The sequence below is a fragment of the Elgaria multicarinata genome, chromosome 2 (genome assembly GCF_023053635.1).
Source record: "Elgaria multicarinata webbii isolate HBS135686 ecotype San Diego chromosome 2, rElgMul1.1.pri, whole genome shotgun sequence".
Lineage (NCBI taxonomy): Eukaryota > Metazoa > Chordata > Lepidosauria > Squamata > Anguidae > Elgaria > Elgaria multicarinata.
Genome location: NC_086172.1, coordinates 83,191,702 through 83,335,725, shown reverse-complemented (window position 1 = coordinate 83,335,725; position 144,024 = coordinate 83,191,702). Strand labels below are relative to the sequence as shown.

The window sequence follows — 144,024 nt, the reverse complement described above, 5'->3', positions numbered from 1 at the left end:
AAAGAAGGAAGGAGACAGTGCAGTAAGCAGAAAAGGACAACAGAAAAACTGGAATGAATTGCAGAATAGCTGTGTTTCTTAGTACAATTGCAAGTGATGATGTTTCTAGTAATTAAAAATGCCAAGGCAAGGTTTGAAAGTAACCCATTTTTGAAAATAATCCATCTTTCCAGCTAATGATTTGTTTGTGTTTTGTTCTGAAACCGCAGAGTTCATAGAATCATAGAATAGTAGAGTTGGAAGGGGCCTACAAGGCCATGGAGTCCAACCCCTGCTCAATGCAGGAATCCACCCTAAAGCATCCCTGACAGATGCTTGTCCAGCTGCCTCTTGAAGGCCTCTAGTGTGGGAGAGGCCACAACCTCCCTAGGTAACTGGTTCCATTGTCTTACTGCTCTAACAGTCAGGAAGTTTTTCCTGATGTCATCAGTACTGATACAGAGCTAATGCTAGTAAGAATCCCAAGTAACTATACCACCTCCCTACCATCAACTGACATACTCTAATCTCCTTTCTGTCCTTTTGACTATAAGCCATCAAATAGAGATTTAATGCTGTGTAAAGCACTTCAGTCATTTTAAGTCCAATATAAGTGAGTAATACTAATACTAACAATACTGATAGTACTAAAGAATGTCTTTGTTCTGAGGAGGCATTTAGACAGGTTTTCTCTATGTGGCTGAAGGTGAAGATCTAGGGGTATTTGATATAAAGCACTGCAATATTTGCCACTTGATTACATGAACTAAAACACTGGACACAGACTGGCAGCCCTAGGAAATAGTTATTGCTTGATGTGTGAAAGTCGTAATTTGGGCCAAGGCTTTTCTGGGTTTGTCCCAGAGCCAGGCTGTAATGCCAGGGCTGAAGCTTGCAACATGAGGCATTTAAAATGAAGAAGACAGCTGGGTTACCTTTCCTTCCCTGCTGATTTTCAAGAGCAAGCTTGCAAATGCCTGAGTGGGCAAAGGATTTTCACATCCGGCAGTGTGCAACCCTTGTGCCAAAGATGAAACACTGGCCCTTTATGCTGAGTAGTGGCACACTACTGACCCCACAGCTGTCTTATAGAAGAGTATGAAATGTCTGGACAGTTGTGGCTCTGGACAGTTAAGGCTGCAGTTTTAAGGCTGCCAGATGACCATCCCCCTCAGTCCTCCATGGCCTGAATGCTGTTGGGGTGGGGGTTGGCCACAACCATGGTGTCGGTGGGTGTAGCCAATTCCCGTGATTTCAGACAAGCACCTGGATTTGCTGCATGCAGGCTTTCGCTGGTGCCTCGGCCAGAACTGCATCACCAGACTCCACACTTCCTCCCGTTGGGGAGGATGCAGCACAGGCAAAGCTGAGACAGTCCTGCTTTGGTGTTCACATGCTTTCCCCAGCCAGATCTAGTGCTTGTCTGAGACATTCTGTGGGCTCAAACATAGCTTAAATTCTCCCTGCAACTGCACCAGGCTAATTCTGTCTCCAAGGCTTTTAACAGCACCTTGATCTGCAGTAATTATCAGGTGACAATGCTTTTCTCTAAGCTGTCAAAATCTTTGCCCCCTGATTTCTGGAGATCAAGTTCTGTTAAGGACACAAACAGACCAGGCTGTTGTTTTTTTCTGATCACATGACAGCTATATGGGAGGGCAACAAGGAGGAGAGCCTAGACCAGAGGTGAACAATGCCCCTCCCCGACACCCTCCTTGGCATCTGCTGATGTGCCCCACCCCTCCCACCTTTTTTAGAATTAATTTTCATTTACACAGTTTCTTACCATCACCTGAGATTGCTGTGTATAGATTCCTGTTGGAGTTGAAAACTGGGTTCAATCGAGTTGTTTCGTGTGTTGGGGTTCAGACCGCACTGCTTTATATTCAGTCTTTTGGGCACAACACTTCCCCTTTGCCATGCCTCCCATGGCAGACATTTTGTGGACAGCTTCTCAAGTTCCCTACCAGGCCCCAAAAGGTTGCTTGTATTGGTTTAGACAAAATGCCCAATCCTGGAGGCTGTCTTCACAGCACCACGTTGGTGCTGCCTCCCTCTTCAACCCCATGTTTCCCCTCTCCCAACATGGTGTCTGGTAATCCCAACACCAAGGAGTGAATGCAGGGTTTCTGGGCAGCCATCTGGCTGGTCGCCTTTCACCAGGTTCTGCCCCCAGGTTGGCCCAGTATTGGCCATGGAGCAAAGTTCCATAGTGGAACTGCGATGTTGACATCGCTCCCTTTGAAAAAGTCAGGGTAAATCCCTGATTTTTTCAAATCGGAGCATTGCTGGGAAGCCTCGCAGTGGCTGTGAAACTGTGCCTGTGTCGTCTAACAAATGGGGTGCAGATCCACAGGCACCGCAGGGCTTTCCCCATATAAAAATGCTAAAGAAGCTCTCCAAGGTGCTGAATCCAATTTGGGCCTTGAGTTCGGCAACTTAGAGAGTTTCTTCAGAGTTCTGACTGAAACCCAGAGTGGATTCACATCCCCCTAAATTGAAGTCACAAGCCTCCACAGGAAGTAAGACTTTTTAACATAGAGGGACATATTTATTCAATTGCATGTATTTACCTAGTTAATGACCTGTTAGTGTTTTGTTCTCCCCCCAAAAAAATTATTCCATCAACTGGGAAATATTGCAGGGCTATTGTACCAGAACTGTGCTGCAGCTAAGATAAGTAATGAACCTGAGCACCAGCTAGTATTACAGATGACTGTGGGCTCCTCTAAATGAATGGTTAATTGCATGCTTATGATTGGCCACTCAAGGGTGTTTGCAGATCCATTGCACAATGTCATCAATGACCAGGATGTCTCCTGCCCTATCCCCTGGAAAATCCATTTTTAAAAGAACCGCAGATAATGTGGTAATAGCCAGAAAAAGCCTGATCTCCCAGTGTGTAAATACAGCATTGCACAATAGTTCTGCCACTAGATGGTGCTATCTCAATGGAAGTGACCAGATCATGAAGAGAGAAGTATGTGGCTGCCTTTGTAAATGAGCTGATTGCAATCCCAGGAAGAAAGGGAAAGGCCTTGTAAGATAGTGAGATATTTTCTTTTTTAATGTAGAGAAGCTGTCAGTAAACACAGAGGGGGCATCTGGAATCTTTTACCCCACCCTCCCTGTGAACTGTGACTCACCCCACCCATCCACCAACCCATCACCCCGGATATTTTTGCGCTCTTAATTTCCACTTGGAAAACAATTTTCAAGAGAGGCATCAGCTGAGGAGGGGAGAGTTAATCCTCCCCTCCCTGCATGCTGCAGCCCCACATCAAAAGTTGGCCCTCCCGCATGGCAATTAGATTTGGGGTTGGGGGAGCTTCTTTGTATAAGCCAAATTGCATCTGGTGGAGCGATTTTCCTCTGGGAGGGAGAGAGAAAGAGATGAAGAGAGAAAAAGAGTGGGGGAGAGGGACGAAGAGGAAGAGGAGGGAGAGGGAGGGGAGAGAGAGAGAATGAGAATGAATGAATTTGGGGGAGAAAATGTATTTATTGCTTTCCTAAAGGGTTATATAATCTGTGCAGGAGGTCCAACTCTAGATACCCCAGGTGGGTGTTAAAGTGTGTGTGTGTGTGTATTCAGTTACCTTGTTCCACTTTGTCATTATGCCTCTTCCTACCCTGCATTGCATGGCATGGAGAGGTGCCTGGTCTGCTTGCTTGCATCTCAGTGTGTGTGTGTGTGTGTAGTTGTTGTTGTTGTTGTTGCTTGGCACATAGCTCAGTCTATTCCTGCGTGCCATCTCCTCCCACTGCTCTTTCCTCCCAAATGCACTAAGGTGTGCTTGGGGGGAAAGGCTGTAGCTCAATGGGAGAGAGCATGTGCACTACATACAGACAGTTTCAGCTCCCATCACTTGCTCTGCCAGGGGGGCTGGAAAAATCTGTAGTCTAAAACTATGGAGAGGCCCTGCCAGTCCATCCTGACAGCACAGGCCAAGATGATCCAATGGCCTGACTCAGTATAAGTCACCTCCGTTTCTCCCTGTTCTGGCAAGCAGAATTCTCTTAACTCTCTGGCTTGATGCTTTAGTGCACATGTGGGCAACCTGTGGTGTGCTAAGACACCCCCCCTTTTCCCAGTTTGGGAAGGAGGGAGAGATGGATCACTGTTTCCCCACTGGCAAATATCACTGGGAGCCATAATAATGCATTGATTGGCTTTTTCTTTATTGAGAAAACCACGAGTGAATTCAAAGACGCATTTGCTGATTCCAGATCTTGAAGAAGAAGAAGATTTTGAAAAGCAATGATCCTTGACGGGACATATTTTTGCAGAATGAAGATCAGCGAAATGGAATCACACCCAACCGACCGCTTAAATGACCACTGTGGATGATTCCTTGAAGCTTCAAGGTAGCTGAATTTGTGGTTCCTTAAGACACTTTCCCATGATATTTTTCTGGAACAGAGATTCCCAACAGACAAGGGTGAGTTGTATTATTTCAGTAAATATAAAGCACCGGATAGACACCTATACTGTACACATAAGTCATGACTTGGCACTGGATCTGTTTCTTCAAATCTAACAAGGTGGATGCTTCACTCTACTCTGCCCACCACCACTACTGCCATGCCCAGTAGTCCAAGAGCAGAACCTATTTATTTATTTATTTATTTATTTATTTATTTATTTATTTATTTCAGCCCAAGGGACAAATTCCATTTCAGAGAAGGGACGGGCCAAAGGCAAAAGGGTTGGGGCCAAAAATACCAATGTATTTCAGCTTAATGTTAACCTTTAGGGGAAGCATTTCAACTTTTTAGAATGGGGAGGAGAAAGATCTACACAAAAACTGGGCAACCATCAAATGATTGATGGTCAGGGTAAAGGGGGTGGGGCCAGGAGAAGGGGTGTGTGACCAACTGGTGAACCCTGGAGGTCCAGATTGGGGCACCAGGTGGGCCAGATTCAGCCCCAGGCCTGAGAGTTTACACCCCTGATGTAGGTGAATGGAGACTTCCTCCCCAGATGTCATGTGCTAAGGTGCACTATTGGCACCCTGGCACCTCCTTCCTGCAGGGACATAACTGGTGCGTAATTTCTCAGCTTTTATGTGCCAGGTGAAGAGAGTTTTATTTAAGGCTATGCACAGCTCCCCCAACTCAGCTCGGAGGCCGTGTCAGAGGGTGCCTGCCTCGCCTCAGTACTGAAGCTGAAGCGAGATTCAGCCCCTCCAAAGTGGGGTGGCCTTGCGGGTTCTGGGTGCTGGCCGCACGGCTGGCACCCAGGAAATCTGGGAGCAAGGCCACCTGGGAGTCCATTGGACTCCTGACTCCCCTCACCGCGACCTCACCGCCCCCCCACTCCCCTAACCAAGAGCTACCACCATGACTTACCTCCAAATGCATTCTCCTCCTGAGAGCCAGACTGTGGTTTAAAGTTATTGTGGGGGCTCTTTACTTTTAGTATATGTATGGTAGCAAATTACAGCCACTCCGTATCTGGGCCAAGATGGGCAGGATTAGCCTGCCTTACCTCAGATTAGGGGATTTGGCTGGAGGCAGTGCACAGTTTTAGTCTAGTTTTATTCTCCTGGGCTGTTAGTGGATTTAGTTATGTACGTGTGAAGCTTTTGCTAACAGGTGGGATAATGCCACCTGCCCACATATGCTGGAGACATGAAGTGATAAACAGACATGACTGAACCAGCCCCCAGTGTTCGGCAGATGAATGTGGGCCCTGAGTCTGCTGAAATATATCGCGTTTGACTTGGTGTGAGGGGGCATGAGACTCACATAAGGGGAATTTGCTCTGTCATGGCTGTTTGAGGCCTGCAAGACTGAGCTGAGGTCTGATGAAAAAGTGGCAGTAATAGGCTGGTTTAGCCTTGAAAAGGGAAGATTAAAGGGAGGCATGGGAGCTGTCCCCAAATTCCTGACTAGTTCTCACATGTATGATGATTTAGTAATCGTTGTTTTAAATGGATATTGCTGTTTCTATGCTTTTGATGGTTTTTAGTTTTTGTATGTTTGTTTTAATGCTTGTAAACTGCCCAGAGAGCTCTGGCTATGGGGTGGTATATAAATGAAATAAATAAATAAATAAATAAATTAGTTTTTTTTCGCTGTTACCCCAGAGGTCAGAACTAGAACTAGTTGGATGGAAATGGCAAGGAAACAGGTTTCAGCTGAACGTTAGAAGAAACTTCCTAACATTAAGAGCTCTACAACCCAGGAGGTTGGATTAGGTGGCCACCAAAGTCCCACCGATTTCCTAAATTCTGTAATTCTATTCTTTGAAATCCTCAGGCATTGGAAACATATGCATGAATTTGCCCTGAGTAGACCCCAGACTGTGATCTGAGTTTTAGGGAATATGGATGTGATGTGAAAGGAATTACCAACACTTCGCCTTTTGCAATCAGAGATTCCTGTGGAAGTCTAAGTGTGCATTGCTTCAGCTGAGAAGCAGCTTGTTTCATAAGAGTGGTGGGTGCGTAGGGAGCAATTGCCTTCATGTAGTCATCATGTGGGGCTTCAAGGAACATGGTGAGAATGCGAACAAGTTCAGGGCAAATCTCAGCAGCAGCAGCTGGAATGCAAAGGTTTGAAATAAGAGGTCAGCAACAGCAGATCATCCATATACATAACTGCCTAGGGCTTAATATATTTCTTTTTCCTTTGCCTGAGATTTTGAGTGAGAATATCTGAGGCGTAGTCATAAAGTGCTCAGGCTCTGGATAGGATAAACCTGCCTCTCCCGGCCTGCTGCCCTCCAGGTGTGTTGGACTATTTATTTATTTATTTATTTAAAACATTTATATCCCACACTATATCATTAAGATCTCAGAGCAGCGTACAGATAAAAATATACAGTATAAAACAATAAATATGCACAGTTAAAAACAAATTAAACCATGATCCAAGTTAAAACAATATATAATTTAAAAGCAGTAAAAGCAGTTAAAACAGTTAAAACAATGTGCCAGTGAGTTTAACCATCAAACGCTTTGTTAAAAAGCCTTGTTTTTACTTGGCGTTGAAATGAAATCAATGTTGGCGCCAATCGGACTACTGAGTCATTTTGGCTGGGGAAGTCTTGGAAATGTAGTCCAACGCATCACATTCCAAAACAGGATTAGCCTCAGGATGTCACAAATTTTGCTCCCCCCGCCCACATACAGCTAATTGTAATCCCCACTGCTACCACTAAGAGTCCTTTGGTACCTTTCAGTTAAAGTAGAGGTGCAGAACCTGAGCTACAAGGGCTGGTTCCAGCCTTCCTGGGGGGCCCCAGGCTGGACTTCCAGATGTCTCCAGACAGCCTCGGGGGCCCCTTTTCCTTCTACCACTGATTGTTTGGTGGTTTTCTAGCTCTTGTGCAGGGTTTTTTTCCATTCTAAAAGATTGAGATGCCTTTCCTAAGGCTTAGTTACTGGCAATAAGAGCTTCAAGCTAAAATGTGCTGGTATTTCTGGCTTGCCTCTTTTGCCCACCATTGGAATGCCATCCCTAAGAGCTCCTCCTAAATATAATTTGGCCCTCAGGGTGAATGAGGTTCAACACACCCCTACATTAAAAGGCTCTAACAACGTAATCCCTTGCATGTTTACTCAAAAATAAAGCCCATTAAGCTCAAAGGGGATTACGCCCAAGTAAATTAATTGTTGATCCCCTTGTCCAGAACATTTATATTTCAGTGGTTCCTGAGGCACCCTTTGCTTTTCTCTCCTTATGTACTGTACCTACTAGGACAGAGTTGCCACACAGACGAGAGCCAGGGTCTCTTCTCAATCATCCCAGAGTGCAGGAAATGGAATAATGGGCTCAAGTTACAGGAAGCCAGATTCCAGCTGGACATCAGGAAAATCTTCCTGACAGTTAGAGCAGTTCAACAATGGAACCAATAATCTAGGGAGGTCGTGGGCTCTCCCACACTAGAGGCATTGAAGAGGCAACTGGACAGCTTTCTGTCAGGGATGCTTTAAGGTGGATTCCTTCATTGTTCAGGGGGTTGGGCTTGATGGCCTTATAGCCCCCTTCATACTTTCGGTCCTCCAACTCGGTTTGTAAGGATCCTAGGTAAAGTATTGTGTGTGGGGAAAGCGTTTAAGGGGAGGGGATTTTAAAAATCCTAAAAAATTAAGAGATGAACTGATCTGATTCCAACTTGGCTGGCTAAAGCTCTCCTTAAGAGCTATAACTGTGCCAAGTTTGATCTCTTTATCCATAAAAATTATGCAGATGTAAGCGTTTTTATTAATTTCCATTTAAAAACTTCCTTAAACTCAAGGCATGAACAGATCTGATTCAAACTTGGGATGGCTAAAGCCCTCCTTAAGAACTATCACCATGCCAAGTTTGATCTCTTTAGCTTTAAAAATTACACAGATGTAAGCATTTTGGTTACCTTGGAGCAAAGGAGGGGACCTGACCACTTTTACAAAAGAAATTAGTTAAAATGATTGTTTGTCTGCCCACCCTTTGAAATGAGTAAAACAAACATTCACTACTACTCCCATGTAAACCTTTCCCAACCCAAGAGGCAGCAACAGTCTCAGCCCATGTTCTCCCTCCTGCTTCCTACAAACAGACTCCCTTTCTCGGAGTTTGTTTAATATGATCTTAGGGGAAAGTATAGTGTGTTGTTTTACCGTAAAGCTGCTGTACTATTGTATTTGCACAGAAATAAAGAAATATTTTTTTAAAAAAAATTAATTGCAGGGGAAAGGAGAATGTAGAGGGCAGGGTGGGAGACTTTGCCACACAGACATGAAAGTGCCCAGTGCTCGACTCACTAAAGAAATGGAGGGGGAAACCGCAGATGAAAACTGGATTTAAAAAGTAGGTGTGATGGAGCTCTAAGAATGTATTGAATATTGCATTCTCTATTTCTGGAGCTCTTTTATATGAAGGAGTATTTCCTTACCCACAAATGATCTGGTGACATCAGAAAGTAACATTCATTTAAGCAACTCACCTGAATAGCAGCAAAGCATCAGGGTGACTAGCAGAAGGCCCGTTGTCAGTTTCATGGTGGGAATGGTTGTTTATTGCGTACCAGATGGCAATAGGCAATGGACTCCCTTTGGAAGCTCATGGACTGAGCTTAAATATATATGGGAGGCTTGTGGTTGTGATCTGCCCAATTGAGTTTCTGCCAAATTACATAAATTCTTCAGAAATGCAATCTAATCCCTTCTTGCCCTTGAAGTGTGTTGCAAGTGGAGGAAGGAAACAAGTACAACTATAGCTCTTTGTTGCTGTTCCTTGAGAATAGAACGGTCCAAAGAATTTAAACTTACCAGTTCCTGTTCTGCACAAACATAAAGTAATAAGAAATAATATTTTGCAAACAAGACATGTGAAGTGAACTGTAAAATTCTGAGAATTATTTATAACCCACGTGTTTAATATTTTTTTGTCCTTTGGAAGCTGATTCCCCGCCCCACCCCAGGAACAGTGCAAACCATGACAGGCTCAGTGTGTTGGTCTGACTGAGCATTATGTCACCAGCACCTGTGGTGTTCTTTGTGTGTCCTACAAGTTATAAATGTGCAAGAGGGATGTAGCGTTACCATGATGGGATTGTAATGATTTGACACAACGCGTAGATGTGGGTCTGGTAAACTTTGCAGGCCTTATGGTTTTTCAGCCAGCTTTTGAATACACCTGCAGCTCCTTTGGCCCTTTCTTATAGAGGGAGAAGTTCCAAACTGCACCAACCCATTTGCAAATCAATGGTTAACCTACTTCTCTGGATTGGCATCTGTGCCATCAGCCCGCCCTAAACACAACTGAACCAACTGCAGTTTTGATTGTGATGACTATCCACTACCAATATTTTCCCATTCTTATGAAGGTAACATGCTTTATTAGTTTTGAATTAAAGGGCCATGGGAGTGCCCTTTTATTTGATGTGAGTTGTTAAAAGGAGGAGGAGGAGGAATAAAAATAGTCTGCCATTCAGGAGAAATTATTTTAAAGAAAGAACAGAAGAACATACGAAGACCCATGCTGGATCCAACTAAAAGTCTATCTATTCCAGTATTCTTTTCACAAAGCTGTCGACCAGGAACCCACAAGTAGGACACCTAATTTTCCAAAGTAAATGGTGTACATTGGCTTACTGCCTCTGATGCTGTAGGTAGCACATAACCATCAGTACTAGTAGCCATTAATGGCCTTCTCCTCCAGGAATTTATCCAACCCCCTTTTAAAGCCATCCAAATTGGTGGCCATCACCACATTTTGTGGTAGTGAATTTCATAGTTTAACTATACACGGTGTGAAGAAGGGCCTCCTTTGATCTGTCCTGAATCTCCCACAGCCAGCTTCATGGTATTATCTATCCACATTCTTCACACCATGCATAATTTTGTACACCTCTATCAGGTCTCTCCTTACCCTCCATTTTTCCAAGCTAAACAATCCCAGCTGTTGTAAACTTCCCTCATTGGGAAGATGCTCCAGCCCCTTGATCACTTTAGTTAACCTTTTCTGCATTTTCCCAACTGTACAATAGCTTTTTTAAAGGTATGGTGACCAGGACTTCACACAGCATTGCAAGTGTATTCACACCATAGATTTGTATAAAGGCAGTAAAATACTGGCATCATCATCATCATCATCATCATCATCATCATCATCATCATCATTGCATTTCTATACCGCCCCCTAGCTGAAGCTCTCTGGCCAGTTTACATAAGATTAAAACAATTCAAAACAATATCCAAAATTTAAAACTGAAAAATATGCAACATACACAGAAACATACATCTAAAATCAACTCTAAACAACTTTATAAACAACTATAAAAACAGATCCAGGCTTGATAAAGCTCATCACATATTGCTAAATGCCTGGGAAAAGAGAAAAGCTTTAATCTGGTGCCGAAAAGATAGTAACGTTGGCGCCAGGAGGGCCTCATTGGGGAGATCATTCCATAATTTGTGGGGGGGCACCACTGAGAAGGCCCTCTCCCTTGTAGCTGTCTTCTGGGCCTCCCTCAGAGTAGGCACCCAGAGAAGGACCTTAGATATTGAACGTAGTGTACTGGTAGTTTCATGTCAGGAAAGGCATTCTGTTAGGTATTGTGGTCTCAAGCCACGTAAGGGTTTATAGGTTAGAACCAGCACCTTGGATCGGGTTCAGAATCATACAGGCAGCCAATGCAATTGGGCCAGAGTTGATCTTATATGTTCAAACCTTCTGGTCCCTGTTATCAATCTGGTTGCCGCATTTTGCACAAGCTGCAGCTTCTGAACCATCTTCAAAGGCAGCTCCATGTAGAGTGCATTGCAGTAATCTAACTTGGATGTTACTAGAGCATAGACAACTGAAGCCAGGTTATCCCTGTCCAGATAGGGGCATAGCTGGGCCACCAACTGAAGTTGATAGAAGGCAGTCTGTGCCACTGAGGCCACCTGAGCCTCAAGTGACAGAGATGGTTCTAGGGGAACTCACAAGCTATGAACTTGCTCCTTCAGGAGGAGTGTTACCCCCTCCAGAAAAGCCTCCATCTGGTCAGCAGAACCATCCACTAACAGCATCTCAGTCTTGTCTGGATTGAGTTTCAGTTTAGTAGCCCTCATCCAGTCCATTGTCGCAGCCAGGTACTGGTTCAGCACGTCCACAGCCTCACCTGATGAAGATGAAAAGGAGAAATAGAGCTGCTTGTCATCAACGTACTGATGACAATGTACTCCTAAACTCTGGATGACTGCACTCAGTGGTTTTATGTAGATGTTGAAGAGCATGAGGGACAAATCAATCTTAGTTGCACACTGGGTTGGCATTTTAATTGAACTGTCCACCATAACCCCAAGATCCCTTTATTGGCTGGTCACCATTAGCTCAGATTCCATAAGGTTTTACTTGAACTTGGGTTTTTTGCCCCAATGTGCATCCCATTACACTTGCTTACATCGAACCACATTTGCCATTTGGATGCTCATTATCCCAGTTTGGAAAGGTCCTTTTAGAGCTCCTCACAATCCCTGTTTGTTTTAACCACCCTAAATAATTTGGTGTGATTCACAAAGTTGGCCACTTCACTGCTCACTCCTAATTCCGTTTTGTTTTCCTCACTTGAGCAAGACTACCATTTTTGAAGGAAGCCCTCTTTTCTTTAATAGAACATGACCTATATGCTAATTGGATGGGAAACCTACTCAGAACTAGGGCTGTGCTCCGCTCTGTTTCGGATCCTTGAATCCAAAGTGGCATGGGCCGATCCGGACCTCTGAAGCCCGGTTCTGAAGCAGATTGGGGGAGGTCCGGATCGGTGCGGAGCGGTTTGGAATGGTCCAAAGTGATTTGGACTGTTCTGAAGCTCCGGATGCAGGTAAGTGTGTGTGTGTGTGGGCTTACCTGGCTCTGCTGTCACAGTCTGTGCAGCGATGGTGGCGGAGCCAGGTAAGGGGGGAGGGGGCTTACTTGCATCCGTTGCGGTCCGGGCAGCAGCTTCAACTAAGACTGAGGTGTCAAAGCAGAAACAGGCTGCGGCCTTGAGGCCTGAGCCTCAGTTGAAGCCTCCGTCCAGACCACGACAGATGCAGGCAAGTGGGGGGGGGAAGGAGGCTTACCTGGCTCCGCCGCCACCACTGTCCGTGTGGTGACAGCGGTGCCAGGCAAGTGGGGGAGGGGGCTTACCTGGCGGCAGTGGCTGCCGCCGCTGCCACCGCCATCTGTGTGGCGGCAGATAGTGAAACCAGGTAAGGGGGAGGGGACCTATTCGGCTCCCATTTTGTCCCCTCTTCCCCACTTACCTGCCTCCACCACCTGCCACGGAGGCAAGTAACTGAGGAAGGGGGGCAAAATGGAGGCCGAATATCTAGCCCTCCGGATCTCACTCCGGATCCGGTTCCAGAGTGGATTGGGGGAGGGTCGGATCGACCCAATCCGGTTTGGGCCCAATCCGGAAGTTCTGAATCGGGCCACGAAGCGGTTCAGGGTGGTGGTGCATAGCCCTACTCAGAACCCACTACCTGCTCACAGTGCTTTCCAATGTCCATTCATTTTACATGCTAGAAATGGGTTTTTGGAACCTTGCTTTGGGTTCATTGTTTGATAGGCAAAAGTCTGCATAGTCAGGCACATAAAATGATGTGTTGTGTGGTAGCTTCATACTATTGTTGTACACTAATTTGAGCAGCATGATACCTAAGGCATATAAATTTGTGAAGAGTGTAGAATACTGTAGAACTGTCCAGTTATAAAATTCTTTTATATGAAAGAACAAACCCTCAAATAGTCCAGTGACTTCAGAAAATACCATTTCTTTGAATGATGTGCTAAGCAGCTCATCTGAATAGCAGCAAATCATGAATTCATCCATACACTTATCTGTATCTGGCTGGTATCACAGAAACACGATTGAATGAGACTGGGGGAATAAATATCTCCCAGTTTTGCTCACTTGGGTTCTTTTTGTGCAGAAATACACAAGTGTTCACCTATCTGTCCTCCCATAATTAAACAGAAAGTTAATTCATAAGAAACCTGCAAATATCACAGCTGAAATGTTTCACAGGATGGGGGTGAGGGAGGACAAAAGCCTGCAGGAGGAGGAACTTTTGGGGTGGTTGTAACGGATACTATGTGAAAGGAAAGGAAAGGCACCTCTCGTGCAAGCACTTGAGTCATTGCTGACTCCTAGAGGGACGCCTGTTTTCGCTGACGTTTTCTTGGCAGACTTTGTAGCGGGGTGGTTTGCCATTGCCTTCCCCAGTCGCAGTTCCCTTTCCCCCAGCTAGCTGGGTACTCATTTTACCGACCTCGGAAGGATGGAAGGCTGAGTCGACCTGAGCCGGCTGCCTGAGAACCAGCTTCCGCTGAGATCGAACTCAGGCCATGGGCAGAGTTTCGGCTGCAGTAACTGCCACTTACCACTCTGTGCCACACGGCTCCTATGTGAAGAAGCCTTTAAAAAAAATGGTGTTCACTAGCAAGGCAAGTTCCGAAATCGAGGATGAAATTGACCAGGACATTGACAAGAGGGGAATATCAGTATGTTGGGCTAAATAGTGGTCAGGCGGCCTTGCGTTCTTGTACACTTGCGCAACTCCCCCCCCATTAAAAAAAAAATTGTGAATGCATTACTGTGTTCATAAAGGTCTCAGAAAATTAATTCCATTTGGTGATCTGATGCAGGGGCGAGGTTCCGTTGTGAGCTGGCAACCCCAGCGGACCAGTTGCAGAAAGGGTGCTGATGTAGGGATCGAGGAAACGAGGAGTTCTGCTCAAAGGCACCTGGACTACATGCTGAGAGCTGGCAGGTGGATTGAAAGGGAGAACAAACCATGGAAACCACAGAGCGGCTGATTGTCAGTCAGGTTAACAAGTGAACAACCAACCCATGGTGGCTTATTCTCACAGTGGCTTAGCATGACGTGTGAACTCACCCACTGACTGGATTCATACAGTCACAGAAGGAAAACAAGGCTGTCATTTAAATGACACACGATGGGACCACGACTCTTGCCTTTATTCTACTTACAAAATATGGCTTCAGTTGTGACATGGTGAGCCTGCTCTTCCAATATGCCACAATATTCTGCACCAAACAAATTCACTCCATATGGCTTTGCTGTGGCAGGCACAATAGCGTTTTCTGACAGAACCACATCCATTATGTTGTAAGATCACACATTGTCCTGGTCTTACTTCAGTAGGATATGGATATTTTTCTGGTGTTGGCAAGATGTGTGCCATTTTACAAGCCCACTTAACACATGAACATTGAGAAGAAACATCTCACTCACCTACATGAACCACTACGTTTGTGTGTGTGGAGTGGGAGCGGCAATGTAGACAGGCAGTGTCTGGTGAAACTTCCCACACACTGACATAGAATAAGTGCTTACTGTCCACAAGACTGGACCTATCTAGACCTGTCCTATGCACAGAGTTCACACACTGTGACATATGACAGATTTATTCACAGCTATGTTTTATCCAGGCCTCTCTGTGTACTAACACAATACATCTCATACTTATTTATTGGCAATCTCTCTTCCCAAAAAAGCGTGCAGAGTTTCTGCTGCCTCTAGAGGGATTATTGCCAAGCAAGTTTTAAGGTATCTGTGATGAGTCTTTAAACTGTTGATAGGTGTGAATGTGATTCCCTTTTCCTCATCTTAATCCTGCAAAAATATATCAGATCATTTGCTTCACATTTTATTACTTTAAAAAATATCCTGTTTTTCTAGATTTTGAATTTCCAAAGGCTTCTTTCAGTTACTGTTTTCTTAATAAACAAATATCAAACCAGTGGGTTGTTGTGTTTTGCTTTTATTGTGAGGTCTGTTGACTGGATCAATACATTCTATTCTATTCGCGTTTCACTTCCACCACCAGATATAAGAAACTCAAAAATAGCTAAATTATCTTTGTTTTTTAAGGTGATGTCCACACCAGCACTCTGTTGGGTTACGTCTAGTGCCATACTGAAAATTCCTCTTACTTTTCTTTTTGACCATTCTCATTCAATTTGATAGCAAGTGAAATTGCTTTCAAAAAGAAATTCAGTGGTGAAGAAAATTCTGGGAAATTCTTAGGGGCTGCGAATGGATTTTTTGTGCCTGCTTACCTTACTTAGGAGGTGGCAGAGGGTGCAAGTGCCATTCCCCCCTCCCCATTATACAATCATCTCTCCAGCAGCCTCCTTGGCTTTCTACACTTCAACTAAAGCCCAGGGGAAGACAGCTTGAGATAATTCCTTCCATAGAGTTTTTTCTCAGATAACAAAGCACAGGCACCCTGAGAGGCTACAGGACAATAGAGAGATGTGTAATAGATAGAACACACACACCACTGTTGGCTGCCTTGCAGTGATTAGGTAAGCTTAAAAAAACACTACAAAAGTAAAAGATCAAACATCCAGATTGCGACACAAAACGTTGGAAGCCTCTTTCATGGGAGGAAACTTTTAGGACATGAAAGACAAGATTTTGGCACAGCACTAGTTCCACCTATACCCTAGAGCTAGACACAAGACTGCCAATCTCACACCTGCATTGTGATTGATGCAAAATGGGGGCCAGCAACAGACACGTACATGCGCGTGCACACACACAATCCCAAAACTCTTATGGAAAAGAAAGAAGCTGTTCTTCGACCCTTGCCAATAATAATATATATGAAGCCGTTGGGAGCGGTCATTAGGGGATTTGGAGCTAAATGCCATCAATACGCTGATGACACGCAGCTCTATCTCCCTGTGACAACTGAATCAGGTGAGGCTGTGCAAGTCCTGGACCAGTGCCTAGACTCAGTAATGGGCTAGATGAGGGTCAATAAATTGACTGAATCCTGGCAAGACGGAAGCCCTGTGGGTGAGTGGTTCCCGAGTCCGGGAGACAGGCTCATTGCCTGTTCTGGATGGGGTTGCTCTGCCTCTGAAAGAACAGGTTCGTAGTTTGGGGGTACTCTTAGACCCATTTCTGTCGTTGGAGGCTCAAGTAGCCGCTACGGCTCGGAGTGCCTTTTACCATCTTCGGTTGGTTCGCCAACTACGACCTCTCCTGGACAGGGATTGCTTGACCACGGTGGTACAGGCATTGGTAACCTCAGCATTGGATTACTGCAACACGCTCTATGTGGGGCTGCCCTTGAAGCTGCTCCGGAAGCTGGAGCTAGTGCAGAATGCTGCAGCTCGGCTGTTGTCTGGAGCTGCCCCTTTCCAGCACGTAACTCCTCTGCTGAGGGAACTGCACTGGCTGCCTATTCGCTACCGGGCCAGGTTTAAGGTTCTTGTACTTGTGTACAAAGCCCTAAACAACTTGGGACCAGGATACCTGAGAGAGCGCCTTCTCCCTTACCAACCTGCCCGGTCACTGAGGTCATCCAAGGGCCTGCTCCTGGTGGTTCCACCTAGATCCATCCTCCGATTGGAATCCACCAGGGGAAGAGCCTTCAGCGTGGTGGTGCCCCTCCTGTGGAATTCCCTGCCTGGAGGTCAGGCAGGCGCCGACCTTGTTCTCCTTTCGGCGCCTCCTGAAAACATCTTTATTCTTTAACATGCAGCCTTGGATTTGTGTTGTATTTTGCTTCTTTTTAAATTTTGTTTTAACTGTTTTATTCTGTTTTTACTTTCATTTTACCTTGTACACCGCTCCGAAATTTTTCAATGGAGAGCGGTATATAAATATTCTAAATAAATAAATAAATAATGCCAAAGGAAGTGAGGCAGGTGGCTACCAGGAGGAGGGCCTTCTCTGCTGTGGCACCCCAGCTGTGGAATGAGCTCCCTAAGGAGGTTCGCTTGACACCTACATTATATGCTTTTAGACGCCAGGTGAAGACCTTTTTATTCTCCCAACATTTTAACAATCTATAAATACATTTTAACATGGTGTTTTATATTTGTAATTTTGCATTGCTGCTGTTTTTACCTGGTTGAGCTTTTTTATTGTATTTTATATTATGGTTTTATACTGTTGTTTTATATTATGAATGGTTTTAATTTTTGTGAACCGCCCAGAGCTCCGGCTATTGGGCGGTATAGAAATGTAATAAATAAATAAATAAATAAATAATGCCAACTTGTGAGAAATTGTTGGAGAATTTCTCCTCCCCCTGGAGAAATCCAGTGAATTTGCTGTCCAATTTCTCTGCCCACAAATAGCATGGAGAATTTCGGGAGTAACTTCTGTTCATAGAATCATAGAATAGCAGAGTTGGAAGGGGCCTACAAGGCCATCGAGTCCAACCCCCTGCTCAATGCAGGAATCCACCCTAAAGCATCCCTGACAGATGCTTGTCCAGCTGCCTCTTGAATGCCTCTAGTGTGGGTGAGCCCACAACCTCCCTAGGTAGCTGATTCCATTGTCGCACTGCTCTAACAGTCAGGAAGTTTTTCCTGATGTCCAGCCGGAATCTGGCTTCCTTTAACTTGAGCCCGTTATTCCGTGTCCTGCACTCTGGGAGGATCGAGAAGAGATCCTGGCCCTCCTCTGTGTGACAACCTTTTAAGTATTTGAAGACTGCTATCATGTCTCCCCTCAATCTTCTCTTCTCCAGGCTAAACATGCCCAGTTCTTTCAGTCTCTCTTCATAGGGCTTTGTTTCTAGACCTCTGATCATCCTGGTTGCCCTCTTCTGAACACGCTCCAGCTTGTCTGCGTCCTTCTTGAATTGTGGAGCCCAGAACTGGACGCAATACTCTAGATGAGGCCTAACCAGGGCCGAATAGAGAGGAACCAGTACCTCATGTGATTTGGAAGCTATACTTCTATTAATGCAGCCCAAAATAGCATTTGCCTTTCTTGCAACATATCGCACTGTTGGCTCATATTCAGCTTGTGATCTACAACAATTCCAAGATCTTTCTCGTTTGTAGTATTGCTGAGCCAAGTGTCCCCCATCTTGTAACTGTGCATTTGGTTTCTATTCCCTAAATGTAGAACTTGGCATTTATCCCTATTAAATTTCATTCTGTTGTTTTCAGCCCAGCACTCCAGCCTATCAAGATCACTTTGAAGTTTTGTTTCTGTCTTCCAGGGTATTAGCTATCCCACCCAATTTTGTGTCATCTGCAAATTTGATCAGCGTTCCCTGCACCTCCTCGTCCAAATCATTAATAAAAATGTTGAAGTTCACTGGGCCCAGGACTGAGCCCTGCGGCACCCCACTCGTTGCCTCTCCCCAGTTTGAGAAGGTTCCATTGATAAGTACTCTTTGAGTCCGATTCTGTAGCCAACTGTGAATCCACCTAATAGTTGTTCCATCTAGCCCACTTTTAGCTAGTTTGTTAATCAGAATGTCATGTGGTACTTTGTCAAAAGCTTTGCTGAAGTCAAGATATATGACATCCACAGCATTCCCACGATCCACAACGGAGGTTACCTTATCAAAAAATGAGATCAAATTAGTCTGACAGGACTTGTTCTTGACAAATCCATGTTGGCTTCTAGTGATCACCGCATTGATTTCAAGGTGTTTACAGATTGACTTCTTTATAATCTGCTCCAGAATTTTCCCAGGGATGGATGTCAGACTGACTGGTCTGTAGTTCCCAGGTTCCTCCTTTTTGCCCTTTTTGAAGATAGGGACAACGTTAGCCCTCCTCCAGTCGTCCGGCACCTCACCCATCTTCCATGATTTTGCAAAGATAATAGACAAAGGTTCTGAGAGTTCTTCCGCTAGCTGCTTCATTACTCTTGGATGCAGTTCATCAGGCCCTGGAGATTTGAACTCATTCAAGGAAATTAGGTGTTCTTTGACCATTTGTTTATCAATCTCAAACTGCAATCCTGCCCCCTCAACTTCTGCTTCATGTTCAGAGTAACACTTATTATGAAACAATGCACCCTGCTGCACTGGCATTGCCCCAGACTGAGCCCACATAGAGGATAGCAAGGCCATGAAGCAAACAATTGATTGGCACGTCTGCAGCACTTATCCTCAGAGTTATTTTGCAATTAATTGAAATGTTGGCAGCCAAAGGAAAAGGCTTGCCCTTTTAACGTTTGGTTTTGGCTTCCCTTCAAATTGTAAATAGTCTTGATTGAGGAAGCTTTGTAACATTTACCTTTCTCGTTTAATAAATATTGACTTGGAAAGCTACTGAAATGAACAATGCTGTAAACCTTTTCTTCTATACCTCAACAGTATCAGTGCTAGAATCAGGAAGCAAGTGGAGAAGATATTTGAGGTTAGGCACATTCACTGATCCATGCTCACTCCACCCTTGTGCAAAGAGGACTGATGGGTTGGGTAAACATATGGATTAGCCACAAATTATCTAAGGCATGTAAAGGAAATTTTGATGCTCATGTTTCCAGATTTTATCGCGTTTGTTAGTTCCATGTGACTTTTTTTTAAAAAAAAGATGTTATATTGTTCCATTCCACTACAAAATGTTTGGAATCACCCCACTTCTCCAAGCAGTGAGAAGCTCCAGGGGTTATCCTAGAAGGCGGTCACTTAAGACTTATTAGCATTCTTTAGTATTTGCATTTATTTGCAAATATACTAGCTTAATATAGGTAGAGGCATCCGCTCAAAAGGAAAGCCAAAGTCCACTGTTCCACAATTAGATCTCTTCTAGGGAGACAGTTGGCACCCTAAGGTGTTTACGGAACAACTTTATGTCTCTTCTCACCGAGACGCCAAAAGTGCTTCCAAAAGAGGCTTTTATAGTGCCATCACCATGCCTCATTCTCAGCCCTCCCGTGTTTTCCCACCGCTTCTTCCATCTTTTCTCATACTGCAGAAAATGTGTTATGGCGAAAAGGTGGAAGTGTTGCACAGTCCCTCCTGATTGCTACTGCTGCTAGGAGCCCTCTTTCTGGAAGCACTCTAAGATTACAACCACCCTAGCTGGCAGGGGGAACATCTGCTTTTTAACCCCCTTTGAAGTATTTCCAAGCATTTAGAAAATGTAAGGAAAATGGCCTAACAGTTCCCACAGAAACACATCCCCAGGCTAGTATTTACACTCTTTCATCCAGTCTGGTCTGGCCAGCTACTGCTTCAGGGCAACCTACCCTGATAATGTTTCTCACAGAAATCTGATAGGAAATCTGTAAAAGTGACTGGGGAAAATAAGCCATTTTCCCCCCGTTTGCACATGCAGCTTGTGAGCCACCAAACTGTCATAAATATCTTTGCCCAGTGCAAGTTGTTGTGATGTCCTAATCCAGCTAGAGTGGGTGGGTGGCGCAGTTTGTAAACTACCCGGCAGCCAGCCCACCTTCGCTGGGTTTGGACATCACCACATACCGCATCCGACGAGGGTAATTATGCTAAATAGGCGGTTCGAGACCATGGTTTATTTTCCTTCTGTGATCATGCAAACCTGCTGAATATCAGGAATTATTTACGATGTTACCCTCCATAAAAACTGGTCTGTGGAAATGTAAAAAGAAGCCACTGAACAGCCCCAAAGAACCAACTTCTAGTATGAGAAAGACCAATGGGTTTATTGTAATGTACGTTTTCTTTTAATTCATCTGATGAAGTATGCTCAAGCGCACAAAATCTTATGCTATAATAAAGCTGTTAGTCTTTAAGTCTACTTGTTGTTCTTGTATACTTATAAAGCCTCTGTTACTACACCAAGGATCACTGATTGAACTGCCTTCAGTCAGTCATTATACATTGCCCCAAATCTCCCCCTTCCTGCTGTACTGCATGCATTTAATTGCACTGGCATTCTTGCATTTGAAGCAAGGAATGGTAAATCATGGCAGGTTTATTTAATACATTTATAACCTACCTTTTTTCCTCTTGCAAGAACTCAAGGTAGCTTACATGGTTCTTCTCCTCTCCATTTTATCCTCACAACAACAACCCTGTGAGGTAGGTTTAGCTGAGAGTCAGTGACTGGCCCAAATTGATTAACAGATTGACTTCTTTATAATCTGGAGCAGTCAATCTGTTTGTTGTTGTTTATTCGTTCAGTCGCTTCCGACTCTTCATGACTTCATGGACCAGCCCACGCCAGAGCTTTCTGTCGGCTGTCGCCAGCCCTAGCTCCCCCAAGGTCAAGTCTGTCACCTCCAGAATATCATCCATCCATCTTGCCCTTGGTCGGCCCCTCTTCCTTTTGCCTTCCACTTTCCCTAGCATCAGCCTCTTCTCCAGGGTATCCTGTCTTTTCATTATGTGGCCAAAGTACTTCAGTTTTGCCTTTAATACCATTCCCTCAAGTGAGCAGTCTGGCTTTATTTCCTAAAGTAAGTCAATCTGTATGCACCTTGAAAACAATGCAGTGATTACTAGAAACCAACATGGATTTGTTAGGAACAAATCCTGTCAGACTAATTCCATCTCATTTTTTGATCGGGTAACCTCCCTTGTGGACTGTGGGAATGCTGTGGGCGTCATATATCTTGACTTCAGCAAAGCTTTTGACAAAATGCCCCATGATACACTGATTAACAAACTAGCTAAAAGTGGGCTAGATGGAACAACTATTAGGTGGATTCACAGTTGGCTACAGAATTGGACTCAAAGAGTACTTATCAATGGAACCTTCTCAAACTGGGGAGAGGCAACGAGTGGGGTACCGCAGGGCTCAGTCCTGGGCCCAGTGCTCTTCAACATTTTTATTAATGATTTGGATGAGGAGGTGGAGGGAACGCTTATCAAATTTGCAGATGACACAAAATTGGGTGGGATAGCTAATACCCTGGAAGACAGAAACAAACTTCAAAGTGATCTTGATAGGCTGGAGTGCTACGCTGAAAACAACAGAATGAAATTTAATAGGGATAAATGCCAAGTTCTACATTTAGGAAATAGAAACCAAATGCACAGAAATGCAGCTATCTCCGTCATTTTTCCACATACACATATCTAAGTGGCCACCATGAGAGCTTCCACATAGATCCTTATTTATGCCCATTTTGAAGGAAATCTGATCATGCCCTGATTTTTAGCGAATATTTAAAGAAAAACCTAAATAAGAATCTTCCTTTCAGGTTAAACACTTCAAAAATGAACACACGGAACTTCAAGAAAACTTAAACAGGGTGGGTGCAGCAGCAATGCAGCTGCATTGAGGAAGGACCAATGCCCTCAACCCAACCTCTAAAATTGAAACAAGGCCTGTGTTGGACAGTGGACGTGCCACGTGTCTTCTGCCAAGACAGTTCACAGAACTATCCAAAGGGCAACCAGTGGACTGCGGGAGTCTACCTCTCGGTTCAAGCGGGAGAGCAGCCCACGCCTGCAGCGCAGGTGAAGTCAATGACTTGCACGAGTTGATGTGTGAGGTTGCTTCTCAAAGCCAGAAGCCTAGACAGGAGCACCCAAATGACCTGACCATGAGGAACCATGCTCAGCGAAGCAATTGCACAGGCCAGCTCACCCATGCTACATTGCTCCAGGAAGGAACCCTCAAACCCAACTTTTAAATCAGAAACAAATTAAAATTAAGGATAGGCAACAAACAAAGCACTGTCTGCAATGTAACAACAAGAACATTGGTGGAAAAGTGGCTTAACCTCCGCTGTATAGCATTGGTGCCAAAGTGGATGATGGTTGCCTGATCTGGCTCTATCAATGGGGCACTTTACCCAGCCTCAAAAAGTGACAGGCGTACACAAGTGGGAGAAGCGGGCACCTCTGGCTCCTGCTTCTGCCCACCCAGCCAAGTAGTGACCCATTTGATTTTCACGGTGGGAGAGGCAGCCTGGCTACCGGTGCTGGTGGCAGCATTGCCTTGCCTCCTGCTTGCACCTCGCCCAACCACAGACGGGCATCTGCTGCCACATCTCATTATAATATATTTATTAATGGGGAAAGTGTAGTGTGGTGCGGTGCTTTGCCCTCACTTTTTGTATGCCTCTGCACTGTAAGCAAAAGCAAACACACTCACACATACACACACAGTCACAAGCACTGCCTACAGCTTCCGGTGATGCGTGATGCTTTATTTTCACTAGGGGAAGATACAGCCTGCCTACGACTATTGTGGCACTAATAATACAATGAAAAGCCAGCCTGACTTGACTGAAGTGGATATATACTATAACAGCCTGCCTGTCTGTAAGAGGAAGATGGTAGGGATGCAAAGCAACCCCTTACTGATAGAGGAATCAAATGATTCCTTTGGGTTCCTTGCTTCAGAGTTGATTTTGTGAACTGAAACACAGCCACTAAAAAATAAAATTGATAATGATCGTAATAATAACAATCATAGTAAGAATAATAGTAATTACTTTTAAAAATAAAAAGCCTGCCTGCCTGAACTATAAAGTCTGCCAACCAAAGGAGGGTGGAATTAAAGGGAGGGGTGCCTGCCTGTCACTCCCCCGAGGGCTTGAGGGTGGGGTATCCCAACAGGGGCAGATTGCCCTTGAGAAAGATCAGCTGCTCCATCAAGTCTGGGTCCAAGCAAGAGTGGTGAGGGGTCACTATGTCGCCCGCCATAGAGAACACTCTCTCACTTGGAACACTGGTGGGTGGGCAGCTGAGTCGATCACTGGCACCCGCACCAGGTCGGGCCAAATCTGGCAGCAGGATGACCAGTAGGCCAGGGAGTCCATGGAGCAGTCCTCCATCAGCTCTGCCAGGTAACACTGCATGGTGGTTGCAGTGTCATCCTGCCCAGTGGCTTGGGCACCTCTCTGCTCAACCACTGCATGCAGAGCCTGTGCCCAAAACCCCTGGCCTGTGCTCCTGCTGGGAGTAATGCAGGTGAGGCTGCTGCTGCTGTGGGGAGTGGTGGCCTTTGCCTTTGCCTCACCCTCTGGGCCTGTGCCGCCTGCACTTGGCCCACAAGCATTTCCACCCAGACCAGCCTGGAATTTGGCCCACCCTTCAGAAGAGGGTCGCATATGGTGGCCAACATGTAGACCCTGTCTTGCAGGATGGGCTCCAGCCTCTACATCAGGCCATCCCTCAGCGTAGTCACCACACCTGGCAACAAGCGCCTCCCAGTGACAGGCTCCCTGGCCTCCAGAAACTCGCCCGTCTGTTTCTGGAGATGCCTGCATACAGGGATCACCTGGCTGAGGAGGGCAGATCTAGTGCTCAGGGTCTCAGTGGCCTCAAGGAATGGCTCGAGGACCACCAGCAGCTGGGACATGGCCTCCCACTGCCGCCTGAGCAATGGTGCCTGGAGACCAATGTCTCTGACCCTGCACATCTTGTGGATGGCACACTGTTGCTCCACCATATGCTCCAGCATGAGGTAGGTGGAATTCCAGCATGTTACCACGTCCTGCACTAGCTTGTGCTGCGGGAGATTCAACTCCTCCTGCTTCTCCCACAGCAATCGACTGCCCTTGATGCTGTGGTGGAAATGCCCAGCAACCTTCCTGCAGCTCTCCAGGTTACGGATACTGGTCAGAGGAGTGAGGGTGGCCTTGCTGCCCGTTCCAAGGCCATCCCTCACCACCAGGTTCAAGACGTGTGTGATGCAGCAGACGCCCTCAAATCTGCCATTGCGCACCACCTTCACCATGTTGGCTCCCTGTCTGAGACCATGTAACCGCGGGTGAGCTGGTGCCCAGCTAGCCACCCATCCACCATGCAGTTCATGGCCTCCATAATCTCTGCCGCCTTGTGGGACTAGTCCATCACTTGCATATGGAGGAGTGCCCAGCAGTAGCCCTCCTTCCCAGTCCCTTTAGTGCTGGGTACTTTCTGCCCCATGGCTGCCCACCACTGAGCCGTCACAGGCAGGTAAGCATGCTCTCTACCCTCGCTAGACCAAATGTCCGAGGTGAAGTGCACCATCCATGCCTCTACCTAGTACAGATGACCCAGCACTAACTCCCTGCATGAATGGTACAGGGAAGGCACCACTCGCCTGTTCAGGGTGGTGTGACACTGCAGCTTGTAGTATGGAACCACAAGTGCCATCAGCCTCTTGAAGCCTGCGTTGTCAATGAGGCTGAATGGCTGGTCGTCCAACGCCACCATCTCACTGATGCAGGTGGTGATCTAAGTGGGTGTTGGAAAACGCCATCTTGTGGATCCATACTTCCCCCACCCCATGTCCTTGAGAGTTACTTGACTAACCCTCATGGACATGGGGTGGGGGAAGCATGAAGCCTGACTAACCCTCATGGGGAAGGAAGATGGAGAACTTAGCGTGCCAGCAGCAGCAGCTTTCTGCTTTCCCCTTGCATTAGTCGCCTTGAAGTGCCCACCTCTTTCCCCCAGCAAGATTAACTGGTGCTGCCTCTGCAGATGCATCCTCAGGCTGCTGGTTCCATAATGCCCTGTAACTGAACCCCTGCTTAGGGAAGCCTTACAGTGGCGACAGACAGCAAAGTGGGCATCCACTCCCACCTCAAAGTGGTCCCACACCATGCTTGCCTTTCGCTTCTGTGATGACACCAATTGCCCGCCTACTGCTGCTGCTCATCACCCACATCCTGGAGGACTGCCTCCTCCTCTTTTACCTCCACCGTGCTGAGGACCTAATCTATAATGTCTTGCGACAGGTTCATTGGCAGGCTCCCCTCAATCAATAACGAAGGAGTTGGGTATACTCCTCCTCCTCCTCCTCCAACGGCACTAATGCTGCTGGCCTGCCTCTTGCAAAGGGGCACTTTTCCCACCGTCAAAAAGCGAACGGTGGGCACAAGTTGGAGAAGCGGGAGCCTCTGCCTGCTGCTTCTTCTTCTGCTGTTGCTTCCCACCAAGCCAAGGACTGGCCTGTTTGATTTTCACGGCAGGAGAGGCTGCCTGCTTACTGGTGCCAGCGTTGCCTTGCCCCCTGGTTTCAACATGACCAACCACAGATAGGCGCCTGCTTCCACATCTCATTATAAATAATAAATGTATTTATTATTTGGGGAAAGGGCAAAAGTGTTTTGTGCTTTGCCCAAACTTTATTTGTATGCTTTTGCACTTAATAAGCACAGCAAACACAGTCACACACACACACACACACACACACACACACACACACAGAGAAAGAGAGAGAGAGAGAGAGAGAAAGAGCGGATAGATTGGGTTTTTTGTAATTTTTTTGTGGTTTTGCTTATATAGAAGAAGAAAAATTAATACTTGAAATAACACACTCACAGAACACAGGATTTAAAAGACAGTGGGGAAGGGGTGGGTGGGAAACAAACACACCAAAGGAAGAATTAAAAATTAGTATAAATCAAAGTATGGCAAAAAAGAGCAAAGAAAAGCTAAGCAAAAAGTCAGAAACAAACACCCCAAGCAAAATCCTCTATCTCCTCCAAACAAACACAGCTTCAGCTAACACCCTCCACTCTCAAAGGAAACTGTCTCTTGGTGCCTCTGTTAGTCACCCCCCAACATTGGGATTGGAGGATGCTTCACATCAGGTGATCACTTCTCATCACGATTGGGAGTTGAATCTGCCTCTCATCGCTTCAAAAAAACGTTCCCCCCTCTCATTTTTACCCATTCTATAAAAGTTAATAGCAAGCAAACCGCACAATGAAAAATTCTGAAAATTGACACAAATGACCCCCAATCATCCATCTCTAAGCACAGTAAGTTTCAGGGATGTAGCTTTAAAAACCCAAGAAGTTATAGGCATTTCTTCGCCCAATGCAATCCTATGGGGAAAAAGCCCAAAATGGTGGGCAGAGCTCTGCAAGTGAGCGGATCGCTCTGCAAATGAGAGAACCGCTTTGCAACTCTCCGCTGGCCACCCAACCTGATTCAAATTCGCCTTGGGTGGAGGCGAAGCAGGCCGCTCTGCTACCACTTCTGTGACCCGAAACGGAGTGGAACACAGCCCTAATCTTAGGTTGGATTCCTGTGAACTGGCTGCGGCATGTTGGGAAGATCTTTTTTGCAGCTCTCAAAAGGAATCTCTGCAAGTACTTGACCTATACAACAATGAGCATCTGAAGCTGATGAACGGAGCAGGATTAGAGGACTGAAGCAGCAAAAACGTAGAAAACAAATATGGCTGTAAGTTCGCAATTTGGGAGAAAGGGGTATGGATTTTTCCTATTCAATTAGTTCTTTTGCTGTCTGTTACAATGGTAGCATTTAGATAAGTCTACATGTTTCAAATTTTGTTTGGATCTATGTGAGTGCATAGATAAATACTCACTTCAACATAAAAGAAGTGATTTAAAAAAGCTCTGTATTGGTACTGGTGACAACAGAATGTTTCTTTCCTCCTTCCAATTTGTGATGCCTTCCCCCATTCTAAGCAGAACGTGGCAAACACCTTGTAATTGTAACCAGCCTGATAATGTTTTTCAAAGTTAAACAAATGCAATCAGTTGCGGCAGAGGCAAAGTGATAAAAGTAACATGTCTGGAAACTACAATCTTTAATCCAGATTTCTCTCAGGTGACTGAGTGTAAAAAAGAGTTTGTCTCCTCTGTCTCAACTTTAAGCACTATACTACACCATATTTTCCTAAAATAGCATTTCACAAGGGCCAATATTTAAGTTATAGTCAGTCTTGTCAAGTAAGGAATTGGGGGTCTGGCCTTGTGACATACTTCTTAGAGAAATGCCATGGAAGATCAACCAACTATTAAGGTAGTAACAGTCTCATCCTACATAGAGTTTGGATCACTGGGCTCAGCGGCATCTAACTTTTGCCCTGGAATGCACTATAAAAAGTTGTTCCAGCAATAATATATTGTACTGGCAGAGTAGTGAAGTTTATAGTTATTTGTTAACATTTCTATCCTGTCCTTCCCTGAGGGAGCTGAAGGGTCCCCCCTCCCCCATTTTTATTCTAAAATCCATTGAGGCAGATTTGCCTGAGAGTGTATGTGGCTGGCCCAAGGTCACCCAGTGAGATTCAGGGCCAAGGTGGAATTTCAACCTAAATTTCCTCATGCCTAGTCCGACACACTAACCACTACACCACACAGTCTCTTGTAGAGCCTGAATGTATCGAGTCTTACTGTTGCTATAGGTCACTCCTCCCAGCCAGTACAAATAGACAATTCAGGCACAAGGTTCTTTGCCCTTTCCCCCCATAATTGGGGGAGGGGGGACAGATAGGAAGTGCCTTAAAAGCTCCAACAGAGCACAACATTTATTAATATAGGTAAGAAAAGAGTTGCACATATTTAAAACACATTTTCTTCTTGCACAAAAAACACCAGACAAGGGCTCTACCTAAAAGAGCTCTTGAAAAGATCAGCATCTCTTGAAAGTAGATGATACAGATTTGCCACCTGGGAATGGGGGAGAGTTCCACACTGCAGAACTAGTGCGCTTGAAATAGCGTGGCTTGCTCTTATAGAAGATTTCTTCCAGTTTGGGACTCTTCACAACTCCAAAAAGCACTTTGGTGTCAGGTGGATTATAATATTGACGTATGATTGCTTGGCTTAGTTGATTACCTAGAGGAAAGAGAGGAACAGACATATTAACTTCCAGCTGGAGCTATTGATCTAAGATGTTCGTGCTACAGGTGTGTTTTTTTAAGAGTCCTTAAAGCAGGCAGCAAGAATTCCCAAAGAAGAATGGACAGTGCCTTTTATGGATGTGCCCTTTCCCTCACAGTTACTTCAACACAGAAGGCTTCAGCAACAATCACGGAGACTCAAGGCCTTTCAGAAAGATTGTCAACCACAATCTTTTGTCAAACAATCATTCACAATCTTTTGACTGCAATCAGAATTGTCCTGGCCCATCACTGGAAAAATTCTAATAATCATCATCATTTATTTCTTACCCGCCTCTCCACTTGGATCAAGGCGGGGGAACAACAGAATGGCAGCTAAAAGCAGTAGAGACTGCCTGTACAGATAGAACTTAATGGACTTGGCCCATAGGAAAAATGGATAGTCAGTACTGTTTGAATGAAACAGACAGAACTCTTTCATTATGTACTGGACTCAGCTTTATGGAATGGAAGATTGTATATCAAATATATTTATGTAATTCTTGTAACGTACCTTAGTTCTCTATATTAATAAAGAAAAAAGTTACACACAGACACATGTGTATGTGTGTAGTCTCAAACAGGCAGGCAGTACAAACATTTCGCTTCCTAGCACTTTCCTAACTCATACTTAGGATGTTTGAAAAAGAAATCACAAGAACAGATATTAAACCATTACATTTAAAACAAACGATATCAAGGCTCCAGATACATCATGAATATGTAACATTTATATTCTCAGCGACTAAGGTCACAATCTTCAGGATAAATATCGATATTGGGTTAGAGCCAACGCTAACCAATGGAATGGAAACTGCTGGGGGAGCAGCTCTCCCTTCCCTCTTGCAATCTTCTGTATACCCTTCAAATATGCTTTGGAAGGCTGGGGAACCCTCCACAGCAGATATGAAAGGCACGTTGGGGGCTGCAGGGCAGAAGAACTAGAGTACTCATGCAACACTGCATTTGGCCCATTAAGAACCACTGAACTCAGATTTGCTTCTAAGGAACCATGGTTAAGAACGGCTCTGGATCACACTGAAGGTCCATCAAGCCCAGCACCTCTTTTCCAATGTGGCCAACCAGCTGCTCCCAGGAAGCTTTCAAGGGCAACAACCCTCTCCCACTGTTACCCACAGAAGTTGGTACTCAGTGACATACTGCTTCTGACCGTACTGTCAAAATTGCAGGAGATAAGACATATCCTCCACGTCTATCCCTTTTCAGCGCCATCTAAGATAATGACCATAGTTACATCTTGTGGAAACATATTTCATAAATTAATATAGGGAACATTCATTCACCATGCAAAGAAAAGTACCCAGATGGATTCAAACGTACCAGAAGCCCAAGAAGGGATGGGCTTGCGGGGCTGGCTTTCATCATCAGTGGAATCATCGCTGTTCAAATCCATCCCATAATTATTCAGATCAAGCTTGGGCTGCTTTGGGCCTTGTGGCGTCATCTGGTAGGAATTACAGACAGGAGAGTTCTGGAAAGAAGGATACAGAGGAAAGTCAAGTTGCTGGATTTACTAGAGAAATTGTAGTGACCTGCTAGAACGTCTTTCAGAGTGGATTCCATTGTTTTTCAGAAGAGTAATTTACTTGCTTAAACAACTGGTATAAACATATCTCTTCTCAGTTCCAAAGGCATTGGTTCTCTTCAATAAGAGCTGCAATGAGATCTTTATAAGTGTGCTTTCTTTGGATAAATAATTCCAGCAGTCTGTACCCTCACTCCTTAGAGGTAAGCAGCCTTTATTAGACAGAAGAACTGATACTCCTAATGTGGCATAAGGCGGCCCAAAGCCATTTTTTTCTTATTTCAATGACGTTGACAGAATTAGCGTATTTTTCCAAAAACCTATGCAAGTCCCAGTGGGTAGATATCTTGCACTCCCTCCACCAATGTTTTTATGCCTAAACATTCCATGTGTGAAAAGCAAACAAACTTGTCATCAGCTTTCAGCAAGCTTTTCGTTTTTTCCTCTGAATTGTGGTTTTTAAATTCTGTCATTGCACTCTCAGATTATGCCTGCGTCCAGGGAACCTGTATACCTTAGACCAGCCTTCCTCAACCTGGGGCGCTCCAGATGTGTTGGACTGCATCTCCCAGAATGCCCCATCCAGCTGGCTGGGGCATTCTGGGAGTTGTAGTCCAACACATCTGGAGCGCCCCAGGTTGAGGAAGGCTGCCTTAGACAGAGGAAGACAGAGATGCAAGGTTTCTTAAAATTCCCACAAGTGTAAAGTTATTTAGGACAAAAAAGAAACAAAAAGTCAGGCAGCACCAAAAAAAGAAGCTGGACGGTTGAAGCAAACTTCAACGTGATTAAATAAAACATAGTTCATACAAAGGTAATAAAATCTGCACTGTGTTTTGGTGAGTTGTGTTTTTCGGGGGGGGGGGGGGAAGAGATCTTATTCCACTTAATGCAGCAGATGTTTCAAAACTATGTGCGGCTTTACTGGTACTGAATGTTGTTATCAATAAACCCTAAAAAAAAATGCAGTGGAGGCAACATGCTTATCTGCCTAACCCTGAACTCTTAAGGCCTGCAACACCTGCTCCCCTGCAGAGCAGTGTGCCCATCATTACTGCTCTAGACCACCTCAACAGCCACCTTCAGGGCTCACCTCAATATCCACCGTCACATTCAGCTGTTTATGAGCTGCCGTCACCTCAGCCTCTGAAGCAGCTTTCTGCTGCTGCTCCTCTTGCTTCCGCTGTTCCTGCTTTAAACATGAAATAAAAAAGACCATGCCGGCGGTAAGGGGCCAGCGACTGAGGGCAAAATGTGCTTGAGGAAACAGCCTGTGTGGTCCATCTATTTAATATTCCTATCAATCTTAGGACCAAAGCTTGGGGTGGGGGTGGGGGTGCTGCAAGCCTACACGGAAAGAAAGACGTCCACTTTGCGGCGGAGGGGCCTCTTACCAGTTTCCTCTCTTTCTCCTCCGTCTCTGTTTTGAGTCGCTCCTTCTCCTTTGCTGCTGCTAAAAGCTCTCTCTGCAAGCGAGCAGCTTTCTCTTTTTCTTGCCGTTCATGCTCCCTGCTAGTGAACAAACTACATCACCATCCGAATGGAGAAAAAAAGCATGCCCTTAACCATGACCTAAACCCAACACTAGTCCGAGAGACACTACCAGCAGCCTTTGTCATATATTTTGGGGCCTCCGTCTTGTATTCTGCTCCTCACAGCTGCCTGTTTGCTTGTTTTTACAAAGGGGATACAAGGCATCACAGAGCAGAGGTGTGCTCAGCCATTCAGTTCTTACCGCTGTGCTTGAAGCCTTTCCTGCTCTTTCTTCTTCTCCCGTTCCCTCTCAGCAGACATCTTTTTCTCCCTTTCCAGATCTGCCCGACGCTGCTCTGCAATCTTCCTCGCTTTCTCATGTTCCTCCTCCTCTCTTTTCTTCTGCATTAGCTCTTTGTGTCTACGCTCTTCTTCCTCCTAAGACAGAAGATGTTACCGTCCAGATGGAATGCCTACAGCAGAGAACCTGAGCCAGCCTGTCGGAGTAATGAGTTCAAGGGCCGAGGCAAATTTCCACATGTTGCATACAACAGTCCGCATGACACAAGCTAAATTCTCCTTCCACCTGGGATAACTAACCAGAAATTATGGCCGGATTCAGACAATCATTGGTTCGGACGATCACTCTTCACCTTAGAGCGGCTTCTTTCTCCTCCTCTGCGTAAAATGCTTGTGCGCCCACCACTTCCCCAATTACCTGTGCCACGGGTTGTCGTGTCGTATGAATCTGGTGGGGTGTGCAGCAGGTGTGGCTTCCAAACCATCCCATAACCCGCACAAGCCATGGTTTGTGGGGTGGTTTGGATGCCACGGATTGGATCGCTTCTTTTCTCCACTGATCATCTGAATCTGGCCATTCAGTATTACTATTCACTTCTTAAATCCTAAGATAGGCAGATTCTCACAGGGGGCATGTAGGAACAGGGTTTAAAATAGGAATGAGTTATTTGCTGTTACTACCACAAATTTAGAGGCCCCGAGAAGATCTGTAAAAAATTGAACACAGAAAACCCTCTTTCAATTCTTGTATCTTTTGAGTTTAGCCTTGATGACAAATGAGCGTATACTACTCTGAGTTGCCTTGGCCGCCTACCTATGCCAGCCACCCCATCCCCTGCCCAGCCACCCTCTCCTCTTACTAGCTGCAGAGCTCTCTGTTTCCGAACTTCCTCGTCCTGTTTGCGCCGGGCTTCAAGTTCTTCTAACTTCTTGGCAGCTGCCTTCTTCTTGACTTTGTCTTCCGCCATCTTCTCCTCTCGCACCTAGAATAGGCCATATACATTTTGCCATTATACGGGGCAGGTTCCCTCTTTGATAAACAGTGGCAAACCCATTTCGTCCCATAGTAAGAGGGGCCTCCTTTATACCAGACTGAAAATTCAAAACCCTTGCTAATTTTATGGGGGATGGGGGAGGGAGAAGACTACTGAAAAGGCAGATTTACTGTTCAAGTGTATGTTACCAGTGCAGAGAGGGAGTGGCTTGCTGGACCTATATTTAGCACCATATCCTCCTCCGCCCACCCCATCTCACAGCTTTTTCCTCTTCCTGTATGGAGGCCCCACTCTTTCAAAAAGCTCCATGGCCACCTCCGGGTACCTTCTCATTCTTCTCCTCATGCTGAGCAAGCTTTTGCTCAAGCCGCTTCTTCTTCTCCTCTTCCATCTGTTCTACCCGCTCCCGAGCCTGCAGCACCTTGCGAAGTCGCTCTTCACGCTTCCTGATAGCACATGAGAGTCCAATAAGTCAAAAGAAGAAATCCAAGGCAAACTAGAAAAGGCGCAACTGGAAAGACGCATATATACCGCTTCATCTCCTCCAATCGCCGTCGTCTTTCCTCCTCCAATTTATGCTTCCTTTGTTGTTCAGCCTCTTCCCTCTTCTTCAGATTCTCTAACCGTTGCCTTTCCTTTTCCTTGGTAGAGAAGGGAGCTCCTATTAGCACACACTATTAAAAGGAGTGCCTTTTCCTATAATTCCGGTAATATGGCAACCCACAAGTGAAAGACAAGCAACTGAACTGCAGTTGTAGGCAAGGAAAGAGGAGTCCCTCTCTACTGAGGCAAATGCATCCACAAGTGAGTCACATTGGTGGGAGAATTTGCAATGGCAAAAAGGAAGAAAGTATTAGTGCCAATTTAGCCACCAAATTGCTAAACCATTTTAGCCACCAGTTCAGCCAAGAACAAGATAGGCAACCTGGGGGATTGAGCAGTTGTTGCCATGTCCTACACTTTGTTCCTCCTCAGCTCAGCTACAGCCACTGCAAACAGTTAACGATTAAACTACGCACACTATGTGATGCCCAAATATACTTTTTAGATCTGAAGCAGGCAACGTTTCCCATTTCGGAAAGGCTCTGATGCAAGGCTGCCTTAGAGTAGGGAAATGGAATCACGCCGATCCAGCAAAACGTCAGTCATTTCTGGCCACATTCTCAAAGCATTGTTCCCTCCACTTTTCATTTTGTGTTGCTTCACCTTGCCCACTCAATTCCAGAAAGAGCCAGACCTCAGCAAAGCTCTCAAGAGGTCATGGAGCAGGCAGAGTTGCCGGATTCAACACAGGGCAGAGCTTTTGTGCCCTTAGTTACATAGAAGCAAGTGATGTTCCCACAATTACCAACGCTATAGTGACAGAAACCTTGCAAACGGATTCTGTTCTAACCAGCTGCCATGCCACAAGAGCTCTTTCCTACATAGAATCAGCCAGTCCTGGTTGCAAGACAAAGTCTTTAACTGAGAAACTACTTGTACTCGAAAAAGCATGAGAAGAGAATGAAATCTGAATGTTAAGAAAGGAAAGCCATTGTTTCCCCTTTTGAAGCTGGAAGAGCAGGAGCAGATTATCAAGCCTTAAGGGGGAGCAAAAGGGAAGAGGATTTTCACAGATTGATTGGAGCCAGCCAGCCAAATCCACAACTGAAAGAAGGAAGGAGGGGCAAACCCTGGGCCAGGTCATGCTTAAGTCATTCCAGGGAATTTCCCTTCACATGATGAGAGATTGGCACCTTGGTTGGCAGCACCAGGCTTCACATCCCTTCTTTGAGAAGACTGCAATTCTGCTTTCTCAGAGCCATAAGGATCAACACTAGGGGATGCCAGCAAAATAAAAAGGAACCTCTTCATTTTGCTGGTATCCCCTTTAGTTCTCACCTTGCCTCAGTCTCTTTTTGGGGCACAGTCCAGACTGGGGGGAAAAGTGTCCTAAGGCATTTTATCTGCATGTAGTGTTATCCCCACCTCCAATCTTAACCCTTGAACACTGTTTTCCAAAAATCAGTTATAATGGTTCTACTAACAAACAACTGTGCAACAGGATATCTAAGTATTAGTTCTGAAATGGACGTTAATGACTTCCCTGCTAAATATTAAACACGTATCTCCAGGGCTTTCTCTCTAAGTGATCATATACCTGCTCAGTGTAATAGTTATATTTAGGTTGGAATTCTGCACACACTTAGCTAGAAGTAAATCTCACTGGCTGTGTTCAGAAGACACCTTAAACCACAGCTTTAACCATGGTGAATAAAGCAGAAAGCCTTATTCACCGTGGTTAAAGCCGTGGTTTAAGGTGTCTTCTGAACATGGCCACCGTCTGTTTAGAAGTTCTACTGAATTCAACCATAGCACAGCACAGCCCTGCCTAAATTTTTTCCCTCCTCCCGTAGCTAAAAGTCTATAGTAAGCTATGAAAAGCCTGGGTATTTATTTTTACCAAATGAATCAAAGGCAGAACTTGGAGGGCTTAATCATACCAAAATTATTTATTATCATTAACCAGCCTAATCATCTTGGCTGTTGGGTGCCATTTTTTAAAAATGAAAGTTTTATTGGGCACAATACTGGTAGGAAACACTCAACATAAGGAATACAATATAAAGAATATCTAAATGCACTCAATGCAGTGCTTAACTAATATTAGCAATGGGTCAGTATTTACTTTTAGTTGCAACTAAAGGGACATTTAACAAAGGCAAACCTGGGTTTGCCATTGACGATATGCTCAACAGAGAGCTGCAGAAAGTTGTAGCCCTCTGTTGAACATACCTGTATGGTTTGTATTTCTCATATTCATGCTTCATGTTTTCAGGTGCAGACTTTAACATCTTTAGTTGTACCCCTAAAGAAATATAATGTCTGAAGTGATCAAAAGGCAACATGGGCTAGACCAATAAAATTAACAATGCTCATGGAAATAAGTAATGGCCTTTGTTTTGCACATGGTTATCTGTTCTGAGCTTTCAAAACTGAAATAAATTCAATGGGAAAATTTAATCAAGTTGAGACATTCAAAGGAAGAAATGGTAAATCTGGGTCAACATGCTTTTGAAATAGTCAAGGTTCTTTTAATACTGAGAGAAGAACAATACAATACTATTCATTTTACATGTCTTATCTACTTTTTAATAAGATTTTAGGGGGCGGGGGAAGTACTAAATAAATGCCGGACTTGCCCCTTAAAAGGAAGGGGTGCTAGGTCACTATGCTGGTTAGGGATGTCAATGATCAAACACACACAGTGTTAATGATGTGCAAATACATCTACTGTAAGAACAATCTTGTTACTTACAACAAACCCTCCCTGTATGAAGAGAAGATTGAGACATGGTTAATATCGTTGGACATTTGCACCCAAGATCTACTCAGTATTTACTGACAGGATTTAGACTACTGGCTTATACAGGATCTTGCCCAAATGGTTCTAAACTTAGTTGATTTCAGATTCAATTCTACTTTTATCTGCACCTGATAAGAACAACCTGCTGAGTGCAGCGCCAGAGTCCGGTTAGCTCAGAAAGCAATCACAGCTTTCACTGCTTGCAATAGACTTATGCTAGAAGAAAACTGACCTTTCAGTTTGAAAATTAAGCACACCCAGTCACTTTGTAGCTATGGCTGGATAGTTCAAATCAATGTGAAAATTTCAGTCTTACCCACCCCAATGCCCATCTTTCAGTCTCTTATGCCCCCCTTTGCCCATCTACTCCCTTCCTGCCGATAGCACACCATCCCTCCTGACCTTAAGACCCTTTGTTTTGTTTTGTTTTTGCACAATCCCTCTTTATCCAACTGCTTGCCTCTTCCACCAATGGTTCAACCCCCTGCCTTTAAGCCTGTTTCCCCATGTTCTTCGACTGCTGTTGGCCCTTGGCCACTCCAGTCTGGCACAAAAGGCCTTGAATCCCTAAACCCCATTTTAAAAGTTTTTACCAGTTCTCAATTGATTTCTCAGTTGGGACAAGGTAGGAAGACTCAAAGGACTACAGGGAACAGTTCACTTATTTATTTACATGCCCAACTTCAAAACCCTTCATGATTTGATTCCTCAAAGCAAAACAGATTTGAAGAGTGTCTGCTAAGCCCGAGCATTTGTGCAAGCTCATCAGTGGAAGAAACTCAATATTGAGTTGTCTGAAAAAGGCACTGAAGAGAAAAGCAAGTCCTTTAACCCTTCTGTGTGACACAGACTCCCCGTTCAGGAGACACCTTAAACCACAGCTTTAACCACGTTGGTTAAGCCAGAAAGCTGGCCTGTGTTTAGAAGACACCTTAAACCATGCCTTTAACCACAGTGAATAAGACTTTTTGCCTTAGTCACCATGGTTAAAGCCATGGTTTAAGGTGTCTTCTGAACATGGCCTAGCTTTCTGGCTTAACCAACGTGGTTAAAGCCATGGTTTAAGGTGTCTCCTGAATGGGGCCAGATAATTATTAACACACACACCAAAAAAAAATAAAAAAAATAACCCAAGTTGTACAACTTATTACTTTTCTCACTATCCTGTTATTAGTCAGTAGGTAATTTTTTAACCAGTAGTCACCTCCTTTTTCACATCAAGCATCATCACAACAACAATAAAAATGATTTCATGCTACCTTGGGAGTGGTTCGGAGGGGAGTGTTTTGTCTGAGGAACGATTTTATGGTACTGTTTCGACTCATGGAGCCAGGGGTCATCATGAGCATCTTGTTCTTATGCACCGTATGCAAGAATGTCTTGAAAGGGCGAACAACCTGAAATATACAAAATCATTTTCAATCCAGTGGAGGGCTACTGAGGCGACTTGGTGCACTCACAAGGATGGGATGCTTTTCTTACGTTGCTGGCGGGGCACTGAGGAGATGGAGCCTTCTTCCTTGGCGGGGAGAGTTCATCTTCTGAGTGCTGTCCACCGTCAAGCTCATTAACTGCTCTCTTGTAGCTTGGTTTTCTCCTACAGATTATTTATTATGATTAAATGGGGCTCATTACATAGAACATCCCAGCAGAGAAATCTACCACTGCCACCACACTTGCTTCAGAGATACAATGCATAGTAAAGGTGTCTGGCTCCATTCCCTGTTCTTTATTGCACTCACAAAAGACCCAGAGGCAAGATGGTTGCTGAGGTAAGTATTTTAAGGAAATCTTTCTTCACATGGGAGCTAGTTCTGTCAATCATTCTGCCATCACGGGACCTATTTTGCTATTATCTCACTATGTTTGTGGCCCGGTCTGAAAATTTCCCCTTCCTCAGGCACAGAAGAGCTGTGAGGACACCGTCCTTATCTCTTCCTTTCACTAGTTCTCCTCACCCCACCCCACCCAGTTCATCTTTCCTATATGCTTACCACCTCCAACTCTGCCAGGCAAGCAGGGCAAAAGTGCTTCCTCTTCTTCAACCAGCATGAGACACCTCTTTGTCTCAGCTCCCAACCACAGGTAAGTGGAGCAGATGGTAGGCTTGCACATAGGCCCTTACATGATTCACATGTCAATGCACGCTAGGTGGGCGCAAGCTTAAAGATATTAATTTTAACAAACGGGGCATGGAGTTTTTGTCAAAAGATCCAAAGAAAACCTACCTGGCACTCTGGGGTTGTGCTTGCACCTCATCGCTTTTTTCAGAGCGGCCCTCTGCACAGAGAGAGGAATAGCTACAATTAGCGAGGGCTGAAGTGTTCTATGCAGCAGAGGCCTGAAGCCTATGTCATTTCTAGTCATCAAACAGATGAGCACTTTTCATTGTCAGTGCAGAATATATTTGTGCCTGCACATTTCCTGATAAAATTTCACACTTGTACAGGCAGAGAGCATGCTGCCAAGCTAAGACATTCATCGATTTTTAAAAGAAAGTTTCTACTACTTACCGTCTAAGGAGAGCATGGAAATTAAGTGAAGAAACCCATCTGGTCTGGTATTGATAAACTCATGGTTTTTAACCATGCAAGCCCAAATTAGTCCTAGTTTTAAAGAATTCCCTCATTAATATGTTTTTATGATGGTTTTAATTTTTGTGAACCGCCCAGAGAGCTTCGGCTATTGGGCGGTATAAAAATGTAATAAATAAATAAATAAATAATAGAAACCACTGTGTAGCGGTCTACAGAATTTTGATTTAGTGACATACTCAAATTCTAGAGTCAGGATTATGTATATAAAGCAAATAAAGAACAGTTCAATTATTCCTTTCTCCTCTGAACATGTGGCATGAATATGTTTTAGTATGGATTTTATTTATTACATTTCTATCCCAAGCACTCATGACAGCACACATGGTTCCCTCACAACATTCCTGCAGAGTAGATTAAGCTGAGAGAACTGGCTAACATTCACCCAAGGAACCTCATGGCCAAGCCAGGAATTGAGCCAGGACTCCTCAACTGAAGTCTGAAACCCCACTTACAACGCCACACTGGCAAACAGAGTACTTATCGGTTAACTGACTTGTCCTCCACCCCATGGCCATGCCACAAGGCTCCATCTTGTCCCCTGTGCTTTTTAACATATACGTGAAACCACTGGGGAAAGTCATCCAGAGGTTTGAGCTGAAGTGTCATCAGTATGCAGATGATAATCAGCTCTGCTACTTGTTCCTATCTACATATTCCACAGGAGGCTGTGGAACTCCTGAACCAGTGCCTGGAGGCTGTTGTGGGGTGGTTGAAGGTGAACGAGCTCAGATTTAATACAGACAAGATGGAGGTACTGTGGGTTGGAAAACTGACTACTCTGAATAGAGATTTACAACTGATCGTAGATGGAGTTGCACTCCCTGTAAAAGCCCAAGTGCATAGTAAGGGAGTTCTCCTGGACTCTGCGCTAACTGGGGAAGTCCAGGTGGCTGCAGTATCCAGAAGTGCATTTTACCAGCTTGGGCTAGTATGCCAGTTGTGGCCCTATTTGGAGAAGAGAGTCCTTGCCTCAGCACTAGTGATGTCCAGGCTGGACTGCTGTAATGTGATGTACTTGCAGCTGCCTTTGAAGATGGCCCAGAAACTTCAGTGGGGTGCAGAATGCACCTGCCTGAGTGATGGTGGGGGCAAGGTGATTAGATCACGTAACATCCATTCTGCGCCAGGTGCATTGGTTACCAGTGGGTTTCTGAGCCCAGTTTAAAGTGCTTCTTTTATCCTTGAAAGCCTTACACGGTTTGGCACCAAATTACTTGAAGGACTGCCTGCACCCATATCAGCCTGCCCTCACTTTAAGATCAACAAGACAGGCCCTTCTCACTTACCCACCAGTGACAGCAACTAGGTGGGCAAGAACAGAGTGGGACTTTTCTGCAGTGGCCTGAAACCTCTGGGAAAAGAGTCAGGGCCCATTACTGTAGACTTTTAAGAAGGCCCTGAAGACTTACTTCTTTACTCTGGCCTTCCCGATTATGCTTTATCAGGCTGCGTTATAGCTGCAATTGTGTTGCTAACTCCGTCTTTTGCTGATGTTTGTTGTTCTGTGGAACTTTTGCTGCTTTTATTACCGCATCAGGGTTTTACTATGAATTTTATTATATGCGTTTTATTGCTGTACACCGCCTTGGGAGGTCCCCCTGCCCTGAAAGGTGGCTTATAAATATTTTAAAGAAATAAAGAACAAACATTAGCTGTTCCAAAACAATCAAGCCACGTTTAGTAAATAACATTAGATTTGCCCTTCTTTAGGATTGTTCCATCTGCCTCACAGTTTGTTTTCTCTGCTACTCAGCTAATGAATCATGCCGAATATACTGACCGTTGCAGCCTCCTTCTTCCAGTTCTTCTTGAGGTTGCATAGTTACAGTCACACCATCATTGTGAGAACGAAGGGACATCCTGAGGTTTTCATCAACCTGCAGTAAAGGCAAATGTTTTCAGCATAGATCACTTTGTACATTAAAAACGTGTGTCGTCATTAGTTGACTTGGTGGGCCCCTTGAGGTTTAAGCCCAGGCTGAGCAAGTTGTGGCTCTCCAGGTGTTGTTGGACTGCAGCTCCCATTCATCCTCACCATTAGTTATGCAGGCTAGGGCCGACAGGAGTTGCAATTCAACAACATCTAAAGCAGGGCTCCCCCAATGCACTGTCTTCCAATGGTGCCCATGAAGCATCCCAGTCCCTGCCCACCTCTTCAAGAAATGTGTTGGTTTTTTTTAAAAAAAAATAACGTTGTAAAATGTTAGGGTACTCTTCATTCCCTCTCTTGCTAGCCTCTGACCTTGCGCTTTCTCTCCCCTCCACCCCTTTGCCTTGCTATTCCCCTCTCGCCCAGCTTCACTGTTTCTCTCCCCGCAACACACACCTCTTTCGCTCACTTTTGACTAGCCAGGCCCCCCACGGCAGCCATTATGTGATTAGCCACATCCTCCAAGGGATCCATTTTGTGATGCTGCTTACAGCTGTTTCTCATATTCCAAAATGTGCCCATGGGTTCAAAAATGTTGGGGGAATCCCCAATTTAGAGCCCATTCAGCAAAAGACAATGTGAGGAGTAAAAAGCTCCCTAGAAAGGAAGGTATTTGTAGGTTATTTCAGGACAGCTGTCTGATTCACTAATTGTTTCTATTGTCTGATGATCGCTGAATATGAGCCTTACAGTTTCAGCCATTGATATAGTACCCATGTTATAGCAGTATTGCAGTAAAACAAACTGTTTTATAGCATTAATACTTATCCCAGAAGTGTGAAACCCCAAAAAGGACCAGTTGTTGCCCTAATGCATTAGTCACCAAATATTTTCTCTCCAGGATGACTCATATAGTTACAGACAGGGCCATATCTAGTCCATATCCAGTAGTGAACACTTTAATGCACACTCAAGGAGTCCCTCCTATTCGATGGTGACAGTTTGACAGGAAGGCTACATGCTCTTTCCTCTAGGGCTTAACCTGCCAACCAGGCCAGGAGAACATGGTGCCGGTCACATCAGAATAGTAAGTATAATCCAACACTGCTTTGAAGAGCGGGTGGGCAGCAGTGGTTCAGCTGCTTCCGAAGTTTGCACCCCGACCCCACTCAACAGTATGGAACAGGATCAGTTATGGGGAAAACAAGCACTGGGTTCTGCTGGAACAAAATGTAGCCACTCGCATGCTAAGGCACCAACAGCAACAAAGCCATGATCCCACTGCTTAAAGGGGCCAAACATCTACTTCCTTTAGAAATACTAAAGGAGCATTTATTTATGGCTGGCTACTGTAGTTTTCACATGATGAGTATATAATCAAGCTAGGTGAAAGGGGAGAATAGTGCACTAGATAGGGGTTCTCTCTACTCAACTTCTAAGTCCAATAGGGCCACCTTATCCACAGGAACTTGCCTATATACCGTTATTAGCCAGGGCTCTTCTCTAGATGACTCTAGCCTCTGGAGAAAGTGGCAACTGGAGAAAGTCATCTCACCTCTGACACCCTTTCTTTGGGAGGCTCTCCTGGTACCCCACTCATGCCTTCCAGAAACAAGTGACCTTTTATTTTCTCAGGCCTTTAAACATCGTACAACCCAGTTTTATTCTGCCACTGTGACGCTCTTTATGTTTTTATTGCTTCTGATGTTTTCATAGGTTTTAATTGTTCCCTGCCCTAAGAGTTGAACGTTGAAGGGGCAGGATAATAATTCTAAGAAAATAAAGACAACCCCCCCTCCCCTATCCAAACAAGTATGACCAACACAGAGTTAAGGAGCAGGATCACTTAATGTGCCAGAAATCCATACGACGAACACGGCATAACATTTATACACATGCAGTCCAATTTGCATAGGTCCTAATCACATCATCATAATCAGAATGACTTTGCAGATTAGACCTGTATACATTTGATTCTATGCATATAGATCCTGACCAATTATCTTATCCAGTATGGGGTGTAAGACAGATCTGTAGGCAGGACAGATGTACCCTGAAAACAGACTAAGCAGACAACTTCTGCTTCTCTCCTGCACATGAGATTCCACCCTGCAGATAGCTTCACGTGGACAGTCCCTAATGGCACAACCTCACACACATCTACTCAGAAGCAAGTCTCAGTCAGTTAAATGGATTTACTCTCAAATAAGTGGGTTTAGGATTATAGCCTTTCTGATTTGTTTTTAACTTTAGCTCTTTAAAGAACTCACCTCTTGAGAATGAGAAGTAGGGTCTGATTCTGGTCTAAGAGAGAAACAGAGAAAAGACGTGTGGATGTGGAGTAGTAAAAAATATACAAATTATGTTCAAGCTCCTATCATGCAGCAAGATGCTAATTCATCACTCATCTCCATTATAACATTTAAGTATTGTTAAATAAAGTTACCAACTTATTGGTTGTACTCTACCCCAATCCCATACAAGACCAAAGAAGGCGGCATGGCCCCTCAAAAGTTGTCATGCTTTCATGAAGGGCAGATTAACAACTTGGCCTACATCTCCCATCCACTCTATCCATCATAGCAAATGGCGAGGGATCATGGGAGGAGTAAGGCAAAAGACCTGGAAGGCCACAATTTGCCCACCCCTCATGTAGGTATTCACCACTTTCAGAAAACTAAGATTTTACTCACAGAAAACTAAGATTTTACTCAAATATGCTCACCCAGACTCAGAAATTTGTTCATCCACTAATTTCTCCATAGCAGTCCGAGCTAAAAGGGAAGAAACACAAATAAGATTACATCTCCAACACGCCAGATGCTATCAAATAAAAACCCAATACCCACAGAATAGGAAAATCTTCTGTCTGGCATGGAACAGCAAGGAGGGTGTATAATAATAATAATAATAATAATAATAATAATAATAATAATAATAATAATAATAATTTTACACCCTCTTTGCTACTCCATGCCAGACAGAAGATTTTCCTATTCTGACAGGTTTTTGGATTATCAGAGGTTTGAGTTGTGTCTCCTCGCCACCACTTCCACGTCCCCTCATTCTTACTTTATTTCATTACTTTTAGTTAGTATATTTTTATTTGTTTTTTGGGGTGTGTCTTTTTGAAGTGAGCTGCCTTGAGCACCTAATATTAAGACAGGAATGTTTTAAATATTAATGAATTTCTCTCCCACAAAGAACCCATATTTTCCCAGAGAGGCCTTGCCACAGTCACATTAAGTTAACTCCACAGTACGCAGCTTCCACACAGACAGGAAGGGGGAAAGGAGGTGGGGGGGAGGGGAGGCTAACAAAAAAATGGAGAACAGCACAGTTGTCTCAGGTTATAAAAACTTACAGCTCCTACGCCGACAAGCAGACGATGACCGCTGGGTTGTTTTACGTTTGGGCAGAGCCCTGCCAATAGATTTCCGGACCATTTTTTCCCTTTTGACACCTAGCGAGCATCTCTCAACCAGAGAGGCTTTGCAGTTCATGGAGGTCCTACCGATTAGGCTTCGCCGTACGGAGTGACGGTTTGCTTTCGGAGCTGTGGGCGTCTGTGGACTCCCACTCACGTTCTCTGTGACTTCCATTTTGGAAGGCTGGCTATTTTCTTCCTGTTGGACACAGGATTTCTCCTCCTGAGCGTTGGGTTTTTTATTTGCAGTGGTTCTGGCAATGGATACATTTGCTATTTTCAACTTGCATGCTTCCCGTCCCTCTTTCATTATTTTTGCTTCAGGGGTGTCTGGGACCACAAGCAAAGCAGCTTTGGACAAAGTCTGCGATCTCTTTTTAGAGGACCTATCATCAGATGGCAGCGTGAGGGTCAAAGCAACCTTTTCTGATTGGGGTTGTGTTTCTTCCATCTTGAATTCTGCACTGCTCCTCTCATTAATACTGATTTCTACTAGTGGTATCCGCCCCTTGGCTAAATGAATAGCTGTATTCTTAAGAGCAGCATCTGAGTGTCTGGCGGATTTGACAGCCCGAGATCTGGTCACACGACGACAAGGAGAGGTGTTCTCTTCGTCAGCAACCTGAATTTCCGATTTATTTTTGTGCTGGAGACTTTGGGCAATCCGTTTAGAAGACCGGGTACCCTCTCTTTTTGACAATCTGATAACAAAATCACATTGTCAGGAATGCAACAGCGATCAAGTTTACTGCAGGACAAAGCTGGCAGAGATATTATGAGAAACAGAACAACTTTAATTTACCCTTTCATCCAACAGAAACAATCAGGATCCACTAAACCTTGTTAAAATAAACCAGAGAAAAGAGCTTCTTTATGCAGAGAAAAAATGATCCACCCTATCCATTCAATGTTACAATGGCCAACAGTTTGTTCAATGGCCAACAGTATAAATGAACTAAAAAATCCTAGAAAAATTATTTGAGCCATAAATATTAGGGAAACAACCTTTCACTGACAGATCAGCCAACCAACCTTTGGCTGATTAAATTAGTGGGGAGACAAATTAGGGTTCTATTATTACAAGAGAAGGATAAGACTATCAATGGCTAATACGTATGATGGCTATACGCTGCCTCCAGGATCAGAGGCAATGTCTCTCAACAACACTTTCTGCGGGGAAACAGCGGCAGATGTCTATTGTTCTCACGTGCTGTGTTTGGGCTTCCTGTAGGCATCTGGTGGACTATTGGTCTCATCCAGCACTACTCTTCTTATGTTCACTTATTGTGCTCAGGCTAAAGTGACCAGTGCTCACTTTGAGTTTCCAAGGAGCCACAGTCAAGTAGTACAGTTGGAGGCTCTCTCTTCTCTCTTGCCTAGTGGCATGCTGGAGTGAGCAGGGCTGAGGAGAGCCCTTCCCTTCCTGCTGGGCTGACTTTCAGCTCTGGAAAGGTGTGCCATAGGTAAGATGCATTTTTGAGTAATAGCTAAATGGCCATGGTGCCATCAAGTAGGTCAGGGATGGGAATGATGCAAAAAAGAAAAAGAAAAAAAAAGGCTTCACCTGGAAGCACCCTGCCACTGATACAGGAGGTAATATATAGCCATAATAACTAGTAGCCATTGATATCCTTCTCTAACGGGAATTTCTCCAATCCCCTTTTAAAGCCATCCAAGCTGGCAGCCATCACTACGTCTTGGGGTAGTAAATCCATAGTTTAACAATGGTTTTGTTGAAGAAATAAGCCCTTTTATCTGTCCTAAGTCTTCCACCAATCAGCTTAATAGGGTGACCCTGAGTTCTACTACTATCTGAGAAAGAGAAAACCTCACTCAATTTCCCCACACCATACATAATTTAATCTCATGCTTCTTCCAATATCTAAAAAGGGACCTATATTGAGATTCTGGTGACATGCAAATTTATTTGAATTTTGATTAATTTGTTAACAGGGAGATTAAACTAGTTTAAAAATGATTCAGTTGGCAATGACTATCACAAGCAATATTCATTATGTTCATTTTATTACTTCTGCTTGGATCAAATGGGAAGTGAATATAGCCCTTCTCTAGTGCCTTCCTTTGCACACTTTAATGTATCATCTACTGCACACTTTAATGTATTAGCTATTAATCTGAACCAGTGGTTTATTAATATCTGGAATTTAATTAAAGCAAAAGGAGGCAGAAAAAAACAAATTGTGCATCATCTCATGTTGTTCCTCTCCCCCACCCCATCAGAACTTGTCTAAGCCTTAGTCATAGCATAGGGTGACCATATGAAAAGGAGGACAGGGCTCCTGTAACTTTAACAGTTGTATAGAAAAGAGAATTTCAGCAGGTGTCATTTGCATATATGGAGAACCTGGTGAAATTCCCTCTTCATCACCACAGTTAAAGCTGCAGGAGCTATACTAGAGTGACCAGATGCAAAAGAGGGCAATGCTCCTGCAATTTTAACTGTTGTGAGGAAGAGGGAATTTCACCAGTTGCTACATGCATAGAAATCACACCTGCTGAAATTCCTTTTTCTATACAACTGTTAAAGATACAAGAGCCCTGTCCTCCTTTTCATATGGTCACCCTATCATAGCACTAAGTAGTGGCATCCCAAGTCCTAAACCAGTCTGTGCAAAATATGCCAAACCTGTCTTTCAAAAAAGTTGACAAATTATTTTTTATTCCTTTTCCAAACATTTTAACTAATTGGAAGCTCATTCCTACAATGGTGAAGCTCATTTTACATAATTCTACTTTGTTGCAAGAACTTTGTCCATATAAGAACAATCCTGACCAAGATGGTCCTCAAAATAAATACATATTGTGGGAGTGAAGTAGCACAGCCAAAGCCCTAGGGGCACGTGCTTGCACTTTTCCTGCCATAAAATGTTGAAGGTGAGCACCTCTTCAAAGATGTCACCTGCCATTCACTGGTTTTGCACATAGTTGCATTAAATATATGTAGGTAGGTAATCTGCCCATGAATTAGGGACACATTTTTAAATTTTCAAAAAGATTTTAAAATGATCAAATTAAGTTTTGCAATCACAATCCTAATATTTCCATGAAATTCCAAAAAGGAACTTTAAATACTACCACTAACACAAGATTGCATATAGAACACAAATCATCCAGACTCCCCCACCACCAAAACACACATGCATACAAAATATTCATAATATTAATCCTACCTCTTCGTAGAAAAACTATCTTTCTTAACAGAAGAAAGACGCTTCTTTTTCCGGCGATTTTTCTGTGATGGAGTTTTTGGCATCAGGTCCGGTTCTCCATCAGAACCGCTGTTTTGACAAACAAGAAATAAAAGCAACAGTTTTAACCCTAGTTTGCTAAGTGCCTAAGCTTACTGATCACTAATTTAATTGACAAATCTATTCAAATCTGCCTTGGGAGGTCCCGAACTCCCTCAGCGCCGAAGTGAAATTCAGACTCTCCGAGGCGACTTGAGTTTTCTGGGTGATGGCTGCACAGCAGGCACCCAGAACTCTCCCCACTACCTGATGCCTCCGCCGTCTGCTGCTGCAGACGGCAGAGGCACCAGGTAAGCCCCCCCTTCTCTGTGTCTGCCGTACGCAGTAGAAGCCGCCAGATGCAAGCCGACGGCGTCGGACCCAGGTAAGTGGGGCAGGGGGCTTACCTGGGGCCACCGTCGCAAGCCGTCGGACCCAGGTAAGTGGGGAAGGGGGGCTTACCTGCTGCCTACATTGCCACCACCATCTTTCTTCTGGCGGCTTTCGGTGCCGCCGGAAATGAAAGGGAGTAGGTTGCGCGATAACTTAAAATAGGGTGACCTTGAGTTCTACTATTGGAAGAAAGATGGCAATGGAGGCAGCAGGTAAGGAGACTGGTGGAGCCGGCTCCAAAGTGCCCTGAAGCTTCAGAGCCAATTGACTTTGGGCCGCCTCAGCCTTCGTCTGAACCGCCTCGGATCCGGTTTGGAAGAGTCCGAACCACCCCGATCCGCTTCGGATTTGGGTCCGAGGCAGTGCACAGCCCTAATTGTTACAGTTTCAATGGATAGACAGAACAAAGAATTGGTGAGGGGGACCTTTTTCAGCAGATCACTAGCTCTTACCTGTTGAACATCTTGATAGCCTCTTCAAGAATCTCATCCATCCACACAAAGTTTCTGTTGTGGACATTGTGCAGAAATTCTTCAAGTTTCTTTTTTGCCTCCTCTTCCAGTCTCATGCAATGCACCATCTTCAACATGGCTTGGCCTACAAAAGCCAAAGAGTTACTTCTTGCTCCAGTCACAGAAAAGCAAAAGCCAGTCATCCTGTCACAGACTGCATGCTTCAGTCAAAAGCAGCAGCAGGTCACAGCACTTGCTTTGCTTCTCTCAAACTGCATTTCCTCAGCTCCGCTTATTTTCAGCAAAATAATTCCAAAGTCTTCATTAATCTATCTTTAACAAAACATTTAACTAATTGTTCACATCCACTCTGACTTAGTAAACAAATCTTAAAAAAGGTAGTCCATTTTATCTTTTTGTACCAATTCACCACAAGTATTTGACCTGAAATATTTGAGGGGGGAAATTAAAGCACACTAAACATGATTTAAATGTTACATTATTTAGAAATTTTCATTGGAATACTTCTAAAAAGTTAAAGAAAATTGCATGTACTTCCTTTACACTGTTTACATTTAGGGGGGGGGGAACAAAGGTACTGAAAACTGTTGACAAGGTAATTTTAGCAACTCCAAGAATATGAACAATATGTTGACAACTACTTATCTAGTTCAACAGAGTTCAACTCTTTTCCATCATGGTTATTGGAGCACCTTCTGTTTCATTGTCACTATTTATTAATTCCATTTCACCTGGAGACATAGATTGCCTCACATACTTGCTAAGTATGTGGATGACTTGAAACTGCCAGGCTTGAAACTGCCAAGCTTGCCTAATATTGTATTTGCAATTGACATATACTTGAATTTATGAGACAGAAAGGAAAAATAAAGCATGAAGCCATCTGAGTCTCAAGTGACAAAGATGAATCCAGGAGTATCTTCAAACTACACACCAACGCACAAGGGGGCCTGTAACTCAACCCAGAATAGGCAATGGATCTATTTCCCACCCACCCATCCAAAGTGCTTCCGTTTTGCCAGGATTCAAACTCAGTTTATTAGCCATCACCACTGCACCCAATCACAGATCCAGTCTGCACAGCCACACCTGATTCAGATGTGGGGCCACTGACATACTGATGATATCTTGCTCCAGGCTTCATAAAGGTGAAACACTTTGGGTAAAAAAGTGCCCTGTGGCACCTCATAGCACAAATGCCAGGGAGCTGAGGTGCACTCCCCCAACACTACTCTTTCTTTTAATCTTGTAAGCCACCTTCTGAGTACAGTGTGCCCTCAAAGGTGGATCTTTCAAATAAATAAATAAATGCAGAGGCATCCAAGAGCCAGCAGCATTAATTCTAATCAAAGTCAAACAAAACCACTCTGAAAGCCAAAGGCATAAGTCACCTGTCAATACATTCAAGTGGAGAATAGAGAAGCTGTAATTTAAAATCCCATGCACGTTTAGACAGGGAAAAAAGCCCTACAACTCCCAGCATGCCCCAGGCAGCTATACTGGGGTTTGTATATGTGTGTGTGTGTGTGTGTGTGTGTGTGTATATATATATATATATATATATATATATATATATAATCTTAAACATGCACAGGATTGCACCTTATAACTTTCAGAGCACACAACCCCTGGCAAGGCAGTTTACAAGACTCTAAAACACAACGTTTAAAATACAATATCAGTTTAGCAGACATTAATCGTTTTACTTCTGCAGAATTTAAAACACAGGTCCAGGAATTGAGCTTACATCCGCTGAATACACAATCTGGCTGAACGAAACCGAGAACAAATACACGCGAAAAGGTATGTGTTTGTCCAAGTTGAACAAGCACCTTTCAGAGAAAGCTGCTCCGCTTGGGAAAGGGAGATGGGGAAAAATGCACGTTGGGTAAGGGAGTGGCATTCAAACCCTAACTGCTGGCTACACCTGAATGTCCTTTTGTCTTGAATAATAAAAAAGCAATTCTTTTGCACGCCTGGAGCCGCCGAGATGCAAGTTCCAACTAAACAATCCGCATCGTCCAAAGGTGGGACTAAGACGTCGAGATGCTGCCCGCCTAGGCTCTCGGGGCCACCTTGCAGTGGAGACTGGGGGCGGCCACTTGTACTCCGTAGCGTGCAGCGAATGAATTGAGGCGAAACGGGAGCAGGGAGGGAGAATTACGTTACTCCGGGTAAATATAACATGTTTTGCTTGGTTTGCTATGAATACTGTATTGACACCGTACTGGAAAGTAAAGTGAAGCGAAGGACCTTTAAGGCTGCAAAACTCCCCGCCTTCCCTCGCCTCCTCCTGGTGATCAAGCGCCCGCCATGGCCCCCCGTCCGACCCGATCCTCCTCCTCCTCCACCCGCCGAGCCCGGCTTCCCCTCTGCAACTCACTCGCCACGTTCCCCGTGAAGGCAGCGTCCGGGGCCCGGACAAATTCGTCCTCTCTTCCAATACCCGTTTAACAACCTGCGGCAGAAACGTACAGGCACAATCGCATGTCCGGCGCCCGCTACAATTTTCAAATAGCGATACTCCAATCAGAAGCGCGCTTTTCCGGAAGGGCTTCGGTGACGTCTCGAGCGGAGGAGGAAGCGCGAGAGGAGAGGAAACCCGGCGGAGAAGCGGGGAGGGGCTGCCGTTGCCATAGGGACGGGAGGGACGGGCTTCAAAGTCCAAGGGAAACAAACACAAGCCTGCTTGCTGAACAACAACGAGCACGGTCGCACCGGGGTTGAACCCGTTACCTACCTTGCTTCTCCGCCCGAGTTTTCCTTCCTGAAGTTACTTCCTAAGAGTCTTGTGGCGCCTTAAAGAATAACACATCATGGCATAAGCCAACCTCCCCAACCTGGCGCCCTCCAGATGTGTTGGAGTACAGCTCCCATCAATCCCCCAGCCATAGTGGCTGGAAATGATGTAAGTTGTGGTCTAACACATGAGGGGCGACAGGTTGGGGATGGCTGTGATAAGCTTTCGTGGACCACAGTCCAGCTCATCAGATGCCTCAAATGTCCTAAGTTATAGGCATACGACACATGGGGTGTGTGGGATTGAGTGTAAACACGGGAAATGAAATGCATTAAGTACAAATCACATTATTAACAGTGGCCATTCAAAATATATGAAAGAGCCAAGATTGCTGTGCTGGTCTATGGGGGTGGGAGGATACACAGTGGGAATGTTGCAAAAATAGCTCGTTCCCTGGTGTACTAACTCCAATTCAGCACACAAAGAGGAGAGGAGATGAAGTATGGGTCAAACTGTTTATTCTGCAGAATAAAGAGGCACATGCTTTGCAGCAATTTTTTTTTTTTTTTTTGCAATAGGAAGATCCGTTTTTATTTCATGCCCAGCCCGTTTTCACATCATCTAACCAGATAAAGAGTCAGGAAAACTCAAAAGCTTGCACATTTTTATTCATTAAGAGTTTTTTGGAATTTTGGTGGGTCCCAACATAGGACGACATAGGAATCTCTTTTCAGCCCAAGTGTCAAATTCAGTTTCAGAGAAGGTCAGGCTTCACGCCTTTAGCAGGCAGGGCTGAAAGCAAACGGGACAAGCCCAAAATACCATAAGCCCTTTTTCTTTGGGGAGGGGACGACGACAGGACCCAGTCACAGCGACTATTATATCCTGGATTTCTCCTTTATCTCCAAAGTGCAACTGTTGCTTTTATCCCGCTTAAGGGGGCAAAAGCAACCACGTAGCAAAAACAATAATAACCAAATAGTCCCGTCTTGTCACAAAGGAACACTTTTTGAACCCTATGAGATCGGAACCTGGCAATCTAGCACAGCGCCTTTCCTCCCCATCTCCCGTACGGCCAGAGCCAATAAGCATCGTGGATCCTAATGTCCCTCCCACGCAGGTGTTAGCTGGGGTGTGACCCAGCTGCTGAAGGGCTGAGGAAAGCTGGGGGCGGGTCTTGATTTCGAACGCCGGAGCGCGCGTGCGCGCACACCTAAGAACGAGGCATGTTGTGTGTTTTAATTTTAATACTTCAGGCGTTTGCTGTTCAAGTGAGGGGGAAATCCAGTTGTAGGTGTATTCTCTGTCGCGTGGAGCAGTCTTTTAGTCTGGCTAAGCGAAAATAGTCTGAAGTTTGCCTTTTGCGGGGCTACCGACGGAGGAAGGAAAGAACTATTTGATTTGGTTCTTGAGTTTCTATGGACGTTTTTGCTCCTTGGCTTTGGTTCCTCTATCTTGGTTAGGAAGAAGCCCTCTTCACTCTTCTCTCGTATCCGCGACAAAGCCCCAAGAAACCAAGTAACCCGTCAAACAAGCAGCAAAACGTTACTTACTCCTTGGGGTATGGATGCCTGTAAACGTAGTTGTCCTTAGTCTGCTTCTTCTAAAAACAAAAACTTGAAAACTGCCCCCCCCCCTGCACTGAAACGCCTGGCAGCATTTGCTTCCTGATCTCCCACCCCAAAGGACCATCAATCATGAGGTTTTCCGCCACTCATACATTTCATACTTTGCAAGTTCGTGAATGCCCCTTGTTGTTCTATGCTTGTGGGTGTTGTTAGTTTTCTTGTCCAGCTTTAATTGTAGACTTCTGAAGAAAGCAGATTGGCTTGGTGTCAATTTTATCTATGGATGTAGAGAGTAAATTTGCAGTCAAATGTAGAATGAATTGATTAATTCTTTTCTCCTCTTCTGTTTTAATCAGCATCATGGCTGAGGCAAGAGGCCCCACTCACCTTCTAGATGTCTGTGGCCAAAAGTTTTCAGAATTCCTGTTCAATGCGGAACATAAATCCTTGGTATGGCTGCGGGAAATTGAGGAGGAAGCCCTAAAGATGTTCAGTAGGTAAGTCTAGTCTTTGGAAAGGGTGGCCCTCAAATCCCTGGGAGTCTTGTAAAACAGAATAAATCATTCCTCCCACCCTTCACCTAGAGCTTGTAAATGGTTCTCCAGCTCATCTTTCCAGCCCCTTACGCATGAGGCTGTTACCAAAGAGCAACACATAAATCATGTTGATAATAACTATTCTTAAGGACTAGCAAAGTGCATAATTGGTGTCTTTGACTTCTGTGGCAGAAAACAAGGCTGCCTGTGAGCCATGTGTTTTCTCTGCTTCAAATATGCATCATTTGCCTCAGAAGTTCAGGATTGTCTGTATTTGGGGTGTTGGGTGTTGTTACCTTTAGCATGTGGATTCTGTGGCTGTCACCCTAAATATATCACAATGACAGCCACACCTAATAAGTTGGTAAGAATATCTACATGTTTGGGCCCTGAAATACATGTAAGATTAGAGAACAGGGAGTGAGTTTTGTTGTTTCTTCAGTTGCAATTATTGGAGGTTTTTTGTTTGTTTTTTGAGCAGCAAATTCAGTGCTGAGCCCGAGCTGATGCCTAAAACGCCATCTCAGAGGAAACATCGAAAGAAGAAGCGATCTTTGTCTTTTAAAGATGAAAATAAGGAACTAACTCGAAAAAGGTAGAACCTTCCCAATTATATTTAGGCTTTGTACTCTGGATCAGTTGTATTGCAACCAAAGGACAGAGTCATACATATCTGTGGACTTTCTTGTACAGTGACTTTCAGAGCTTTACAGCAATTGTGTTAGTATCCCTGTACAAAAAGAGCTATATCGATTTGGTACGTGCCCAGCTGGTTATACTTGCTTACCACCATCATACAGCAAAAAACCTTCCCCCTTTTTTAACTTGTATGGATCATTGCATCTGATATGTTCTTGAGCAAAAAAAAAGCTCAGAATTGGAAAGAAGCTAGACTTGTCATGCTATTTTCTGTGCCTAGCAAAATGTGAAAGACAGACTGTTCATGGGAGAATGCAAGAACAGGTTATTTTTTATGTACTGAATATTTGCGCTTATCCCTCCTAGTGTTCAAGGGGCTTTCAGTACACAACAACAGTGATAGTTATAAAGCTTTAATCCTACACAGAGGTGCACTTGATTTCATTGATTTCAGTGGACATAGGCCTGCCTATATTGGATCAGGCTGTAAATGTTCATCCCTACACATTTTCTGGTCTTGTTAACATTGGCTATGATATTGTATGTTTCTAATGCTGATTAAAGCTCCATCAGATGAGGGTTTTGTTGCACACATGTTATTGGGCACTCACGGATTTTCGCAGGTCCCTCTCATGATGTTGTCTGCCTCCTGTGCACCTCCCGGCCCTTTTAGCCTTCTTCGCGCCACAAAAAACACCCCAGTAAGTCCGACTTATTTTTAAAGATGGAAGTTGCCACTATCTCCTGCACACAGTGCGATCAAAACAGTCCACTGAATGGCCCATGAGCACATTGTTTGCTTCGTCTTTCGAAAGAGGAAGTAATGAGGGACAAGCGTGTAGGTGGAGAAGCAATGGTAAGCAAACATGATTTTCCGCCATGTGATGACGCTCTTAGTTTCAATTATTGGGAGACCTGTTGTTGAATATAAACACTGCAGGTCAGCTATTGGCTGAATCCCCACTGACTAGGAAAAACTTTTAATATAGCCAAGCAATACATATTGTCTGCCTAAAGATTGCTTCTTGCTATTATTGTATTGAATGGACAAAGCTGGAGACGACTAACAATCTCTTCAGAATTTATTTCTGAGTGCAAGTGGCTCACTTTTGCTAAAACTTCAAGGGGTAAGGAACTAGATTGAAGTTTACAGCACATATGCCTGTTAACATGCAGGGTGATATACTTATTGGAAATTGATTCATATATTTACCCAGCTGGAAGTGTTCAGCACTGATATTAGTAGAGAATTTATGTGGAGGGTTATGTTTCAATAAAATGCTAGACCTGTTTAGACGACTGGCATAGATGCACCTTCATATGCTACTAAGTACCATTAAATGCCTGGTTGCTGCGAAATGGCAACCTGCGGGTTGTGCTACCACCAGCAAGGCCTCCTTCGATTATCTGTATTGATGAAGGTGATCTGCCAGCCAACCTGTTCAGGGCTTTATATGTCAACAGCAAAACCTTGGACTTGGCTTGGTCGCTAATAAGTAGCTCGCACAGTTGCTTCAACACCAGTGTAATATGTGCATGGCTGCTGCATTCTGCATCAGAAATAACGAAATTTGGTGTGGTCACACTCAGGCCTTAGCTAGACCTAAGGGTTATCCCGGGATTGTCCCTGCCTGCTCCCGGGATATCCTGTGTGTCATTTACATGAACAGGGATAATCCCAGGATAAACCTTAGGTCTACCTAAGGCCTCAGTTGTAATGGAAGTGAGCTTCAGGAAACAGTTCTATGAAAGTAATATCTGGAATGTGTTTTTGCAGTCCCTGGTGCCACCTTTTGGCTTGAAACAGAATTATCTACTTTATTGAGATGATTCTATTTTTTTAATACTGTTGGTTCCAAATGTGTTTGTTTTCTTTAGACTATCTAGAAGACGAAGCAGTGTAAAGACAGCATCTTTTCCAAGGCTTTCCCTAAGCCAAGAGGGGCTGAAGAACCTCGATGTGGGGATAGCGGTATCTATATCTAGTCTTACGACAAGCTCTGCTAAAGAAACTTCAGAAATGCAGAGTGACAAGTCTGATATGGCTCCAGGAGGGGGAGAAGCACTTGGAAATGACTGTAGCCAAAATATTGAATTAAAGGGAAAGAGGGATGAGGGGGTGGATACAACCCCTGAACTTATTACCGTGTGTTCAGGTGGCCATTCAGTGGATGGATCTGGGGCTACGGAGACTGCAGCTGCGGCAAACAGTTCTCCACTGATACTGGCAGATGCCATTGATCCAAGAAAGGCAGAAAAGGGCTGGGCTGCATCTACCCCAAAAGCTTCTTCAAATGGGAAGCCCACATGTCAAGGAGAAGAGATTCTGGCCCAAGGATTAGTTAATGATTTAGTGCCAGAGGATGAGCTCACTGAAGACTTAAAGGACAGCAGTGAAATCTCTGCTGCTTCCCGATCAAGCCATCACCGCCCAAATAAACTTCACAAGAAGAGGAGCGTGTCACTTGTGGAGAAGTACTCGCTTGCCAACAAAAGGAAAAGTGCCGTTCGGAAATCCATGAGCAGGGCAATTGCCAAGAAGAAAGCAGCTCAGGACTCTTCATCTGCCTCTAGTCGAGTAAGCTGTAAGTAAAGGCAATTCAGTGCAGGGGCAGGTTCCCCAGACTGTCAATATGTAACCTTAATTTATTTATTTGATTTATATTTATTTATTAAATTTAATAAAGCTGAAGCTCTATGGGGCGGTATATAAACAACACAGTTTGGCTCATTCATACTGTAGACTTATACACCTGCGTAAGGAGCAGCCATACTGAAAATTGTCATAAACGAGGAAGGAAATCTGCCTTTTGTGAGAGACCAGCTCTGTCTATGCATAGTAGTCATTATGACCAAACTTGGGACTTTCTGTGACAACATAGTTCTATACGGAGATTAAATTTTAGCAAAAGTGTTTGCATCTTTTTAAAACAGTGCATTCTGAATACTGCAGAGGCAACTCAGATTTGTATATGTTGTATATGCAGCAGGTCTGCTGCCTGAATAATAAATCATTTTAACCCCTGACTTGACATTTCATAGCATGTAGACAAGCTCTGGGATCATTAAACCAAAGCAGTTGTAGAGCAGAGACTCTGTGTGCATGCACGTGCAAAAAATTACTGCTGCCGATAAAATGGAAATCTAAATTATCAGGATCAAGATAAGCTGAAATGAACTTGTGAAAAGAAGGTCAGGGGGGAAACTGGCACACAATCAAGCCTCTGTGGTTGTGGTGTTTACACGTTACACAGGTTTACACTTAAAAATGCTATACTGTAATAAATAGCCAAGAAAAAATCTTTGAGTTGGAAATCATGTGGGATTCTCTATGTATGAAGTTGGAGTGTTGAGTTGTTTAACTACCCAGAGTCTGCTGCACGCTCTTGGTAGAGGTTTAGGGTGGAACTACATGTTGGCTCAGTTCAGACAACACGTTAGTCGATGCAGTGTGGAAACTAAACTTACTGGTTAAGTTTTTAGGGGGTACTCACTACGATGTTTGATTGACAGTTCCTCCACCCTCTCACCTCTCCTGGTCCTCCTGATGGTATCCCATCAGGCATTGCTGCAGAAAACCAGTCCCGGCAACTCTCCTAGAGCGACACTCCCTCCTTTTGCCGCTCTTGCCAGGGAACTCTAGCCAGTGGGAAAAGTCAACTCAATGCATTGGAAAACTCAATGGAGCCTGCCACACAACACAACCGTTCTACGGGAACTCTCCTCTGCACAGCATGGATGTTCTGTGTGGAGTGTTTTCTAAAAAAAACCTCCACTGTTGTGTGGAATTTTCCTGCCAGACAACACATTTCTCAATGGTGGTGTAAAAACTCCACTGTGGAATTCTAAAACCACTGTTGAGAAATGTGTTGTCCGAACTGAGCCATTATGAATGATGTAGGGCTAGGAACATAAATGGCATTTTCATGTCATGTTCTCTTCTCCACCATCACTTTGTTAACATGGAGTTATTATGTGCTAATGTTATGTGTTCCCTGCCCTGTTAATGGTAGCCAATAATTTGTGGTAGGAAAATGTACAACCTCTAATGTTACAACAGAAGGTACATTTATGCTACAAGTTACATAGGTGAGAACTCTACATGAAGATACCATTTGGGGCAGCATTTCTGTCTCGTTCATAATATGTAGTTCTATCCTTAAACCATCTGTTCAACTAATGTTTGCTTTAACTTTCTCATTCTCCAGGCCATAGTTCCGTTGAAGTATTTTTGGATGATGAAACCAGCAAACATGGGTGAGCAAACTCTAGAAAATATGCAGAAATCCAAAACATTTGAAGGATTCTTCTTTCAGGCTGAAATCTTATGCACACTTACCTGGAGGCGCGGGGGTAAGCCCCACTAAACATAGTTGGATTTACTCTTGAGTCAACATGCATTGTGTTGTCAGCCAAAACTTGAATCTGTAGCTTGTCACCTAAGCAAACCTATTTAACATTTTGTTTGACTTGTAACCCGTCTTTCCATTTATATGCTCAGGACACCTGACAAAATTAACATTACACAAAATTGTTTTAAAAATTCAGCTCAAAGTCCTAACTTATATAAGTATCCTGTTATGGAAGATGTGTCTTTCTCCAGATTAGTTCAGCAATGGGGAGGAGGTCGTTCAAAGCATCCTTTGAAGCAATGATCAGCATGTCACCACCAAAAGGGTGTTAGGCCCTTGGTCTGAAAGATTTTCAAATTCCCTGGCTTAAACTTGTACAGTCATACCCATTGGGGCATAAACAAGTGGGTTGTTAGCCCTGAGGACATGGCATGCCATTTTATCAGCTTTGCTATATCAGTCTCTCAACTTCGTTGCTCTTTTGAAGTACCTAAAACCCATAATCACATCATAAAGCTGTTGCTTTCGTCTTGGTTGGGATGGGTAACACTTTGTCAAAATGCCTCTCTTTAGGCCTTTGTTGACGCAGAATGCTGGATCTGGTGAGGTAAGCTTTCAATGAGGTTCCTACTGGGTTACACTGGGTGAATAGCCTGCTGCCTTCTTTGCAGCTGCTTGAATTCCGATCACTATTCCTAAAACACTTTAAAGAATTTTATTACTTAGATTTATTGTTCCCGTTAGCTGTCATGTAGAAATTAGTGGTGATAGGTGCTTCAGATTAAATACTGGAAGACATGCTGCTGAACCTATGCAGACTTAGGTGTGCCCACGCCCACTGACAGCCATGGGGTCAGGTGCACCAAATTGCATAGGGTCTTGAACAGAGAAGGGGCTTAAGGCACAGGACACAGGGCTTGGAGGGTCTAGGTTCTTAACACGATTTTGGTGTGATCTTGGGAAAGTGTTTCTGTTTGGCTCCTCTGTTTTTCTGCCCAGGCATGTCTTTTGTGTTGGATTAGTCTCATTGCAGGGGCTTTAGGACTCTGTCAAGGTGAACTGTCAGCCATTGTGCAACAGAACTGGTGGTGTCTATCTTAGCTAATGCAAGTAATTATGTCTGTGACCATCATCATTAGCGGGGCCGAAGAAAAGAAGAAAAATCCCCCCAAGCTGATTGCCAGTCTGAGCCAGCTACATCTCTCTCTCTCTCTCTTGGGATGGTTCTGATCTGCCAGGACCCACTGCAGGGTAGTGCCACTAAAGGGGGTCGCCCCTTTTGGGGGGGATGCTTCAGGAGGGAATGTAAGGGCAATGGCCATTGATCTAACTTTGGGTAAATTGGCTTTTGTGGTTTTTGTGCGTGGGGTGTGTTTTTTTCTCTTAAAATCTGGTCATGTGCTTGGAAGAGAGGATATGGGGCCAAGTGGGGTGGGGGTAAGGAGGCCGCACTTAATGTGGCTATGGGTATAGGGAGATATGGAATTGAGAGGAGGGTTAGCCAGTCCCTTTGTCACGGTCAGTTCATTGCCTGCTGGGGTTTAGACTTATGGCAGCTTTCCCTCTCTGTAATGGTGGGGGGCCTAATAAGATGGTCTGCCCCTGGAGGCTAATGGATTCGGATGGTTTCCAGAGGTCTCTGGGGAGGTTTTGTCTGATATGGCTGGCTCTCCTGTCGAAACCCTAGTTGATCTGTGGAATGCAGAAATGACCTGGGCGGTCGACATGGTTGCTCCTGAGCGCCCTCTGAATAGTAGTGTTCATACTGCTCCATGGTATACTCCAGAGCTGAGAGCGATGAAGCAAAATAGGAGACAGCTTGAGTGCAGATGGAGAAAAACTCCTAGTGGATGCAATCGAACACTGGTATGTGCTTATGGTCACGTATATTCAGGGGCAGTGAGGGCAGCAAAGAAACAACATTTTGCTGCCTCTATTCAGTCCTTCATGTGCAGCCCAGCAGAGATTTGCAGGGTCATCTGCAGCCTATTACATGCTGGTGTAAAGCAAAGCATGTTTTCTTTTAAGCAAGCTGTTCTTCCTCTTTAGGGCCAGTTTATATGGCGAAGCTGAATCCTTAGCCCTGATATGCTAGCCTTTTCATAGGGGAGTATTTGAATGTGCAACCCCTCCCCCCCCCTCTCTCACACACAATCACTGCTATCTGTAGTAGTACTTCAGTCTAGCTGTATCTGATCTTCTGCTTGTATAATAAGATCTTGAGATTCTGGTGTTTAAATATTCTCATGGGTATGGCTGGATCCCATCACTGGATGCCATATTGGTGCTTTCTTGGAAATAGAACAATTAGAGGCTATTTATGACACTTGCCTTTCTCTTAAGAAATGCTCGTTTTACTATTCATGTGAGTTGGAACACATATCACAAGCAAGTCCCTTACATGCAAGGCCTTTTCAAGTAAATATTTCACTAAACGAAAATAGCTGTTCTTGCTTTTGTTGTCTTAGATGAGCAGTAATGCTTTTGTTTATTTCTGATTTTTCTATCCAAGTAGCACTTTGAGGCTTGTAGTCATCTTAATGTAAGAGCCCAGAAATGCAAAAACACTAAGAGGGGAGGACTTGTCATTTATGCCCTTTTTTCTATGAAGTACTCAAAGTGGCTATGAATAATGATACTTTAGCTTTTGGAGTTTTCTAGTAAGCTTTTGGAAGGAGATGCCATACCCACTTCCACTAACTAATAAAAGTTAGGCATGCACCAAACTTTAATGTACCTAATTCCTCTAGGATTTATCTGGCTCAAGTTTTTGGAAGGACTGTCACTGTAGATATGCTAAAACATTATTTTTCCTATAGACTCTACCGAAAACGCCTTCTGCTTTGGATGAACCTAGACTGATGGTTAGCTATGCTGTGCAAAGTCCAGTTCAACTTGAGAAGCAGCAAAACAAAGTGTGCGGTAAAGGTAAATTACTTGATATAATTAAACCTGCACATGCAGCAAAGACCTTAATAAAACTAGAACAGCAAACTTGGAAGTTGTCATCAACCATAGACGTTGTTATGAATTTTAATACTTGTTACTCCAGTCACTTTTTCCCTCTTTGGAAATTGTATTTATATGGGTCTTGTTACCCAATTTTGAATAAAGGAAATTATCTGGCATTTTGCTTACAAGTCATATAAGTTAAACTGCTGGTACTATGAATAGAGTTTATTGAATTAGTCTGTAGCCCATGCTAAAATATCCAGCATCTTGTCATTTCAATGGAAAGAACCTTGAACAGTTTTAGCATAGTTTCTCTGCATGAGTTACTAGTATCTAGAGTACATATTGTCCCTATGATGTTTTTTGCTTAAGCTTATTATTTTTATTTATTTATTGTATTTCTATACTGCCGAATAGCCGAAGCTTGGCTGTTACCACCTAATGGTTTTTATGGTGCTATAAGAACTCTGTTACTGCAAATACCTCTAAGGGAACTAACTCTTCCTTCTCTGCAGAGACACTTGAAACTAAATCTGACTCCCAGATCAATGGTTCTGAAGTTTCAGCCCAGAACAGCAATCCTCTTGAACAACTGAAGAATAGTCGGTATGGTTTCTTTATACCTTAGCACAGGAAAATCTGAAGTGGCTTTCCCCCCCTTTTTAGCTTTGGTTTAATCCACACCTAAAGCTGCTTCAGCTAAAAAGAGTTCTCTTGGAGACATCATGATCTCTCGTGTTTAGGGATTTGTTGCGCATGGACATGTTATGAAAGCTAATTTTTATTCTGTTATAGGATGTTTACCATAGGGGAAATAGGCTGCCTTACAAGGTTAGTAGACTTCTTCCTGGGGGAAAGTATCATGTACCTGATAGCTTGAGAGGACATGCAAACCGAGTATGGAGAGTAGCAAGCCACAACTTGCACGGGTAGAATATCTTACAGGTAGAAATAGGATGTGGACCTCAGCCTTAACATTCAGAAATACAAGAGGCTCACATGTTTAGCAGACCGAGCTCCAAAGGAACATCTGGAGGGCCACATATTGCCCACTGCTGCCGTACAGAGGTGGACATTGTGTAGCCCCGCAGGTGTTTCGGCCTACAACTCCCATAATCTTAAGAAATAAAATTAAAATCAGGACAGGTAGGAAGCCCAGTGGGCACCAAGAGAGGTGCCTGTGGGTTCAGTGTTGGAAGCCTAGACTTAGAGCCTGTGGATCAACAAATTCTTCTCAAAATGGGGAGACTGAATAATGATACTTCCAGAGCCAATGTCTGTACTTCATTTGAGAAAAGCTGAATTATGGAACTCCTTGGTACAAGGAAATAGCTATGACCAAAAAAATAGTAATTTAAGAGGGATTAAATATCAATTTACAATCATATCAGAAATTGACATCTGATTATACCAAACTCTGCTTCCACCAGTCAATAGTTTGTGACAGGTGGGCCTCAGTCATTTTCTCTCAAGTGGGCCCTGGGTGTAGAGAGTTCGAGAATCGCTGTTCTAGAGGATAAGAGGGCCCAAACCTTTTGTTTATGTTGAGTAGTTGGAGTCCCAAGACCTCTGGCACAAAGGATGTAATGGGGTTTACTATGTATGCCCCTCTCACTTGTTTTTAGGAAACGAAGTTATAAACAAGCCATTAGTGAGCTGCCTGCTGCTCAGCACACGCAAGATGAAAGCCCTTTCATTTCCACTCACAAAGCCACATCGTCTCCTACGAAAAAGGTGGTGTCCTCCTCCTCTGGCCCATCCAAGGTAAGTAAATGTCAAGGGCGATATAAGGCACTCTTCCATGTCCCATCACTGTCCCAGGCCTAAGGACATCTATCCTCTTCTGACAGATCATACGACCCTTCAAAAACTTCTTTCAGTCCATGCAGAAGAATCATCTACTCAAATCCCCTGGATCTCCAGGGCACAATACTGTCAGACGTAAGACTCCCACTAAACCTGCATTGAAGGTAAGATGGTTCCCTCCCCCCCGCTTCCTGGCACCACATGTGTTTAGGAATAATGCTGGAGTGCATGCTTTGCATGCCGTGGGTTCTAGGTTTAGTCCCTGGCATCTGCATGCCGTAGGTTAAGAACATAAGAAGAGTCGTGCTGGATCAGATGAAGGGTCCATCTAGTCCAGCATGCTGTTCACTAAGTGGCCAACCAGCTGTCGACCAGGGACCCACAAGAAGGATATGGGTGCAACAGCACCCTCCTGCCCATGTTTCCCATGCTTACTGCCTCTGATACTGGAGGTAGCACAGAGCCATCAGGACTACTAGCTATTGATAGCCTTCTCCAGAAATTTATCTAACCCCCTTTTAAAGCCGTCTATATCGGTGGCCATCACTATGCCTTGTGGTAACAGATTCCAGAGTTTAATTATGCACTGTGTGATGAAGTACTTTCTTTTATCTGTCCTGAATCTCCCACCAATGATGTCATGGAATGACACCAGGTTCCAGTATTGTAAGAGGAGGGTTCTAGGTTCATCCCCTGGTATCTGCATACCGTGAGTTCTAGGTTCAGTTCATGGCATCTAGTTAAAAGGCTGTGAGTCTTGTGCTTGGGATTGGAGTAGACTGCACTGGGTTTGTTGGACTAATACTCTATATATGGGCTATATGGACTAGAATGGGTTCTAGAACCTTGAATCAATCAATCTCAGATTCAGATTAACACTAATTTTGTACAGCTTCATAAAATGGCAAGGTGGGAGTGGAGTTGTGGGAGTGTCCAGAGCAGACCAGCAAGGGAAGGTTCTTCCTCTTTACTATGTGGCCTGATCTGTCTGCCTTACTACTGGGAGAAAACAAGTTGGAAAATAAAGGTGAGAGTGAGCCAGCAAGAAAGTGCTTCATCTTGCCTAATCTCTCCTCTTACTTGAAACACAGTAGAAGTCTCATTAACTTAAAGTGGGGGATAAAGGGAAACTGGAAAGGTTTGACAGTGAAGTCCACACTTGCCATGGGATGTTGATCAGCATTTAAGGTAGCCCTTGGGGATTCCTTTAGCTTTCTCGCCTATATGTTACTGCTTGTAGGGGAAAGAAGCTATTTGCCTGGGCACTGGTGCCATGTTGTACCTGCCCACTACCCCTTGCTGCTCAGACGACGGAACTACTATTAAATAATTCTAGAGTTAGTTAGTCAATAAGCACTGAGACTCCTGGAAACTGAGAAATTTGTCTTTCCTTTTCATGTTTGTCCTACAAAGGGGGAGTTCGTTGTAAGTAACTACTTTTCTTAATTTGTGGGCTATGGAACTTGTATAATGAATGTTTTAAAAGCACTTAGTTGCCCTGAATGCACTTTTCACTGTAACTGTGTGTGGGTCTGTTCTAGAGGGGCTGGTGTTTCTTCTGTGTACTGCCACAACACCTAGGGCTCTTCTAACTGAGAGATTTATTGCATGTTCACTGACGTTTACTCACCGACATTTGCAGGTCCATTACATAATATTGTCAACAACCAGGACATCTCCTGCCCTATCCTCTGGAAATTCCTCTTGAACCATAGATAATGTGGTAATAGCGGGGGAAAGCTGGATCTCCCAGGGTGTAAAGTCGGTGTTGCACAATAATTCCACCACTAGATGGAGCTTTGTCAATGACCGTGAATGGAGCATGCAGAGAAAGTATTCAATTCAAACCCCATGGCCCCCAGTGTAATTGAGCTCACTGCAATCCCGGAAGGAAAGCTGAAGCAGCAGGATTTATTTTTAAAATGTAGAGAAGCTCCTAGTCTGCCTTTAACTCTTGGCAACGAGGCTGGCGAAAACATAAGTTGTTGCGGCTATTGGGGCAGCAAATTGTTGTGACAATTTAGAGAACATCCTAAACTTTCTATACACCTTAGGAAAAAGAGCGGCAGCGTTTGGAGAGTCTGAGGAAAAAGCAAGAAGCAGAACAGCAAAGGAAGCAGAAAGTGGAGGAAGAAAAGAGACGACGACTGGAAGAGATAAAACTGCAAGTAGCTGTTGGTGGATGCATCCAGACTGGGGTTACTGTGTGAAGAATTTGGCTTAGCTATAATGTTGTAGGCTGATGCAGCTTCTGTTGGCACTGAAAGAACAGAAATATGGCAGGGCTGTCAGTGTAAACTCTTGCTAGCTGTGAAAGTACGTTCTGTTCTATATAAGCTAAGCAGTATCTGTATATCCACAGAAAGCGTGAAGAGCGTCTAAGAAAGGCACTGCAAGCTCGAGAACGCGTGGAGCAGATGGAGGAAGAAAAGAAGAAGAGAATAGGACAGAAGTTCTCCCAACTTGAGGAAAGGAGTGAGAAGGTAGGAAATGGCCCCCTTCCCTAGCTTGGCTTGGCAACATAACTTTTTTGATGATAATGGCCAGAACACAGATTCCGATTGGTATGGAATATGTGGCTTTTCCTTTGTGGTGTTTCCTTTGATGACATAAACTACAAATCCCGCAGCTCCCGTCAAACCATGGGGTTTGGGGAGGTGGGTTTGACCCAGAAAGATCGTGAGGAACTCCATGCTCACAACTGAGATTTCCTGGCTCACCCTCCACTACAGCCCCCTCGCGTCCTCTAAAGCCATTCCACACGGTCCGTCCAATCCTCAGGAGTGGCTTTGGGAGATGTGGCATGGGAGGCTGCAGGAAAAATAGGAACAGTTTAGCAGAAATGCCTTGTGCAAGCAGAAGTGCTTGTCTAATGCCCCGTTTCGGCGTGCAACACCTTTGCTGAGGGAACTGCACTGGCTGCCTATTCGGTACTGGGCCAGGTTTAAGATTTTGGTACTACTATACAAAGCCCTAAACACCTTCGGACCAGGATATCTGAGAAAGCACCTTCTGCCTTACCAACCTGCCCGTACAAACACTGAGGTCATCAGAGAACATACTCCTGGTGGTTGCACATGGCCCTATGGCACCAGGAGAAGAGCCTTCAGTGTGGTGGCCCCCTTGCTTTGGAACTCCCTGCCTCTGGCGGTCAGGCAGGCGCCAACACTGTGTTGCTTCCAGCATCTCTTGAAAACAGCTCTATTCCAGGAAGCATTCCTTGGCTGACAGCCAGTTTTATTGGCATTCTGTTTTTAATTTTTGTATCTTTTACTGTTTGGTTATGTTTAATGCTCTGGAATCGGTTTCAGATATGGAGCAGTATACAAATTTTGTAGGTAAATAAAATAATCCCCCGGCTGGCAGCTACTGTGTCCCACAAGATGCTTTGGGAGCATGCTTCCTCCTCTCCTACTGCCATCCTGTGGCTTTCTGATGAGCACCAGGTCTTTCTCATCTCCCTGCCCCCCTTTTCATTCTAAATGAAATGGAAGGGGTGGGCAAGAAGGAGAGAGGGATTTAAATGTGCTGATGAAAGGAGGATTCCTCTTCTCTGGAGGGAAGGAAAAGGTAGTAACATGCCATGATGGGAGCGCCCTCTTGCCTTTTGGCTGTCTCTTTCTCTCCCCCACCGCCCCATTTGTGCCTTCTGAAAGGGCATCAACAACTGGGGAAGCGGAGATGGTACCCTTACAGGGAGTTGGATTCAGGCCATGAGCACCAGTTGCCCTACCTTTACTCTAACCCAGGGATAGGAACATGGAGTCCTCTAGGTCTTGTTGGACTTCAACTCCCATTATCCCTTACCATTGGCTTTGGTGGCTAGGGCTGATAGAAGCTGCAGTCCACCAACATCTGGAGGGCCGCACTCTCCCCTGCCTTAACCTGAGCTATTGAACACTGCCAGATGTTCAGCACTTAGTTTTGTTGACCTTGTGTACAGTGACTCTGATGCCACTGGGACTTGAGCCTCTGCGCCGTTATTCCTCGCCGGAGATGTCTTTGCTCTTTTCAGAGACTCAGGACAGGTGATTACAAATTCCTGCATATCTTCCTGATACTGAAATAGAGGGGAAACAGTTGGCCAAAAGATGGTGCTGAAATGTGAGCGGCAGACTCATGAAGGGAGAGCAACTCCTTTCACTGGAAGAATTAACAAAAGTCCTTTCTAAGAGGCATTGTGAGGTGCAAAGTGGTCAGGGTTAAATCTGAAATTTATAAAACATAACGATTTCATCAGCACATTTAAATCCCTCTCTCCTTCTTGCCCACCCCTTCCATTTCATTTAGAATAAAAAGGGGGGCAGGGAAATGAGAAAGACCTGGTGTTCATCAGAAAGCCACAGGATAGCAGTAGGAGAGGAGGAAGCACGCTCTCAAAGCATCTTGTGGGACACAGTAGCTGCCAGCCGGGGGATTATTTTATTTACTTACAAAATTTACTTTTCTTCTCCCCACCCACACCAAGTCTCTAACCTTGTGAATTGTTATGCAGTAAGGCTTCCTGGATTGAGGCCTGGAATAGGACAAGTAAGATTCTAAAAGATCTTTTGGACAGGTGCGAGAAGAGAAAATGACCGAGGAAAAGACCAAGAAAAAAATGTCTATTAAGAAAATGGGGGAAACAGAAGCCCGAAAACAGAAACTGCTGCAGATGGTAAGCACTATATTTAATTTCAAGTAAAAGGATGTACAGCACAAAATGGAATTTTGGGGTCAGGGGAGGAGGGCTCTACATACTGTGGATGGGAAATAATCAACCTCCTAAGCAACTTTTGATTGTAATTCTAAAACCACATTTGCTATTGGCTGAAGTAGATCTCCTTAGGAATATGAGCTACGTTTGAATTGCTGTTTGAATAGGTTCTTCCTTTGCATTAACAAGGCCATAACAAAGAGTTTTCAAAGGGGATGGCATAAAGACAAGGACTCAAGTTGGTGAGAATTATCCGTTTCGCACATAATGACAACTTATGGCCCGCTCTCCACCTTCACGTTGAATCCAGTTTATGAAACAACCCAGGAATGCGCCATTCCATGGTTGTGCTCTGTGATGTGTGAACCTAGAACACTGGATTGTTGAGGGAGAAACAACCCAGGGTTTGACCTATTTTTGTGAACCGCCCAGGGAGCTTTGGCTATTGGGCGGTATAAAAATGCAATAAATAAATAAATAGATGGCTTGTCGTTGAGTTAAAACTTTGGGTGGTTTTGTAAACCCAGATACAAAGCATAAGTGGCGAGCAGGTGGGAGGCAGCATGGAGTCCCCCATTTTGTGCAAACAGGGTAGGTTGTTTTTTAATCCACTCAAATGACTTTGCATGTAATTTTCTAATATGCGTGAAGCCACCATTTCCACATGTTCACAGAGCAAATAAATGTGGAATCTCCCAGTTCAGGCATAATCTACTGTGTGTCTTGAGGAGTGGAGGAAGCACACTCCTGATTTCACTGTCCATAATGGTGAGATCTGAAAAATATTGTCTGAACCCACTGCTCCATCTGTTTCTAAAACATTACAGTTGTTCCTTTATTAACCCTTTTTGGTACAACAAAGCCTCTCGTTTATATCAGATCAGATCATCTCTTTATTGTTTGTAGCCAATGGCCATCACAACATCATAAAACATTAAAACATTAATCTGATTAAAACCGTTGAAACAGTAAAACAAGTTAACACATTAAGCAAAATAGAACAGCAATAAAACACGTTATCTTGAATCAATGCCATACTCTTTGTGTTATTATCTGCCTTACCCAAGGTCAGAATCCAGACCCGCCACAAAAGCTCTCCTTGACTTTAATGCTGCTAGGGCAAATAGGGCCACCCTGTAGCTTACAAAGTTGTCCGTATCTGCCAGCAACCACCTGATTTTGAACGCTTCCTTGTGGCCTTCAAGGAAGTTTAGAAAGGGGAGGATGAATTTGGTCTGTGGTGATTTATAAAAGTGGCAGTGAAGAACATAATGAGCCAAGTCCTCAACTTGGCCTGCTCCGCATATGCAGAAACGCTCACTTACGGGACAGTCACCATATCTCCCCTTCAGGAGTTCCGTAGGCATCTGTTGAAATAACTTCCTTCAAAAATTGTTTAAAATGTAGTTGTCATTGGTGATCAACTTCTTGCTTGCTTTGATCTTCAGTGCACCAATGGAGCAGCAAACACACAACATGTGGGCATTATACACACATCTGGGACACCTGGCTGTGACTGTGTACATAAAGAGTAGTTAAGTCTGCCATATTAGGCCTTCATTGTTGCTGCACTGCAAACGCTTGGCATTTCCCCATATTTTCTTCATTTTTATGGAGGGTATTGATTCTTGCATTTTGTTTCAGGAAGAAGAGTCAAAAGTTCAAGAGCTCCCAGAAAGATGGAAGACAGTTGGGGAAATTAAGAAAATGTTAGAGCACAATAGTGCACACCAGGGGAAAGGGTGAGGACTTTGCTTCCTCAGTTGCGAGGATGGGTGAGCCTGATGCCTAAATGATGCCTAAGCAGGCCAGAGGCTGGGGGATTGTGAGGCGGGTGTGTGTGCAAATGGCCAGCTTCCAAAACTGGAAATTGTGAGTCAAATGACCAACTCTCAAATCATGGATAGTTTCTGCATTATGTTGATGTTAGGGAAAGCTGTCATCCTAAACATGGTTCCTAGCAAGTAACTGCATTGAACACAGTGGGATTTCCTCGTAAATATGCACAGAATTTTGCTGTGTGTGTTCCTTGGCTCGTCTTTCTTTTTTTAGGTACCATGGACAGCAAGATAAAGAGAGACTGATGAAACCTCTGGAGTTGGCAGTTGTTACAGAAGAGGAGGAAAATCTGAAGGTGTGATAAGGCACTGGAAAGCCAAGAATTGAAGTGGAGGAGGACATATTTGCTGGCAATTGCTTAACCAAATTCTTCTCATTTTAGCTGCTGCATTTTCAAAATGCAAGGCGTGTGCTTAGCCCCTGTACTATTCACAGGAAATGCACAAATGGGGTTTTTGCTTGTCAGGCACTATCCTGGATTTTTAATGGGGGGTGGGCAGGGAGTTGTTAATTGTACATTTGTCCGTAAGATCTTGTTCCCACCGTACTGAATCAAGATGGGTTCATTACCTACTCAAAACTGCAAGTTTGTATGTTTTCTTCCTTTATACATTCTTCAAAGGAACTGTCTTTGTCCTTCAGGGAAAGGAAAGTAGCCATGAGAAAGGCAGTGGTCACAATTATACCTTCTTAGCACACAAACGACAATTATGATGGCAGAAGTATGAGATTAATGTTGGATTATTGTCTCTGTGCATTTCTTCAGCTGGGTATCAGAACAGGCAGGAAAAGATCTGAAAACTCAACACATTAATGGAGTTGTTGCCTTTGAGTGAAGGGACTTTCCTGCTAAATGGCAATGCAAGCTGGGTAGAATGAAAGATCTTTGTAGAGTGATCAGCCAAAATCTGGTCTTGCTAACAGGAGGAACAGAACCCTACACACCTAGAACAGCCACAGAAGGAAAAGAAAACTGCACAGGTGGACGCCGTTCCTGCTGCCAGCAAATGGCTGAATATAACTGCTCAGGTGAGTGATGGTTGTTTGCAGGCTTCCCCCGTAAGATGAGAACGTAGGGCACAATCCTATGCATGTTTAGGCAGAAACGAATCATACAGTTCTCAGCATTCTCCAGCATATAGAACTGTTTTTTCTGTCTAAACATGCATAGGGCTGCGCCCTTTGTCAGATTATTAAGGCCTGAGGTCAGATTTTCAGACTCTGAATAGAATAGGAAAGCGACTCAGTCTCTACTGGTATCTACACTTCGTGTAACTCAAATGTCTACACTTCACTTTTACATTCAACTGGGTTCTCCTTCTCTGCTCCCAGTGGGTCAGCACAGTCCAGCCACCTGCCGTCTAGCCCTTCCCTTCGTTTGCCAAAATAGGACTCAGGCATGTGGGGTGGTGCTTTCAGAGCAGTGGTTATGCTTCTAGGGTTCCCCACACCTGTCAGCTATGGTATGGACAAGGGGTGCAGAGCCTCAGGCCTAGGGGCCAAATCCAGCCCTCCTAGGAAAGCTCCAGAGGGCCCCTTGCCTCCCCCCACCCCAACTACCAAACATTTGGTGGTTTCCCAGCTTTCCCGTGGAGTCTCCCCAATGCACACACTTTAAAAGGCTAAAAAGCCTTTCCTAAGGCTCAGTTACTGGCAGTGAGACCTTAAAGAGGCAGTATGCTTATATATATGGCTTATATATATAAGCAGTAGGCTTATATATATATATATATATATATATATATATATATATATATATATATATATATATAAAATGCCCCTCCCCTTGTACCTTTGGTCCCGCCCCCTTTGCCTTCGGCCCCTCCCACTGGAATGCGGACCCCCAAGAGCTTCTCCAGAATGGAATGCGGCCCCCGAGCAGAAAGTGGTTCTGCATCCCTGGTGTGGGCGCTTGAAGCGTTGAGTATCCATACTCCCTCAAAATGCCAATGGCCACATATTGGGATTAATGCAGACCAAGGGCAGACTGCTCTGAGGGGCCTAGTGCCGGATGGTGAATGCCTCACAAACGAGTCCTTCTGTTTTATTCATTCCCCCCTCCCCAAGATGCCCTCTAGCCCCTCTCTGTTTGGCAACCCCTGGTATAGATTCTTGGGTGAATTCTGTTGACCCGGTTGCTTCATTAAGCACTTCCTGAGGCTGCACACATTCTTCCTGTTGGAAGGAGACAACGCATCCAAGAGGGTAGGAATTACTTATCTGAATGCATTGTGGGCGGAACCTCCTACAGTTTGCACTGTAAGCAGTCATGAGTTCAAAATGTGTGGCAGTACTGGTGAGTGATCACAAGAGGGCATACGAATATGATGGTTGAAGCTCAGTCCTGCTGTGTTAAAGGGAGACCCTGGGATGCTGGCAGAGGGCAGCTCCTCCATGGCTGTTGCACTATCACAGGTAGTACCTCAAATGAGAGGTACTTCCATGGACTGTATTCCACAAAACCCAGTGCCATAATAAATTTGTTAAGTCTTCAAGGTGCCACAAGACTGCATTCTGTGATCTCCAGTAAACATGTCTATTCAAACTTGCATCCTTCTGCTGGTTTCTTGAACTTGATTTTTTTTAGAGTGCTTTTTTTAACTACTTCCTGAATGCTTGCAACATGTAAAGTGCAGGGCAGCTACTTAAGAACTCCATAATTAGAATCTGCCTGTCTGTGTTCTACAGCTTGTTCTAGATTTAAAAGCCAGATGACATTTTGGGCAGGTCTATACATCTAACTTACTACTATAACCAATGAAAGGCCAACATCTGACATCAGTTACAGTTTGATTAGTGAAAACAGGGTCTTAGGCCTGTATAGCCTTCCATGACACTTTTCAAGTTTATGGGCGGGTTTGCATGATCATGGAGGAAAAATAAGCCATGCTGGTCATGAGCCGTCTAATTAGCATAATTACCCTCACTGGCTGCAGGTTGACGTGATGTCCGAACCCAACTGGGGTGGCTTACAAACTACCCTGAAACCCTAGAACAACCTATGGGTTTCAGGGTAGTTTGTAAACCATCCAAGCCACCCACGCTTGCCAGGTTCAGACATAAAGAGAAACTTTGCCCAGTGAAGGTAATTATGCTAACTAGGCAGCTTGTGACCAGCACATGCAGGGATTGTGCAAATGCAATCTATGATTGCTAGCTCGAGAGAGAAATACCTGTTCACAGGCAGAAAAAGGATTGATTACTAGTTGGTAGGAAATGCACAGTTCAGCAATGTCCTAGGGAGACCTTGATGCATTCATTTCAGCAAGTTAGGATGCAATGTGTACAAGTGAACACTATATATAACAATGTTCTCATGTGTCTCTGAAGTCCTATACTTCATAGTATCTTTAAGTGTCAGCATGTTGGAACAAGCTTGGTTTTGGTACACAATGCCATTGGCTGCTTTTGCAGTATGTAGTCATTTACTCGTTGTTGAAGTAGCCTCTCCCAGAAGGTCTATTCATGTAGAAAAGCTGCCTCTACCAACTCCAACCCCCTCAGTTTAATTTCAGGAACTTGCATAGCTGATTCATTTGGGTTTTGTGACTCAGTCACCTGTCTCTTTGCAACTATTTATTTTTCAGACTGCGGTTTTCTGTAGTGATTGTATATTACTGGCCATGAATGTCAAGCTTGCTTGAGCATCTGTCTTCCATATTAAATACTTCTGGTATGGGAATCAGAAGAGTTCTATGGTCAGAAATGATCCTGGAGTGCATAACCACAGTGTAGGTTTTTGGTGCTTGGTTTAAATGTTTAAACAGGTATGAACTCTGGAAATGAAAACTGTGTTCCAACGGAGAGCCATTGTTGCATTCAATGTTGCCTGTATTTCAGAAATCTCCTCTTGGCAGCTCCAACCAAGCGAGCTCCCAAGATCTGAAAGATGCCACATCCCTCAAAGTCAATCCCAATGACTATGGAATGGATTTGAATAGTGATGACTCCACTGATGATGAAAGCCAGCCCCGCAAACCCATCCCTTCATGGGCCAATGGTACGTGTGAGTCTGAAAAATTGTATCTCTGAAATTATAGGGATCTTCCTTGAAGCTGTGAAGGTTCCCTCAGACTTCTTAGTGTTGATGGGGCTTCCTAATATCTAAGCTGCAAATGCCTAGAGCTTCAGTTACACTGCAGTACAGGATGATGGTTCTGGCCTTGCATGAGCTGAAGTCTTATGGAGTTAGTGTATATTTCATTGTTGTCTCCAAGAGTATAAATGAATTCACCAAGGAGCCTAGGCTGATAGTCAAAATGAAACCAGAGCAGGCAACTGCAGAGCCCCTATTTATTTTGCTTTACAGACCCCCTCTGTTTTGTGTGTCGTCTGGCAAATTTGCTTTAATTTCTGTGCCTTTTACACTGGAGTAAGTTTTCACCTGTTGGGAAATTCTTATATGCTTTCATGGTGGAGCCCATGTGATGATTACAGCTGGGATAATATAGGCAGGGCCATGCCTAGATACGCTAAATGCCATCACTGAATACATTTCTGACGGAAGCCCGCTCTTAGATTGGGCTTCACATTCTTTCCTACATGGAAGAGTTTCAAATGGAGATGTGTTGCTGCTTGAAGGATTACTCACATTTGTTAACGGTTGTTTCCTCAGGGCTTCAGCTTAACGAAGCTGTCACATACCAGTACTACAACCCTCCAGACATCACCAGGTTATTTGGAATAATACTGAGCCCTAAGCTAGAGGATATCTTCTACAAAAGTAAACCAAGGTATTTCAAGCGCACAAGTTCAGCCGTCTGGCAGTCCCCACCTCAACCTGGTACCAAAACAGCGTTGCGTGCATCCAACAGCATGAAAAAATACTGAGCCTGTCATTGATGTCACCTGTTTTTTGGTCTTTCAGATCTGTGTAAGATGCATCTGTAAACCATTTTAATGTTTTATATATTGTGCAATAAAGGTTTAAATGCTGAAAGTGTCCTGGTCTCTTTAAAAACAACAACCACTAGGACAATTTTGCTTCACATATTTTGGTATACTGTGAATCTGATCGGTCTATACAAATGGAAGACAATGTAATAGCTGTAATCTGAAATATTGCTGGTTCTCTTTACTCGCATGATGCCATCTGGTTTTATCAGGCTGTTATAATTGGAGTCTGCTTGCTGTGCGCAAGTACAGATGCTCTACCAAGCTAATGAGAGGGGCGGGGGGAGCAACTGAAAAACATTACCTCATTAACCAACAATAGTTTGGCCTGACTGGGCAAGTAAACAAATTGGCGAGGATGATGTAAAGTGTCTTCTTGCTTAGAGGATTGAAGGAAGTATTGCCAGGCTGAAATATTTTGGTACCTTGTGAGTCCCACAGCATTTTGCAGGGAAGTGGGGAGAATTTAGCATGGTAAAATGGGGAAGACACCAAAATCCCAGTCAGATTAGCCCTGTTCAGAAGACAACTTAAACCACGGCTTTAACCATAGCGAATGAGGCAAAAAGCCTTATTCAACATGGTTAAAGCCGTGATTTAAGATGTCTTCTGAACGAGCCATTCTTTCTTACCTCCTATAGGCACAACTGCTCTGCTTGTGGTTAAAAATTAATCTGATTACAGATCTCCTGCCATCTTGTGTGTACAGTAGTATTATAGCCCTATATTATAACTCTTATCCTTCTAGTCCAAGCACACAGTTCCCAAAGGGCTATAATACACTCACAGTTGCCTGATTCTCTTCCTATATGAACCTGCCTGTAATTTACAACCTTCAAAGGCTCTGTTATTTTTCCTACCTGATTCAGGTAGGCAAACCTTAATAAAAGAGTGTCTGAAGCCAAAATAATACCACAGTACTGCCCTGCTTTGGAGTGAATAACTCCATTCTCATAAGTTTATGTAGTTTTGTACATAGGAATAATTTATAGAATTAGTTGTGTCAAATATCTTCCGTCATGCACACATCTCTAGAGTTCTGAAGCCAATTGGGTCCACAGAAATGTGAAAATAGATAAAAGTGGGGACCTACAAAAACGGCGGAGGAGAGGAAGAAGCCCTTTCTACCTCTCCTCTTTCTTCTTGCCTGATGCCTTTTGCAGAGCAAGTGGTCAAGAGAAGCCAAAGGGCTACCATACCACCAGAATTCAGGTCATGGTTGGTGCCTGGCAGAGACTCATCTTGTCAACCCACCTTCCCTGACCCCTCTAGGGCTAGTGCCTGTGAGCCACCATTTGCTGGCAGAGATATGGGCAGGTGTGTGAGTGTGCACGCACAATGCTCTCCTAGATCAGATTGTTGGTGTTTGGGGCCTAGGAGGTTTTGACCCAAAGTAGAAACAATCTCTTGTTTTTCCTAGCTTCCTGGTTTGCTACCTTTCCCATCAGCAAATGGATATAGACAATTGTCCATGTGTGAAAATGATCATCCCAGTGGACTTGGAGCAACAACCCACACATCCTTATGATAATTTCTTGTGATCAGGCTCACAAGTGTATCTTGTGTCAGAAGTATCTTGCCCTGTCAGCTCAAATTTGGACATGACTTATGACAGAGCCAGAAGGAAGGAAAAGGTGAATCAGTCTCAATGAAAGGAAGTTGATTTGGTAATGAGGGTGTTTTGGCAAGCGAATTAGAAATGTATATTTTGTACGGGGTGGCCTGTTAATGCCATGAGTCGCCTGTAACGTCATCAACTTCATTGTTCATTTGTTTTTTGTTTGCATAAATTGAGCCACAGAGGCTCAAAGGTAATTTCCACTTAATCTGAATTAACACTGCAGAGGTTGGGTCAAGGCTGATGGACTGTGTTTCTTTGTTATTTTACCACTTACACCATTTCTGGTAAACAACTAAGGTGTGCTCTCCTGTTGTGATTGAAATAATCATGAGTTGTAATCACCTGGGCTGAGTCCCACTTCCCACCTTTGTACTCATTACTAAATCTTTATCTTCCTTTCTTCACTTGAGCCCTTGACTAGGCTTCTCTATATGGAAATGTAGCAAATACCGGTGGGGGCAGTCAGGTTTTAGTAAGTCTGCTAGAGTTTCAAGACACCTAAGCAAAATTCATCTATAAGTAATGACAGTCTTCCTTATGAAATATCAGGCTTAGTGATACTGAAAGAAATCCTACTCTGACTTCTATTTAATTTGTTCAAGTCCACCATTTTATCCACACTGCCATGTTGGCTTTTTTGATGTCCTTGTGGCAGTAAAGGGGGAAAGACTCTGTCCCCTCTTCCCTTGGAGTTGCTATGAAAGGATATGCAAAGCATCCTGTATGCTAGTTTCCTGAAAACAAAGGGCCCTTTGGTAACATGTGCATGGTCACAAGATTTTAATCATTCTGCAGCACCTTTCCCCCAACCTGGTGCCCTCCATATGTGTCGGACTGCAATACCATAATTCCCAGCTCACGTAGGTGTGTGTGAAGAAGCATATTCAAGAGCATATCACTAATGACATCAAGGCCAACAATAAAGATTTTTTTAAATATATCAGAAGCAGGAAACCAGCAAGGGAGGCAATTGGACCATTGGATGATAAAGGAGTACTAAAGGAGAATAAGGAGATTACAGAGAAGCTGAATGAATTCTTCTCATCTGTCTTCACTACAGAAAATGTATGACAGATACCTAAGTCTGAATAGATGTTTTCATGAAGGGAGTCTGAGGAACAGAAATAAATAGTCGTGAAAAGATGAAGTTCTCAAGCGTATTGACAAGTTGAAAGTGAATAAATCACCAGGCACAGAGACCTTCAAGGACACAAATATTAAATTACTGATCTTCTAACAAAAATAAGTAATATGTCCCTAAGATCATACAAGAAGACTAAAGAATGACCAATGTAACACTATTTTTTTTAAAGATCTAGGGAGGATGCAGGAAATTACAGGCTGTTTAGCTTAATGTCTGGTTCTGGATAAATTGGTTGAAAGCATTATTAAAGACAAAATTAGTAAGCATATAGAAGGACAAGCCCTGCTGAAAAAGAATCAACATGGCTTCCACAAAGGCAAGTTGTGTCTCACTAATCTTTGAACGTGTCAATAAACATGTGGACCGGGGTGATCCAGTGGACATAGTTTACTTGGACTTCCAAAAGTTTTACAAAGTCCCTCACCAAAGATTCTTGAGCAAACTTAGCAGTCATGGAATAAGAAAGCAGGGAAATGGTAGATTTTCACAATGGAGTGATGTAAAGAGGGGAACATGTTGCATTCATGTCCTGCTTGTGGGTTTCCCATGGGCAGTTGGTTGGCCACTGTGTGAACAGAATGCTGGACTAGATAGACCCTTGGTCTGATCCATCATGGCTCTTCTTATGTTCTTAAGAATGGGTTGTATTTTCTTCAGCAAGCAGCAGCTTTCTAAACAGTGCTGCTGCTTGAACTCTCCTGTGGTTCTGTTTCTTAGCGATGATGATAATTACAGAGGTTAAGTAATTGCTTCTGTGCACATTTCACTCGAGGCAGGGCCAGAGCATTAATGCTTACCAGCCTTAGTGACCAAGCAAGACAGTAATTAGGTCTGTCAGCTCAATAATGCAGTGAATGACTACCTCCTGATAGAAATGAAGGTCTGTGATATATACTGACATGTTAAGCAATGCATAAGTAGCCTGGTGTCCTTTCTCAGAAGCTTGGCCAGGTATGCCATGTTTATTTTGAGTTTCTATCATATCCTGCAAAAACCAGAAATACTACACATCTTTAAGGATATACGCCTAAAGATGGAATAATGTGGTCTCCTGAAAAGATTAGTGGATTTCAAACAGGCTTGACTAGTGGCCTGAGCACTGGGAGGACAGGTACACTTTATTTATTTGATATATTTCTACCCTGGGTTTTTAAGGCAAGCCCTAACAAGGTGGCTAAGAATAAAAGTATTAAAAAGAAAACAACTGAACAAACATAGTAAAACAACATCAGATTATGCATAGTATGCTATTGTGCCCATGTGCTTGCAGGACCCACCACTTGCTCAAAGGGCTTTTCCTGTTCTAAAAACTACATTCATTTCCAGAATAGGGCAGGTCAGCGGAGCTTGAGGAAGGGAGCTCTGCTGACCTGCCCTGGGGTTATTTTGAGAACTGCAAAAGTCCCATTGCGCAGGCCATGGCTCCCGTGAGCGCAACACAACCAGTGGAGGCAGAGAGGCCTTGTTGGATACTGTAGGGCAGCCACTTAGGAATCGCCAGAAAAAAAGGGACACCAAGAACATAAAATTTGCATATGCCAATTTATATGTATACATACAGATTTAGAAATAATTATTTTAATTTAAATGCAAATAAGGTACTTCTCACCAGAATGTGAAAAACTGTGACCAAGTGACTTGTGTGCTTGGTTCAGTCTGCTGTCCAGGTTCTGTTGATGGGCAATCTCAGGACCCAGCTCTTTCTTCTGATGGTTCCTAACACTGGGCTTGGACTGGACAACCCTTCAATTACAGGATCCTTCAAAATAGAGAACATTCCTCTGGCAGCCCTTTTAATAGAGGACTGTCCTCTGAAAAAGAGGATACCTAGCCACACTAGGTATTCAGGGACAGCTTAGGGTTACAAGGGAGGGGTCCAAGCAGAGTTCTTGAGGGAAGGAATTCCACCAGAGTGGGGCTACCATATAAAATGCTCTGCCCTTAGTACCCATCAACCTGAGCTGTGGGCCAGAGAAGAGGACATCTGAGGCTGGTCTTAGGGCTGGGGAAAGTCCTATGCATGTAAACAGTCCTTCAAATATCCTGGTTCCATACCATTCAGAGCACTTTAATTTGCGTCTGGAAACAGATGGGTAGCCAATGTCTCTGATGCAAAATTGATGTTCTATTATCAACTGCTAAGCCCCCACAAATATTCTGGTGAATTTTGCACTAGTTGAAGTTTCCACCTTAGAATATACTGCCAAACTCTCTGTAATGTGTGTGCAGACACGGTGTCTATGGAAAATGCAGAGTGGTTTTCTCAGTAAATGGATAGAGGTGAGAAGAGTTCTCTGAGTAGGAAGTTTGCATGGTGGGGAGTGCAATCATTCCAGTTATAGAATAATGAATAGTATGTGGAACAGTGTTTTTGAAATGATGAATCAAGATTCATCCTTAGCTCATGAGAAGCAAATTTTGGTAGAATGTTGTGTTGTTGTGATGAGATGACCCAGCTTAACAGCTGAAACATTTCACAACCAAGTTTGTATGGGAGTGTAAAACATGGACTGTTTCAATTAAGAACCCCTAACTCAAGAATGAATAGGAAACCATACTCAAATGCTCTATTTAATAATAGATACCTATCATCTATTCTGTAAGCAATCAATATGCACAGTGCCTAAAAAATTGCCTGCACTCATTAGAAGACTGAACTGAGATGTTTTCAAATTCTGCACAAAAAGTTAAACCACACCACTTGGATTTAGCAGGCACTTTTTATGTTTAAATGAGGAGCAATGGTGTCCCTTCTCTTCTCACTTTTTCCACAAAGGATTGTCAACAACCTTTTTTTATGAGCAATAGCTAAAACCAAAAATGGTCCTGCTGTAAAAATTTATGTTGAGAAGATTGGCTTTGCTCAAAACCTAGCCAGGGTTACGCAACCTGGTGCCTTCCAAATGCTACAAACCCCATAATCCCTGGCCTTTGCCCATGCTATCTGGAGCTTATGGGAGTTGTAGTCCAAAACATCAGGAAGACACTGGGTTGCCTACCCTGCTATAGCCCATGACATCTTATGCCACAATATATTTTAAAAAGTGTCTAAAGACTCTAGGTTTTGCTTGTAAGAGATGGAGTTCATAGATAGGGTGGAACCTTGCCCAAATTGGGGACTTTGTGGTTCTGTTATCTGGACTCAACCTGGGATGGTTGGTAAGCTGTGTTGATTCATAAGGAAAAGAAATATCACAGGCAATACCTTTGTGCATGTTGCATTGGTCCTAACAAAGATATTGCCTGCTTGTGGACTTGAGAATGTGTCCGGTACTGAACATCCTAAAAAACCCAGGAAAAGAACAGCAGGTTTTGTACAGGAAAAACACAGCACCCTTTATGTCCGATGTGTGCTTTTCCTAAACAGCTGCTAATCTCTAGTTGTTCAGCTGTTCTGATCCATTTTGTTTAACTTCTTAAAAATCCCCCCTCCATTACTTGCAACATCCTGGCTTTTCTCTCATTACTTGACAAGACTAACCAGTGTTCCCAGAATGTGAAGTAATTTAGAATGCCCACTGTATGCTTAGGTTTGGGGGTCCAGGGAATAATGATGATGATGATGATTGAGTTTTCAAAAAATACAGAAAACAAAACACATTAGTACTAATTCACAATCCCTCCCCAAGCTTGGTCAATTTCAAAAAATGTCTTCTTACATCTTTTATTTTCTGATTCTATTCCAGGGTGGTATATTAATTTTTCCTATTTCATTAATTTATAATCTTCTTTTCATGAGTCCCACAAATTTCTGTAAGCTTCTGCAAAAGTTATTCTGTTCAATTCTTTTTCCATATAGTCTATATATTTTTACCAGTCCTTCTTAAAAGTATCTGTTTTCTTTATTCCTCTATGTACTCTTAACTTCTGTGTCAGCTTTCTGTAGCAAAATAGACCCCATTTAATCCATTTAAAAAAGGGGGGATATGGTGGTGTGATTTCCTGCTGTGTGCAGGAAAAGCTGCATGATAAAAACAGCCTCTGAATGGGCCAAGTGGTCTTTGTTTACTTCCTCTTTCCCCTCTGGAAAGAAAGAGGAAGTAATGAAGGACAAAAGCGGGGGCGGAGAAGCAACAGTAAGGAAACACGATTCCCCCCCCCCCCCCCGCCTGTGTGATGACGGTCATAGGCTGCTGCTGTTCATAAAAGTTTCTCATTTGGATCAATCCTATTTCTTTCAGCTTATTTTTACCTATCTCTTTCCCTTTTATGTCAAAGTCTGGGTGTTCCCAAATTGGTGTTGATGAAATCCCTGGCATTAATTTGCCTTCTGAAGTACCATACTTCCAGTAATCCAGGGAATGATGGCAAGCGAACTTGAGTTAGGCGTTTCTCTATGAGGGAAAATAAAAGAGAGACAGGGGAAAGGCTTAGATCGATTTAATAGAAAGACTCCATGCTGTTTTTTCCTCTTGTCATTTTGAACTGTTGATAGACTCAGCTAGACATAAGGCTAAATACCTCTTGTGTTTGGAACCAGTGGAGGATTTCCTCTAAATGCAAATAGCTGCTTCAATTTTTGTCAGGTCGTCTGAAGGAGGGAAGGAAAGAGAAACTCATCCTCTCTACTTGCTTCCCTCTGCATAACTACCCCCACCTCTCTCTGTACACACATATGCAGACACTGTGCTGGCTCCATATTTTTTAGGGCTCTTGGGCAAAGCATCCACAATGGGGGCCCTCCGTGAGTCTAACTTCTCACCTCCATTTTCACAAGCTGCGATTGCTACTGTTCCTCCTCCTCTTTCTCATCATTGCTACCACTTGCTTGCTTGGCAACTTCAGAGCCAGTGATCGGGCAGGCAGCGGCATCTGCTGCCCCTTCTTCCTCACCACCACCCTTGTCTGGGCCAGAGTGAGAGGTAGGTGAATGAGCAGGCTGCAATGGAGGAGCAAGTCCGAAGGGGCGCATGTTGGTGATCCCTCACTGGGGCGTGGTCCCTCAGCAGGTGCCCAACCAGGCCTATCCTTGACACTGGCCCTAGACACACATATACAGAGCGGGCTGTTTGCATTCTTTTCAAACATAAATGCAAGACACTAATTTGCCCCTCATCTATCAGCAAAAAGAAGCTCCTGATAACTTTCCCTGAATAACTTCCAAGTGTTCCAGAGATGGGTGAGTCCACGTTTCCCAGACATCAAACATCACAAGTCGGCCTCTGTTTACCTTTTGTGTTTGCACAGTATCTGTAAGGAGACTGAACCACAGCTTATAGTGAGTGGAAACCCTCCGTAATCATATTTTTCAACACAGAGAACTTTCCCCTCATTTGCTGAGTTCTTGTGCTTAGCTTCTGCACTGCCTCAGCAAAGTGCCCGGGGGCCATCCCATTCTCTGCTTCTGGTTCAACCTGACCAATATTCTCTCTGCTGTGCAGAGTTGACTGGTCCTTTTGAGGTGCACATATTACTTGAAATATGTCGGCGGAGTGAATGGCAAAACCTGTGTCCTTCCAGGTAATGTTGGGCGGCAGTTCCCATCATCCCTGACCATTGGCTATGCTAGCTGAGGCTGATAGGAGTTGGAGCCAAATATCTGGAGGGCCACAGGTTGCCTGCCCCTCTGTAAGGCACCCAAATAGCATGTAAAAATAGCTTCTTCTCTCTTTTTTCTAGTGGATCCCTTGCCTTCTCTTAACAGCCATATCAAATGTGAGTCAGCCCACACATTCTAGCCAACGAAGCTTCTACTCTTGAGAAACAAAGGCACAACATGGGGAAAAAAAATGCATATCCCTTATCAAAATGGCCATGAAACTATTTGAAGCCACTGCATCTCCAGTGCTGATGCTCCTTCAGTTCCTTTGCTCACCGCCTTCTCCTACCTGCTGAGAGACAAACTATTGTACCACTTATTACAGCAGGTGGATGAGAAAGAAGAGGTTGGCACAGCTGTTGCATCTTCTCTTGGTGACTTGGGAGATTTTAGGGCAGGGGTGGGCAAACGTCAGGCTTGCAGGATCCACATGTGCGTGCGTGCGTGCGCATTTACTAAAAACCTAAGATCCACCAGTTGGAACCTGATGCAAAAGACATGCTTAGAATTAAACAATTCTGTCTCTAGGAACTTGTACTGAGTGTAGTACCAAAACTGAATGTAGATCACAGTCTTAGCACACACAAAATCTGCTCCTGTTTACCCCAACCTTTCTTTATTTCAGCAGTACAAGTTATGATGGGGTGGGAGGATTTTATTATAAACTGGAAGTCAGATTTGCTGATCCACTGCAAATCACTGCAAGAAGATTCAGATCCACCTTCTGTCTACCCCTGTTTTCAAGAAACAGTCACCATCCTTGACTGGGTCTTGGTTCCGCCACCTTTGCCACTCGTTCCCTCGAAACCCCGCAGCATTGCAGCTGTGGGGTGGGAACATTAATCTTCATTGCAGGAGGGAATGCGGAAAAGCCGCAGTTCTGGCGGCCATTGGCTGGTTGAGCCCACCCCCTGCCCTGTCTTTCTTTAGCGTGTCCTATCCTAAGCCTCAGTCTGCCCCAGGAACACCTCCAGCTTGAACACAAAGCACAGTCACCACTGACAGATGGTGGAAAGAAGGTGGTGACCTTGCAGCAAAGGGAAAAGCCGTGGTAAGTCGGCTACTTTTTAAGCACGCAGATACATCGAAAAAGCCCATGGTGGATGCGAGTTGGCAGCTGTGTTGTATAAATGATGAAGCGCCACTACACAGCCACCATGGGGTAAACAGGGCAACTAGAGAGCCCCCTTGAGTGAAACCTTGTCTGCCTTGTAAACAGACAAATTGGCTGATTTAAAAAGAGAAAAAAGCAGGTTGTTTCTGATGAGTGCTTATTCAGTGGTGAACAAAGATTGGAATTGCCTTTAACAATCCAAAGCATTGCTTGTGTGGGCAGAGAAGACTCACATCTGCCTGTGGGCAGTATAGGAATGGCACTGTCTTTTGAGCCAACAATGCAGAAATGGACTGAAAATCCAATGCTGCATTTGCACAAAACATGTTTTGTTGTTGTACTGTTGTTTCAAAGTTTTCATTTTTAAAAAATCTTGAATGCAAAATACAAAGAAATAATTTTGAAACACAATGTAAGTTGACAAAAACCCCATAGAAAATCATAATCAAATATAGTCTCTTAATTTAACTATAAGTACAAAATAAGGCACTATAAAAACCAAATCAGATGGTATTGCTCAAATAATCCATTTTAATGGTTTGAAGATAACAAATATTTATATGGCCTGTGCACCCATTTCTCCTCTAGCAGTTACTTTGGCATTAAATACTCAGGCTGCAACCCTTCATTCACTTACTTCAGATTTAGTCCCACTGTACATAATAAAATGCTTTCTGAGTAGACATGCCTAGGATTGCATGGTCAGTCTTTGCAGCATCCATGCCCAAATTTCCATTGAGATTTAACTTCCCAGCATTTTTGACAGCATCCCTGGTTTTGAGAACAAAGTATGGCCTTCTTGATAAGCAAGTCTGTGAAAATTTTATAAATGGTTGGCATAATACGTTAAACTAGGAGTACAATGTCTTCTTATCTGTGAAAGACTTTGTCGTATATCTTGTCTCCTGTCTTTAGTAATTCCTATACTAGGAGCCAAACTACACAGTATGTGTAAGTGCCCGCAGCCCCAATTTGAATTGCGACTACAGCGCTCAGGAGGGGAGGGTTAAACCTAATTCCCACACACACACCCCCAACAAGCAACCCCTCATGGAGTGGGTTAATGCACACGCTGGTAACTTTGAGGCTCGACTTCCGCAATGTGCTGTACATAGAGCTACCTTTGTAGCTAGTTCGGAAACTTCAACTAGTTCAAAATATGGCAGCCAGATTGGTCACTGGCACACCTAGGGGTGACCATATTACACCAACATTAAAACCACTCCACTGGCTGCCAATTAGTTTCCGGGCAAAGTACAAAGTGTTAGTTATTACCTTTAATGCCCTGCATGGTTTGGGTCCAGGTTACCTGTGGGTGGGATGGCCTCCCCCCTACAATCTGCTCCGCAGACTCTGGGGAGAATTTACTAGTCAGCCAAAACTAGGCTGACAACTGTTACCCAGAGGACCTTCTCTCCTGCTGCCCCCTGACTGTGGAATGGCCTGCCAGAAGAGAGTCGTCAACTTAATACTCTTTCTGAGTTTAAGACAGTCATAAAGACTAATCTCTTCCAGCAGGCCTGCCCAGATGAATTTTAAACCTATGACTTTTAAGATGTTATGATTGTGATTTTAATATTGTATTGGTTTTGTATGCTCTTTTAACCAGTTTTCTGTATTGTATTGTTGTATTTAACAAAGCCTTTAATGATTAAATTCACCTGGCTTGCACATTGTTTTAACTGTTTTAATTGTTTTTACTGCTTTTAAATTATATACTGGTTTTAACTTGATTAATGGTTTAATTTATTTTTAGCTGTGTATATTTATTGTTTTATATTGTATGATTTTATCTGTACACCGCCCTGAGATCCTAGTGATATAGGGCGGGATATAAATGTTTTAAATAAATAAATAAATATTTAATGTTGTTCCCCGCCTCGATCCAGAGGGAGAGGCAGGTTAATAATAATAACAAGAAGAAGAAGCAGCCTCCATTGATGCCAATGAATTTGGAGGGAGGGTGGGTGGGGGAAAGGTTTAGTTATCCCTTCCTCGAACATGATGGTCCCAGTCCTAAAAAAGGCCACACACACAAGGGTGGTGGGGGAGAGACAAACCTCAGCTACACATTCCGTGATTAGCATAACATAGAATCATAGAATCATAGAATAGCAGAGTTGGAAGGGGCCTACAAGGCCATCGAGTCCAACCCCCTGCTCAATGCAGGAATCCACCCTAAAGCATCCCTGACAGATGCTTGTCCAGCTGCCTCTTGAAGGCCTCTAGTGTGGGAGAGCCCACAACCTCCCTAGGTAACTGATTCCACCATCGCACTGCTCTAACAGTCAGGAAGTTTTTCCTGATGTCCAGCTGGAATCTGGCTTCCTTTAACTTGAGCCCGTTATTCCGTGTCCTGCACTCTGGGAGGATCAAGAAGAGATCCTGGCCCTCCTCTGTGTGACAACCTTTTAAGTATTTGAAGAGTGCTATCATGTCTCCCCTCAATCTTCTCTTCTCCAGGCTAAACATGCCCAGTTCTTTCAGTCTCTCTTCATAGGGCTTTGTTTCTAGACCTCTGATCATCCTGGTTGCCCTCTTCTGAACATGCTCCAGCTTGTCTGCATCCTTCTTGAATTGTGGAGCCCAGAACTGGACATGTAGCTTGGTTCTGGAATTTCTGAACTAGCACCAAAGATTTCTTATTCCCAGTAAAGGACTCTGGCAGACATTGCCTTTCCTAGCCCTGGCCTATGTCAAGGAAATATTGCAAGGCAATAACATACACATTCTTACCAACACCCCTGCTTGTCATGCAAGACAAGTCATTGCCCAAATGAATTGCCCAACACGGTTGGGCTTCCCTTGCAGTAGCTTTCTTGTACTTCCCACCCCGGTCTTACATTTATTCTGGGTTCCTTCCTGTTTAGTTCCCTGATTGGCTCTACCATGACGTAGTATTTTAGTGTGATTTATTGTTCTGAAAGGCCTTTTTAAGCCCTTGCTGATGGTCCCGTAACTTCTTAAGTATTTGATCCTATGATGTTCTTTTAAGGTAGTTTTTCCGCATTGTTACACAAGGTTCCTTTGAAGTTCATTCTGTAGTTTCCAGACTTTCTATGAGGTCATATCCTGTTGCAATCACACACTTTTAAAAACATCAGCCACTTGCCCAGTGGAGCTTCTACTCTCATATCCTGTCTGGGTGACATGATGTCAGGTTCAAAATAAAGTGCTAAACAAAAACTAAATGTCAGGCACCACCTAAAAAGCTGTCTCCCTCCCAAAACTTACTTTAAAGTCAGATCTCATAAAGTGCTCTGCTAACTCCAGCCATTCAGTAAGTGGTTAGAATGTTGATATTTATACAAGAGGATTGTAGCCAAACATTTGACTGGAAATTCAAATAACAATGTTGAATTCAATCTCTTACTCTAGCTTTTAATATTATTCTTAATAGTGTCTCTGGCCTCTCTCACCCGATACCCCGGCTTCCAAAGTTCCTTTATTGGCATCTCCTTTTAGAGGTGTTCACACGAACACCCTTCATGTGTTGAGGGGGAGAACAGGGTGGTTGCACCTGGTGGCAATGGTCTCCTCCAATGCATGGCCATGCAGACCTTGTATGTCTGCTGGTATACATGTGGAGAGCTCCTTCATGTGAAGGGGGATTGTGAGCCAGTCAAGATTTCATATATCTACATTGGTTGGTGTACACTTAGGGCCCCTTCTCAAACATGTGCCTGGAAAGGAGCATGACTAGTGCATGCTATGGCAGTGGGGACATAGCTGATAGGTGCCTTGCTCCTACAGCCACATTGTTCCCTCACACATTCAAAGAGGCCATGAGACGACAATCTGGCTGCAAGAGCTAGCCACAATTTATGGTGCAGCACCAGGCAGTCATTCCCATGTCACTGTTGTACAGACTTGCCATGTTCCCCCATCTCTGGCACGTTTGGCACATATGCGAAAGGATCCTATATATGTATTAACATATGCATATAGCACTCCTCCATACAAGGGGGGGTTGTTTGGACCTCCCCCCACCCCACTTTTCAAAACTCTCTTATTTGCCTTTCTTTCTTTGAGGTCCCACTATCGCAGTTGCTTCCGCCATCTTCCCCTCTCTTAAGGTGCAATCCTATGCATGTTTAGACTGAAAAAAGGCCTACAGCTCCCAGCATGTCCCAGCCAGCCCTTAGCTTTGTTATCTGCTGGGGCCAATTCCTACTTGTTTTGAGAGGTTTTCTTTGAGGGTGGGGGAATCGTCTATATTGAAAATATATTATTTTTGATGTTGCCTGAAACCTGTCAGACATAATATGTAATTACTGGAGTATACTGGGAAAAATGTACTCAGCACCTTGAGGTTTGTCTCTCCTTTGGATTGAATTCCTACTTCCCAAGTCCTTTGTCTGCCACAACCCTTAGGCCCTATGTGAGTTTCCCCTTTCTCCCTCCCTCAGCCAAACTGACCTTTCATTTCTTTAATAAAAACTGACAACTTCGCAACCATTCTGATGTCAACTCCCCAAGGAGGTCATTTCTTGACATCACTGCAGCTCCAGTCTTGATACAAAAGAGGCAAAATCTCCATCCAACAATAGTAACATCAGACAGAACTTCAAAGATGAGCAGCTCAGTCATATGCATGAATTGTAGCTTAATACTGCAATTACTTGCTAGGGAGTAAACTCCACTAAACGGAGTAGGACTTACTTCTACATTGTACATGGGTTTAAATTCTGGAATTAAAACACACAGGTTCCAGAGACGTTTTCAAAAGACTATCCCAATGAAGAAAAGGATCAGATAATTCTCCCTAGAGAGGAATCCTGCCCCGGTCAAAAAAAAAAAATCGCTGTGGAAAAAAAGATCAGATTCCATAACCCTGATAAAAATGCTATGGGAAGCTCTTTGGACCTACGAGGTCCCCCTCCTCAAGAAAAAAACTTTCTAGTTGATAAAGTTAATTCCAGCAGCTTGAGTTTTGCTTTTTTTTCTCCATCATTTGCTTCTCAGTCTCATTCATTTCTAAAAGTCACCCATTATATTCAATGGGGCTGCTTCATTCTGGAATAGCAAGTCTTTGGCAACCCTGGCAATGCAAGATTCAAAGGGAATTCATAGCCCTCAAGGCACCTATTGAATAAGTATGCCATTTTCTCACTGTTTCTTTTCTACTGTGTGTGTACTGAATTCATACCAAATTCTGCAGATTTCCTGCCAACTGCATCAATTTGGCTCAGACAAAACTACCTTTCTTGGGAACTAATTTCACAACTTTGCCAGTGTGTCCTGGATTTTGAAATGTGCTTTCTGGCACATTGAAGTAAATGTATTCTTAGAGGTTTATACCTTAAAAAATTCTTGGGCATAGCATGTCTCCAGACCTCACAGAAGGGGCTCATTCATTTTGGATTGCTGCCTGCTATATATATACAATGAACACTGTGTGCAGTTATTTTTTCCTGTCAAGCAGGGCAGTAAGTTTGCACAGTGAACAATTCTATAAATCATTTTTCAACCCTGTTTTGGTTGAGGACCCCCCTGTAATGCCGTGATATCTTGCAGAACCCCAACCCCTTCTCCCTACCACCCCACAAAATATTGGTAACAATAAGTCATTTATTTAACAATTATAAAATTCAAAGGGAAAACATTAGTCATAATTGATAGCTAGTCAAGATAGTTGTAGTGCCTGTAAAATTTCAGAGAATGTCTGGAGGTTGCTCATGGAATCCAAGTGTTTTCTGTAGTGGTCGTAAAACACACCCGTTAAGAAAGATAAAAACATTTCTGTGAATGTGTGTTGTTCTCCTTTGGAGACAAATAAAAATGGAAGAACAATTCTCAGAGGAGCACAAAGCTTATGAATTTTTAAATTTTTATGTTTTGGGGTGCCCCTATTGCTCCTAGAACGAACAAAATGCCTAACATATTTTAATGCACTGATTCGTAAGGGCAGCAAAGGATTGGTACTCAGAATGTGTGAAATAAGCTTGGACTGCCACCACCAAGTTGCCTGTATCCATACGAAGGCCTACAGTCCACTTTGAGAATCATTGTGCTAGATCCTGCTGGCTCCTCTGAGAAGATACAACTTTGTCAGTATTTTTCCACCCTCTGGGCAGGCGTTCTGGAAGTTGCGTAATGTAACATTCCCACTTCTGATTATGTTGTTATATGTTTAGGGCCTGATTTCAATTGGTTGTATACCAAGTTTTGTGTTATGTGTAATTTTTCATCAAAATGCAGACAAATAACTGGAAAGTGCTAAACCAATAAACATTGGTTTTCAGAACAAATTTACACTTTATTACATGGAATCCCAAGAATAGTATGTTTTGCAGTAACTATCTTCTTACTCTACATTGCACTATTTGTGTGTGTTTGTGTTGTCAAGATTGGAATGTCAGAATTGCCTCATTCTGGAGTGAACCCTTTGCTCAATACGGGTTTCCCCCTTATTTCCAGAAACCCTTCCCATCTGAAATGTAAATGACACCGCAACTCAGCAATTTCTTTCGGCTTTTAAACCTTCTCCTCCAGACTCCCCCTTCCCGTCCCCCTCATGGACAAGTAGCAGAAAACACTCAGTCACGCTTACTCCAGGGGCGGGAACCTCTAAGGGGCGGAGCAAGACTCCCTGCCTCTCAACCCGATTCCCTCCTCCTCCGTTCCCGCGCTATGGTGGGCGTGGCTTGTATCCCTCCGATTGTGACGTAGCCTCGGGATATATAACGATGCTACGTAAAGCTTTCGGGTTTAGAACGCTCAGCGAGACCCAGCCGAGGAGGTTCCTGCTTCAACAGTGATTGGACGGAACCCACCCCCGCTTGGGCCCACCAGTCTCTGCATCCACTCAGTAGCACCGCCGCCGTCACCACCACCACCACCACCACCACTACTACTACTACCGCCGCCCCCGTGCTGCCATGGCTTCGTCTCCTTCCCAGGTGCGCCAGAACTACCACCAGGACTGCGAAGCCGCCATCAACCGGCAGATCAACCTGGAGCTCTACGCGTCCTACGTGTACCTCAGCATGGTGAGCTCCGACGCTGGCTTGGAAGGCCAAGACAAGGGCGGTGGGCGCTCCGTCTCCATACGGGAGCAGGGGTTGCTCGTTGCGGGAGCGGACGAAAGGGCAGCGCCGGCGGCAGGACAATCCCTGCAGCCCCGCCTCCTCTGCCTCGGTTTACGTGGGCGCGTGGCTGTGTGTGTCCTTGGGGGGCAAGCGAGGCCTGCGTGTGGTAGGAGGCGTCGTCTTACTGGATCTCTTCCCTGCAGGGCTTGTAAGTAGAGGAGAGAGGAGCCCGGGCGCAAGGAGCGTGGGAGACAATCACGTGTCTCGCGGTGCCGAGGCAATCGCCGCAGCTCGCTGCCTTGCTAGAGAGTATCTCCAGGCCAGGGCTGGGCTGCTTTTTGCGCACCCGCACTGGGGTGGTTTAGCACATTACGATCGAAGGAAGGCCGTCCTAAAAAACAGTATACAAAAATAACCTGACACACGCATTTCTCTCCTATTGCTTTTGCTCAGCCTTCCCCCAACTTTGTGCCCTCGAGATGGTTTGGACTACAACTCCCATCGTTCCTGACTATTGGCTGCCCTGGCTTGGGGTGATGGGAGTTGGAATCCAAAACATCTGGAGGGCATTATGTTGGAAAGGGCTGCTCAAGCTACTAGGTTAGCTAAACATTGTTTTTCTACGTACTTGCTATCCAGTAACACCCACTTACTTGCTGACCAGTGTTTGCCATAAAATGTTTGTTGCGGAGTGAACTGTGCCACTGGCTGAAAAGACCCTGTTGGCTATGTTGCCTTCCTGGTTTGGTGACGCAACCAAGCCATGGGCAGTGGGTGTTGTTGCAAGTGGAAGGCAGAAAGACTGTTCCGCTTAGCAGCAGGAGGCGGTATTGGGTTGGCTCCTGCCTGGAGAATAACTTGTTTGGGTGCAGAATCAACGGTGCTTATCTCTATAGTACAGAGTGATTGTGCTTTAGTTGACCTTGGACCTATTTTCCAGAAGGTTTATTTGATATGAGCTGGCTTCCATTGTAGTGTTTGTGCTAGTCTGTTTGAACGCAAGCAGACGTCTTTGGCAAAACTGTTAATCCTTAACTTTGCTTGTCTCTGCTCTGTAGGTAATTTACAAGAGGGCTGGGCTGGGTGGGATGGGCTTGTTGACAGCAAGACTTTTCAATAGGACCATTGGTATGACAACATTACGAAGTTCAAGGCATGATTATTTATTTATTATTTATTTATTTATCATACTTATACCCCGCTCCTCAGCCAAAAAAGGCTCTCGGAGCGGCTTACACTTAGCAAAAAAGACAAACGTGTCCTCGGACTGATCATCACATGCAGAGGTTGCTTCCAAGTAAACATCTTTAAATGTTCAAATGTCACTTGGTACCTGCTGGCTTTATTTCTGAATTAATTTACGATGGTAGTTAAACCTGCCTGTCATAATACTTACTTCTACAAAGGGCAGAACAACTCTTTCTGCCTTGGATTGTTTGAGAACATTAATTGGAATGTAGAATGGAATGTACAACTAGTTTTTAAGGAAATGAATGCTGGTCACTGTCAACAGCCAGACTGCACTTGATCCCAACTACTTATAAACTGGGTGTTGGCTTGTAAAATTGAAGAGATTTCCTCAGCCCTTGCTAAAACTGGTTTCTTGGCATAAACTCTTATTTTGTAAGATCTAAAGTCTGTTAGAACAGGGGTGAGCAGAAGGTAGACTCCTAGATGGTTTGGACTTCAATTCCTAGAAGCCCTTGTCAGCTTGGCCAGTAGATAGAAATGTTGGGAGTTGAAGTTGAAAACACATGGCTAGCGAGCACAATAATTGGTTGCTTGGAATAGTATTTTCTCAAGGAGGAAACAGCATGAGCTTCCCCCCCCCCCAGCCAGACTTGTCAGTATTTGTCACCCTGATAGTTCTTTCCTACTCCTTAAGAGGCCACAAGTTACTGAATTCGTAGAATGGTCAAACACCCTTCTCCTGTAAAAGGCCATTTCTTCACCAGGACCACTGGATAAGCAATTCATGTTTAGATCTCTCATGTTTGGGGTGACTTTTAGCAGCTGCTTTGCTGTTTGATCTACAGAGAATCTGATTGGATATGGTCTCCAGTGCTTCTAAAGCCTCAGTCCTGCATGTTACATCAGAAACCAATCGTCATGAACCTTTTAGTGTAGCCTAATTTAATAAACTTATTGTATAGCAATTTCAAGAACTATTGTATGGTGGGGAAAAGAGGGTTGCCAAATAGGTAGCAAGTTCTCGTGCTCTCATTCCAGATGAATTGAAAACCCCAAGCACTGATGACTGAAATACATGATTCCCTGACAAACCCCAATTCAAGAATCTGCATTCTATTTTCAGTCCTACTATTTTGACCGTGATGATGTGGCCCTGAAGAACTTTGCCAAGTATTTCTTGCACCAGTCCCACGAGGAGCGTGAGCATGCAGAGAAACTTATGAAGCTTCAGAACAAGAGGGGCGGCCGCATCTTCCTACATGACATCAAGGTGAGTAGTATCAGTGAAGGTGGTATTGCAAGAGTGTGGTAGATTCAGAACTGCTGCTTTCGGGGCCGAGATCCAAATTGAAACTGAACAGAGCTGAAATGCTCACCAGTAGGCCAATGTACTGCAAGTCACAAAATTCACAACTAGCCTTAGAGATGGTTGCAAAAGCTGAATCTGCCTCAGGGTGGCTGTACATAACTAGCAAACCCATGTGACGTATCATTGGTGGATCTTACCTGTGCAGGTGGTGGTGGAGAATCAAATGTTTCCTTGTATAAACAAAACTCCTCTCTGCATGTACAAAACTGACATTTTGTGGAGAAGGTGAGGCCAGAACTTTTAGACCTGCATGTTTTCTATCTGCAGGGAACTGTTGTGAGGGAGCAATCAAACCTGGATTCGCTTGCCTGCCAGTCTAACATTCTGCAGCCCAGCGCTAGATAATGCCATGTGGGGTGTCTGATCGTGTCTTGCTTTGATGCAGAGGTTTTCAGACTGTTTCAGGGAGCTCATTACTGTTCTTCACTAGCGAGTGGTAATGAAGGGCAAGCTGTCTTGAAATTCTGCTTGCTTTCACCACCACTGATTTATGACATTGCATTCCAAAGGAGTGCTTGGGTCAGTTTTCACAGGCCAACTATAAAGCACAGTGTGCCTAGCCTGTACCTCTCTGTGAACTGCATGCAACCTAGAATTTATCCTAGAATCCCTTGCTACTCATGGGGTTCTTTGACATACTGACCTGTATAGGACTCATTCTAGATGGAAAGCTTGAAAACGAGTGGTATCTAAATACCAAATGCTAGGCTCTTCAGTTTTGGTAGTCTTGTTCATATGCTTTAGCCAAGTACCAATAGGACCCTGCTCTAATGAAAATGCAGTTTGAGAATTTGGCTGCCATGGAAACTGCAGCATTGCCTGATCTCGTGGTGATTACATAATAAGCAGGAGGCCCATCTAATCAGCAGATAAAGGCATTCCATGGAATTTCAGTGTTGGATGATAAGCAACAGCTTCATCTCAAAGGGAAAATAATGATCTCTCGAAGAGGTAGGGAAGGTCTGATCACAAGTGCTTGGATCCTTGAGCTGTTCTGGAGTATGTATAAGGAGGTTGCTGATCTCCCCTGCTGCTGTAGTTGCCTGTTTCTCTTTCTTTCCCATTATGGGTTGCAGTTGGAGGGGAAGAGTGATGGGTGGAATGCAGCCGATTGATCTTAGGGCAGGTTCAGAGGCACCTGTGTTGCTATGACAATACTTGGCATCTCCCTCCCAATTTCATAAACTGGAGGCCATTACTGTTTCGATGCTTTGCCTTGGCACATGCCTGTAATCAAGACTCTGAATTCAAAGTGCTTTCCTAGATCAAGGGTATGCTATTGGCTCAAGGCCCACAAATGGTCATAATTCTGCCTGGTAGAATACCAGCCAATTGCTCTGTAGCGGTACTGTGGTTGATCCTTGCTACTCCGCTTTGGTGTGAAAAACTGCTTCCTCTGCTTTTGTTAGAAACCAGATCGTGATGACTGGGAGAGTGGGTTGACAGCGATGGAGTGTGCTTTGCACTTGGAAAAGAATGTGAACCAGTCACTACTGGAGCTGCACAAGCTGGCAACTGAAAAAAATGACCCCCACGTAAGTGAGATGTAATACGAATATCATGGCTTGGCTCAAGATGTGAAAGGTGTGCTCATGATCCTGCTATAATAGATGCAGCAAGAGGCAATTTTTTAAAAAAATGCATTTCTAAAGTAGGATCATAAATGAAATTTGACTCAGTAATATCTGTGTGTGCTGAGATCCTGGTGGGAGTATATAATGTGTTTTTGGATGTAGAATTTGATATTATGGGTATCTTTCCTTTTATATTTTTTAAAAAGTACATTTTAAATTCTTATGGTTGCCCACACACTTCTATGCTTTTGTTTTTGGTAGTGCACACTAAAATAAATAGAGGCTTTCTCATAGTTTTGGGGGCTTCAGAGCTGATGTTCCTTTAATGACTAGACAAACAGCAAAAGCTGTTTATACATACAGCAGAAATTGGCTTTCCTTGGGACAGAACTTGGATTGCCTGAGTGCACAATTTCCATTTTAAGCAGTGGAGAACACACAGACATGGATATAATCAATCCTTCTATTATTTGAGCTCCTCTCATTTTATGGCACTTGTAATACTCCTTACTACCTCTGTGTGAGAAAATAAAATTGGTAGGCAAACTACAGATAACAGCTTTTTGGCCTGTGGCTTTACTGATCGCTTCTTCAGGAAATACTGAGTACTTTCACGATACCATGAGGGCTTTGTTGGCTGAATCTGTGAATCTTACGCATCTTTTCTCTTCCAGTTATGTGACTTCATTGAAACACACTACTTGGATGAGCAGGTAAAATCCATCAAAGAACTGGGGGACCATGTGACCAACCTGCGCAAGATGGGGGCACCAAAATCTGGAATGGCAGAGTACCTCTTTGACAAGCATACCCTGGGAGAAAGTGACAGTGAGAACTAAAAATCTCCCACGAACAAAGGCTTCAGCTGGGTTTCTTGGTCATCTTCAGCTGTGCATGTTGTTTTTTTGTTTATCCTTAACATTGTCCATAACTGTATAAAAATCAACTTTTGTTCCTTTGTGTTGTATCTCATGCCAAATAAAGTGACTTGGTTCCAGTTGTATTGTAGTATACATGGAGCAAAGTGTTGGCAAAGTACACAAATGCAGAGCCGAATTTTAGTTGGAGGTCCTGCAACCTCTAAGCCCCCTGACGCCTCTGAGTAACTTCTGATGAACTCAATGGCACTGTTGAATAGATGCATATAAGATTATGCTGTGTCTTTAAACAAGTGTAGAAAGATCTGTCCTTTAGATTCTCAGCACATCTATGCCCAGAAGAAATCTTTCCCATATAAGCATAAACATGTCCGTAATATATAAGAGTTAAGCTGTACTGAATGGCATAAGTTCTTGGATTTGTATATATTTTAGGGCAACACTGTCCAAGTCAAGGCTGGGCTTGTCACCATTAGAAAAACCACAAGTAAGTTTGCTTTCAACATGTGTGGACAGGCTTAACTAAGTAAAGTAAGTGAGATATACTCAGGAAAAATAGCTTACTCTGTTCCTGAAGGTGGTGGTGTTACCTCCTCTGCAAGCCATAGACCTAACTCCACTTGTGAGCAAAGATTTGACCCTCTTAAAAGTTGACTGGTTTTCAGTTGAAACATGTTGAGTTAATTGCTACCTTAAGTATTAGTCTGCCATCTTATAATGGCTTCAAGGGTGGAGATGTTAATAATGGGAGGGATGGAACCCATCTGTAGGTGATACTAAATATTTCTGGTCCTACTCATTGCTGGTTGTTTACCTTTTAACAAAACATGTCTGTTTGTTGCAATATTGCTTAGCAGCTACAGGCTCAATTATATGAGGCAGTATGGGGGGGGGTATTCTAATTTAGTAGCAACTGGCCCTTTTGAACCCCTGCTACTTTTCCAGCATACTGAGTGACAGAAATTCTCCATGTTTCAGGATATATAAGCAGTTAAGAGCTCAGTCAACAATGGAAATCCACCACTGTCTTATCTCCTGCCCCATAACAAGGTCATTGCTGTTAAATTTGTTTGGATCTTTATAATAGTTCAGAATAGAGGTTGAATTATTAGCATAAAAATGTCTTTCTACGAGTCTTTGAGATTTGTGTTTAGCTGTGCATCAGATGCACCTATCCATTATTCCCCTGAGGCCTAGGGGCTGTCTATATGTTTTCTAAGCCCCACAGTGGTTATGCAGTAGCACTCGGTCAGTTATACGATGCAGCTGTCAATTTGCAACCATTGTGGGGCTTTTTGTTGAAGCTGCACAGTAAAAAAGAGTCAGGAACTTAGCCTGACTTTGTTCAAAGCAAGGTCACCACAGCCTTTCCACTATGTGACCTTGCTCTGGAATTGAGCTGGGGTGGATAGTACCCCCTGATTGGTTGTCCTAACCCAGGCAGAAGGCAGGGTTGTGTTAATTAACTTCTCTGATCCTGTGTTAATTCACCCTAATTTATACCTGAAACTGCATCTCCAGTTTATAAAAATAGAAATAGGGTGAAATGGGGACAGGGGAGCTCTCCCTATGAGAGCACCCCGCCCCAATTTTGCCCCATTAGAGCAAACAGTCAGGGAATGCAACAGACCTTTATTTTTATAAAATGGAGATGCACGGCTGTGCATCAATGAAGTAAAGGATAAAAGTTCCCTCCACAAATGCGCAGCCTCCTTCCCTGGATATTTTTGCTTCTCAGAATGGTGGGCATTTTCCCCCACCGGCAATAAAAAATCTTGGTTTTGGGGACAGCCAGCTCTGCCGTATCACACTGAGAATAAGAGCAATGCGCTTTCCTCCCATGCTCGTCAAGATGAAGTCCTAGGACCTTGAGAGTGTAAGGCAGGATGTTTGGTGCTCTGCATTAAAATCAAAACACTGACCCACAGTAACCTGAATGTTGACCTGCCTTTCATAGCTTGGTTTCTGCTAACTCGGGAACGGTGAAGAGCTAGGTAGGCCCTTAAATCAAAGTCCCATTGAGAACTTGTGGAACTTTAAGGAGAAGTGGCTTTTTTCTTTTCTTCCCCAAAATGAAAGCTGACATTGTCAGGTTATGTCAAAACCACTCCTTGGGATTGTAGTCAATTCCACCTAAAGCTAAAGCATGCCCAAGGCCTCTCCGCCCTCAATGAATGGAAATCACACCCTTTGAAATCAGAGTGTTCCGTTACTGGACTGCTTTTGCACGTGATTTATTTCCGACTGTTCCACCTAAATTTATCCTAACAGTAATCTAAAAATATATAGATGTCCTTCCTCTTTTGGAGATCAGATTGAACCCATTGAAGAGACTTCCACCTTAGGACTTCAGTAAACCGGAGTGGCTACAGTCTCAAGTCTGAAATGGGTGTGTTTTACTTCATGGTGTGCTTGGACAAACTGTAAGGACAATGGGAGAGAAGTGATAGCTGGGATTATTCTCATTTGGTATTTTGAGAGCTGAAGAGTGCTCTTCAAGGTTTCTAGTGTGGTGAAAACAAGATCCTCCAGATGTTGCCAACTCCAAACTGTAACTCTTCATACCTTCCTGAATGTCTTTAGGACAACTGTTAAGATTCTCCTGGCATGGGTAGGTTTTGGTGGGTCTGTCAGTGGCTCAAGATCTTATGCAAAGCAGAGTCAGTTCAGCACATCCTGCATTCCACCGGATACAGGAACTGAAACTTTTTCTTGAGTTGGCTTCACTTGTCACATGCTTTTTAGAAATAGACTGTAGGCAAATGTACATAAAAATCTCATGTTGGCTTTTCTTTTTGCTAATGCTTGTTGAGTGAAGAAATATAGTGCAAAAGCTGTCCTCTATGTAGTGTAATCAAACTGCTAATCCTACAGTTAATAACCTAGGCAGCCAATGTAAAAACTCTTAATGCTTATTGGGCAAGGGCTTTCTAACCTCTTAGTCCTAGCCTTTCTACCCATTTATTTTCTAAGTGCTGTTTCCCATGTAAAGTACTGCTTCTCAGACATTGGAGGGTTTTCCCCAGTATTAAAATTGGAGGAACATTTCACTCCTCTCTCTCTCTCTCTCTCTCTCTCTCTCTTCTAACAGAACCAGCAGTCCAACATGTTCCTTACAACTGTAGGATTGAGTAGTTCACATTGTTTCTTGGCATCCCAACTTCTCTGTTGCCCAGTGAGGGCAAATTGAGCTTTTGGGGCAAGAGGAATGCCTCTGCACACCCTCTCCTGACATTTCCTCGCCAATATGGAGGCTGTATTGGCAAACCCCAATGCACTCTTCCTAACAGGATCATGTTGATACCCATATATTGACAGCATGGGGTGGGGAAGATCAAGGCTGAATGGGATCCCCCTACTCTGTTGAGCATGGAATGGGGGCTGGCTGCAGTCAAAATGGTGGCTTAATGTTTCAGGGCACACTTCACCGGATTGTGTAGCACATAGTTTGGAGCCACTGGTGTAGGGTCTTTGTACTGCAGATAGTCAAGACTGATATGCCATTTGAAATAGATGGCGGGTACATACAATCATTCAATCAGTCTTCTCCAGTGTTTGGTAGTCATCTATAATCGCTGAATGTCTGGATCCATGTAGAACCCTGCTCTTGTGTGAAGGAATTCATCCCGTGTTCTCTTCCCCAACCAGCTTCAAATATAGGCTGGCCAAGTGGGGGTGATAATATTCACAACAGCAAATTCAATTTGTGAGTGCAGTTATTTGGGGTAGGGAGGGTATAAAATCACTCTCTACATGGTTGGAGAAATTAATTGCATAAATTGGCTCTTAACTCATACCTGAAACAGGTTTACAGTATTGTTGACCTAGTTCCATTCTTTGGTACTTTCAATTAGTAAAGCAAGAAAGAGAGAGAATCATAAAAACTCCAATAATTTGCTTGCTGGAATTAGACTCTAATTGTTAGAGCTATTCTCCAAGTCTAGTGATGCTGAATTCCCATGAATGGCTCTTAACGTGTTCATAGCCAGAAGCACACATGTATCTACAGAATGAGTGTTTCAAGTTAAGGTGGTGGCATTCTCAATTGATTTGTGGTTCATAGTATATGATTTCGGTGCTTCTAAAAGGTTGAGCACCAATAAAACTTGTTTTTTGTAACAACAAAAACAACAACAAAAGCCCATCTCCACATCCTAATGCAATGACTCATTCATTTTTCCCAGTCCCCCTTCTCTTCGTCAGCCGTGTTCTCGCTGGTTTCCATGATCACTTCCATGAGTCCCACAAAGTCTCCTTCTGCTAGGGAGATGCCAGAGTCATTGGGTGAAGAGCCAGCTGCCTTTCTCTGATCTTTGGGCTGATAAGCACTGCTGGTGTTTCCACTTCCGGTGTCTCTTGAGGCCCCGGATCCTGCTGGAAAATCCTGCTCCCTGACCCCAGGAGAAGGCTCTGAACCAGGGCCAACAGCAGCATTGGCTTTGCTCAGGTGGGATCTCTCAAGCACTGGGGATGTCAATGGTGTGAATGGAAAGCATGTAGTCGGCCCATTGCTGCTTGGGGTCCTGATGCCGTAGCTATGAAGGAAACTGGTATGATCTGGGTTTGGCGTGGCTGGGTTGTCTGAGGTCAGCCGGAGCTGTCGGTGGCCTTTCATGTTCTTGCAGTTGGCCTGCATCTCAGGGTCTGGGGATTCCACAAAGAAGGGGAACTTGAGACTTAAAGAGTCCCCTGAGGACAGAGCCCCTCCTGGGCTTCCAAGAGGAGAAGTCTCCTTTGATCGACTGAACGTGTTCCTTGCCTCCTCTTCGATGGTCACTACCAAGGAGTCCGGAGCTTGGCTTTTTTCTGCCGGCCAAACAAAAGTTTCCCGAGTTCCTGAGCCAAGAGAGTTCTCACTTCTGTCCATATCACTGGCTCTGCAAGGAGACTGGTTGGCAGCATTGTCCCTCAGAGAGGTGGAACAGGCAGTGATACTGGTGAGAGCAGGAGGCTTCTTACGGCCTTGGCGCCTAGATGGGAAGATCATTGGGATGGAGCTGATAGGTGTTTGTGGAGCGCTGTAGAAGCCGGGCCTCTCATAGAAGGGCGTCGACATGAAGGCATCGAATTCTCTCAGTTTACTAGCTGCCTTGTCCCACTGATCTTGGGAACTGAAGCCTGGTGGTGAGCAGTCTCCTCTTTGCTGGTTAATACTGGTGGGGCTCCCAGGTTTTCCCACATCCGGATAAACATAGTAAGGGGAAGGAGGCACATTCTCAGTCCTCCGACGCATCAGGTTCATTTTTGATGACCTGGCAAAACTGGGGGACTGGACATTCAGGAAGCGGCTGATGTGCCCCAACAATGGCGTTGAATGGTTGGCTTCCTCATTCTCCTTAATCTGTTCCAGGGGTTGGAATTCCATCTCTTCTTTCTGCATGCTGGGGAAGGGAAGCAAACAGTTACACAGAGTGAGTGACTGGAGAGAACAAAAATGCAGGGTGGGGGGTGGTTTCTAGGCTCCTACGTGTGCAACTCTGATCAGTCTTTTGGAGAGCCTTTACAGGGCGGGGGTGGGTGGACATCCTCAATCGGGGGCCCTTCTGTCAATATTGTCCACCCTATCTCAGTTAAGGATATCCGTCACTGGGAAACCAGGTTCTTTTTTGGCTCGAAAGAGTCCCACTGTGTGTACAGCTCTCTTTGTGTGTGCAAGCCAAGCTGTCGGCTGTTCCCCAAACTCTGAAAATGTTTTTGCACATTTTTTTTGGGGGGGGGAAAGGGGAGTTTGCAATTAGCACAAATTTCTGGGTGATTTACACAAATGTTGGCCGCATTTGCAAATTATGCAAATCCGGCTGTAATTTGTGCAAATTCGGCTGCAATTTGCACAAATTCAGCTGCAATTTGTGCAAGACCTGATCAGAAATTTGCACAAATTGCGGATCCTTCACCTCCAGAATGTGTGAAATTCCCGGAAAATGTGCAATCTGGTCCAGCTCACTGCAGATCAAGTCGAGAGCCATAGCGGACACTGAAACAAAGTCCAGGTGGCTGAGCCTAGGAAAACTCATTGAACTCCACCCCACATATGGATGTCCCTGAAATCTGTAACCTCAGTAGCGCTCACCTCCTCGTCACTGCAGTTGCCACCAGCTGCTGTTGCACCTTCCATGCTATTGCTCTCGCCTGTTCACCAGACCGTGGGTGAGCAAGCCAATGAGCAAGCCGTGGGTGGCAACAGTGGCAGCTCCTCCTCATCCCTCCGCTGTGGGCCAATGGCAGCTGACAGCAACAGCACAAGGAGGAGTAGGACCAAGGGACCCTTCTTGGGACTTTTGGCCATACCAACCCCTGATGCCAGCCCTGGTTCAGGTGCACAAGAGAATCTCTCCTGTGCTTGTAGATAACTAGCAACCCTACATCCATTGTGTGTTGCCTAGGGCAGCCCTAAGCTATTTTGATGCCTGAGGCAGTGCAGCAAACAGCACCCTCCAAATTCTCTCTTTTAAAAAGTATATCCTTCCCCTCTCTAAAAAAGAAATCTAAAGCCACTTGGAACTGTAAAATATACAACCAAGTATGCAAAAGGCATTAAACAATACATTTCATAAAGCTAAGTCAAGGTGCATAGTTCTCAAGGCCAGAGCCTAGCTATTTTGGCACCGAAGGCAGGTGAGATGTATGTTGTCTTCGTGTATTCTATCTGTTGTATGTTTTTATGGTTTAAAATTTTGTTTATTGCTTTTAATGTTTTAATCATTTGTAAACCATCCACTGATCTTCGTCTATGGAAATGTAAACAACAACAACAACAACGCCTCTCCCTCTCCTTGCAGTAACAATACAGCAACAATAATAAATTAAGGGTGCGATCCTATGCAATGCCCCATGCTGGCTGGGGAATTGTAAGACTTTCTTCTGTCTAAAGATACATAGTATCTAAATAACTGAATTTGTTACTCTTTCATGACACTCAAAATCAGCTGTCTTGATGTGGCTGCTTCCTAATGCCTAATGGTAGGGTTGGTCCTACTCAGTTTGGCTCTGGACAGGGCTCTGTGTACTGACAAAACAAAAGGGAAAAGTAGGAGGGTGGGGGAAAGCAAAATCTTGTGTCAAGTAAAGTTAAACGCTGTGACAAATTGCATCTCTTCCTTCACGATCCATAGCATAGTCCTCTTTATTCAGCCGCATCAGGGATGATGAGAGTGAGGTGTGTATAAGCATCATGTTTACTGCCAAACATCTTGATAACCTCAGCCAGTATTATTCATTTTACTGCCTGCAAACCGCAAGATGATGTGTAGAGCTTAAGGGGAGAGACTGGCAACTCATCACAAACCATTTGACTATATGAGGTGTGGATGACTGAGGTGTTATTGGAAGCCATAATAACAGATAGAAAAAGCTTCACCGCACATCAAAACAACCAAATGAAAGGTATGGGTAGATCTTGATCCCCAAAGAGTGGTCTGAGCTTGATCCTATAAATCGTGAACTCATTCTCTGAGTATGAATCTTTATATAGTCAAAATGGCCCACCCACGCACAAGAGGGAGCTTTCAGTAGGTTTCAGGAACTCTAAAGTTTGTATGGGGTGTGTGTGTAAAATAAGGGGGAAAGCTTATAACAATTCATTGAAGACTGAGTGTGCTCCATAGGCATGGACTTCTGAGTTACTATTTTTGTAGGGTTGGGTGGCGGCAGGAGAAATGCAATGGATTATCCAAAAAGAGCTGGGCCACAGCGTTCTGAAGGCGCCCCGAAGCCCCTTGAGGGCGCCCCGAAAACGCTCGTGTAGCACGTACCTTAATTGTCCCCAGAAGAGGCGGAGGAGGAGGCGGGCTTCGGCAGCGCAGACTGTGGGCAGGCTGCTCCTGGCTCCGTTTCCCTTTAGCCAGCAGGCCCTGCGAGAGCTCCCAGCAGCGGGGCTGGGTCGTGGGAGGGAAGAGAGCCGACGGGCGAGGAAAGGGGAGGGTGCCTCCCACGCCCCCAGGACCGCGCAGGGGCCGCCGCCACCGCCGCCGCCCCTTTCCTCGCCTGTCTGCTCTCTTCCGTCCCACGACCCAGCCCCGCTGCTGGGAGCTCTCGCAGGGCCTGCTGGCTAAAGGGAAACGGAGCCTGGAGCAGCCCGCCCACAGTCTGCGCCGCCGAAGCACGCCTCCTCCTCCGCCTCTTCTGGGGACGATTAAGGTACGTACTACATGAGCGTTTTCGGGGTGCCCTCAAGGGGCTTCGGGGCGCCTTCGGAACGCTGTGTAGATGTCCCCCAGGCTGGCTGGCTGGAACCCTGAACAGGCGCATTTCATTCTGCAATTTTTTGTTGCAGGTTCCATGGATTTTACTATTAGTAAAGCTTTAAAAACAAAACAAAAACCTCTTGTGGCACTATAAAGTCTAACACATTTATTGGGTCATGAACTTTGACAGGCAAGAGCCTATGTATTCAGAATCATTTCCTATGTCCCGAAAAGGGATCTCTCCAGCCCTACAGTTGTTTCCGGTCGCTTCACTTGCCTGATGTCGAAGGTTGAGCCAAGGAAAGAGGTCCGCTTATATTCTGCAGTAGCTGCTGTGTAGGGTGGCTGTGGGTCTGGCTCATTCCAGTATGGATCCTTCTGCAGGGTGGGCAGGTCCTGGTGCATTTCGTCCACAGCCATAAGGGAGACCTGCCGAGAGACCCTGTGAGTGTGTTTGCTCTCATTTCCCCTTTTCTAAGAAAGCATCTATTTCCAATAATTTTGGGACAATTGCAATTTAAAAAAAACAAAGCAATTGGGGAGATGATTTTTCTTTCTTTTCAGTTGAGTATTCTGGAGAGTGTATGATAATGGAGCAGCACACTAAGATAACAGTGTATTGTAGCTTGCCGGTGCCTTGATAAACCCGCCTTTTCGGGAAGTGGGGAGAGGAGTCTCAGGCAGGCAGCAAAATTAGGAAATTTCTTGAACCTACAGTGGGCTCAGATCATGGCTGGGTGTTTCATGAGTTGTGCAGGCTTGCCTAAGAAGGAAGAGTTGTGGAATGAGTTGCTTTTGATGCACAGGACACAGCATGAGTGTATGAATGGCAGGCAGTGATCAAAGCACAAGAAAGGCAGCATGAAGGAAAACTCAGTGAGAGGTGAGCACAGGAGGCATCCGGTCTGAACTTCCCGCATCCAGAAATGAACTGGCTATAAAAAGAACCTGAAAGGTCATGTGCTAAAATAATGAAGCTAGAAGCAATTTAGTCCTTGTGATAATGGAGCTGCACATGAAGACAGAAATCATGCATTTGACTGGGAGGACTATTAACATGATAGGAAGGCCTGTTTCAGAGCCATGGTCACCCTGAACATTGGATGGTTACCAAACAGCGGAGAGGGTGATGTGGCAATTAATAGCCACTTAACCCAGTCTGAATTAAGTTGATGTATCGAAGATGTATCAGAGATGTATCAAAGGGGAAAGAGCTGCCCCACGGGAAGAATGAGACAGGGGTGGATTGGGGTCATTGGATGTCCCCCCCTGCAGTTTAGAAAATGAATTCTTTAAAATTTAGGCTTAAAAATGGCATATGTAGAACTACAGAATGCTGAAAAGATTTCAAGCTAAATTTAATCCTTTTTGGACTTTGCATGGATGCCATTTCCTATTATTATTATTATTATTATTATTATTATTATTATTATTATTATTATTATTATTATTATTAAAATCCCCAATGTGTGTGTGTAAGGGGGAGGGGTTAGTGGTGGGGGCCACAGTGGGGTGGGGGCAGTGGAGGCTGCACGTGGACCCATGGTCTCTGTGTTCTCCACCTTGGCTGCAATAGTAGACCTCTAACTCACCTGCAGATTTCTATCAATGAGCCAGTTGGTTTCAAAGTCATCGTCGTCTTCCCCAAATGGATTGATGAGCTGTTCAGCTACCTGGGAAATGAGAACAATGAAAGGATTGTGCAAATATAGCTCCTGGGTTGTGAGGCTGCCCTAAGGATGATCCAGGAGGCCAGAGAAATGGATTTCACTGTTGTATTTAACAACAGTTAATTACAACATTCCCCTACCTAGCCAGTGGGATAAAAGAGTAAGAAATAGATGAGCAAAGAAAGAGGTCTGGGATTTTATGCAGAAGAGAGATGCTTATGTATTGCCTTCCAGCAATTAACATTTCAACAGGGAAAGATCCTTCAGGATTCCCATCTTTATCTACTTTCTTTTTAAGGACTAGGCTCACTTCTGGTATTGGAGCCTACCTGGAAGAAAAGCTCCAGGTGTGATGGACTGGAGGGGTAAGAGGTGTGACTAGCAAAGAGGGTGCACCAACTCCCATTTGCATGACCCTTTGACCCTTTAAATCACCATCCCTCCCCTGCCCCCCACCGACACACTTTACATGTAAACAGACAGGAGCCCTGTGGACTAAGGTCAGATGTTCTATCTTGGTGGGCAGAAGTTTCCAGGGGATCAATATTCTTTCCTTTGAACTGACCTTGAGCCAGCCAGCATAGAAGAAAAATTGCAAGAAGGTGAAAACAGGCACAAAGAGGTCCATCTCATGACCAGGATATTCCTTTGCTGGGTCCAGGAACTGCCGACCAATTAAACAAGCCAGGAAGAAGCTGTAAACGGCTACTGTGACCACCTTGGAGGAAGAGACATTGTTAGTACTTGTCAAGACACTATGGTTTAACGAGAGTGGTGGTGGTGCACAGCCATTACTAAGCCTTGGCTTGTGCCATAAAATGTTTCTGTAGTGTATCTCTTGTCCACACTTGAGCCACTAACCTAGGAATAAGGGAAGTTATGGACTGCATGCAGCCCCCTGGCCCACTCCCTCACTGCCAAAATTTGCAGTGCAGCATCAATAGGGTGACCATATGGAAAGGAGGACCCGGCTCCTGTATCTTTAGCAGTTGTAGAAAAAAGGGAATTTCAGCACCTGGTGAAATCCCATCTTCATCATAAAAGTTAAAACTGCAGGAGCCCTGCCTAGCATGACCAGATACAAAAGAGGGCAGGGCTCCTGCAGCTTTAACTTTTGTGATGAAGAGGGAATTTCACCAGGTGCTGCATGCATACAAATGAAACCTGCTGAAATTCCCTTTTCTCTACAACTGCTAAAGATGCAGAAGCCCTGTCCTCCTTTCTATATGGCCACCCTACTAAAGCACTGAGCCCAAGGCCACTTCACACATCAGATTCCAATGCAGCACCACAGAACCTCAGGCCCAGGGGCCAAATATGGCCTACCTGGTGGGCCAATCTGGCTCTCCAGATGGACATGACCACTTTCCTGGCCCACTCCTCCAACCACTGTTGGGTGGTTTCCTGACTTTTGCCCCATTCCAGAAGACTGGAATGCATCTCCTAAGACTCACAGAATCATAGAATAGCAGAGTTGGAAGGGGCCTACAAGGCCATCGAGTCCAACCCCCTGCTCAATGCAGGAATCCACCCTAAAGCATCCCTGACAGATGGTTGTCCAGCTGCCTCTTGAATGCCTCTAGTGTGGGAGAGTTAATGGCACTTAACTCTCCCACACTAGTCTCACACTACTCTCCCACACTTTTAATGACAATAAAAGCTTGAAGCTACAATATGCTGCTGGTATTTTGAGCCTGCTGCTTTTGCCTTCAGTCCTGCACACCACTGCAATGCAACCCTTGAGAGCTTCTCTGAAATCGAATTAGGCCCTGGGATGGAAAGACGTTCACCCCCCCCCCCCCGGTCTAATGATTAGACCAAGGCAAACCTTGAATTCCCTGTGAGGCCAAAACTATACAATGGCAGCAGTCCCCCTACTTTAAACATTAATGTGACCATATGGAAAGCAGGACAGGGCTCCTGTATCTTTAACAGTTGTATAGAAAAGGGAATTTCAGCAGGTGTCATTTGTATGCATGCAGCACCTGGTGAAATTCCCTTTGCATCACAGCAGTTAAAGCTGCAGGAGCCATGCCCTCTTTTGTATTTGATTGTGCTAAGCATCAAACACATTGGTAGTTTGTCACCGAAACCCACAGGCAAACTACTACGGAAAGCTAAAATGGTCAAATATAGCTTTTAAACTGTTTATACTGTTTTTATGTTTTTAAAATTTTTTGTATACTTTTAATGTCTACTATTTTTAATTGTTGTAAACCGCCCAGAGAGCTTTGGCTGGGGGGCGGTATATAAATGTAATAAAATAAATAAATAAATAAATAAATTAAACAAGATAAATTTGGCCATTTTAGCCTCCTGTAGCAGTTTGCTGCTGAAATTTGGCAGCAAATTGCAGTGTGGATGGGTGTTTGTTGCCACCACTGAATTTTATCAGCACAGCAGCAGGAGTACATCATATGGGGAGGTCAGGTGTGGTGGTGGCAAAATAGCCCCAGACCTGCAAAGTTGCCCAACCCTGCACTAGCCGAAAGAGTAAACTCTTTGCCCTCAACAAGCTTTTTATACTGTATTTTGTATTTGTGCTTTTAACCTGTTGGTTGCTTTATTATGGTTTGAATTTTTGTGAACCGCCCAGAGAGCTTCGGCTATTGGGCGGTATAAAAATGTAATAAATAAATAAATAAATAAATATAAATAAATAAACAAGCACAACCATGTTGCATCTCTTTTGCTGTATGGAAGGTGGTTGTGCAAATGTCATGTGTACCTCTGGGTCAGAGGTACCTAAGAAACTGCTATACACTACATTACATATCCCTTTCCTCTCTACTTCTGCCCATCCTGCAAACTTTATTTACAGAAGTTTTGCCCACATCCTCCTGACCTTGAGTGCATACAATTTAAATCCTCAAGAACTGCTGTCCTCCTGCAGTAAGTCTAATAGCCCACTAAGCTTTCTAGATAGGACTAATGGTCCATGAAGTCACGAAGAGTCAGAAACGACTGAACGAATAAACAACAAAAGAGAAAGCAGGGTTATTCCCATGAAAAAGAACCCTTATCTGGAAAGTCCCTAAAAGTTTGAAGAGCTCAATTTCTGGCTCACTCTCCTATCCCTTCACGCCCCAAAAGAGCTATTCTGGCTTTAAATTACCTACTGATGCTTGCAGAGTTTGAATTCTACAGTTCACTCTCTGATATTTCTATACTTTTAATTCCAAACGGCTGCTGATGGTCCACGTCACTTTGACGTCATTTGTGATATGGAATCTGGCTCTCCTGAATATCACTTGATATTATGACAGTCTTCCTTTGGTTTGGCTTGGTTTGGGATCAGTATTTATGGCAAAACTGAACTCATTTTGGAAAATCCTTCTTCAGGGGCATGTTTTCAACAATGATTCCCCAGTACAAGGGATAATAGGCAATAAGAAGCACTGGAATGTCCATTGTATTGGCAAATAATTGTTAAAAATGTGCTCCTAAAGATAGATTTTCCGAGATGCATTTGGCCTAAAATAAAAACCCTTTTCAGCATCTGGAGTTCTCGACCTTCCTTTTTCCTGTTTGTGCTGCCATCCCATTTTTTTGTCATTGATTTTTTTGAAACAGGTTTCTTGGTCTATATCTGACTGAGATACCAGGTGCTCTGGCCACCATGTTGCAATTCAGAGATTATCCCTGCATCTTTAAATTCACTACAAGGCAGCTGCTGCTGCTCCCTTTCCCCCTCCTTCACCTGCTATAGGAAGCAGAATTCCAGGTACCCAACAAAGCAGATGAGGGAGGAAGGGCAGGGAACAGAGAGATGGAAGTAGAATGGTGGAATGCCACCTGGTCTTAGGAGGAACAGTTAATTTAAGACACTGGGAGAATGTCTGGGTCACAATCTGGGAACTCTACCTTTCAATGGCCTGGTTAACCATTTTGTGGTTAAGCAGCACGGTTTAGCGTGTTGTCTGAACCAGGCCATTGACTCTGTTCTTGCTGGATCTGCTCCTGTTGCTGGTAATAGAGCTTTTGCTACAACTGGTGGAGCTCCCATAAACTAGGGTGACCATATGAAAAGGAGGACAGGGCTCCTGTATCTTTAACAGTTGTATTGAAAAGGAAATTTCAGCAAGTGTCATTTGTATATATGGGGAACCTGGTGAAATATCCTCTTCATCACAACAATTAAAGATGCAGGTGCCCTGCCCTCTTTTAAATCTGGTCACTCTAGTATAGCTTCTGCACCTTTAACTGTTTTGATGAAGAGGGAATTTCACCAGGTTCTCCATATATACAAATGACACCTGCTGAAATTCCCTTTTCTATACAACTGTTAAAGATACAGGAGCCCTGTCCTCCTTTTCATATGGTCACCCTACCACAAACAATGTTTTCCCTAGTGAAATGAATGTAGCCTGGGTTCATCACAGCAGCCACAGTTATCACGAACATTGCAAATGTTGTGGTTTCTAAACAGGCAGGGAACCACTGTTTAGACCTGGCGTGTTTTTCTTTTTGCTAAGTGGCAAGGTCCGCAAGGCTGTTGGGGAGGTGCTGCAGGAAACTGGTGATAAGAATCCCTCAACAGGCCTGGCCCAAGACATTTTGCTGCCTGAAACAAAGGACAAGATGTTGTCCCTTCCCCATTCCATGTACAGAAGCCAACTGAGCTGGCAGCTGAATCTTACTGCAGCACTGGTGACAGGACTGCACCTGAGGACACTGGGCCTGTGAGGGCCTCCTGGACAGGCTGCATGACATACACAGCTCTGTTTTCCCAGAGAGGGGAATAGCTGGGGACTCAGAAGGAACAGTCAAGAGGGCTGCTGACACTGTTGACCCTCAGCATCTGCTGCTTGAGGCAGTTGTTTCATTCTGCTTAATGGTAGGGCCAGTTCTGTACTTTTATTCTCCTCAGCGTCAGATAGCCCACCATTATGTGACATGTATGGATGAATCCTCACTCTGAATTCTGGACCTCAGTTCTGGTTATTTTCTGCTACATACATTTCTGCAAGTTCAACCAGCAGTTTAAATCTAGCTCCTCTCCCTCCACCTACTGCTAGCTACCACAAGCCAAACCAGTTCACATGAAAACACATGTATTCATGTGCATATGCATACATATCCTTATCTCCAACTTCCAGAGGAGCAGCTGTGTGAGTCTGTTGTAGAAAAAAACAACAGAAAGTCTTGTGGCACCTTAAAGTCTAACAAAATTATTCTGGAATAAGCTTTTGTGGACTACAACCCACTTCATCAGATGCATGGATATCATGGAGAGTTTCAGATTTATATACAGTATGGTACATATACTGGTGGTGGTGGGGTGGAGAAAGAATTGCAAGCAGTGAAACCAAGGGAATTAAATGCAAAAAGTGACAATCACAGTGGTCACTTATTAACAGTGGTCATTCACCATGCAATTATTGTTGATAACACAAACACACAGGTACTGGTGTTATCATATATTTGCTTATAGATTATATCTCCATAATATTCCATGAATCTGGTAAAGTGGGCTATAGTCCACAAAAGCTTATGCCAGAATACAGTTGCTAGTCTTTAAGGTGCCACTAGGGGCTCTTTAAAGCCTTGTGCCACCTTAAGCCTTGTTGTCTTCTCTCAGGTACTCCAGGGAAGCATCCTCTGATGTCCAGTATCAAACAGGTTTATTTATTTATTTTTATTTATTTATTATTGCATTTATATCCCGCCTTTTTTCCTGCAAGGAACCCAAGGCGGAACTCTCCTCCTCTCCACTTTATCCTCACAACAACAACCCTGTGAGGTAGGCTGGGCTGAGAGTCTGTGAGTGGCCCAAAGTCATCCAGTGGGTTTCTATGGCTGAGGGGACTAGAACCCGGATCTCCCGACTCCCAGTCTGACACTCTAGCCACTACACCACACTGGCTCTCACCCATGGAAAGTGACTGTGTGTGAGAGAGAGATTTTGCCCTCCTTCTGCCTTTGATCCTGGCCTACAAGAGACTTTGTTGTGCCCAGAGTTCCATATATATCTCCCATTAACCTTAATGATCCACTGGGACAAGGATCTTCTTTCTCTGCACCACAGAGTCCAATGGCGTGCATTATCAAAGACTTGGATCATGAGATTCTAAGCAGTAGGTTTGCAGAGGAGGAAGCTGGCACCATAAAGTCTACCCTCAGGCTGCAGTTTGGGCGTTGGTGCACAATGTGCCTGGTGTCTAATGCAGATAACAGCCTTCTCTGCCTACAGGAGCATCCTACTAAACACTGTGCCATGTGTGAACCAATCACTGTGAAGCAGTGCCATTAGGGCCAAGGCCAATGAACGATCAAGCAGAAGGGAAGCAGCTTGCATGGCAGGTTTTGATATGCACCCATGCACAACAGAATGCAAACGGTTGATAAAAACAAAGCGAAGGACCATAAAAAGTACAAAATTTAATACAAAGCAAATGAATTAAAACTTGACAATATTTTCACGTAAGAGCACTCGTATTGCTAAATTGAACATCCAGTGATTTGATAACAAATGCATTTGTAATTGTGCTGAGGAAAGCTGAAACGGAGATTCAAATGGAATGGGTTTAAATGTAGGTACTTATTTGTATTCGAGTACTTTGGGTGTAAGAACATAAAGACAGCTGTACTGGATCAGACCAAAGGCCTGTCTAGTTCAGTATGGAGGACTCCTAGCACCAGCAATCAGTAGGCAGTGTGCAGCAATACCACCTTTTTTGCATTTATGGATTTTCTGCAGTAAGACATGATGACATCTAGACTCTGTGAATGAGGCAAAGTGATGGCACAATAAAAGCTTCATCTGGAAGCGCTCTGTTTCTGCTACTGGAAGTAATACGTAGCCATCATGGCTAATATCCACTGATATTAGCACCTCAAAAAAGATTTCGTAGAGCTGGGGGGAAAAGTGCAGAAAAGGGGAACTAAAATGATCAAGGGGCTCAAGCAATTCCCCTATGAGGGAACATTACCTTTACCTATTCTAGTGTAATAAGGTAAATCTGCTTACAATCCGGGGTCGGGGGGTGGGAATCAAAACTAAAGTCCAGTTCTCACCTGTGTGTAGACCAATGGAATACTGATCCAATCATAACCGTAGAGTCGACCACACTGACTGCGCAAGGCATTCATTTCCTGAGGAAGGGGGGAACAAGCATTTATAAAGGAACGGCTAATTTGCCACAGGTCATCCATTGTCTTTTGTATAGTAAGCTACAGCATGAAAATCACTACTTTTGATACTGTGCTTTGGGACTTTACATTCAGCAATACTATCTGATAGTTCACTCTTATTATGTTAAAACAAGAATTATGGACACTTGATACCCTGGACTGTACAAAATGGAATGCATAGTCTGGCACTGAAATTGGATTCTTGGAAATCTTGGCTTTCATCAAACACACCAATGCAAGTTTCTAGCAATAACGATTTTGGACCAAAACATTGAAGATGGGTAGGCTGTACTTTGGGGAGTCCAAACATGAATGGGCCTTGGGCAGAGGTTCCAGTGGCCAATAGTTCTATGTCCACCACAGCTCATTAAAAACATATTCCAGGGTTAGATTTTAGGTCAAACTTGAGGACTTGCTGAGACTGAATTCAGGAAGACCCTGGTTTCAATCCTACCTCTTCCATGAACTCAGTACGTCAATGGTCCCTAAGCGGAGAAGGTCAACCTTCCCTTCAGATAGTCAATGCTGGCTGTGAATGATAGGAGCTGTAGTCCAATACATTTGTAGGACACCAGGTTAGTGTAGGCCATGTTAGACAAACCAATAAATTTGTCCTCCACACCCAAAACAATATGGTGATAGTATTGGTCTACTTTACAGGTTTGTAGCAGGATTTATGGAGCCAATGCATCTGAAGTACTCTGAATGCTCTTCATTGTTATTATTGAATTAAATCTTGGTTCCAAACTACTCTTTGATCCCCCCTTCCTCTTTCCACCATCCCTTTCATGAAATCACAGTGTGACATCCACTCCCATCTCCAGAACTTACATTCAAGATGCCTTGGAGGAGCACACTGTCACGAATCCGTCCGTCATTACGTGCCTTCACTGCCAGATTTGAGAACCACACACAGGGGATCCAGAACTTGTTATGGAGTGAGTTCAAGCTGTCAAACTTCTTGTGTTCTTCTGGAGTCATCAGGCCTATACACAAGATAAGATGGAGGAGAGTGAAAAGGCAGTTTCCAGGGATTCTGCACTTTCCAGACCTATCGAATTCATATTTTGGAGAGTTGTGAGCTGACCTAGAGGTTAACACTTGCCTCAGGGATCAGCAGCTCCATGGTGAAATCCTTCCTGTCTTTTTATTCTCTCAGTATTTTAACACTTAATTTTAACTTAAATTTAAATTTTACTGTTCTAATTCTGCATTTTAATCTTATATCAATTTCTGCTGTGTGGTTTTATCCTGGTTGTGCTTTTTATACTGTGTTTTTTATTTGTGTTTTTAGACTGTTAGTTGTTTTATTATGGTTTTAATTGTTGTGAACTGCCCAGAGAGCTTCGGCTATTGGGTGGTATAAAAATGTAATAAATAAATAAATAAACTGTGTATAGGGGCCTTCCTCAACCTGTGCCCTCCAGGTGTGTTGGGGTACAACTGCCATCATTTTGTTTCCTTACAATTTTGTTTCAAGGGAAAACAAATCCAGATAAGCACTGCACCCCTGGAACTTCTCACCACTCTGAGAAATGAGGAGAGACTAACAGTACCTTATAGGGTAAGTCCCATAATAATTATAACTGGCCAAGGTAGTTGAATTTATAGATGTAGTATAGGGGTTAGAATATCAAGCCAGGAGTGGAGAGACCCATGTTCAAATCCCCGCTCAGTCATAAAGCTCACTACTAGCTTTTCTACGTGAGGCATTTATTATTTGCTCGTCATTCCCTACTCACAGTTGTTTATGGGTTCTTTAGATGATGTTGTGACCCTCCACTTCCACTTCTGTGTCTAACTAGCAGTTTTGGCAAGTTTTTTTTTTTAAGAGTAGGGAAAACGTGGCATTTAATTGTGTGAGAGAAAGAAAGTGTAATTTCCTTTTGTGTACTTATGATATATTGTAACACCACAGTGCCACCTGGAGGTTATGTAGTAGAAGAGCAGGAAGGGAAACACCCCTTGTGTAGGGCTCAGATCTCAATTCTACCATGTAACCGAAAGTAGATACAGCCGATTAACAGCCTCATGTAGAAAAGCTCTACATATCCTTAGGCCAGTTACTATCTTTCAATCTAGCTTACCTTACAAGGTTGCTGTGCATATAAAATTGGGTGGGGAGGGGAACCACATACACCATTATGAGCTCCTTGGAGGAAAGGTTGGGATATAAATGTAATAAATAAACAAAATTGCCAACTCTACCCCCAAACCTTTGGCATCTCAATGAGCTTTCAGGTTTCCATGGGTATCTTCATTTCTACGGAGTGCATCCACTTTGAATGAGTTTTGTCCTAGCTGGTCACCACTATGATGGCTTGTACCTGCTGTCACAATATGTTCTATGCTGGGAAACCGCTTGAACACTGCTGTGCTGACAGAGCGCAAGATCAGGACACTCAGCAGATTGATGTAACGCATCAGCGTGCGCCGCAGAAGGCGTCCATACTCATCCTTCCCGTCCACGCTACTCGAGACCAGGTTCATAATGCGGTCGGGCCATGGGATGCTCTCGTACTGACCCCACCAGCGAGACACCACTAACGTAACGTAGAAGCCTAGAATGGAAATGGGACAGTTAGTCATAACGAAAGGACTGTCGGTTACTTGCAGGCACGTATCCAACCTTTTTTTTAAAAAAATGCCCTGTTTGTACGGTTGAGGGTGGGTGTCCACAGACAAAAGGTCCAAAATTTGTCGTCAGAGCAAATAATAAAAGTCATTAAAATGTGCATATTTATTTGAGCAGAATTTGGCTGAGGGTGGTAGAAGCAAGGAGAGAAGAGTGAAGAAACCCCCTCCCCCCAAAACAGCTCTGTCAGAAGCTCTGATTCTGACATCAGACGCTCTGATTAACAATATATATTTGAGCTTTCACATTTTCCCTCTGTGATGGCAAGGCCCAGTAACTCATTTTTAAAGGAAGAAAGTTTAAATTCTTTGAAAACCAAAGTATTTCCTGAAACCTGGATGGTTCATTTGCTCAGCACCCTGACAGTAATGTCAGAACTCGAGAGATCTTTATTGGCAGGGCCTGTTCTGACAGGCTTACAGTTGGCACTGTGAGGTCTGGGCCATTCTGTCACATGGCCACATCCTGACAGAATGGGCACTATTATCTCTTGTAGCCTCAGCCTGGTGAGGGGAGACTACTCCAAAAAAGCCTAACATAAAGCTGCCAAGAATGTCAAAAGGCCACTTGTGGGAATATGCATTCCACCTCTCAGAGAAGGCATCTTTATGAGAATTTCCTTCTGCAGTATTATTCAGAATTATGTCAAGCTCAGCTGCCGTGAGGAACAAAGGCACTGTGTTGGTAATCGCCAACAGTATCTCATCTCAGGAGGTGCTGCCTCAGCAGTAAATATCTTTATGACTAAGCTTATTACACATTTTGTAAACACTGATGAATGTTACAATGTTTTGGGACATTTTGATGGCTTGGAGATTTAAAAAATTAGTGGCAAATAAGCAACTGTTGCAAAGATGCCAGACACTGAAGTTATGCAATAGTTATACATAGTTACACTGAAGTTATACATTATGTAATGTATAAATCTTTCCTCCTCCTCCTCCTCCTCCTCCTCCTAATCATCATCATCATCATCATAAACAACAACTTAATATGGTCTGCCCATCTTTTATTTCCCCCAAGCTCTTGTGGACATTTTAAAGGAACTGTGATTCATATCTAGTTTCTGGTGAATTTGATGTGACCTGAACCCACTGGGGCTAGCCCTTCTATTAGGCAGAATGAAGCAGCCACTTCAGGTGGCAAATTCGGGGCTTCATTAAAGGGCAGCAAATAATCAGATATTCAATTTATTCTTTTTTATTATTATTATGGGGATTTTTGAAAAAACCATTCTGGATTTTCTGCCTCAAGCAACCAAATACTTCTGGTTGGCCCTTACTATAATTGTAAGAAATAAAGAAACCAAACGGCGGCTGAGGCTTTGCATCATTCTCCCCCTATCTTTGCATTCCTTACCCAGCACAAAGGACACAGGGATCAGCTCAGCATAGCTGTTGCAGTACAGGGCCAGTTTCTCAAACATCAGCCTTTGGTTCTCATTCAAAATCAACCTGGAATGGAAACATATAGTAGGGGGATATCCACAGTTTCAAAACTGGAAGGGTGTGTGTGTGTGTCATTGATGGCAACTGAGAAAATATGCACTGTGCAGAGGCAGATTCAGCTCTAAGGACCCTTCTTGGCAATTCAGGTGGATTTGTTGTTGTTGCGCAAGACAACAGATGCACATTTATTTTCATTTCTTGTGTGCAGCCCTGTTCCCTTCCCTCAATGTTGCTCTTTTGCTGTGGAGAATATCACTCCCCCCACCCCCACCCCTGACCACTCAAAGCACATTATTTTCTATCTGGGGAAAATACAGACGTAACCACAGACTGTATATTCATTTCTTGTTTATGGTGTGGAATGCATATTCTCAAATCCCTATAGCATACTATTCTTGGTATTTTTTAGTGGCAAGCAGCGTGATTACCTGCCCCCATACCTGCCCCATTTTCTCAACCTTTTGTTTTGACATGCTTAAAAATGTTCCAAGGTTGTGTGTTCTCTTGGGATGCTTCCAGATGGGGCCTTGCTCATCCTGCTTCATTCACAGAATGTTTTGGGTGGCTGGGTCCAAATGACATCTTTCACTCATGACCCAAACCCTGTTGGATTCCTGTAGTCATGATGGCACTATGATTTAAAATGCAAAGCTACACATGCTCAGAACATTTAAAAATAAATTAAAAATCAGGGTTAGCTAACAGTTTTATTGTTGTTGCCCTATCATATCAGAAATGCCAAAGCATTTGTAAATGCATGGAATGGTGGTTGTGGAGGCAGGGAAGAGGAATGTTAATTGCATGCTTCACAACTGAAGCAATACACATAGCTGTCTAGATAGCACCCCCATAAAGCTGTTATGTCCAGGGCCTAAAATGACCTAGGATCTACATTGCTGTGATATAATGGTTTATAACGGTTTTGACAATTGTTCGGACCCAGGGCACATTCCATATACCATTTTCAAAACGGTATATCCTGCTTGGTGTAGATCTGGCTTAGGCCATAGCTAGACCTAAGGTTTATCCCTGGATCATCCAGGGGTCAAACCTGTTCATCTAGGTGACACACAGGGGATCCAGTGCTCAGACAGGGGCAAACTCTGGATGATCCCAGGATAAACCTTAGGTCTATCTGTGGCCAAAGTTGCATCACTGTGCTCATGAAAGGATGCTTTCCCACTTTACACTTCCAGTCACAGACCTCTGCACCTGCCAACCCTTCCTGGAGGTTTGGTAGCCTTCTGGAGCACTGGGAGGTATGGCAGGCTGTGATGGTGGGGGGATTCTAAGATAGAGTCAGTGTGGTGTAGTGGCTAATGTACTAGACTGGAAGCCAGGAGATCCGGGTTCTAGTCCCCACTCAGCCATGGAAACCCACTGGGTGACTTTGGGCCAGGCACAGACTCTCAGCCTAACCCACCTCACAGGGTTGTTGTTGTGAGGATAAAGTGGAGAGGAGGAGGATTTTGTATGCTGCCTTGGGTTCCTGGGAGGAAAAAAGGTGGGATATAAATGCAATAATAATAAATAAAATAAATATCCCCCCTCTACACACTGTGTGTATGCAGAAAATGTGTGTGTGTGTGTGTGTAGGATCTAAGCCAATATTCTTCATCACTAGAGAGCTCTGTGGTAATGCTAGAAATGCACTCTTCTACTGATTTCCCTGCAAAATGTTCCCTATTTCTGATAAAATGTGAGCCAAGGTGCTTGCAGATGAGGTTTTTATTGTGCCATCGCCCTGACTCACGGACGGGCATTTACATGGATGCAGATGACGATGTTTTCCACCCATGAGACAAAATAGCTGCGCAAAGCTTTCTGTTAGTTAGGAACTGGAGCTGTCCATTTGGAAGTGTCCAGGATGTTTGAAGTACTTGCTTTTCTTTGATGCATTTTGTTTGCACAAAAGTTCTGGAATGGTTGATGCTCGTTTGCCAGACGTTTAAAATACACATATTTTAACTACTTGTGTTTAGAAACAGGGATGGGCACTGCTTACAGAGTCCGGCAGGAAGCACTGGAGGCTGCTGTTCGGGTCTTTTGGGCTATTCATCCACCCAGAGTGGTAGAGTGGGGTGTAATTGCTAAACTAGCCTGCAGGGGGAGATCACCTGGAAAAGTACTGCCACACTGCCTGTGCCTTATGAATATATGACATGTCCAAATGCTGGCTGGAGTATTCCCTCCCTCCTACAGTTTCAGTGGCTCCTTTGGATATTTGGGGAGAGAAGGAGGAAAACATTCTTTACTGAAAACTAGAGCTGTGCACAAATGGACTCTCAAAATTCTCCACACTATTTAATTTGGAGGGACACACACACACACACACACACACACACACACACTTTCATCAAATTTCTCCAGGGTAGGAAGAGTTCTCCAATAGTTTCTCTCAGACAGGGTTCACCATTGGCAGGGGGTGCACCACAGCTTATTTCTTTCCCCCCCTAAGGGGCTGTGTGTGTGTGTGTGTTGCTACTGCAAGTGGCAACAACACCAACTGTGTTGGCAACCTGGCCCCCATTTTGCATCTTTCACAAGGCAGGTGTGAGGGGGGCAGTGTTGTGTTTAGCGCTAGGGTATAGGTGGAACTAGTGCTGTGCCAAAATCTGCCCTCCAATTTCCTGAAAGTTTTCTTCCCCCATGAAAGGGGTTCCGTTGTTCTGATGGCAATGCTATTTTTCTGGTTAGGTGTATGAGGAAGCACACTTCTGACTTGGTGCGATGCACTTCCAGTGATTATGCAGAAAGGCCCTAAAGACACCACTCAGGGTTAGATGAAATGTAGATGCTCACCTGTAGACAAGGCTGATGCTGAAGTAGAAAGAGATGAAGATTAAGAACTCACAGTAGAGGAGTTTGTAGATGCTGCCTTTCCATCGGAGCAGCAGCTGTGAGAAGGTGCCCAGGCGTGCATCAGCTACACGGTATGTGTATGTCACAGTCATCACAAGGCCTGCTAAAGATAAACAGCAGAGCAAGGGATAAGGCCATCTTGGGGAGAATGAGGAGCTGCTGGAAGGCAAAAACAGCACTGGACGTTTGGGGAATGGGACAACCTGGGTAAACCCATAAGTGATATTATGGGGAGGGGATGTAGCCAAGGAGCCCATGGCAAGTTGGCATGGAATGCTAACTTTGGACCACTTCGAGCTTGACCCTTCCGCACACCGTGAGTACATTGATGTAAGTGCATTGTAAAAACTTCCTCTCAGAAGTGGGCAACTGGCCCTCCTCAGCCTCATTTTATGCAGCTGTCAGCCTCATTTCAAAAGCCCTCTGGAAGTGATTCATCCAGACATCTGGCAAGAGTGGTCTCTTCCTCCTCCAGCAGTTTGCTGAGCATGGAGGGAAAAGGAAAGGCAGGAAAAAAGGAAAAGGTGGTTGTGCCCATTTGGGGCTCTGGTCCCGCCCAGTATTGTCTCTTTGTGCCCCCCCCATCCCAAAAGTTGACCTTGGAGGGGATGCACAGAAAAAATGTCTCCCACTCCTGCCATTTGTAGATTATTGCAGTTTCCCCTTAGCTGATGCCCTCCAGATGTTTGGGATTACAACTCCCAGCATTCTTGACCATTAGCCATGCTGGCTGTGGCTTACAAGAGTTGCACTCCCAGACATCTGGGGGGTACCAGTTGCCTATCTCTGGATTATTGCACATGCTGATCAGGACAATAAGCATGTGTTCTGTTCTCATGCCGGATGATCTATGTTCGTCTTGCATGCTGTTACTTATATGGAAACATATTGGAATTCAAGGTGTTGGTAATGACATTTAAAGCCCTAAATGGCTTGGGACCTCGATACTTGAGGGAACACCTCTCCCTCTATATATCTGCCTGAGAATTGAGATCTGTTGGAGGAGCCCTCCTCTGCGACCCACCAATGCAAGACATACACTATGGTGGGACACGGGAGAGGGCTTTCTCTGTTGTGGCACCCCGGATGTGGAATGCCCTCCTGTTGGAAGCCCAACTGGCACTGGTGCTGGCCAAGTTAAAACATGGCTTTTTATCAAAGCCTTTGATGGCTAAATTCACCAAGGTTGCACATAGTTTTAATTGTTTAAATTAAATTCAGTACTGGTTTTAGCTGGATTAATGGTTTAATTTGTTTTTAGCCGTGTTTATTTATTGTTTTATACTATTTGTATGATGTGATCATACAAATGATCACCCTGAGGTCCCAGTGATATAGGGCAGGATACAAATGTTTTAATAAATAAGTTTAATAAATAATGTTTTAAGGGACTCCAGGGGTGTCTCCTTGGTGTCACAAATACAGTCTGTTACAAAGAGTGAGGAGTTCAGATGATTGATGCACATATAAGGCATTTTGGAGCAGTCACAAACAAACCACTAGCCAGTGCCAAAACAGAATGTCTTTGTGCTACTTCAGAAATCCGGAGCTGCTGTTACTGTGGATGGAGCCCACATGCAAACTTAAACAAAAACAAACCAAGCAGACTTCTGGGAGTTTTGTTAATGGGCAGGGTAGGAACTTGAAGAATAACTTTGGGGGAGACAAGCATAGTAACAGAGAGGTAACATTAGAGATAGGAGAAAGAAACATGGGGAAGTCTAAGAGAAGGAAGAATCAGAGCCAGGGTATTGAAAAGGCGATGTAATAGAAGCAGTTTATTAAGCAGGACTGTAGCATTGGCTTGGACTGCTGCCCAGAAGATAGTTTACACAATAAAAGGAACATTAAAGCATGTTGTTGATCCTCAGAAGGGCCTTTCTTACACTGCTCCAGAACATCTATAATTTTGCTTTGGGCTGCTGTGCTTGGGCGAGCGAGATTAGGAAGGGTAATGGAACACTGTCTGTGCTACGATTTCTCTGATCTTGTAGGTTTCATAATATCTCTATGAGGTGGATTTCCTGGCTCAGCTACATCATCGCCTGGAGTTGCTCAACATGATGGATAGTCCTCAGAAACCTCCAGTGTTTATATTCCCGTGGTTCTACCCATGTGTTTGCTGGAGGCAGCTTGAAGATTATTCCGACATGTGATGCCAAAAGCATACAAATGTTGTTCGGCAGCCAATTGACTTGCATGACATTTGCTTATGCGAATTTAGTTCTATAAGTGCACATTTAGAAATAATTATTATAATTTAAAAAGAAATGCAATACATCTCACCATCGTAGGGAAGATGTTGTGACCCGGCGACTTGAGTGCCTTGCTCAGTCTGCTGTTCATGAGCAACTTCAAGGCCCAGCCCTTCCTTCTGATGGTGCTTATCTTTATCTAAACTGGACTTGATCTGGACAGGCCTTCAAACTGAGGGTGCTTTCAGATAAGGCATTTCCTCTGACACTTGTTCAAATAAAGCACTATCCTCTGTTAGGCATGGCCGCTCTATTTGGTCTGCACATCGTATTGGCCCTGTACGGTGGAGGTAGCTCCATCTTTGGATTCCCTTTAGTCTTCTTTGTCCATCCCCATTAGAAGAACAGCCCAATTTAGTCTAGGGACTGAATGGGGCTCTGTCTGAACCCTAACTAACTTAGAGCAAGCTCTCTTAGGCCTAGGAGAAGGTCTTAGCATTTGGGTCTAGCTAGCAGAATTTCCCATTCTCCTTGATATGCCATGCAATTGGAGGAGATGCACAGATTAGCCAGGTCAGCACCTCCCACGATAGAACAAGGCACCCTAGGAAGACCTGCTGGGAAACTGAAGGACTATCTGTGGAAGGCATCCTTCCCCAACCTGGCAACCTCCAGAAGTGTGGGACTATAATTCCCATTACCCTCAGAAAGCACACCTCCTGGGACAATGCTTGCTGGGGATGATGGGAGTTATAGTCCAACACATCTAGAGACTGCCAGGTTGGGGAATGCTGTTGTAAGGAAAGCTACTGAGTGGGGTTAGGGCAGACAACTGTTTTGGTGTCACTCACACAACCTGTTGGTCCTGAATTACTTACAAGCTGATTTCAATATTGAGGAAATGGTTTGTTTCCCAAAATGATTAGCAACTTGTTCCTGAGAAAATGTTGCAACAAAAACCTCTGGCAGCCATTCAGGAAATCTGCATCCCTGACTACACCTCCTGCATATACAAAAAAGAAATTACACACTGCAGTGAGATGAATTGTGCCGTTGTTTGCCCTAGAAAGCATCTTCTGAGATACACCTACCCGGTGACTGTGGCATACAGTGGCCTGGAGTGCTCACGTGGGATCCAGGGGTTGTCCTTCCTTTTGGCAGTGGCCTGGACTACATGGTCTTTTGGTGTCTTCTGACTCGTTGCCTGGTTTCACACAACACACTAATCCACCATGGGTTATACTGTTGTCAGAATGTAGTGATTTTTCCGCAGGATGAATGAATGTGTTGCTCGAACGCAGTGCGTTTTCTGCAGGATATCTTGTTACCCATGCAGTGCGGCTTGTTCTGGAAAAATAAACCACACTGCATGGTTTTAATTGTGAACCATCAAGGTTAAAAGTATGGAATGAAGAGTATTCAGCAATATCTGAACACCCACAAAGTTTTCAATCAAATCTCTTCCCCACTATTTCCTTGGACATGTGCTCTATTGATTTCTGTTGGATTTTTTTGACTTACTTCAAGTAAATATGCTTACTTCAAAATCCCTGAGGGGTCCCTCCTGCTCAGACATGATGTTGACGTTTGACAATAACACCTGGAGGTATTCAAAAGGTGATTGTTCTGGTAGCTGTCCAGACAGTCTTTTACGAGAACAGTTCTATAAATGCAAGCATTCCCGGATAATGGTCCTGTACTCTTGTAACACTTTCCTAAAGCCAAAGAAATGTCACCGGGGGGGGGGGGGGCAGAAATTCTGGCAACTGGAATCAATTCCTCATCAATGCATGAAGTAACAAATTGTAAAAGCACTGGCTCAAATCATGCAGGCATATAGAACTGGCTAATAATTCTGGGTTCTTCTCCTCTTACTCCATAGCATGTAGCTTGGCTTACTTGCATGAGTTATCTGGAGCTGGACATCTTGATGGGTGACCCAGTTAATTTCTGCCCTCCAACTCCTTCCCTCCCCCACTAGGTCCCTGCAGTGTAGGTTATTCTATGAGAAGATGGTGTATATTTTCTAACTGTACAACCCTTCTTCTGCTTTAAAGTGAATGTGCCAGGGTTATTCCGGACAAAGTCACCACCTGGAACTAAGATAACTCACATGTTTTTCATCTGGCACCTGCATAGCCTGAATTTGTAACAAAACTATTGTTACCGTTGTTGCATAAAATCATATAATGCCCCCCTTTATTGTGTGCAAGGGATTCAGAGGTGTGAATGAAGGAAAGTTACTGAAGGAATATTCAGTAAAGGCTGAAGAATTAGGACAAACCAGGAGGGAATCTACACAGCGTACTGAAGGCGCACGCAAGCGCCTCCAGTGCGCCCCCAAAACGATTGTGTAGATCCTGCCCAGAAGAGACGCAGGAAGAGGCGAAGGAGGCGGCGGCTGGGGAATCTGGCCGTGTCCTTGCCACCGCTGCCGCCCACCTCCCTGCCGGCCTCTTGCTGCCCCCGGCCAAAGCCCCCCAAAGCGCAGCGAGGAGACCCGGGCCGCCTCCCTCCCTCCCTCCACCTAGCAGCAGCAGCAGCAGCTCTGCTGGGACGGTCCACGCCAAGCAGCCCCTTCTCCGCTGCGGCTCTGCCGGCCTCCTGCTGGTAAGTAAGGTAAGCAGAGCTGCGGTGGCAGTGGCGGAGAAGGGGCTGCTTGGCGCGGACCGGACCGGCGGAGCTGCTGCTGCTGCTGCTAGGTGGCGGGAGGGAGGGAGGCAGCCTGGCCCGGGGTCTCCTCGCTGTGCTTTGGGGGGCTTTGGCCGGGGGCAGCAGGAGGCCAGCGGGGAGGTGGGCGGCGGCAAGGACGTGGCCGGATTCCCCAGCTGCCTCCTCCTCCGCCTCTTCCTGCATCTCTTCAGGCAGGATCTACACAATCGTTTTGGGGGCGCACTGAAGGCGCTTGCGTGCGCCTTCAGTACGCTGTGTAGATTCCCTCCTGGTGTATGTACATATAAAGCTGACTGGGAAACATAAACAACAAGATGCATGCAATTAGCTGAGATTGGGGGGAAACTGCTGGACAAAGAGACTTCCAAGATAGGCCCCAAACCTGAGGCAAAGGTCATATAATTCAGGACTGTTGCCAATAGGTGTGGTGAAGTAGTGGTTGAGGTTTCTCAGGGAAAGTTGATGCCCTTTAGCATCAAACAGTAGTGTTTCCAAAAAGCCCAAATAATATGCCACCAGGACACATAATCAACAGGCGTTCCCCCCACCCACCCCATTATGCAAAGACTTTGGAGAAAGAGTATTGAAGATATCCCTAAATCAGCAGAACTCTGAGGAAAGATCAAATCACCAAAGAAGGACCTGCGTGCCCCTCACCTTCTGGTGAATACATAACCTGGCTGGCAGTCATTTGGTAACTGAGTGAATGTGAAAAGTGAGACTGGATTGAATTGAACTGCATTCTATCGAAATAAAGGTGTTCTAAAAATTGCATTTGGCTTTAGAGTCTTGGGCCATAGCTAGACCTAAGGTTTATCCCTGGATCGTCCAGGGGTCAAACCTGTTCATCTAGGCGACACACAGGGGATCCGGTGCTCAGGCAGGGGCGAACCCTGGATGATCCCAGGATAAACCTTAGGTCTAGCTGTACAGGCCTTGGTCTGTGCCTCACCCTGTAATCCCAGCTACATATTCCTGACATTTTCATAGTACCCAGTATACATGTCAGATCCTTCGTATTTGTGTTCTGTGACTATAAGGGCTCCGACGGAACTGGGGGGTACAACTGAAATGAATGTTTCATCAATTCCACAAGTTGGAATAGATATAGGAAATGAGCACATGCAAACACCGGTCATGTAAGGACTGTTTACAGATATTACTGGATAGTGTGGGCGGCTGTTTTATTATGGGAACTTCTTCCCTTACTCTACTGCCCCCAGGTACATTTTTTGAGTTTTTTCGCAACTCAGATGCAGAATAGACATCTTTACCAAACATGGAAAACTCCAAGTCTTGTCTGTGTAAATAACACTCACACATTCATCTACAGTATATATAAAGTCCAAGGCATCCCCCTTCTAGTCTAGAATGCTTTTCCTGCTCTATTGCTCATTGCAGGGGGCAAGTGGAAAGATAGCGGGGATCATCCGACGAGTGTTTAATCACACGCTTGCTACTGCCCACTTACGGATGTGTGCATGTCCTTTAGACGACGATGTCCACCTCCCACACACCTCCCCCTCCTTCTGCTCATTTTTCCATAGCAAAATAGACCCCTTTTAATCTGACGGAATGTGCCACAATGTCCTGCTGTGTGCAGGAAAAGCAATGTGATCAAAACAGCCACGTCATCTTTGTTTACTTCCTCTTTCCCCTCCAGGAAGAAAGATGAAGCAAATGAGGGGCAAAAATGGGGACGGAGAAGTGACGGTAAGGAAATGTGATTTCCCCATGTGTGGCGATGCTCAACGCTGCCAGATCGATTTTCTAGAAGCAGAGGGAAGAACATATTCTAAAACAAGAGTCCCTCGTCTATGGAATTTAGTGTAGCTATCAGCCTTCCCCAACCTGGTGCCCTCCAGATGTGCTGGACTACAGCTTCCAACATCTCCAGCCAGCATGCCATTGGCTGTGCTGACTGGGGAGGATGGTGACACCTCTGAAGGGTACCAGGCTGGGGAAGGTTGTTCTGTATGATATGATGCCGGGGTGCTTTGAAATAGAGGCACTCCATTAACACAGATGCAGCTTGGTAATTTTAGACCCTGGGCCTAATGGTCTTATGCCCCTCACCCTATTAAAGAGCCTTGTGTATTATTTCAGTTGTAAAGCACTCAGCTAACATTTCTGTCCCTCCCAGCCCAATCACCTTTCCATGCTGTATAATTGCTTCTACATTCCTGATATTAGAATGTTTGCAGTCCCTGATAAATAAACAAACAATTATCTCTCTGACCATGTACAGTTTGGCATTTTATGTTTACTTAAATCATAGAACCATAATGAAACAAAGGAATAAAATGAAGTTGGCTTCTGCTGCCCCGATAGCTAGTGAGACCCTATGGAAAGGAGGACAGGGCTCCTGTATCTTTAACAGCTGTATAGAAAAAGGAATTTCAGCAGGGGTCATTTGCATGCAGCACCTGGTGAAATTCCCTCTTCACAACAGTTAAAGCTGCAGAAGTCCTGCCCTCCTGCAGCTTTAACTGTTGTGATGAAGAGGGAATTTCACCAGGTGCTGCATGCATACAAATGACACCTGCTGAAATTCTCTTTTCTATACAACTGTTAAAGACACAGGAGCCCTGTCCTCCTTTTCATAGGGTCACCCTATACAATAACCCATGGTTCAAGTGGGCTAGCGTGTTTTGTGAACCCAGGCTTTGTGTACCCCCCTCACATACATACAAACACCACCACAACACACAAAGAGAGAATTGGGTCATTTCTACACTTGCCTTTTTTCCTGGGATCATCCAGGGATCATCCCTGTCCATCCAAATGACACACAGGGGATCCTGGGAGCAGGCAGGGACAATCCCTCCATTTGCTTGGGATAATCCTTAGGTATAGAAAGGGCCTTGGTTTTCACATAATGACAACCCACTACATGTGACACATCAACCCATAAAACAGATGGGTTGTCATGTGCAAGTGGGATCAAGCTGGCACATTGCATGCAACCTGCCTGCCTCTTCTGCCTATACTCAGCAATCCACAATCAGTTCCTGCTGAGTGTAATGTCCAAACACAGACTTCTGGGTTGTTTACAGGCTGAACAACCCAGTAGTTATCCCATAGTTTGTTGTTGGGTTAACCACCGGGTTGTTTAGCCACTGGGTTCAGATGTTATGCTCAACAGGACCTGTTTGTGGGTTGCTGAGCTGAGCTGAGCATGGGTTGCTGAGTAAAGCAGAAGAGGTGGGTCTGCTGTGTGTCCCTGACAATCCATTGATTTTTAAGCCAATGTGCTGTCATTATGTGCAAACAACTGAGAGAGATGGATCACATGGAGACGTTCATAATAACACTTATGAAGAATCTGTCACTGAGGATAGATATTCTCCGATCATACAGTTGTAGTGATACGCTTAGTTTTCCCCTGCCAACCTTCTCCCTGGTACTCAACAGTTTAAACTCCTCTTGTTCAGAAGCTGATAAATGTAATATGAGAGACGGATGCTAAATGATCCTATAAACTCTTATATACAGGCAGGCAGTCTGGTGACTCCCATAAAAAAGGAAGGATCCATATCCAAGGTCACATAACATGGATCATCTTCCTTTTAAGACATTTTAAACACCTACTTTTTTGTTACCATTAGACTGGCTATGGCTGCAATCTTATTCATGCACACTTACTTGGGAGTAGGCCCACTGGAACTCAAGAAAATTTATGTCTGAGTAAACATGGATAATGTGGTTAAAGGTGTATTTTCCTACTTTTTCATTGTATGGATGCCTCTGCATTGAACACTGATCATAACGTACATGGAATGATGGTGATTTTACTGGTGTTTATTTCAGATTCATCAATTTAGAATTAAAAGCTGTGATCCCAGGTATGAGCCTTTATTGCCAGGATGCTCTGTAGATGATATAGAACAATTGATAATAGGATTTGTACATTAAAAAAAAAGACTATTCTAATACTCTTGATTTGAGGGTGGGGGCAGGTGATAGCTCTCAAGCATTTAAATACTTACATGTTGGAGGGGCCTTATAAAAGCATGAGAATGCCAACATATGCATTTAAAAGGAGCATACCTATACTTCACACCTGTGTAGGGTGGCCAGCTACAAAGGAACACAGGGCTTGTGTGCTTGTCTACGAGATGGAATTGTGGCAGGTGCAGCTTGACCTGCAGGCTGCACCTGTTGAAGTTGCCTCTTTTGAGCACCTGCAAAAGATCCAGGGGCAGCTGTCTCTTCCTCGGCAACAGAGATAGGCAACCTGGAGCTCTCCAGATGTTTTGTACCACAAGTCCCATCAGTCCCAACCAGCATGCATGATGGGGATTGTAGTCCAAAACATCTGACGGGCACCAGGTTGCCTACCCTTGATCTAGAGTGAGCCTTATTCCCTTTTCAAGTCATGATTCTTGGGATGATGAATGAATCTAACCCCATGGGATGTGTAGCCTACCAGAGCCAGATAAAGTTGCCTGACTACAAATGGTGGAAACACAAGTGTCTAAACCAGAAGAAGAAGAAGAAGAAGAAGAAGAAGAAGAAGAAGAAGAAGAAGAAGAAGAAGAAGAAGAAGTTTCTAAAGGAAAAGAAAATCTAGCTCATAGAATAACAGCAGCACGGATCGAGAAGCTACTTACAGATGTAGGCTCCGGCACTGCACCCGGGACTTGAGACGCTTGGCCTTGCATGTGTTCTGGCGAGGTTCTTTGTCGGCACGCTCCACACTCCACCTCTTCCCACCTCTGTGGCTTGTGGGTGATTGAACCTGACAGTGACCCGACGCTCTAAGAAGCCTGAAACCCACTTGGGAGCTGCAACCGGTCACTTGATGCCTTAATCCCACTCCCATTACAAAAGGATCTCTGTGGTCTTTTGCTGTGTTCTTTCCTAATCTTCCCAAGTAAGCCCTGCGTGTTTAGAGAAGCAGCCTGGAGGCGGGGAACCGGGGGTGGGGGTGGCCCCTCCGCTGCCGCTGCTCCTGCTTGCTTAGTCCTGGCACAGCCGTGGCGGCCGCAAGGAGAAAGGCATTTCTTCTGCTAATTCTTTCCTGTTTGGATCTTTTCTGAAATGTCGCCGGTGGTTTTCTTCTCTTTTCTTTTTTTTCTTTCCAGAAGCCCCAGGGATTAAGTGGGGCTGGAATTTTCCACCAAGTTTATAAGGGGTTTGTCATGCTGGACCAAGCGCAATCCACACCGGCCTTGTTTAATGCACCCAAGTTGTGGCTTGCTCTGCACTGGGATGCTGCGGCCCCCAAGTACCTGCACTTAGGCCTGATTCACACATGCATGCTCATTGCTCTACGCATTGTCCCACTTGACAGCTCAGCGCCCGATGGCTTGCCATGGAACATGTGAATTGCTCCGCTGAATCACAGAATCACAGCACTGGAAGGAACCGCTCTGGGGGTCATCTAGTCCAACCCCCTGCTCGATGCAAGCATTTTGCGACAATCGCATTCTTGACAGTAAAGGAGAGCTCATCCTCTCATGAGGCAGCCTGTTCCACTACTAAACAGCTTTGACCATTATGAGACTTCTCCTAATGTTTAGCCGAAATCGGCTTTCCTGCCATTTCCATCCACTCATTCTAGGGTGCTTCCAGACAAGGCTTTTATGATGCCGTCACCCTGCCTTATTCATAGGATTTGATGAGGAACCAGACAATGTCATCTTCCACTTGTATCCCTCCTGTTTCCCCCCCCTCACTATTCCATTATTTTCCTTGCTGAAGAAAATCTGTTAAGGAAGAAAAGACGGAAAATTTGCACAATGCCTTCTCACTCGTAGCATGAGCAGCCCTTTGTCTGGAAGCATCCCTAGTCTGGAGCAAAAGAGAAGAAGTCTTCTCCATCTTTTGTGTGACAGCCCTTCAGTTATTTGGAGACAGCTATCAGGTCTACCCTTAACCTTCTCTTCTCCAGGGAAAAGATTCCCAGCACAATAATGAGAAGGATTAGGTTTGAGTTGACAAGGAAGCTCTCTTTATGTTTGGGGTAATACAGAAGATCTCTTTGTGTCTACAATGTCTCTCTTTTTTGCATACAGGCATCATCAAAGTAGGGGTGCCAGATGATCAGCTTTTCACAGCCAATTGATTGGAAGAAATTGGCAGGTGAAGCTTTTCACTGCATGGAGAGAAACATGATCATCTGCACAGCAAGCTGCAGTTCAGGGCCAGGCTAGGTTCTGTATGATGCTGAAGTCATTAAAGGTTGAACATGCCTGTGTGAACTGACCCTCTCCCCTTTCTGACCACATGGAAAGGAGGACAGGGCTCCTGTATCTTTAAAAGTTGTATAGAAAAAGGAATTTCAGCAGGTGTCATTTGTATACATGAAGCACCTGGTGAAATTCCCTCTTCATCACAACAGTTAAAGCTGCAGGAGCCCTGCCCTCTTCTGTATCTGGTCAAGAGGGCAAGGCTCCTGCAGCTTTAACTGTTGTGATGAAGATATAACATATGCTGCTTTCCCCCCAGAAAGACTACATGGCCTTTTCATTCCTCGTTGTCCATTTCCAGCTCTACTTGCTAGCGCCTGCCCTGACATTCCACAGTTGTCACCAATCATAATAACCTACTTTTTCATTTGTTCCATCCTTGCCAACACATCCATTTCTGAAAACATCTCAACGTGGAAGCACAACAGATTGCCAAAACTGAGCAAAGATACACACATGTGCTTTATTGGCATCGTTTATTCGGATCACACAATGCTATTATTGTAGAGGCAGAATTTTGGTAAAGTAGGGATGGACAACTTGTGGCCCTCCAGGTGTTTTGACCTACAATTCCCATTAGCTCTAATCAACATAGGTGGGGAAGGATGGGAGTTGAAGTCCAGAACATCTGGAGGGCAGCATGTTGAGAGTATCTGTGATCATCATATGGTAGCTGAGCTCTAAGTAGCAATGCGCTGGGTGGATGGCCAAGGGGGCTTCCACATTAGGTGTTCAGTGTGGAATTGCCATGCTCCATTTACCAGTTTTAACCAGGCATTCACATAACACCATCACCCTGTATTTTTTTTTTCTTTGGTTCTTCCAGCTTATCACAGGCCTCAAAAAGTCCAATTTTCCCCAGAAGACCAGAAAGAGGTATGCAACCTCCACAGGGATAAATGCTCTTAGCGCTACTCTTTCATCTTTTTAAAAAGGTGTTTTGATGTATGCAGTGCCATATCGGGTACGTGAACCTATCATGGCTCATCAGACATCTACTATAACCTTTGTGGTGGGTGACTCCCCACCACCACCACCACTAAAGATTGATTAAAAACTAAACAGAGACAGGGTGGTAAAATGGAATCAACCCAGTGTGCAGATTATAGTGAAAGTGGCTGAGTTTCAAATGGCCGCTCAGATGAATTGGATATACCCACTTTCCACCCACAGCAGCTATAGGGCTGCCTCCACAGTGCTGAGTTGACACCGCTCTGCTGCCAAACCCCCGGCATCACTGGTGCAGGGTGGCAGTAAGTTATACAGATGAAGGAAGGCAGCATGGGCTTTTTGGTGGCCATTAGGCTTGACGGGCCCTCCCCTCCCCCGGCTTCCAGTGACCAATTGCAGGTCATCTTCCACCCGGGAACGCCCCGGGAGCAGCACCCGAGCAAGGACAGATGGGGAAGAGCCATGCTGACCTTGCTCAGGCAGGAAAAGTTGGAGTAAGTCCCTGACTTTTCAGCTCTGCATCTTCAGCTCTTTGCCCCAGGGTGGCTCTGAATTGGTGGCTGTGTCATATAACAAACGCAGCAAGGATTCGGAGCCACGCTGGGGCAAAGACAACGTATAGACAGCCCCTATGTCATGTCACAGAACATTGCAAATAAACACATGGCTCAACTCCATCTAGTGGTGAAAAGTGGAGCTTCTTTGAGAACAGAATATGCACAACATAGCAGCTTCCCTTCCTGGGAACTTATGGAGGGCTTCTAGTGGTACCAATTCTAATGCAGCTATTCCATCTTTTCCTCCTTAACATTTTTTTTCCTGGTAAGAAAAGAGATGGAAGATGTGGTGGAAAAAAAATATTCCTTGCAATGGAGAAAACCAATTGTAATTCTGTGTGTAGCTTGCCATGAGAGGGCAAGAATGATTAGTGCTAGGAGACACCCATCTGGAAGCAGCCCAAAGAAAAGGAGAAAAAGAACATGGACAGTTGAGGTGTCAGGGGTGAGGTGGGGAGAGAAATGGGGGAGGAGGAAACTGAACAGTTCTTCTTCACCTTTGAAATAAGTTTGTTGCTGTTTATTCATTCAGTTGGTTCCGACTCTTCGTGACTTCATGGACCAGCCCACGCCAGAGCTTTCTGTCGGCTGTCGCTCCCCCAAGGTCAGGTCTGTCACCTCCAGAATATCTTCCATCCATCTTGCCCTTGGTCGGCCCCTCTTCCTTTTGCCTTCCACTTTCCCTAGCATCAGCCTCTTCTCCAGGGTATCCTGTCTTCTCATTATGTGGCCAAAGTACTTCAGTTTTGCCTTTAATACCATTCCCTCAAGTGAGCAGTCTGGCTTTATTTCCTGGAGTATGGACTGGTTTGATCTTCTTGCAGTCCACGGCACTCTCAGAATTTTCCTCCAACACCACAGTTCAAAACCATCTATCTTCCTTCGTTCAGCTTTCCTTATGGTCCAGCTCTCGCAGCCATAGGTTACTACGGGGACTACCATTGCTTTAACTATGCGGACCTTTGTTGTCAGTGTGGTGTCTCTGCTCTTAACTGTTTTATCAAGATTTGTCATTGCTCTCCTCCCAAGAAGTAAACGTCTTCTGATTTCCTGGCTGCAGTCAGTGTCTGCAGTAATCTTTGTGCCCAGGAATACAAAGTCTGTTACTGCCTCCACGTTTTCTCCCTCTTTTTGCCAGTTGTCAATCAAGCTGGTTGCCATAATCTTGGTTTTTTTGAGGTTTAACTGCAACCCAGCTTTTGCACTTTCTTCTTTCACCTTTGTCATAAGGCTCCTCAGCTCCTCCTCACTTTCAGACATCAAATAAGTAGCAGGCTCTTTTCTATCTGTGCAAATGACTCAACTCCATCTAGTGGTGAAATGAGGAGTTTCTTTGAGAACTGAACACGCACAGCACAGTAGCTTCCCTTCCTGGAGCTTTATGGAGGGATCCTAGCATAGGAAGGCGTAGCACATTTCATTAGGGTGTGCGCCCAAGGAATTATTTCTTTTTAAAAGGTGAACATATATTGAATACCCAATCATAAGTGTCATAAGCTCCAGCAGAGGCCTAGTGGCTGAGGAGGTGCGGCTCCCAGCAGAGAGATTCCTTTTCGCCCCTGCTGCCAGGAGCAATGGCACTCTTTCTCTGGGGCAGCAGTTTTTCAGTGCAGTGGCAGAGCCACCGGAGAGCAGCCAGAGAACCATTCCAACAATGGCCCCCTTAATTCGGCACTTACTACTCTTAGGGCATGCCTGGGCACACCCCTTGCGCACACCTATGGATCCTAGTGCCACCAACTTGAAAGCCATTGTGCAGCTTTTCCATCTTTTCTTCCTCAATTTTTTTCCTAGTTAGAAAAAGGATGGAAGAAGTAGTGGAGAAACACAGGGGGCTGACTATACACCCTGGAAGCCCCGGGGTGGCTCTGAATCCACGTTGCATTGGTTATATCACACAGCCGCCAATTTGGAGCTACCCCGGGGCAAAGAGACGAAGACCTGCAGAAGAAAAGTTGGGGACTTGCCCTGACTTTTCCTGCCTGAGCAAGGTCAGCATGACTCTTCCCCGTCTGTCCTTGCTTGGGAGCTGCTCCTGGGGTGTTCCCGGGTGGAAGATGACCTGCAATTGGTCACTGGAAGCCACGGGAGGGGGAGGGGAGGACCCGTCAAGCCTAATGGCCACTGGAAAGCCCACGCTGCCTCCGTCAATGTACATAACTTGCCACCACCCTGCACCAGTGATACCATGGGGTTTGGTGGTGGAATGGCGCCAATGGGAAGAGGATGAAGGCGGCCAATCGGGGCAGGTGAGGGAGGGGCGGGGCTGTGCCACATGCAAATTTTGGAGGGGGATTCACTATGCGTGAGCCCCGTTTGCATTGTTCATGAGCCCCTCTGTGGTGAGGGGACTGAGGGGCAAAAAAGCAGGAAAGGAGCGGGACTACTAGTGCCCATAGCGACATGGGCTTTACACTCATAACAAAAGAAGAGAACCAGCCTGTACTAGCATTAAGGCCAAAGGTCTGCCGCATTTAAGAAACAACTCAGATGGTGACAAAACATCATCAGAGATGGGTCCAAGCAGACCTCCCGAGACAGGGAATTCCAAAAGGCAGGTGCTGTAACTGAGAAAGTCCTCATGTTCCCAACAACTTTCCTTTGGAAATATGCAGGATATGCAAGATGCCCTCTCCTCATGACCTTAGTGGACAAACAGGATCATGCAAGGTTATATTCAAATTTCATATCAAGAGAAATGTGGGTGATAAAGCATAGGCTGTGAACAGACAACAAGCTTCTAGAGACTGAAAACGGTCAGAGCTAGTATTGTCCTTGGTGCGTATGTTCTTTTGTGTGTGTGTCTTTGAATGTGTGATGTCCTAGTCTCAAGCCAAGCAAATTTTGCACGTTTTATTTCAGTGTATAACCTGGATAACACAATGCTTAGTTTCCAGAAGCATGTCCAGTACTGTTGTGTGAATTTTGGGGTAGGGTTGTTATCAGCATATTTGAATAAGCCACAAGTAAACACACCCACACATACACACAGCTGAAGCAGTTTTGGAATGGTTTCTTATCATTCTGTAAGGACATGGAATGACAGGTGCGTACTAGGGTTGTGCATTGGTTTCAAACAAAGCCTGAAGCCAGAGTAGAATTGAAAGACACTACTGTTCTGTTACTTCTAGTTTTGTTACTTCCTGAGTCAAAGCAGGCTTTCCTTCAACAGCAACAGAACTAAACCCACCCAGAATGAGGTTTCAGTAGCAACTCGTGTTTCGGAGTTGCAGAAAACACAGATACTTCTTGTGAATGTTTCCTGCAAAAAGTAGATAAATAATATCTTTAACTTTCGTTTTTCTAAAACCAGAATGGGGGGAGGGAGATGGAGGAAGGGTCGACAGAGGGAGGGGATTTGGTCTCCTCTTTTACGCCTAATCTACACCTGCAGCCCTTTCTCAAAGGAAGAGGGCTGCTTCCGAATTTTCCCCGCTTTGGTGCTCGGCGCTCATGGGGCACATGCAAACGATGTTTACTGCAATTACAGGGATGGTGTTGTGGGAGCACGTGTGCATGTATATTGGTAGAAGTGGGCAGGGCTATAGAGATGGGTATGAGGCAGAGGTTTTGTTTAAAATGGCTCGTGAGGGATGCGCACGAGCGCAAATACACAGCAACACAAGGGGAGGATATGAACTCTGTTGAATATGCACTCCTGCACAGAGATATCCTTGTATTAAAAAAAAATTAAAAGCAAGCTCAGTGGTAAAACATGCCAATACCCATCCAAAACATGTGGTGAAAATGGCGGACTGGTCCACTCCCGCACACCTCCGATATCCATGCACATGCCTCTCCCAGCTGACTGGCTGTTCGCTGAGCCTGGAAGTCACAGCAAACAGCAACAACCTCACAAGGGGGGGGGGCACAACGCAAACGTTCTTCGGAATGGACATGAGAAAGCTGGAAAAAACGTGACAAAAGCAGGCAAGGATATTCCGGGAAAACTGAGAGGTGGAGCCAAGATCACCACGGGAGCAGGTGGATGTCATGTGGCCCGTATTACAAATCCTGCAATAAACGGCAGGTGTAGACTCCCCCTTAGAGACTCTGGTCTATCTTCTAATGCTGGGGCCTGCTTTACCAGCGACTCCAATGGATCTTCTTCAGTAAGAGAAAAGACAGAAGAAGCAGCGGGGAAACACAAGAGGCTTGCAGGGGAATGATGACACTCTGTGGACCCCCATCCCTAATGCTAGAGGCCACGTGGAAAGTCTTTGGGTTGTTTCTTTTTAAAAATATTTATTTATTTATTTATTACATTTCTATACCGCCCAATAGCCAAAGCTCTTGGGATTCCATCCCAAGAGTGCTGGGATTCCAGTTGCCTATCCTTAGACTGCAACTGGGAAGTCAGAATCAGCACGTTTCCCCCTGCAGCAAGCCTCCCCTCCTCCTCCAATACATTTTAAATCGCTTTTGATCTCTAGTTGTGCCAAAGTGGCAAGAAGGGAGAAATGGCTCCCGTCGCTCCATTGAAAGGCTCGCTTGAGCACAACCAAAACGCCGCACACTTTTAGTATAGATTGCATGCAGCAACTGAACCACTAGGAGGCTCCAAAGCACGATTGAAGGTGGTTTGCCACGAAGGAATATGAACACACCGAATACGGATATAGGGGCGCTGGCTAGGCAGGTGGGCAGTGGCAGCTTTGCATCACTACACCTCATTGCAGCATTGGCGTCGGAAGAGCCTGAGACTAGAACTAGGGCCTGAGAAACAACAGTGAGGGAGATACCAGGGTGCTTGAGGGGAAAGCAAGGTTTCCAAAAGTATTGCAAAACTAGAGGGAGGGGGAAACAGTGGTGGCGGCTGTGGGTAAAGGGTGCTGGAGCAGGCCGGCCTTTGGTCTCATCCACCACAGCAACTCTTATGTTCCTCTTGTGTGCAGTGACCAGAGCACACTTCAGCCTGAGCTTCCAAGAAGTCACTATTTAAGTAGTAGAGACTACATTACAATTGCTCTCAATCCTCTCTTACTTGGTAGCATGCTGGTGCTGGTGCTGGAGTGAGCAGGGCTGAGGAGAGCCATGTCCCCCTTTCCTTACCTTCCTGCTGTGCTGAACGCCTTTCTGAGTAATAGATCATTATTATTATTATTATTATTATTATTATTATTATTATTATTATTATTATTTATATAGCACCATCAATGTACATGGTGCTGTACAGATAACACAGTAAATAGCAAGACCCTGCCGCATAGGCTTACATGGTGCCATCAGGTAGGTCAGGAATGGGGAATGTGTTGCCCACCAGATGTTGTTGGACTACAGATCTCATTGGCTGTGCTGTCTGGGGCTGATAGGAGTTTTTGTCCAATGACATCTGCAGGGCTACAGGTTTCTCTCTACAGGTAGGGCAATTTCAGTAATATCCCAGGATGCCCACAGAATTCTCCCTCTTATGGTACCATAGCATTTTTGAAAGGTGGAAGATGTGTCTTAAAATCCAGCTGCAATGCATGGCATCTGTAGCAAAAACTTGCACAATAGAGGCAGCCTTGTGATCTTGGAATACCATGTCAAATAACATATCATGTCCCAGTCTTCACATAAAAGTCACTTCTTAAAAGCCATACTGAAAACTCTAATCCTTCAACATACTTCAACACACACACACACACACACACACACGGTGACCATATGAAAAGGAGGACAGGGCTCTTGTATCTTTAACAGTTGAATAGAAAAGGGAATTTTAGCAGGAGTCATTTGTATGCATGCAGCACCTTGTGAAATTCCCTCTTCATCACAACAGTTAAAGCTGCAGAAGCCCTGCCCCCTTTTGTATCTGGTCACTCTAGTATAGCTCCTGCAGCTTTAACTGTTCAGATGAAGAGGGGATTTCACCAGGAGCTGCATGCGTACCAATGACCCCTGCTGAAATTCCCTTTTCTATTCAACAGTTAAAGATCCAGCAGCTGTGTCCTCCTTTCCATATGGTCACCCTAGCAGTGGCATCTACTGCTCCTCCTTCTCACCACCACCATTGTCTGGGGCAGTTGAACAAGCAGAATAATATGATGAAGAGAACAAGCAACCCCATGAGGCTCACGTAGGTCCTTGGGCAGGTACCTAACCATGCCTACTCCAAAACTGGCCTTCCCTAGGAGGACTGTACCACAGGATATTTCTGAACATATAGTTCAAATAATTCTGAACAGTGGAACAGCATTGTTGTGATGCTGTTCCCTTCTTGAGCTTCATGGATTCCCTGAGATTAAGTCTTGTTCCACCATGGTGCAAAGTGGACTCCATGAACAAGGAAATGTCTCTGCATTTGAATCCCATCACTCTGGATATACCAAGACAGCGGGGCAGTGAAATATGGGACTGTGCTGCTATGGGGACATTTCCTGTGCATTCCATTTACGTGTTTTATGAACATAAGTAGGAAAAGTGGTGCTGCATTGCTTTGCCAAGTTACCTCCCAGATGGCCCGCTAGTAATTGTGTTCCTGGAAGTGACCCCTTCAGATATACTTTTGAATGGCCGATGAGAGGCACTGCGGACATTAAAGAACAGGAACCTTTGTGTGCAAATCCATCCCTTGTTACCCATTAACTCACCTTTAACCACACTGTTGCGCCCATAATGGATTCTTTCCCACTCTTTCCATGAACACTCATGGGCGAAGTGGGAATTCTAATCTGCATTAGTGATCATGAATATGGAAGTGACTATCATTAACCAGGGTGTGTGTGTGTGTTGTTGATGGCAGTCAGGGGAGCCAGGATATTCTGTTTCTATAGGCAAGGGAAATAAGCCAGGGGATGTCGCTTTTATGGACGAACATGTGATGTTCAAGCTTGTTAAGGTTCTCTGAATTCCTTCTTGGAGCTTAGTTCACCTCATTCCCCTTCCCGAATGCAAGTGTTTGTCTTTCTTTTCTTTCTGTTTTTGATTGGGAAGAACACACATTTTTAAAAATACACCCCCCAAATCCCCACTTTTCCCACATTCAGTAAAGAATAAACATGCATAATTTTCAAATGGGCTCACGACTTTGGAAATATGTGAACATTTTCTCTGAAAACGTGTGCATGTTCGCCTCCAGGGTTGTGAATGGGGCTTGTTCGAGTGTTTGGCAGGCAGAAACAAAATTCTATACATCCCTGCTTTTAAACCAAGGACTGAATTCAAGGGCACACTGCTGCCCCCTTCTAGGAGGAACATGGCAGGCAGTCTGGAACTGAGAATGGGAACCAATATATGATGCAGTTCATTTTATATAGGTATTTTATTTAAATTTACATCTTGTACTAGCCTGCAGGCTCAGAGTGCCTCTTTGAAGAACAATGCCCTTGACTCCTTTTGCCCACCGGCAGCTCAATGGAAGGACCATTCTCATCCCTCCCTCCCAGCACTGTGTCTTGGCTTCTCAGCAGATGGGGGCAAGTGGTGCTTCTTTTGGGTGGTGCAGAATCCAAGGGTAAAGGAGGTATCTCCAATTTATTCATACCTATTTTTAGAACAAAGGCTAAAATTAAATCATTGTCCATCTGCTCTCTCAATGGGGAGGTCACATTTATGTTGACCAAAGGCAAAGAAGAACAGAAGTTCTTCACGGTGGAGGAGGAGGAGGAGGAGGAGGAGGAGGAGGAGGAGGAGGAGGAGGAGGAGAAGGAATTTCTTTGGGCGCAATCCTATGGATTGCCTCTTGGAAGCCCTCAAAAAGATTCCAGTGCCCTACTGGGCTGAAGGTGAGAGGGCAGGATGAGTGGTGGAGGCACTCTTTGCCTCCCTGCTCACCTGTATTTTCACTTGATGGGCTTTCCAGCCAGTCAAGCAAGGGCATGTCAGAGGGGGAAAGAAAGAGGCTGGAGGAGGCTCAGGATAACTCATATCCTGGCCTCTTCAGTCTCCTCCCCTCCCTACCCATAGGGGAATTTCCCCTTTCCTCCTCCTCTGAGGTCGCTCCTTTAGAGTTCTGACTGTTCTGAATGAAACCCAGAGTGGAATCACTGCCCCGACATCAGAGCCACCAGCCTCCAATGTGTGCACAGGGCTGCAGATTAACATGACCACAATTTCAATACAGGGTTGCCACCATCTTTTGTGTGCAAATCCATTCGTCATTCACTGGCTTCTGTGCCTTTAACAGCACTACAGAATGCAGAAATAGAGGGAACGAAGCTTTTCCTGGCATGGAAAAAAAGACATATGCAAGGCCAGGAAAAATGTTGGCAACCTTAGCCCAAAACCAAATTAAGGCCTGCATTTGACTCTGTGACAAGAAAGACCACTGGAGAGTGAGGACAGGGATGTAGTAGAGAAAAGCTGGAGTCAGACCATCCTTTTTTCAGAGTGTTGAAGGTGCTTTGGCTGCACATTCATTCCATCACTATCGTCTTTGGTAAACAGGTTCTGCACGGTTGTTTTTTGTTGTTTTTTAGTGTTTCAAAATCATGCAATGTCTGTTTTTGACCAAAGTAAAAGTGGGCAAAAATTAAGTGTATTTATTATTACTTTTATATCTTGCCTTTTTCCCTCTTGCAAGGTACCCAAGGATAGCCTTCCTCCTCTCCATTTTATCCATACAACAACCCTGAGGTACGTTCAGCTGAGAGTGACTGGCCCAAAGTCACCCAGTCAGCTTCATGGCCAAGTGGGGACTAGACGCTGTGTTTCTCAAGTTCCAGCCCAACACGACCACACTGGCCTGCATGTATGTGAACGGTGATAATTTCCCTGTCAAACCACTTCCAGCTTTTCTTTTTTTAAAAAAAAACTGTCATGGGCTTCTAGGCTCACTATCTCTCCCCTCCTGTCCCCAGTTAGACAGCTTCCTCTCCCATCTCTGCTTTCCAGATGATCTGATTGAACTACGTCCAGCTTACTTTCACCTCAGTTCTACCATGTCCCTTCAGCAGTTATTTTGTAGTGGAAGTACAGCATTTAGTGCTGACTAGGACATAATGCTGTCTTCCTTCCCTTCTGCCCCCTCTTTGAAATGAGATCTTAGATTCAAGGGATCCCAGGGGGATTCTCCATGAAAACATTCCATCCAGATGTGAAAACATTCCACACAGCTGGATGAAGGGAGCATGTGGGCGGTAGGAGCCTGCGTTTCCAAGGCTCTTGTTTTCGTTCTCTTATTTCGGTTTGGCAAACATACCCAATCTGAGAGGTTTTTCTTTTTCTTTTTAAATACTTTTGGGACACAATTCCAGAACTGAATCAGGGTCCCAGCAGCCCTAGATTCTAAATTCCATTGTTGAGTCTGAGTTTCCTGCAAGCTTCAGTTTGGGAAGGCAGTGAGGCAGGAGGGGGAAATGCAGCCGCTGCTGAAGGCCAAGTTCTCCCTGGCTTCAGATCAGCTTCTGGGGTGTCAGGCAGGGTGTCCTGGCACTGCCAGCTGCTCCTAGTGCCAGTAGAACTAAGAGCAAGAATCTCGGATGGTCTTTTGCAGCAAGTTCATAGATCCTGGCTTGCTGTCAGTTCCGTCGGAGGGCGAGAAGTTGGAAGGCCCCTGCTCTTCGAGAAATTGGAGTAAGCACATTTTTATAAACATCGGCTGCAGACTTGTGCTTGTGATGAGCTAAAAACTGGAAAACGAGAAGAAACAACGGAGAAGGCGCCAGGATTCTGTTTTACATCAGCCGCTTTTATGCTTTGCCGGGGTTGACGTGTGTGCCTGTACAGCCTCTAAGGCCAGAGTTCCACATTATGAGATAGGCTCCAAGTCCCTGAAGCCTGGGTTTGCCTAGCAATGCTATTGTGGAGGGGGGTGGGCATTTGTAGGGGAGAACTGGTGGATGGGAGGGGGGGACATTTCATCTTCCCCCTGGCTCCTGATTCTCTCCTACGTATGTCCCCCAGCTATTCTCCCCCACCCCTGCTGCCAGCTGGACTTCAAGGCCAAAAATAAGACCAATTGGGAGAAAACTGCCAGGGGGCGTAATGGGTAAGTGGAGTCATCATGCATGGGAAGAGGGTGTCCACCAACCATCTCCTACAAATGCCCGCCGCCACCCCTGCATGTGTGTTACACGTTTGGAGACATTGTAGTAGAAATCATGTGCAGTTCCCCCCAAAGGCGAAAAAGAATTTAGTACACCCATGGCGCTTTACAGAGGACAAGTGGACAGGGCCCTGCCCCAGGGACCTTACAATTTAAACCCAGGGGAGACAACAGAAGGGGAGGAAAGGGGAGGCTGGGGTAGAGTGGGAAGGAATTTGGGGTTGTTTCCATTACATATGCTTGGTAACTAGCACACAGTAGAGAAAAAAAAAATAGGCTGCAGCACTTACTAGTTTTCTGCCCATCTGGCAGCTGTTAATGCTTCTGCCAGGCAAAAGGTGGCAATCCAAGGACTTCCCAAAGTGGTGTTTTTGGCCTTAGCTAGACCTAAGGATTATCCCAGGCAAATGGAGGGGTCGTTCCTTCCTGCTCCCGGGATCCCCTGTGTGTCATTTGGATGCACAGGGATGATCCCGGGACAATCCCGCAATATAGGCCTGGTCTAGCCATGGCCTTTGTTGAAATTTGCATTTTGCTTTCAGAATTGGGATGCCACCTACATTAGCAACAGACAGGGGTGTATAGTCTGTTTTGTAATGGTTCAATACCTTGAATGTTGAGTCTCCCCTGTAGATTCCCCACCAAATTTCCAAATCCACATGGATGTTTTCATTTCCATTATTTCCATATTGTTTCCACCCTATTTGATGCATTTGAAGGACTTCAGTAGTCACCAACATTTTTATGACCGCAGAACTACCTAAAACATCTACAGCTTGCTGTCTCTCACTTTCCCCCCCTCTCTGCTAATTTTTAATTTTCTGCCCTCTCAAGCCCCAGAATCTTCTAACCTGATAGTGAAGACCTAAAAGTTAATTATTACATCAACTAATAAATGACAAGAGTGCCCTCTCTGCTGATAATTTCTTTCCTTTCTTTTCTAGCTGGTCCTTGGAGGTAGCAAAGACGAGTCACTTGTCTGTGGGGAAGCAGGCATATGCTAGACCTGAAGCACGTTCATCTACCTCCACAACAAGATGCTCACCTTGGCCCCATTGAACCTGGTTGTGTCTTTTGATGCACCATCCAGCTCAGCTCCAGTTAACAATCTTGTTCTCCACCCTTGAAACTGGGGTGCACTGTGCTAGAACCAATCTAGAAAGAGGCGTGGTGTGATTAGGGCAAGGAGAATTATGGAAAACAAAAGGCAGCACAGAGAAGGGGAGCAGTGTTTCAGATTGTAGCTAGAATCCCAAAAACAGGGGAGGGAAAAGGTCATGGGAGGGAAATATTGTGGGCTTTTAAAGAACCTTTGTGAATAACTCTTGGCAGGCGGGTGGGAACCACATATCCCACAGCTGTGGCTCTGAGAGTGTCACAGCATCAGTGCATGATGCACACATCTGTCTCTGCATAATCAGCTCCTCAGAGTCCTCGCATTCAAGCTCCCCACCCCACCTCAAAGCCAACCAATGCCTTACAAACTATAGTGAGTTTTAAGGCGTTTTCTCAGTTGCAGTGGGAGAAATTGGGTGACAAGCTGATCACGGCCTAGTTTGTCTTGTATCTGTAGCTATTGTGTTTAAGTGACCTGGAGTCTGTTCTTTGACAGCCAGTTTCACATCACCAAGCTGCTTATGCTCATGCAGTTGCTTGGAGGT

General features: G+C 44.5%; 4 protein-coding genes across 4 annotated transcripts; 2 read left to right on the top strand and 2 right to left on the bottom strand.

Annotated features, from left to right (window-relative positions):
- Window positions 1–28,419: 28,419 nt before the first annotated feature.
- On the bottom strand, window positions 28,420–48,525 carry INCENP (inner centromere protein). Its single transcript, XM_063118394.1, has 17 exons — window positions 48,389–48,525; window positions 47,487–47,594; window positions 44,233–44,996; window positions 43,594–43,642; window positions 43,139–43,172; window positions 40,779–40,875; window positions 38,630–38,681; window positions 37,884–37,998; window positions 37,661–37,798; window positions 33,587–33,696; window positions 33,381–33,501; window positions 32,921–33,043; window positions 32,023–32,198; window positions 31,682–31,796; window positions 31,381–31,479; window positions 30,083–30,233; window positions 28,420–28,697 (listed from the first exon to the last, which is right to left on the bottom strand). Exons 1-17 carry the CDS (start codon window positions 48,523–48,525, stop codon window positions 28,492–28,494), a joined length of 2,595 nt encoding a protein of 864 aa, XP_062974464.1. The 3' UTR covers window positions 28,420–28,491.
- Window positions 48,526–52,436: 3,911 nt separating this feature from the next.
- Window positions 52,437–74,438, top strand: LOC134392587 (inner centromere protein A-like). Its single transcript, XM_063117027.1, is given in 19 exon segments — window positions 52,437–52,710; window positions 53,074–53,214; window positions 53,735–53,848; window positions 55,771–56,477; window positions 58,101–58,149; window positions 61,064–61,097; window positions 61,100–61,172; window positions 61,712–61,802; window positions 62,822–62,960; window positions 63,047–63,166; window positions 64,416–64,427; window positions 65,057–65,164; window positions 65,363–65,485; window positions 67,561–67,659; window positions 69,343–69,440; window positions 69,751–69,832; window positions 70,462–70,566; window positions 73,378–73,537; window positions 74,153–74,438. Coding segments are annotated over 18 exon segments (2,466 nt in total). The 5' UTR covers window positions 52,437–52,710; window positions 53,074–53,077; the 3' UTR covers window positions 74,368–74,438.
- Window positions 74,439–90,551: 16,113 nt separating this feature from the next.
- Window positions 90,552–96,010, top strand: FTH1 (ferritin heavy chain 1). The gene is made up of 4 exons (XM_063117007.1): window positions 90,552–90,840; window positions 93,194–93,340; window positions 94,849–94,974; window positions 95,688–96,010. The coding sequence occupies exons 1-4, from the start codon at window positions 90,730–90,732 to the stop codon at window positions 95,850–95,852; spliced, it is 549 nt and encodes a 182-aa protein (XP_062973077.1). The 5' UTR covers window positions 90,552–90,729; the 3' UTR covers window positions 95,853–96,010.
- Window positions 96,011–100,037: 4,027 nt separating this feature from the next.
- On the bottom strand, window positions 100,038–119,915 carry BEST1 (bestrophin 1). Its single transcript, XM_063118732.1, has 9 exons — window positions 119,764–119,915; window positions 116,873–116,967; window positions 115,206–115,439; window positions 113,710–113,864; window positions 112,762–112,839; window positions 106,310–106,462; window positions 105,667–105,747; window positions 104,352–104,503; window positions 100,038–101,272 (listed from the first exon to the last, which is right to left on the bottom strand). The coding sequence occupies exons 1-9, from the start codon at window positions 119,913–119,915 to the stop codon at window positions 100,063–100,065; spliced, it is 2,310 nt and encodes a 769-aa protein (XP_062974802.1). The 3' UTR covers window positions 100,038–100,062.
- Window positions 119,916–144,024: the final 24,109 nt, after the last annotated feature.

Coding starts and splice junctions, on each gene's coding strand:
- INCENP (XM_063118394.1), bottom strand. CDS start 48,525: ATGTTGAAGATGGTGCATTGCATGAGACTGGAAGAGGAGGCAAAAAAG. Junction 33,044..33,380: donor ATGAGGAGAAGAATGAGAAG/GTACCCGGAGGT, acceptor GGCCTATTCTAG/GTGCGAGAGGAGAAGATGGC. Junction 32,199..32,920: donor AACAGAGAGCTCTGCAGCTA/GTAAGAGGAGAG, acceptor CTTCTGTCTTAG/GAGGAAGAAGAGCGTAGACA.
- FTH1 (XM_063117007.1), top strand. CDS start 90,730: ATGGCTTCGTCTCCTTCCCAGGTGCGCCAGAACTACCACCAGGACTGC. Junction 90,841..93,193: donor CCTACGTGTACCTCAGCATG/GTGAGCTCCGAC, acceptor TTCTATTTTCAG/TCCTACTATTTTGACCGTGA. Junction 94,975..95,687: donor CTGAAAAAAATGACCCCCAC/GTAAGTGAGATG, acceptor TTTCTCTTCCAG/TTATGTGACTTCATTGAAAC.
- BEST1 (XM_063118732.1), bottom strand. CDS start 119,915: ATGACTGTGACATACACATACCGTGTAGCTGATGCACGCCTGGGCACC. Junction 112,840..113,709: donor TCCTCCAAGGCATCTTGAAT/GTAAGTTCTGGA, acceptor CCCCTTCCTCAG/GAAATGAATGCCTTGCGCAG. Junction 101,273..104,351: donor GGCTCAACCTTCGACATCAG/GCAAGTGAAGCG, acceptor TCCCTTCCCCAG/CATGCAGAAAGAAGAGATGG.